The 144,179-nt window shown below is 35.7% G+C and overlaps 1 protein-coding gene across 1 annotated transcript; it reads left to right on the top strand.

Annotated features, from left to right (window-relative positions):
- Window positions 1-2,381: 2,381 nt before the first annotated feature.
- Window positions 2,382-120,093, top strand: asic4a (acid sensing ion channel subunit family member 4a). The gene is made up of 10 exons (XM_088930526.1): window positions 2,382-3,117; window positions 94,709-94,853; window positions 95,711-95,838; window positions 97,400-97,553; window positions 102,721-102,774; window positions 105,100-105,253; window positions 109,821-109,912; window positions 110,006-110,085; window positions 115,552-115,656; window positions 116,692-120,093. The coding sequence occupies exons 1-10, from the start codon at window positions 2,542-2,544 to the stop codon at window positions 116,800-116,802; spliced, it is 1,599 nt and encodes a 532-aa protein (XP_088786652.1). The 5' UTR covers window positions 2,382-2,541; the 3' UTR covers window positions 116,803-120,093.
- Window positions 120,094-144,179: the final 24,086 nt, after the last annotated feature.

Raw genomic sequence — 144,179 nt, forward strand, 5'->3', positions numbered from 1 at the left:
AATATTTTTGTATCTTTTTCCTTTTAATATATTTTGAATTGAATAAGTTATACATTTATTTTAATGGTCAATATGAATATGTATTATATTCATGTGTATTGTTTTGTTTAAATTGATTAATGTGCTATTAATGATAAAGTATTAATGTAGTTATAAATTAAAAATGTAGGTGGGTAGCTCCGTCAGCATGCATAGGCTGCAAAGGAACAAGTAATAGGTTTATTCCATGCCGAAAAGAAAAGAAAGAAAACACAACGTTTCAGCCGTGAAGCCTTCTTCAGGTGTGAGCCTGAAAAAGTTCTATTATGAAGGGATTAAAAATTTATATTATGAAGGGATAATCCAGTGTATCTAAATTATACAATCTGTGACATATTAAAGAAGATCTTAACGATTGAAATGTTTAACTAATGTGAAAATCAAATAGTAACGTGTATTTTTGTACTAATGTGATGAATATTTTTGGGTGCTCAGGAGATCTGGTAGTTCAAAGCTTTTGCCTGTCATACATTTTCAATTTCTTTAGTAGACGTACATCCATAGAATAATCTAATCTTGGCTGGCTAAAGTGCTGAACTGTCTTACTATTTATATTGCATATCTGGTTAGATTATAAATGGACATCTGGATGATCTTTTCCATCTGGTATTGTATGGCTTTTCATAGCTGATTGGCTGCAAGGTCCCTGTACTGAGCAAAACTTAATGATTTTAGGTTTCCTTAAATTCAGGGTGAAGTATTGTATAAACAGACTTAACCATTTCAGTTCTCTGGGAATCCTGAAGGGGAACACCGTAGTGTTAAAGTCACTGAGCCTTTATTTGGGACTGTTAACGAGCAGATTAATCCTGTGCTAAAACAATATTCTGAGTTATACAGTATGTTTGTTGCATGGAACCAAGTCTAGGTGTTTTTTAACATTTGACAGACTATAACCTGGGTAAGGGGGAGGCACTGAATCTGTATTCTCTGGAACCTACCCTTTAGTTGCTAGAATACACTTCCTTAGTCTTTTAATATTGGGAACAGCACATTCCCCTGGCTCTCACCGAGGTTTGCTGGATTTCAATTTCACCCAAGACACAGATAAAGTCTTTACTGTATCTGTCACTATAATAACAATAGTTTTGGGGGTATGAAAACAACAACAAATGCAACCCTCACCAGTGAAACATTTTTTACTAAAACAATTATTTTCTCATCAAAATGCAATACATCTTTCAAATAGTTATATTGTAATTTCCATTACTGTGCAATTTATTCTTGTAGCCACTGAAATGATTTTAACCCAATGATGGCAAAAAGCACTTTAAAAATTTTCTGCTTTAATGAACATGTCATGTTACTTTACTGTATACTTGCTTCTGTAGTCAGCCTTTGTGTTGAGTGGAAAACAGAATGAGCTGCCTGATTTTTAACATCTTATATTCCAATGTACTGAATTTCTCTATAATGCAAGTGGGCTTCCATTTCAGCCTGAAAACTGAATATAGTAGCAGACTAATGGTTTTAATAGGGGATATGGGACAGGAAAAAGCTATCTATTTAATGCACTTTTATTATCCTGTTTTTAAATTTTGTGGACCTTCAAACATGAACACTGTGACTAAACACATTTGAAGACTAAGCAGTGCCTCTTGATGTATGCTTTTATATGTTTCCTATTTGCATAATTTTGTTTGGCAATCAGGGGAAAAAGCTATTAACACTATGAAAGCACACTGTAAAAAAGAAAAAAAGAGAAAATCGATACTTTATTTAAACATCTCTAATGTCATCTGGTTACAAATCACAAGATTTCCACTAATTTGAATTTGTGCTGGAGCCTGGTGATTCTGCCATTAATTCCTGATAAGAAAGAAGCGTTGTACTGCCTTCCTTAATCCCTGACAGATGCTTTAGCCAGATCAATAGCCTTTCACTTTTTTTTGTTCCGACGAGAAGATTGATCGCTAAGAGTTGCCTTGTGCTCGTTTCCACTTCCCTCACTCTTCATTATTGCTCCAATTAGTCACTCACTGGGGACCTCAGGGGAACATTAGAAACGGGTGACCCCCTGGGATTACCATCAAGGGGCAGCTCTCGGCAGAGATCATTTGGCACAAACTTGTCTTTCGAGAGGAAGAAAACTACTCAAACAAGTGGATTTAAGCTGGAGTCTCTTCGAAGAGAGAGGCGATGAGAAGAAGTTGCAGCTCTGGCTAGTGAGGGAGAAATAATCACAATGTTGCCTTCTCATGAATTATTAAGTAGCCCCAGGCTTCTTTTAGCACTGGTCTAAATGCTGCATTTTTATTCCTGGGTCTGAAGCGGAGAGCAGGGGTGTTTTTTTGACAGCTGTATTACTGCTGATAAGCAAGACTCGGCTAGCTGATCAAGTAGTGAGACAAGGAGCTGGCACAGCCCTGCACGCAGCAGCACAGTTCCCTTTTTTCTTTTACTAGTTGAGATCTGTTCAGAAGACAAAAGCTAGAAAGAGGGCAAGCAGAGCCAGGTTGATAGCAGTTATCTAAGTACCCGGACGCAGACCTGGCTGCCCACATGCCGATCGAATTTGTTTGCAAAATTAAATTTGCAGAGGAGGATGAGAAGCAGACAGGGAAGCAGGAAGGGGACAAGGAGAGCCTGATTGAGGAGACCTGTATACCTCCAGCAAAGGACCTGGCTGGATTTGCCAACTCCTGCTCCCTGCACGGGATTAATCATATTTTTGTTTCTGGCCGATTGGGCATCAAGCAGACCCTATGGGTGCTGGCCTTTTTGGTGTCACTTGCATTATTTTTGTGCCATGCTGCTAGGTGTGCTATTAATTACTTGGAGCACCCCCACTTCACAGCTCTGGATGAGGAGGTTAGCCGAGAGATGGTCTTCCCTGCCGTGACCATCTGTAACATCAACCGCTTTCGCTTTAATGCACTCACCGATGCCGACATTTACCACCTGACTAACTTGACTGGCTTACCACCAAAAAACAAAGATGGGCACAAAGAGGCAGATCTGATGTATCCTAAGCCCGACATGGAAGATATCTTTAACAGGACAGGACACCAGCTAGAGGAGATGCTGATGAGTTGTAACTTTAGTGGAGAAAACTGCTCTGCCAAAGACTTTACTGTGGTAAGTTTGCAAGTTTTTTGCAGTACATTATTTCAAAATTTGTAGCAGTCATTTTATCTTTAGATTTTTTTAAGAAACACACTGTAGCTTTACAGAAATGCAAAATTGTTATTTGTAGGATATTAAATACATACATTATGTTTATGCATGAACTGAGTTAAGAATGTTTCTACTAGAAATGAATACTATTGCTAAAGGAAAACTTTATAAAACTATAATTAACAGAACCAGAGCAACAGGCTAATTACAATACTTGTCTAATTATTACAATTATACACACAGTAATCTAGTATTTCATTCAAAGTAAACAGTATATACTGGAACTTCTGTTAATGGGATTTGGTCTAAGTGGCAGAGTGCTGCATATGATTTTTGTTACATTGCAGCATTCACCCTTTACAGGAAAGAACCCATGTTGTATTTGGACCTTTTAAAGATTTTTTCAGTTTTATTTATTTTAGTAGATACAGTAGTTCTCTGAAAAGAGCATGGTTCCTGGGCTTACAGCTAAGAAATAAACTGTGGTTTTATACTGCCTCTTAATGCCAGTGCTGGAGAAAGAGCATGGCAACAAAAATATCTTTAAAATATTCTCCTTCACTAGCAGTGTGGGATTGCAGTAGCTCTTTCTAAAATTTCATGAGGATAGCACTGTTTTTACTTTTGGTTGCATATGTCAGTACTAGTACTATGAAATATTTAAAGGGACACATGCATAAATCTTACTTGTCCCAAATTAGATGATAAGAATAAACCTTTTTTCAAATTATTTATATTTCTGGACCTGGAATTCTAGATTTGTTATATGTAGCATATTACAGAAACATTTTATTCTGATTTTGTTTTATTTTTAGTATACAGTATATTAAAACAGTACTTGCTTACCTGTGATTGGTATTTAAACTGCATTCCTGATAGCTGTGATCAGTATAGTTTTATTATTTTGTAAACTTAGCATTTTGCTTTGCTAAATAAAAAAAATCATTTTTTAAAAAACATTGTGTCTGACAGGTTTGTATTTATCAATTTTCAAACACATCGCAGGATTATTATAATTTTATCTCTATTATGTATTACAGTATATGTAGTTTGTTTATCCTAATATTTCTACGATTAAATACAGTATATATATTAGTATTATTCACTGAAAAATAATAAATCTGCCAAAGACCTAATGAGTAACATGCTGGTTGTATTTATAATTTACCTTACAACTGACATGCTTAGATTAAAATGCATATGGAAATTAAAGCTGTCTTTGCAAACACAAATCTACTTACAATGTCACACACAATGTTTTTCAAACTTTGCACATGTCCATTTGCAGAAAAGTATTGTTCAATGCATGTCATTTTGGTTTAGGCACTTCACTTAAAAGTGACTTCAGTAGGAATTATCAGCTTACGAAAGTTCCAGCACTCTGTTATTCATGGATTCTGATCTGCATCTGTGTGGCTGTCAGTTAGATTTGTTACAGACATCTAGTTCCCCCTCTGCATGACAAGTCATTTACCCCATCCCTATGGGCAGACAAATGTGCCAATGCTTAAAGTATTAGAATACGAAAAGGACCTTAGTCTGGTAACAGATGTTTCAACCTCTGTCAAGAACGTACTGTAGAACACTGATGTTTTTTGATTAACTCTGTGAGTTTCCTTTTGCTTAGCATTTACATGCTTTGAAGTGTACTGAAAAGGCATAATGTTTCCCAGAGCTATAAACTACATAATTGATGTAAAAGGTAGAAAAGGGTTGTGATCTCTCCTTTTTGAGAGTGTAAAGCTGTAGTGAGGTAATACGGATTTTACTATATTGAGTTCTTGTTTTGCCTGGGTGTAGTGATTTTAGTATTTCTGTTTATTAGATTCAACAGACAATTATATATTTTTACATCTTTAGGGATGTTTTTTTTATTTCTACATCATGTATGAAGCTATTTTTTTATGTGCTTTTAAATATTTTTATATTTTGCTAATCATTAATTGCTCTGAAAGCAAACCTATTAGAAATCTAAACTTTCAAAATAAGAAAAACTTACCTATTATTTTTTGGAATCTGTCTTACCATTGCTTCACTTTGGCCAAATAAACAGCATCTAAAATTCATTTTATAAAACCATATTAATATTAGTTATAAATTACTAGAAGATATACAGTGCAATACATACATTTAAATTAGGATTCAGAAAAAAATCTAATTGGTAATTATTTCAAATGGTTATTTTGTTTTTTGTTTAACAAGAGTGTATTCTTCTATAGAAATTTTGACTAATCCTTTGTCTGGCATTATTGTTATTGTAAAAAAACAAGTAGCATATTGTGGTCTAGTAGTGTAGATATTTATAGATTTAACAGATACATGTTGAAAATCCTTTTGACTTATCTTAAAATTCTCTAATGCAGCACTGGAGTGGCTGTTAGGCAAGATTTAGTATTTCTCTCTTTTCTTCAATAATATAAAATTTGGTGATATCCCAAAAAGGATTTTTTTCAATTTTTATGATTGTTTTTGCATTTTCAATTTTTTTCTGTATCATTTATAACAGATTTCTAACAAATCATTAGTGATAACCAATATATTCATCAACAGCATAATTCCAAGTGTAAAGAAAAATGTTAAAGAACTGCATAGGCCATTTAATGTATGGCTTCAGGAAGGAAGCACACCTAATAAAGTACATTCACCTCAGCTTTCTGATTGTGCTTTAGAAGAACCAAGCAGGTAGTGAAAATAGAATACTGCAAGAAAATAAAGCTATTAAATTTTGAAATACAGTATATGTTAATAATACGGTAATACCTCCTTTTTCTGTTACGGTAATGGGTTTGATAAGATCAATTCCATTTCCAAACATGCAGGAGACTTACAGTAGTGAACTATGTTAAATTCTGTGCAGATTTTTTTTTTTAAATCTGGCTCAGTGGCTTAATAATAACAAAAACACAGATTTTTATAAATCATTTTTAAGTCTCCACTGTATTGAGTTATGAGAGAAATACAATTGCAGTTAAGAAAATGCTTCATTCTGGGATACACAGGTATAACTGAAAAATGTTTTGTAGGTTTTGCCCTTAGACATCCTTGCTTTAACTCAACATGACAAGTGGTTGTATTTATTTAAGGAGTAATTAAACTAGTATATTAATTCAGAACATACAAATGCACAGTTTTGTATTATATAAAACATAGATGTAATCAGTGGTAAACTACTATTTTTAATGTATTAAATAGCGTGTTTTCTGTATTAAAATAAGCATATTTTTTCTTCTAAGATATGAGTACCACTTTAGTACTTGCTCAGTCCTACAAAATGATTACTGCTCACTTTTAAATCAGAATACCTTGTTTCATTATAGTAATTAGCACCTTCACTTTAAAGCAATATGTTTTAGTGGCACATTCTTATTAACATACCTTGAGATTTTGCTTTGAGCAAGGACAGATCCCTTCTGAATATACGCATAGTGTTAGCAATCTTGTCGAAAGATGTTGAATCAATCTCTAAAACATCATTTAGCACTCAAAGTAGGGGACATCTCACAGCTTCCTCCAGTCACTCTAATATGTAAGGTTACACTTACAAAGCAGGACTAGATTAATGCATTTGAAAAGATAATTGAATATTTAAAAACATGCAGTCTTTTTATTGAAGATGTATCAATGGTAACAATCTTTTTTATCCAAAACTCAGAATTATATAATTAACATTGAAACGTGAGCGATTTAAATCTATGTCTGTATTTGGCACCCAGTTAGTGTTTACTACAACAAAGCAAGCATACCAATTAAAGCTGTAGATTTGTTATTTCTCTTTTCTGGATTTGCATTAATCGAGTATCCATTTTAGGCTTTAAATGTCACATATAATTAAGTTACTAAGAGTTATATATGTGCACACAGGCTTCTACAGTCCTGCATGGACCCAGCAGTCTATCGTGTCCTTTCTTTCACACTGAAGTGCTTAAAGAGGAAGCGCAAAGGAAAGTAAGGGCCAATATACTGTACTATATCCAACACTGTTGTTTCACACCTTAGTGGAAGTACTGTAGAATGCAATAAGTTACAGTAAATGTATTTGTTAAAAAATGAAAATTTTTATGGTAATCTCAAAATTGAATCATATTATTTTAATTTGCATTGGTACTTCAGAAATTGTAATAATAAATGAAAAGTACTATAATTGGTAATGTGTAGCACTCTTACTCCAAATGCTTTTCAACTCATTTTATTTGGAAGGTGAAACGATACTGTGTCTTTTGTTGTATGTCTGCCAGTAGCTATTGACGGGTTCTTCATCTCTCGAGTCCCTCAGGGAACTATGAGTGTTCAAACGACATCAGGATCCCCCAGGAACTGGCTCCTGGTTGTTGTTGTTTTGATTGACCTGATTAGACAGATACAGACTTGAATGGCTTGAGCCCTACTGGAGTGCTAACATCAGCACCCCATCAATAAGCAGTATAGTACCGTGCATGGAATATCCCAAATCCATTAAAATGCTAAATTTCACAAAGGACCATTTTTATTATGTATGAATAGGCTCCATTAATAAAAATGAATGTTACCTCTTATCAAACATGATTTGTGCCTATAGTGTTTTATTAGTACATATGTAAATGTGCAATGTTACAGAGGAAAAAAGTACAAAGTAATAATAATATTATACTGTAATATAATTTCATATACCTCAATTAAATTCATTAGAAATGCAACGGATGTATACTGGATACCGTTTATGTATATACAGTAGGTTCATCAGATGTCTTCACATCTAATGAGCGAAAACAGCAAATAGATCAAAGTGCTTTATTGCCCATAGCCATAACTCAGAGTGAATTCAATTGAAATGTTATGTGGTGATATGAAGAAAGTCATGTCATCGAAAACCAACTCATCCAAAACCATTAAGAGCTGCTTGCATCAAAGAATAGGAAAGATTCAGAAGGAAAATAGGAAAAATTCAGAAGCCATTGTAGTGTCTTACCCAAACACATGCAAACATTTGACAGCTATAACAGAAGCAAAGGGAGGAGGCACTAAATATCAGGTTAGAATGTGACTGTTTTTCTCTATGCTTCATCTGTTTTTACAGTATCATATACTGTATATATATTTAGCATTCTAGAAGAACATTTTTATATTAATTTCATATTAGAGTTTTTAAATGTTTTTCTTGGATGTTAAAGGCTTTGTTGGTTTTAATAATTTATGTGGAAAATTAATTCTGTTAATGTTTTTTATGTAACCAACAGGTGTTTTAGGATTTTGCATTTTAACATTCTAAATCAGATGTTTTTCTCAAAAGGGGAGACCTTGCCATTCTCCCTTTGTGAGGGATATCTCAGGGGACAGTGTTATACTTTAAAAATGCCTCTCTTAATATACCAAAGCAATATTTCTTGTGCTGTACTTTGGTCAGAAATTCAACTGGTAACCCAAGGGAGTCATTTGCCCAGAGAAACATTTGTTTGGCTTGACGAGAACTGTACTACAGACTGTTTTTTTAGTTTCTAGAAGGTAGGTTTTGTGCAGAAGATGGATAATTACACCTAAGTTTTCATTATTTCCCCCCTTCAGATCAATATATCTTTCAGTCAAATGGGTTTCTAGCCCTTGAGCGTGATGTGTGATTAGGTTTGTTATGCCCTGCACTTTGGTTCGAGTTTGAGTTGAGATTCACGATTTCCTGTTGTGTTTATTAACATCAACAGCTGCAGAATTTGAACTAGATGCATAAATCTAAAAAATACGAAATTGTTTTGTACACAACTGGCTCTTAACCCAACACACTCAACAGGCTAACTCTGTGAGCAAAAACTCTTCATGTTTTTTAGTTTAATAAAACAGAATGTTTTCTGCTCAAATAACAAATCACTAAAAATGAAGAGAAAGTTTGCTTTTCCAAATGTATTATATATTAAAAAATCTGTTTTACTCTGAATACAGAGTAATGAGTTTTTGGTAATGTGCATCACAGCCATGCAGAATACTACTGTCACTGTGCACAGAGATAGCCAGTGAAACCAGTCATCTAACACTGTAACCACATGAGTTATGAATAACAGTCATAAATTACATGTTATTTACATGTGACATGTCACATGTAATGTGAAAACATGTTATGAAGTACAAAGGTAACACTAGAGGTGAAAAATAACTTTTCTAAATGTTTTTATACAGTATTTTAAAATATTTGATAACTATTTCTACATTATTAATAACATGTTCATGCTCAACTGCCATCAGACCAGACCCACCACTAAATATTTATGAATTAACACTACTAAATTTCATTGAACATATATCTGTCTCATTGTTTCATGAGCTTTGTTGCCTTTATGTCTAAGGGTAATAATAATTAATTTAACCAAAAAGAACATTACACTGGTGAAGCATGTTATATTGTAGATCTTTTTATGTTTTTATGTCTTTTCATGTTTTTAATGTGGTCATTTTGGTACTTGATATAAACTGTATAGATCCTATGTAGTTCTCAAGAGTTTAAGGAATTCTTGTTTTTTTTTCAAGAATTAATGATCGGTTATTTTCCTGATAAAATATCTGTTAATTTGACATTTGGAAATGTTTGATGAATGCTTTTGGAATTATTAAAAGAGTGTGGATTTTAACTGCTTAAACCATACTTGAAGTGATTGCTGTGGTTAATACAATTGAGAACTTTCAGAAGGCTTAGGAGTTAGTAAGAGGAAGTATAAAACAATATATTTGCAGTATACAGGTATTCCAACTTCATTGTCCTCTGGGCGAAATTTGTTTTACAGCATGGCCTGATATAACAATAAAACAATGAAGACAAACAATACTGTTTTTGTTTTACATTCTGTCAGCTTGCTGTTGAAGCCTCTGTGAAGATGTAGCTTGTACCTGAAGACATTTAGCTAGCAGCACCACACTTAAACTGAACATCATGCCACTGCAGGTGCCATAGAATCTGTAGTCTGCCACCACATAGAGAAAGTCCTGTAGGACACTGGATTGCATTGGAGAATGAGTATCTCCTGAACACACTCCTGTACTACTGCTTAGACCTATCAATAGAGCATACATAATTTACTTCAGTACAAATCATTTTACTGCATTATATAGATTGAAACTTTATGTATTAACCAAAGGTTATAATATTTTATATACATTTCATTGTATACTGAAACTTATGTACACACAAAGTAGTAGTTGTTAAGGGAGACTTTAACTTTCCCAACATTGATTAAAAAAAAATCTAAGGAATGTCAGAAACAGAAATCAGTTCCATCGATGCTGATTGGGGCATGACTCTCTCTGGGTCTCCCAAAGTCCACAATGAGTTCCTTTGTCTTGTTGACATTCAGGGCCAGACTATTGTCAAGGCACCATCTTGTAAGATCCTTCACCTCACTCCTCCATGCAGTCTAATTGTTGTTCTTGAACAGCCCTATAATTGTGGTGTCATTTGCAAACTTAATAGTGTGGTTGCTGCTGTAAGTGACTGTACAGTTGCAGGTGAACAAGGAGTACAGCCAAGGTCTGATAGAGCAGCCTTGGGGAGCTCCAGTGTTTAGGATTACTTAGAGGAGATATTAATGCCACCCCATGAGGTCCCACCTAATATTCACCACCTAAGGTCAGAAAATCCAGTTGTAGATATAGTTGCATAAGCCCAGATTCCTGAACTGGCAGTAACTATTATGTTAAAGAACAAGATGTAATTAATAAACAACATTCTAATATAGGTGCCCCACCTATCTAAATGTTCTAGTGCAGTATGTATTTCTAGATATATACAGTAGCATCATCAACTGACCTATTCGGGTAGTAAACAAGTTAAAGTGAATCAAAGGAGTCTGGGATAGTGCAGTTTAGGGCAATACAAGGCTTGCCGGGCACTTTATGACCACTGAAGTGAGTAACACTGGGCAGTAATCCTTCAAACAAGTTACCTTGGTCTTCTTGAGCAGTGGCACACTTGTGCTTTTCTTGAAGCACTCTGGTACAACTGATAGGGACAGAGACAGGTTAAAAATGTCTGTATATACAGGTGATAGCTGACCTGCACAGGTTTTAAGGACATTAGGGGAGACACCATCTGGGCCAGCTGCTTTACAGGTTTTCACTCTCTTAAAGGCTCTGCACACCTCATGTTCAGAGAACTGTAACTCAAAGTTCCCTGGTTCATTGGGAGCCTTGATAGTGGGCTCAGTGTTCTGAGCCTCAAAGCATTCAGCTCATCGGGTTAAAATACAAAATATTTAAGTAAACATTTCAGCACTTAAAAGGCTATTGCTCTGGGTTCTTGAAATGTCAAATTCTGCATGTTGATAAAGTGATCATTTTCAGGAGGACATAGTCATTTCATGCTCATCACACATAAAATAGTAATAGCGTGTAAACTCATGCAGCTGGAAGGTTATAGTACTGGATGTATTTATGCTGTTAATATTTTTGTGGTGTAAATAAGGGAAATAATTGCCTTGAATTGCCCTTTGTATGCAGTATATAAGATGAGATCACTTTATTGGCCATATACAATTCCTTATATTATGAATTTGTCTTTTTGTATACCCCAACTTGCTCTCCATTAGACACACAGACAGGGAGAGAGAGGCATGGGGTTAGAGTGCAGGGTCAGCCATTTATACGGTGCCCCTGGAGCAGCTGGGGTTAAGAGTAGGATTCCTCTGCCGGCCGTGGTATATGAACCGGCAACCTTCCAGCCACAGGCGCAGATCCTTAGCCACAGAGCCAACCACCCCATATATTTACCGGTCAAATTAAATTCTCGTGAATTGTCAGTGAAGGTATACACAACATCTATGGCTATACAGTAAAGAATTCTCCTGTATCAGTGAGGTTAAAACATAAGCTAAACAGTGAAGAATTCTTCTGGAGAATTAAGATGGACGTATTAGTGGATCAGGATGTTAAAACCTGGTTGTATAATAAGATTGGTGAGCATTGATTGATCATTAGCTGTGTTTGCCCTGGTACGGATTTTGACTTTATGTTTCTGTACAGAAAGAATAATTAGCCCTTCATATTTTAATAGCCAGAGTTAGAATCTGCAAGACAAATGTTTTCTTTTCTCTAACTTACCCATGTGCAATGAACTGATATGTCAGATATCATCTAGTGTTTTTTTGGGTTCTCCATCTGTGGTCATTTCCCCATCTCTACTTACTGTCCCTCACTCTCCCTTGACAGAGCAGTAAAGATTAATTTTGTTTGTCCTAATGTATGTTAATGAGAAAGTTGTGTGGATTTGATTGTCGATAACTTGAAATACAGCCATGCTCCCTAAATGCTTTTCCGTTCAATAACCTATTAAAGTTGAATCACAGATAACTTGGCACATATCAGGAAAGCAATCTGAAATGTTCGCTGACATTGATCCATGAGGAAGAGTACCTGATGTGTCCGTTAATACTATCATCCCTAGAGGGAATATTTAGACTTCTAAAAGCTTGTGCCCTTAAGACTCCACATTAACAAATAAAGTAAGCACATTATTTATGGGCAAGTAAAGAAGAAATAAAGGTGTGGTAAACAGGTCAAGGAATAATGTAATTTAATGTTGGCCAAAGTTAAAACAACATGTTAAGAATCATTCATTTTAGCTTTTGTAGCCTATGTTCACTTACCTGTATCTACATAGTTTTTCAATGTTATAACAGCAACAACAATGCTACTACTAATACTACTACTAATAATAAAACTTTCCCTGTATATCTCTAACAAACTGGCACCATTAGTCCAAACAAGCAGTACAAATTCTTCATGCAAAGTGAATTAAATTAAGATTTTCCAAAGGCATTATTTCTATAATATAATAACCTTCAAAATTTGCAATTCAACCTCAACAACTCTTGAATTTAATTTTTTTGCACTGAACTGTATCTAAACATAGTTCCTCTCTCATTTGTAAATTTTAATATAACAATCTTAATTTAAATGCTAATTTGACTCATGTGTGCTCGTGTACAGAAAGATTGTAAAATCTCTTTTAATGTAAATGCCACATTTATAAAATTACATTTTCTGTTACTTGAACCTTTCCATTGTAAGCTAAACGCAAGTAAATTTGATTATTCATAAAGCAGAAATCAAATGCATTTTTCCTATGAATGAAAGAACAAGGAAAATGATTGATGGTCTCAAACTTGTGATCTAATCTGTTTTCTTACAAATACCCATTGCATCATTTGGAATATATAAGGGTATTAATGAGCTATAGCATCTTGATCATGTTAATGTCTGTCCTTGACATTCTCATTGCATATAATGGAGGGATAATAACATGATTCTGAACAGAATTTAGAAGTCCTGGGAAGAAATAAATGTCAAAGCTCTGAACTCACAAATCATAATCTCACTTTTCTGCATGACCTTCATGGCCATTTTCCATAAAAAATGCATTTACGGCTTATTAAGGAAATTATACGTGACTCTGTAAAGCCGAAGTTTATGGGAGCACAATTAATATGTATCGGATATTTATTACAAATAAAATGTCTTTAGGACAGTTCATGATAGAAATACTCATTAAAGTAATTTATGTTTTGCACAACCAAATACAATTCAAAAGTATTTTTAAGAGAGATGGAAAAAATGTCACTCAGAAATGCATTTGTTTGTGCATACTGTACATGTATATTTTTGCTGTTTATAATGAAATGGAATCTGAAGTTCTTTCAAAACATGACTGATGGCTATCAAAGATGACAAGCTGAGAGGAAATAAGTTTCAGGAAAGCATTAATTAAAAATCAACGAATAAATTAATAGTAGCTCCAAGCTTTTTGCTTCACGATGTCTGCTATCATTAATCTAACTGCGGTGCTGTGTCATATCAAAGTCCTGGGAGTTGTTTGGGAGTTTACTTGTTAAGCTCATTCCAATTTGAAATTTTGGAAATTTGGAATGGGGGGGTTGTCTTGATGTTGTGAATTATTTTGGATGTATTGTTGGAGTTTCTTTTTTGGGGGGAGGAATCTGTCTGTATTTTGTTTAAACAACAGCAACGCAGATCCAACCAGGAAGATTCCAGAAATCCAAGACGGAAACCCACTGATCATATCCAGAGCGGATGTGTGTAAAGTTTTTAAAAAGACCAATCCACGCAAGGCTCCTGGCCCTGATGCCATCCCTGGCCGCGTTCTGAAGGCATGTGCAGACCAGCTGGCAGATGTCTTCTCGGACATATTCAATCTCTCCCTAGATCAGTCTATAGTTCCTTCCTGCTTTAAGAAAACCACCATTGTCCCTGTTCCTAAAAAATCCAGTCAGCTGCCTAAATGACTACCGCCCTGTTGCACTCACATCAGTTATCATGAAGTGCTTCGAGCGGTTGGTCAAAGCATATATCACCTCCTCACTGCCTGACACCCTAGACCCACTGCAATTTGCATACCGCCAGAGCAGGTCAACAGAAGATGCTATTGCCACTGCCCTCCATAAGAAGATGCTTAGGTGCCCACTAACACCTGGATAAGAAAGGAACATATGTGAGAATGCTGTTTGTTGATTACAGCTCAGCATTCAATACCATAGTGCCCTCAAAGCTCGTCATCAAGCTCCAGGACCTGGGACTGAACACCTCCCTCTGTAATTGGATCCTGGACTTCTTGACGGAACATCTGCAGGTGGTGAAGGTGGGCACCAACATATCCTCTACCCTGACTCTAAACACTGGAGCCCCCCAAGGCTGCGTGCTTAGTCCTGTCCTCTACTCCTTATTTACCCATGACTGTGTCACCAGGCATAACTCAAACTCCATCATCAAGTTGTGGATGATACAACAGTCATTGGCCTGATCACAGATGGTGAGGAGTCTGCATACAGGGAGGAGGTTGAAACCCTGGCAGTATGGTGCCAGGAGAACAACCTCTCTCTGAACATCAGTAAGACTAAGGAGATGACTGTGGACTATAGGAAACATCAGGGTGGAGACCACACACCTATTCACATCAATGGGACTGCAGTGGAGAGGGTCAGCAGCTTTAAGTTCCTGGGAGTTAACATCTCAGAGGATTTAACCTGGACCCACCACACCAACACCGTGGTCAAGACAGCATGGCAGCGCCTGTTCTTTCTCCGTTGGCTAAAGAAGTTCGGCATGCCATCACATATCCAGGCCAACTTCTACAGGTGCACTATTGAGAGCATCCTGACTGGTTGCATCACTGCCTGGTATGGGAGTTGCTCCACACGGGATCGCAAAGTATTGCAGAGAGTGGTGAAGTCAGCGCAGCTTATTACCAGCTGTGAGCTACCAAGCATCAAGGAGATCTACTCAGCTAGATGTCTGAAGAAGGCCAGGTCCATTCTGAAGGACCCCAGTCATCCCAGCCACAAACTGTTTTCCCTCCTACCGTCCGGTAAACAGTACCAAAGCATTCGGTCCAAGTCCAACAGACTACGGAACAGCTTCTACTTCCAGGCAATAAGACTGCTAAATAGCCAACCTGTAGCTCCTTAGCAAATCACCTGTAATGGCTACATGGACACACAATTCTCACTATATCTAGCATAACTGCACTACATGTATATATTGCATACACCATGGACACATAACAGCTCTACTCACATTGAGTTTTATTCAATTTCAAAAATGTAACCTCAATTTTGTGATTTTGGTGTTTTTGTGAATTTTTGTGATTTTTGTGAGCTCGCAGAAAAAGACATTTCATTGGCAGCAACTACTGCTGCACACCGTATTGTTGTGCATTTGATAAATAAACTTTGATTTGATTTGATTTGATTTTAAAATATATCAAATAAAAAAAAAAGGAAATTCTCATTAGTATGCATAATGTTACTCTTATTTTGGGGTCTTTTGTGCTATGAACAACATTAAACTATTTTCCCAAACCTATAGCAAAAATCAGTTTTCTAATTCTTTTATTTACTTTTTTTTCTTATTTTGGCAATCTAAAACAAACTCTAACACAAGCTATTTAATTTGGCTCTATAAATAGAAATCAACACACAGAATGCAGTAGTAAGGTATCTGGATTTTGCTATCTAAAAATCATTAAAACATTACATATCCCTAGAGAAGTTCTTTTCTTTGTCCTTATCTCTGTCTGAATTACAGTATTTTGCATGTTTCCATATGCTGCCCACTGTTATCTGACACAGTTCTTGTCAATGTTTTTCAGTATTTTATGATGTAATAACATTCATATTAATCCATTACACTGAATTTGTAGAGAAAATTAATTTGCTGTTCGCAGTATACAAATGTCCACATTTTAGGCAAGAAGGAAGCTTAAAAGAATAATTTAATTATTCTTTGGAAAACAAAAATTGATTTTTTTTTGCTGTTATTTCTTAATTTGTGAAGCACATATCTATTATTTAAGAGTATAGCTAGTGTATACAAAGTTTACATTTAGTGTAAGTATAATAGATATGGAAACCTGCAAGTTAGATATAAAATCAAGCTAGAGTAATAAAATGAAAATAAGGCATGATACAGCTGTAAGTGCAATATAAGTACCATACAAATCTAAAACACTGAATGGTAAAATCTGAAGAATTATTAAGAGTATGAAGATATTTGTATATATAAAGTGACAGAAATGAGCAAATAGTGTTTGTATGAGTTCCATTTTTACAATGAATACATGCAATGTGCAAATTACTACAGTACAGTGTAAGAGATACTGAAGGGTTTATTACTATTTTTTTGTTATTACTATTGCCATTCATAGTAATACAATAATAATTAATTGCATTCAAATAACACTTTTCATCCCAAAGAATCCCTATGCAATTTAAAAGTTAAAATACTTAATCCGTCATTTAGTGTGGTACCCACCTGGGTGATGTGTGGCAAATCCACAGCAGCCCCACTGCAGAACAAATCGAGTTGAGAACTGAGAACTTACTTCACTTGTTGTGTTAAGGGGCATACTGTACAAATTCAGAGTGGAATACAGCCAGGACACAGGATTAGATGACCTACTTTAAACCTACAAATATCTATGGGATCTTTAAGTACTAATTAGTTAGGGCTTTTATGTAACATCATAGACACCTCATTCAGAAGTCAGTCCCTTGTCTCCATCCTGAGGCAATGGAATGTAAAAACGATATCTAGTGCCTCGTCAGTACCACTTACAGCATCAATATAGTATTGAGTCAACTCTCAACTCTTAGTCAAGGTATTGGCCAAACAGAATAGTCTTGAGTTCTGATTTGTGTGGGTAGTTTATTCTACCAACCAAGATGGTATAGAAGAAATGGACAAATGAAGAGAAAGTACTGAAAATCTGTCAGAAAGGGATCTGTGCGAAAGGTGGTATAGAGAGAGATAAGAGACTGAATACACTAGGTAGGAGCTGACTGGTTGACTGTGATAGGCATAGAAAGTACTGTACTGTATGTAGAGAGGTGTACCATCTTGTCCATTAAAATATTTATTTTTATGATTCTTCAAACAGTGATAAAAAAGAATTGAGCACAGGCTAGTAAAACTATGCTTAAAATCTAACTGGTTTGCCTTTAACTTGTTTGCCCGCAAGAGGAAAAATATTATTTTGCTTTCTGCTACTAACAACTGACTTAGTAAAGCGGTAGCTGCAGTGAGAAATTGCCTTGGGGTCCAGGGCTATGGATGGGCACTGTGTCCTGTGCTGAATAGGATCTGTGTAGAATCTGAACAGAATCAAACCCACTGCTTCCATTGAATCAAGCATTTAGGTGAAGTTTTATTTGAATAATTATTATTATAATTTTAAAATTGTAGAACAATTTGCTGGATTATATCATGCATTAAGTAATAAGAAATATGAAAATGAGTAAGTAAATGAGGACATTAGGTATTTTAAAATGACTATTGTCCTTTTTTTACAATTTGCAAATGGTATTGTAAATGTAAATATTCTATATACATCATGTCATCATTTTATAGCTATTTAAATACGTGTGTTGGATGTGATGAACTTTGTGCATCTTTTTTGTTATCGATGTACTTCTCCTTTGCAGAGTTGGTTTAGAGCAGGCATCTAGTCTTTGTATAGACTTATCTTTTCCTGTTGCATCAGACTTAAGCTTTTTTCTTTCTTATCAGTTTTAATGATATTTTTCTATGTCTGTGTAGTTTGGAAAATATGCTATTGCAAGTATAATTTACTTTAAAATGAGTTCTGCAGTGGTGACTACCAATACATGAATTACATTAATTTCATTCCAATCTCAGTGACCAGCAGAAATTTATTTGCATGTGTATGTGTAACAAATACACACACACTTCATGCACAGATATTTCTGAATGTAGCTAGGATTTAAAACAGTCACTTATATACCTTATCAATTGGCAAAGCAGACAAGAATAATTATTAAGTTTCCATTAAATAGAATCATAGAGCATGGAAGTAGAGGGGAAAATAATCAGCAGTAAAAATAAATACAATTCACCAGAATACTAACAGGTATAATGAAGCACAGAAAAGGTCACCTTAACCATTCTTATTCTTACTAACAGGATGTCTCAGGGAATAAGGTATGAACCCAATAGACATAACATATATAAGAATATTGAATAATTAAAACCCTGAGTTACCAAGTGGTGAAATAAAGAGCAGAGTATTATCATCTCATCAGTATAACAATCACAGAGACAAAAGTCAGAATGAGAACAAGCAGTGCTGGGACATCATGGTCTCAAGCTCATTGCCAAGAGCCAGAATCTAAATGGGGAAGAGAATGATTGACTTGCAGGGAATCAAAACAAACACTTCCAACTGCTTAATAGCCATGACTTAAACATAGGGATTAAGTGAAAATGTTTCAAATAATTACTGTGAAAAATAAACAATCAGAAGCAAAGTATAATCAATTATTAATGGGTTTTATTTTGTTGACTATACTGAGATAATTGATTTCACATTAATTATATTTTCAACTCATTGCAGCACCTTTTCAGCTGCAGTTATGCATAGATGCTATGAGTTCATTTATAGCATGACATCTAATTTATGGGAAAAAAGTTTTAAAGAAAACTGAGGAAAAACTAATAATGTAAACATAATAAAAGCAAAGATCAATATGTTACATGACAGACAGAAAGAAAAAGGTAAGACCTACTGGGTTCTTAAGTGAAACGGTTGGTGACAGTTTGCATGCACAAAGCTCCTGTGGTGTACCATTCTGTGCTGGCTTTAGTGTGAATATCCAACCACCCCCTGATTTCTACCCTAAAGATAAATGTATGTGTTCAGTGGTGTTGAACACTAAAAGAGTCACAGGACTGAATGTATTCTCAATCAGGGAAGTATCATTAGGAGCTGCAACTGGAGTATGTGGAGCTTTGACCTTTTAAATATGTATATTAAACAAAAGAATGGTCAGTGGAGCTTGCTTTCACTCCAAAGTTCCTTTTTTTCTAGCAGAATTAATTTCTAGTTAAGGCATCAAGTAATTTCTCCAGTAATAACCATCTTGAATATGTCCTGAAATTAAGCTCTGTAGTCCTCAGTGACTTCTCTATTTAGCGTATTCAAGCTTGTTTTACATTCATAAGTTGATGAAGACATGTGAGAAATTATGTAAAAATAACATTGAAAATCAGTCTGTTCTTCAGCTCTGGTACTGCAGCATGTACTATTCCTATTAATGTAAATAGTATAAATACTGTACGTACATGTATTGAGTTAAATCTTTGAGTTCATTATTTTTTTCTCTTATATTCATAGGGATGGCAATACAGTGCTTTCTCAGTCTGGGGCAACTCCTTTTCTCATGAATATAAAGAGCTGACTCCACTCAGTACTCACCCTGTACTATAGACTAAGGATCAAGGCTGCATTATACATTCTTGTAGTTTTCAGTTTGAGCTGGTTGGATGTGTAGCATATTAAAGCATGTTAAACAAGCCTAATTCACGAGTTGCCTTACTATGTTGCATTAACCAGTTGCTTTTGATATTTAATCAGCCATCATTTTAAATTATGCTATTGGTTGGAGGCTGATCAATTATTAAATCCCTGTAATGTTTATATAGCTGATGTGCATTCAGTTGGTTTGCTGGTGGCACAAAATGAAATCTATACACATGATCTTTCTTGACCTTCACAAGTATTAAAAGCTGTTATAAATATACAAAGGAACAAGTAATAAGTTTACTCCATGCTGAAAAAAAGAAGAAAGAAAACATAACGTTTCGGCCGTGGAGCCTTCTTCGGGTGACACCTACGCATCCCACCTGAACTATAAATATACATGTAGGGATCGAAATCATTGTTTGAAAATTATTAATTATCTTAGATAGATTACAGATATTACAGAAAAAATCACTATTACTTTGGTAGGTTAAAATGCAGTATGTAATTTTAACAAAATAACACAAAGTACAAAGTAACAGCTCTTTAAACTGAATCTTAATAGCCATGCTATTTGGTAAAATATAAGCAAGTGTGAAAATCTGAAAATATGAAAAAGTTCTGACATTCTATGGATTTTTTTTGTACCGTAGCAGTGATTTCTAAATCCAATCACATTCACTAAAAAACAAGAACCTCTAAACTTATTATTCAATTTTAATGGTAACAGTCAGTATTCTAAATAATAATTCTACAGATGCAGCCATTCAAAATGCGCGGGCGATACCGCATTATTTTCCGGTATGCTGTACGCAGTCTACCGCAAGCTACCGGTAAATACCGCGAGTTACCGGTAAATACCGCTAGCAAAATAATAGTATCCGGAATTTCCGCAAGGTGGAGCTAATAAAGCTCAACCTCTCATGTTTGAGCTGTAGCCATCAAAGTCTTTAACGAAGATATTAATAATAGTATTAATAATAAATGACCTTGGACAAGCTGTAAACTCAAAGTATTGCCCTGGTCCACATTCTTTTTTTCATTGACCGTCTTTGTAAAAGTAACGCCACAGCATTTCGCAATCACGCATTTTTTTCCAATCATGCAAAGTACAGTGATTCACCATGCCTTTCACATGCTCATAAAAGAGATTGATTTAGGGACATAAACATATTACCGTATGCAAACTGTACTGTATACAGTATGTATATGTATATTTAATGTCTTAACTGTGCCCGTTTAAGTATTGAATATTCATATCTAATTTTACCACTGAAGGGAAATCTTAGTAGCTGAGCATAAAAACAATAGGAGCATACTGCAACGCGTGTGAAGGCCATAAACGATATTAATTTTGGAACATAAACATACAGTATATGGCTGGTCTCGGTACTTTAAAGAAAACATACACGAAACATGGTTTCATTATGACCAGAATCTTGAGATATTTTTAACTTGATTTACAGTATTTGAGAGGTATGTCTTAACACCGATACTACAGTGCTTAAGTACTACTCACGTATATGTTTCTAGGTTTATATTATGCATTTCATACGGTCAAATTACTTTTGAGCAACTAATAAGAAGCGCGAAACGGTATGCGTTTTACTTTCGTTTCGTGCTGGGACCCGTGGATTGATTAGAGATATCAAGTACATACAAGTCATTTTTTAAATGTTGTAGTTCGTCTTGAAAAAATGTTACGAGTACATCATCTATCAACAATTACACAGGTTCTGTTTCCATATTGCGGATTTTGGTTACGTAATATTATTTTCTAGATTTCACGTTGTGAATATATGATTTGGGCAAACAGAGCCGCAAAGAAGTACATTATGGGTTGTTGTTTTTTTTTGCAGTTTTATCTAGAACAAGCGATGCTTAAACCTTTGTCTGATTCTTGTGAAACTATCCACACGACAGTTACAGTACCTAGGAGTTGACTTCAGTGATGTCACTGATGGGATGTTTCTAAAAATCCATCCTCTGTAAAACGTCTTCTCTAGTTGTCCTGCATATGTATTCGCTAATGAAGCTGTGTGTTCTGAGCCTGGATCTCTACATTTCTGTATGAACCACCTTAGAGGGCTAAAGACAGCTTGTGTTTAAATTGAGTGTAAGGCAATTTATGCTTCTAAAGTCATGGTCAGCATTTTTGTACTGTGCTGTAAACTTGTTCTGTGCCTAGTCACATTATTTTATAGCGTTTTCATAGCGTTATCAAATCTGGTGGCGCTGTGTTAGTTTCCTGACTCCCATGTCACATGGTCTGTGATTGTAACCTGTAATACCGGTTTAATTCGTCACAGCCAGCACTCCGGTTGTAAAGTAGAAGCAGGCGAGATTTCCAGCGAAAAACACCTCCCCCTTCTTCAGGTGTGAGGGTCTTCTGCTCAGAATGAAACGCTAAAATGTAATGTAGGCTCTGAATGGGTTCTGACTTGCTTTAACAAAATATGTTTACAAATCCTTTCACCTGGCATTTTCGTAGTTAGAAATTATGGAACGCTCTGTTAAAAGCAAGGGAGTTTTTATGTCCGTTGCAGTTCTTTTGCAACATGAATATAATTATATCGTTATTAATTTCTTGAGATACGCGATTCCATATTATATTCCCTTTTAATCAAATTCTAAAAGTATGCTTGTTGACTCCGGTATCGCGTTAGTTAAAGACTTCGATGCTTAAAATGTTTAGGAGAAATGGAATACTGGTGTGTATGTTTTCTTTAAAGTACCGAGACCAGCCATATACTGTATGTTTAAGTTCCAAAATTAATATCGTTTATGGACTTCACACGCGTTGCAGTATGCTCCTATTCTTTTTATGCTCAGGCACTAAGTAAAAGGAGATGCTTCATATTGCTTGACTAATTTTAAAAACTAAGTTAGAAATGCAGACGCTCCCTCGGTGCGCTGCTCTGGTGCGCCGGCTCTTACACAGTGCCTGTCTGCCGTAAGCGTTACAATATACATACCCAACACTGCTTGTACCCATCTGTCATGCAAATAAAACACCTTGAATTGAATTGAATTGAGGGGAGAGGGGGGAATACTAAAGGCAATACTGGCTCAATACCCTCGATGGGCTTTGACGTGCTAATGCGTTGGTTTAACAGTCCGGGTGTGGCAGGCTTCCAATGTCAACTCGACTCGATTGGAAGACAATGAACGTATTTTGTGATATTTAGAAATATAAATTTGTTTGGTGCGAGTGAGGTTTTATTTAATCTCTGACCAAGGGAAACGTTTCATTTTTTCAAAGAAATGTTTGTTAAAAAATAAAGTCATAGTTCTATGGGATTCAATCACAGACCATGTGACAAGGGAGTCAGGAAACTACTCTAACACACAGCGCCACCGGATTTAATAACGCAATAAAAACGCTATAAAATAATGTGACTAGGCACAGAAAAAGTTTACAGCACAGTACAATAATAAATGCTGACCATGACTTTAGAAGCATAAATTACCTTACACTCAATTTAAACACAAGCTGTCTTTCTGTATGAACCTCTAAGCTGGTTCATACAGAAAATGTAGAAATGCATTAGCCTGATTATGATTAAAAAACACATAATTAAACACGCGTTTGCGATTTAAATCAGAACACGATTTAAATCAATATAAATGTTTATATTGTAACGCATACTGTCCAGCCTCCATTTCTCTATAAAAATTTACTCTGTTGCACACACACACACAATAGAAGGAGGAACCGCTGTCAGAAGGGAAGATATGTTCAAAATATCGCAAATATCGTTCATGTTGCGATATTTTGAAATATAAAAGTCAATTTATTGTCCATAATATCGCTATTCTATTTTTTCGAAGAAATGTTTGTTAAAAGAAAAGTCCGGCACCAGCTGGATTCGATCACACAACCTCCCAGTTGCTAGTCACGCACCTAGACCAGTCGGCTAGAAGACAGCTCGCATGAACAGGCAGGCGAAAAAGCCCTACACAGCCCTGTCGCAGCACACGAATACCGTTATTAAATTCTTTAGATACGCGATTCCATATTATATTCCCTTTTAATCAAATTCTAAAAGTATGCTTGTTGACTCCGGTATCATGTTAGTTAAAGACTTCAAAGCTTAAAATGTTTAGGGAGAAATGGAATACTGGTGTGTATTTTTTTCTTTAAAGTACCAAGACCAGCTACAGTATATACTGTATGTTTATGTTCCAAAATTAATATCGTTTATGGCCTTCACACGCGTTACAGTATGCTCCTATTCTTTTTATGCTCAGCTACTAAGATTTCCCTTCAGTGGTAAAATTCAATATCTACAACGGGCACAGCAAAGACGTTTTTACTGTAAGTCTTTCTACGACAGACCAACGGACCACGAGTGCCCCTGTCGGTCAACCAATCACGTACTGCGGTGCCACGCGTCATCTTGCGTCATACTGAGCGACGTCACCTGCGGTACGTGTCTGTGACGCGCACTTTGAATGGCTGCATCTGTATGTATTCAAGTCCGTTTTCTTATAAAAAGACCTTCGCCATGTGCTATATCTTGCCATGGAATATCTCAATTTGAAAAGTACATACCTAATATAAAATATTGACCTAGAGACTTTCAAACTGCAGCACTAAGATTCACTTCACATCATCTGCTTTTTTGATCACATAGCTCGGAGACAGTCTAGCGCTGTGATTTATTCTTCATCTCTTATCCTTATGATCATCTATCTAGGAGAGCATATGGAGTTCTGATTCTTCCTCTATATTTAATCTTCCTGATTACTGAGGTTCTGGAGCTGTCATTCTTGCTCAATGTCAGCAAAACCTGACACATAGCTAGACAGGACTCTGCAGGATTAGAACTCGCTCTCTGAGAAATTAGAAGCTCTGTTCTCTCACTCACTCAAACAGCTTTGATCACCCTGTTATGAGGTTAGAACCTGACCCTGATGTGGCATGCAAGAGTGTTGCAAAGAAGTAGAAAAAAATTAATTAGATCTTAGTGTAGGGCACCAACTTTGTTAGAAAACATTTGTCCACCTTGCTATCTTATAAGTAATCAAGTTTTCATTATTTATTTTTCTAGGAAAGTTGTACTCTATAATGTCCTGACATATCTTCTCTTGAAACAGAGGACTCAAGATTTGAATATTTAGTCAGATCTAATATTTTTCCTACGAATTGCAGTAACTGCTCTGAAGCAAGCCAGCTATTTTTGCTGACATTTCTTTCACAGTTTTTTAATTCAAATATTTAGGTGGAACTTTAAAATATATGTTTGATTTCCAGGTGCTTCAATTTCCATAGATCACTCAATCTTAACCAGTATTTTGTAATTTCCATTTGTAATGTAAGCTCAGGAGAAATGTTTCTTGGGAATCTCCATGACTTTGTCTTACCTGATTCTGTATTTGTCTTTACTTAGGGTATAAAGATTCAGATTCAGAATAATTTTGGTTTTAAACATCATGTATGTGACTGTTTATGTCATTTAGACATAAACAGTCATATTTAGAAAATTTATAAGATGGGTGCTTGTTTTTATAAAACATTGCTTGAGTGTACAGTCTGATTATGGAACAGGATTCCTAAGCAATAGATTTGGCTTCTACACAGACTTTCGCATAATAAGACAAGTGTTGAGGGACCTAATTTCACCTTTAGACATTTATATGCTTGCTTCAATGCTAAAAGCGTGTGTAGATGTGTAAGAAATGTAAGAAATATGTGCTGTATAATTGATCACCAGATGGAGAAGATCTTCAAACCTCAAGGGCTCTCTGAACATTTGCTCAGTATTGAAAACTGCAGGTACATGCTTGGAAAAAGGAGGGGGCGGTGAATGGTGGACTTTTCTCCCAGCTCTTTGAAGTGGGAAAAGCAGCAATGTATTTTCAGCAATAAATCTTTTTTATTTCCATTTTATTATACATACATTTTCAAAGGAAAAAAATGTGACTGAAAAAAAATCAAAGGAAAAGTCAATTTTCTCTTTGCACATATTGATAAGTTTTACTGAACCTTTATATGCACACATAACATACAGTACTATACATATGCATAAAATATATATGCGGATTATATCTGTGTTTATGGTACAACACTTAAGATAACATTATTATTTTCTTGATAATACAGTACATAATCACAGTAAAGAAAGGTAAACTTATTTTCGTACTACGTCTTTTAAACGAACTACAAAAAAATGCATAATCACTTCTTTTTAAGCCTTGGGCAGATCTGAAATTATAGAAATAATAGTATGAGGTCACTGCAATGAGTGATTTGCTGGATAATTAGCATTCTAGACAAAGACATCCAGGGAGACATCATATGTGAACCCTCAGAAGTTTGAGCACCCAGCTTTCAAGATTCATGATCTTGAGACCCAGCTTCAGATTAAAGAGCAGGATAAGGGGGTGACTGTGGGAAGCACACAACACTGGGGAAGCAGTCCCGAGCTTACTGTATCCAACCACCTCGACTGACTACTGATAGCCTGAAGGAAAACGGTAGGATTGACAAACAACACAGGCCCACTCCCCTCTGATAAAAGGCAGTGATAATAATTTGGGACTCACTTATTAGAGCTATAAGCAATAGTCTTTAGTGGTGTGTTGCCTACCTGGTGCCTAACTTGCAAATCTTACTGTGGCTCCTGGCCAGAGCCAGTGTGCATCTAATTGTCCTGTTGTCCTTTTGTTCCATGATGGTACAAGTTACAGTAGAATAGATAGGTTGATGACTGTGAAAGATTCCCATTTTTGATAGCGTGGCAGGGGGTCTCCACATGAACTGTAACTGTATCTGTATCTTCCCCGGATAGCAGTAAAATGAAAAAAAAAATCTCCAAATTGTCTTTTTAAATACTCACTATCTTACTAAACTGTGAGGGTCTGTGAAAAGACAACCTCTGTCTGTCACAGGAACTGCTTTTATAGGGAGCTAGAGTCTCCAGGTGCTGCCAGTTCAGTGATTTCCCTGTGAGGATCCGAAGAATGTGGTTGTCCTGAATAAGAGGAGCCCACCCCTGGGGAATCCACCTGTATTTCCAACCCCTGCTTTGTTCCAATGACTTTACTAAACAAATTTGAATATTTAGCTTTTAAACATAGGAGCAGCATGCCTACAGTGTTCTGGTGTGTTCCCTTTGTGGTCCCTAAATTACCAAATGAAGAAGATATTACTGTTCTGGAATTTGTCGAGAGAAGAGCAATCAGACACATTCCTGGGTTTAAAGGAATGTCTTACACTGACAGGTTACAAAACAAAACATGAACCTCTTCATTCATGAACACAGAAGGCTGTATGGGAACTCTAATTGATGAACTATAATTTATGTGTTAAAAAACCTCAAAAGCACAAACAGACTAAACCCAGTGGACTTCTTCAGAGCCAAGTGTGAAACATGAACCAGAGGACACAAGTAAAATCTACACAAAATTGCACTTAATAAATCAGCTATTAAATTCCAAGCTACTAATTGCAAAAAAGGTAAACTAGTTGAATGACCACTTCTCACTTGTAACCTTTGTTTAGTTATTAGTAATTCTAACACAGCTACATGCAAGTCCCAAGTGCTTTGAAGCAAGGGGAAATGTGAAGAGTTAACATGTGGCTAAAAGATTGGTTCAAAGAAGAGTTTTATATTTATTGAACATTAGGGGTCTCTCTGAACCAAATAAACAAATAAGACCTGTAGGACAGCTTGAACTTGAACTAGAGGGGCATCAATGTATTGGGGAAGTATACATGTATGCTTATAATAAGTAAGGAGTATTTAAACTAGGGAATGGAAAGACTGTAATCTGACAACTGACCACAAGCAGGTAAGGACAGAGCAACACCAAGAACAAACTTAAAACAACACATCTATTCTTAAAAGCACATTCTTCAATGCTAAAATCATACAGAATAAAATGCAAGAAGATGAGTTTATGGCATTAACAGGAGATTGTGGTATTATAGTAATAACTGAAACATAAGTTGGGAAGAATACCAGATGTGAATGTAATGTTAATAGTAACATCACTTCAAATGATCTATTAGAAGAATAGATTAACAACAGTACCGTATAACAATGGAATAAAAACATTTTTTCACAACCTGAAAGCCCTCACCAGATGGTATCTCTTCCACTCCTCTCATTCCATCATCTGTTCTCGCGTGTCACCTTCAGACCAATATGGGATCCCAGAACCCCTGAACTTACATGTAGGAGTGAGATCAACAAGGCTTTCCCTTGCTTTTACAGTTTATTCAAGCTTCCCAAGTCCTCATTCCTGTCGACAACATCAAGAACATCAAGAAAGGAAAGGGTCCACTTGCACCAGGGAAGAGAATGTTGAGGCTTCCAGGACTAAGCAAACCTTTTCCTAGCTGCAGTAATAATAGCCTGCTGATAACAGCCTTTCAGCTGCTGAGAAAGAAACAAAAGAGTTGAGTGGACCTGCCCCACAAAACACAAACATATTTGAAAACTCTAACTTCATGTGAAAAATAAAGCCCATGGCTCCCTGTGGACATAAAGCACACTTCAGAGTGCACTGAGTTCCTTTAGGAAATGTCTCTGAGTAATCAAAAGCAAGAATTATTATTACACTAACAATTAAGTAATATTAAGTAATATTTGTAATAACACTGTAATAATAACACCAGTCATGGTTCTTGACTTAAAAGATACGACACAAATATAGAAACTTTCTCTCAAAACCTGAAACCTCAAAACCTGGCAATCTGACAAAATAATCAGCAATGTAATTGCAGCCAGGTTGAAACGACTGTATATCTATATAAATCAAAATTGTGCTTTAGACTTTCTCTGCAACAAGAGAAGACTGGTGGTAAGCTCCCCCAGTTGTAAATTTGACTGATCAATGACATAAATACTGTTATAAGTACAGGTTTAAGAAAATAGACCAGGAAACACATTAATTACAAACAAATTAAAACCCGTGACTCAGATACACTTCAGCAGGTGGTATAAATTGAGGAATATGAGTTATTTATTCCCTGGCACAGCTCTGGAGAAACAGTAATAAATCAGAAGCAAATCAGGACAAGCATTCATTAAGAATACAATGACACAAAACTTAACAACATAACATAATGTTACATACAGTACATGCAACATGAAACTTATACTATTTACGGAGTCCTACAATCTGCTATTCCAGAAACCCAGAATGTTAACCCTGTAACTTGAAGTCCTACTGCATGTTATACTTAAAGACAAGGTAAACACCCAGTGTCATAAATGAACTCCCTTCCTAAACCTAGAAAAGTGCAAAAGTCATTGGGAATCTACCTATCTAAAAATGCGTCACTAACTAGAACAGAATGTCTTTAGCCTGAGGATTTTGCAATAAAGCAAATCAAAATTCCTTTAAATAATAGATGGCAAGCTCTCTTGACATGGGTTAATGTTCTGCCCTCATCAAGACAAACTCGGACTGAAACAGAATGTTTGGGTATATAGCAAAAAGTATGGGATTTCAAAATCCAGTACTGTACTGTACTGTATATAAAATCCTGAGTGGTATAGATAGGGTGATCCCAGGGGACTATTTCACACTCAATAGTGAAACAAGGGCACTGGATCAAAATGAAAAACTAGGGGTATTGTTGAGGACATAGAATAGGAGAATATAAGAATTACTATGAAAATAATCTTATAAATAATAATCTTATAAAGGTTTTATAGCAAGGTGGTGGAGGCCCACACTATGAACTTATTCAGAAAATGGCTGAATGAAATTTTAGATTTTACACAAGAGTACAGAAACTAGAGTAGCTCATCCTTTGACCACAGACTAAAATAAGTCCCTAGAGATGAAAAATGGCAAGATAAGTCAATCGGTTTACCGAAGAAAGAAACAAATCAGAAAAGAAATTAAAAACTTTATTTATATCTTATGCTCCACAAGGATCAAGGTACCGTACGTCACACAAAGTTAAAAGTGGGAAGCAGTAACATAAAGTAATAAACAACTAGTAGCGGACAGATACATACTATACATAAAAATGAAAAGTAAAATTCTATTTATAAAACAAATAAATAGAAAAAACTAATTATACTATATCAATCTTAGAGAACAACATTTTAAATTAAGTTTTAAAAAGTCTTCGACAAAGGAAAGTGTTCATCAAGTGCATTGTTAAAAGTGCAAATGATGATAATTTTTATACATACATTTTCTGTTTAAGACTCGTTCAGTGCAATTTCAATTAAAAAGGAGAACAAATATTTCTGAAACAGATCAAATGCCTATATTTTCACTGTTCAAAACCTCTGACCCCAAGCTTCTCTCCCCGTCTGTGTGTCTCATGGAGAGCAAGTTGGGGTAAGCAAAAAGACAAATTCCTAATGCAAGAAATTGTATATGGCCAATAAAGTGATCTTATCTTATCTTCACTTGTAGTATAGTTACTTATGATAGTTTGATAGCAGAAAAACTCCTAAAGAGTATGTAAAGTCCAACTTAATTAATAATTTAAAACAGTGAATGAAAAACACATGAAGAAACAGAAATGATTAATGTAGATAATTATTGACAGACAAATATAATGCAACATTATATGGACAAGTATATAAAAATGCAGTGTAATATCAAATATATTTTTAGAAACTATGAACAATAGAACTTAAGGAAGGACACAAACAAGAAGGGGCCATTCAGCCCACCTTGCCTTTTTGGTAGTTAGAAGTTAATAGATCTGAAGATCTAATCCAGCCATTCCTTGAAAGGATGCCAGAGTATCGGCTTCAACAACATGGCTGGGCAGCTTGTTCCAGACTTCCACTACACTTTGGATAAAGTGGGTCAGCCAACACCCAGTGAGTCCTAATGCAGTGTTACTGTGTGGGAAGTCAATCAACATCTCTTCCCAGCAGGCTTTTTCACAGTTATTCATTTTACCTCTAATTTCCTTCTAACTTCACAGTGCTTGAACAGTACTGTCAAAAATGGGAAACTGTTCAGCTCTTCCGAAAACTGCAGGAAAGTGCAAAAATTCAAGAAACTGAAAAATTAGGAAGTGGGAGACAGCAGACAGTATTGTAAATACAATACAGTACATTGCCTTACTGTATAAGACAATGATATGAAGGTTCAGAAGTCTGAAAATATATTTAAAAATTAGTAACATTATTTTGAGTGGAGCTGTAGATATAACTGGTAAATGATTACCATATTAATGAAAATTGAAAATGATATAAATTTACTAGAAGGTAATATCAAAATAGTTTAATAAATGTATCTTTTTTGCTGTTTAATTTGGGACAACTGTTATATTTTATTAATTCTGTGTGGCACTTAGATTTATTTAATTTAAAGCACAGTTTAAAATAATCCACTGTTACTGGAATACCTTTTTAAAATGCTTTGTTATATTTAATGTTATTAATAGGGCCACACTGTAAATTTAACAAGCAGTCTAATTAATTCCTACCTGGCAAGATAAAAGTAGAGAAACAGCACAGAGAAAAGAATCAAGGCAGTGAAAATGCTTGTCTGATTCTTCTCATGTTAATTGTCCAGTTTGTAATAATCCATGTGTCAAAGTAAAGTAATTGAAACTCCATTCTTAATTTACTTTAAAGTTCAAAAGAAGACATTGTTTTATGGTTCTTGGAAGCCATTTATTGTCTTATAAAATATTTTCAGATCCATTCATGACTAAACACAACCCACTGTGAGAGGCATCATACAATGTTGGCAATAAGAATACTGCAAAGTAAGCACATGGTACGTTTTACTAAAGTCAGTCTGCAAAACACAGTTATACATTTATTTCTCAAAAGCATCTAAAAGGTATAATAATAAATATAATAAACTGATGAGCTTAAAAAACACAATAATTTCTATTGATCCAAATGCAGGTTTGCTGCAACTTTAATACCACTCAGTGTTAATAAATGTATTTTTATTTCATTATAAAATAAAAACAATCTGATAACTTAAGTATCTTGGTCACAGAAGATTCCTTGTGTCTCTGTTTATGAGAAACCAGATCACATGGTACAAAACCTTATCCTAAAAGTGCTTGTTTATCAACTTAGCATTTTAAAGTAGATTTGAAAAACATACAGGTTTATTTAAGATTGATAGTGTATTATTTATTAAAAAACAATTTAAAAATTAGCAGTGGCAAGCCATATCATTATACCTGTTTAACCAAAATTCTGAAGATTATTTAAATTATTATCTTAACATATGAGGCAAATACATTTAAATGAAGTGCAAATGATACAGTCACGATACCATTTGTTATTCTGTTCCAGAATTACTAACCACATGCAAGAGTTATTTGAAAGGCTTTGCTGCTTTTCTTGAATTGCTGAAATGCTGAAAGTTGGTGATCCCTTCAATACACTGGTGTACCATCTACTAGGGGAGTCACAGGATCTCTAATCTGCTCAGTGCTAGACCAACCGGGATATGTTCACATCCTGGATATGGATATGTTGTTTGTGCTTTACCTTTCCCTGTAGAATTGATGTAAAAATATTAAATTATAGTGTGGGTTTACAGTATATTCATACATATTGGTGGGAAGTTAAATACTTCTTGTTTCTATGTATGGTTATCAATAATTTCTTTGTGAAGCAGAGGTTAAAGAAAAATGTACTTAGTTGCAAAATAATTTGATTTGAATGAATTAAATGAAAATAAGACTGCTAAAAAATTCTAGACACATATTATTCTTTCATATGTTTTGGAAACATGATCTGGTGGTGTAAGATCCCAAGTCAAACCTTCTGTCAAGCATTTTAGGTAAAGAATCACTTTTTTAAATTCCTTTTTGGCTATGATCTATTCAGAATTTGTAGTTGCTTTTGTTGAGCAATACATTTATTCAAATGGCTGGAAGAAATTGTCTGTCCTTCATCCAAGACATGTGTGTAAAACAAGTTTAACTCCATTCTCCAGACCTATATGCAGGGTAGAATCATCCTACTAATTCCTTATTATTACAGAATATTTGTAGTGAGAAAAAACACATTTCTGAGGAACAAAAGGTGCAACGCTTTCCAGTTTATTTACAGTATACAGAATTATATTATCTTGTTTTTTGAAAATGATACATTCTTTCTGAACATTAAACCTATAACACATATACTGTACATGTATGAATTACTTTATAAAGAAACATCATGGCTGATAACTGTGTGGAACTTACAGTAAAATTAAGTTCTTCAATTCTAGAAAGTTGACCTTTATACAGTATGTATTCTTTTTCACATGTTAGTTAATGGAAAATTAACAATCACAATTGCAGTGAATGAGGTAATGATTATGATTTTGAACAGCTGGAACAAAGAGTTGTACAGTATGGTTGTTGTCATCCCTCATGAACTTCAGTTAAGAACATTCATGAATTAATTAATGTAATTTTAAAGCTCGCAGTCATTACATATGATGAAGCAATTAATTTCTATATGATTTTTTATAAACCAAACCTACTCTACACATTCATAACAAAAAAAGTAAATAGATAATGAAAGAAAAACTGAATTGCAGATGATTGTGATGATTTCAGAAGTATCCAAAGTCGTTTTGCTGTGGCAAACTTAAATTATTTTATGTGCACAAAATTACTTTAATGCGTCACACAAATAGTTTAGTGACCTCTGTCTGTGTGCTTTATTAGTGGTGAATGCATTACATACAGATGCAGCCATTCAAAGTGAGAGGTACAGACACGTACCGGAGGTAATTGGCTACGGTGTCGCGCATTGTGACGCACGATGACGCGCGGTACGTGATTGGTTGACCGACAGGGGGACTCGTGGTCCGTTGGTCTGTCGTAGAAAGTTGGTCATGGTTTCATTATGACCAGAATCGGTCTTGAGATATTTTTAACTTGATTTACAGTATTTGAGAAGTATGTTTTGACACCGATACTACGTAAATACTGCTCACGTATATGTTTCTAGGTTTATATTATGCATTTTATACGGTCAAATTACTTTTGAGCAACTGATAAGAAGCGCGAAACGGCATGCCCAGGGCGTTTTAGTTTCGTTTTGTGCGGGGACTGCTTTAACTATATCGCTGTGGATTGATTAGAGATATCAAGTACATACAAGTCATTTTTTAAATGTTGTAGTTCGTCTTGTAAAAATGTTACGAGTACATCATCTGTCAACAATTACACAGGTTCTGTTTCCATATTGCGGATTTTGGTTACGTAATATTATTTTCTAATTTCACGTTGTGAATATATGATTTGGGCAAACAGAGCCGCAAAGAAGTACATTATGGGTTGTTGTTTTTTTTTGCAGTTTTATCTAGAACAAGCGATGCTTAAACCTTTGTCTGATTCTTGTGAAACTATCCACACGACAGTTACCTAGGAGTTGACTTCAGTGATGCCACTGATGGGATTTTTCTAAAAATCCATCCACTGTAAAACGTCTTTGTAACGGACGTCCAAAGGGACTAACCGTGGGGAGCAGGAGAGCGGAAAAAGACCCATATGTGTAGCGGCGAGACGGGAAAAAGGCCCGGGCTCAAGTGCAAATAGTTCAGGAATGCCGTATAGAAACCTATGCCCTCAGGGAGCGGACGTGGGGCGCCCTGGCGCTAGGCGGGTCTCAGGACATCCGAACGTCAATGCTGAGCGAGGACAGAGTGCAAGACCCGGAAATATATAGCCCAAGGGAAAGAGAGGGACCGGAAGGACAGCAGACCGGAAACCAGGGACAGGACAGAGAAGGAGCGCCCTCTGGCTGCAGAGGGCGTGACAGTCTTCTCCAGTTGTCCTGCATATGTATTCGCTAATGAAGCTGTTTGTTCTGAGCCTGGTTCTCTACATTTCTGTATGAACCAGCTTAGAGGGCTAAAGACAGCTTGTGTTTAAATTGAGTGTAAGGTAATTTATGCTTCTGTGTATAATGTTTCTGTAGTGCTTTTTCAGCACTCTGCATGTGACTGCGCCGGTGGCGCTGTGGGTTAGGTTCCTGACTCCCATGTTACACGGTCTGTGATCGAATCCCACTGGAACTGTGACAAACATTTCTTTGAAAAAATGAAACGTTTCCCTTGGTCAGAGATTAAATAAAACCTCACTCGCACCAAACAAATTTATATTTCTAAATATCACAACATGATCAAATTTAAGTCTTTTTAATAACAATGAATAGTCACCTATGCGTTACAAAATAAACATTTAACATTTAAAAAAGATCTAAAGTATACTAGTTAAGAAAAATAAATCTAAACGGGGAGAAAGCTATGCTGAAAGTTTATTAAGATACTTAGAAGACAAAGATATCAATTTATTTTAGTTAAAATTTTATATATCACCTTTAAAAGTGGAATCTCAAAGCAAAGTAAATACCCAACACTGATTGTACCCATCTGTCATGCTAATAAAACACCTTGAATTGAATTGAATTGAGGGAGAGAGGGGGGGAGGGCGAGCGAGATAACCAGGACGTAAGGCAAATAAGGCATTCACAACAGCGACATATGAAACGTTTGCACATATAGTTAAGTCATTACTTGGTTTTCAAAGTGCAATGAAATACAATATTGTTGTTGTTGCTGTTCTTGTTGTTTTTATCCTGTAAAGCGTTTTGGGAAGCCACCTTTAAAGGCGATATATACTGTAAAAGCGCTGATTCTTATGGAATGTGTTCCGCCGGGGATTCAACATTTTTTTATTTTTTTTTAATCGCGTATCTAAGGAAATCTCAGTATAACTTTGTTCATGCACAAACAGTGGCATGTTACATTATTAATTTGGGTGTCTTAATTCAATGTATTTAAAGCAGTGAACTACTGTAGGTGTAACATAACATTCAGAAATACAATCGAGAATAGTTTTGTGGTGTTTGTTTAGATGAAACGTTCCTAAAACGTATAACGTAACCGGGCATCCATATGAATCAAGTAACAGGTTTATTCCATGCTGGAATAAAGAAGAAAGAAAACACATTCCATAAGAATTGACTGAGCTCCGCTCTGTACCACGCAATGATCCCCCCAGAGTCTCTGCCCCGGGTTATTTGGGTTTTTAGACAGAGGGTAAAAAACTCTCTCTCTTGCTTGACCTCCCCCTCCCTGTGTATTGTCTGTTTTTTTGTTAACAAGGCTCGCCAGCTAATGTGAATCGAAACGTGTCTTTCTAGCTTTTATAGTCGTGGGATGTGTAAGCCACAATTCAAATAGAGAAAAAAGAGCTGACTGACAAGATTTAAGATGTGGCTGTCAATGTTGGATTAAAAAAAACACATTGCCCGACGTTTGTTGCATTGCTTGAAAAATAACTTTATTTCGAGAGACTGGATAAGTGTGTGTTTGTCTCTCTCTGCTGGGTGTCCCTCTCACTCTCTGCTGAATGAATAAAAGCATTTTATTAAAAACGCGTTTGCGTTTGTCTGGTATTTACTTTGGTCCCTTTTAACTGTTTTTCCATCTACTGTATTGCTTTGAGATGCCACTTTTAAAGGTGATATGTAAAATAAAGTTTTTTATTATTGTTATAGAGAAACATGATCAGATTTTCCCTGGTTCAGAAAAAAAGATCTAAAGTGCTACACCTAACTTTCTTAATTCGATGTATTTAAAGCAGTGAACTACTGTAGGTGTAACATAACATTCAGAAATACAATCGAGAATAGTTTTGTGGTGTTTGTTTAGATGAAACGTTCCTAAAACGTATAACGTAACAAAATTAAAGACGATTAAAATCTGTAATCTTTCCACTTGTACTGTATGTCATCGGAAAGTTTCTGCTTTGTGTAAGGATGGTATCAAAAAGTAATCTTAAGTGGTGAGAAAGCTGTGCTCAATGTATTTAAGGGACTTAAAAGTAAAAGGAGATGCTTCATATTGCTTGACTAATTTTAAAAACTAAGTTATAAATGCAGACGCTCCCTCGGTGCCGCGCCGGGTGTAAATATCAAAATATACATTCGTCCCGGGCACAGGCCGAAGAGCGCCCGGCTGGGGTGCGCGGGGAAGAGCAGGACAGGAGTGAAAGGCGGGGTTTAGGAAGGCGTACAGTCTGGGCAGGTATAGATTACACTTTTCTAAAATGTATTTGAAAAATAAAAACGATTACAATCTAATCCTTCCACGTTTGATCCCAGAATCCCAAGAAAAATAAATCTAAACGGGTAGAAAGCTATGCTGAAAGTTTAATAAGATACTTAGAAGACAAAGATACTGTATCAATTTATGTTGCATTAGTCTGATTATGATTAAAAAAACACATATAATTAAACACGCGTTTGCGATTTAAATCAAAACACGATTTAAATCAATATAAATGTTTATATTGTAACGCATACTGTCCAGCCTCCATTTCTCTATAAAAATTTACTCTATTACACACACACACAATAGAAGCAGGAAGCAGAAGCAGGGACCGTTGTCAGAAGGGAAGAAGGTGACTATTCATTGTTATCAAAAATGACTTAGAATCGATCATGTTGTGATATTTTGAAATATAAAAGTCAATTGATTGTCCATAATATTGCTATTCTATTTTTTCGAAGAAATGTTTGTTAAAAGAAAAGTCCAGCACCAGCTGGATTTGAACATACAACCCATGAGTTGGTAATCGGGCACATAGACCAGTGGGCTACAAGGGAAGTCACATGAAGAGAGAGGCGAAACAGCCCTACACAGCCCTGTCGCAGTACATGAATATAATCATATCGTTATTAAATTCTTTAGATACCCGATTCCATATTATATTATATTTCCATATTCCATATTATATTAGCAGAAAAGCTTATTTCTGCTAAAGCTTATATGTTATAACTAACATATTTCACATGTTAGTTAAATACTTCGATGCTTAAAATGTTTAGGGAGAAATGGAATACCGGTGTGTATTTTTCCTTTAAAGTACCGATTCCTGGAATCTGACTGGCTGACACCCTTCTGAAGTGGTTCCATAATATCTGGTATACGGAAAAGAAAGCATTGATAAAAAAGCCTGGATTCTCATGTATCTCATACAAGTATCTTTTAATACAGTCTTTGCTGTGCTCTTGAGGATCCTTGTGATATTTTGAGCTCTAGTTGAATGATAAGTGTCGCATTTTAAATCATTTTCGTAGTTAGAAATTATGAAACGCCCTGTTAAAAGCAAGGGAGTTTTTTATGCCCGTTGAAGTAAAACAAAATGCCTGACAAAGTAAGGCTTGGACAGATTCCAAGTGCTTGTACAAATGTGCTAAAGAAATTATACTTTGAGTATACAGCTTGTCCAAAGTCATTCATTATTAATACTATTAGTAATATCTTCGGTAAAGGCTTTGATGCATAAATATTTCTGATAAAGGTAGGTTGTGTACTTTTGTCCAACTGAGCAATCTTGCTTTCATAAAATATACCAACATTTTAATGACTAATGATTAACATGCTGTAATACACAGTTCAAATTTAAAAGATCAAATGCTGTACATGAGAGGTTAAGCTCCCCCTGGCGGTTTTACAAGGTGATGCCTGATACTTTACGGCATGACGTCAAATGACGCGATTTACCGCGTGATACTGCGTGATACCGCGACATACCACACCCATTTTGAATGGCTGCATCTGTACATCTACCTCTGTGAGGTCTGGTAGTAAATTTCAAACTCACATTCAACCATAGGCTTTCAGAACAACTCAAGGACAAAGCTGTATAAAGACACAGATCAGAAGAAGGGTATAAAAATATTTTAATGATCCTTAATATCTATTTTGTCAATGGGGACATTGATCAATAAAAAGTGGAAGGCACCCAGACACTGCCTGGCTCAGCTTGTCCCTTGAAACCAAGCAGCCATGCCAGGATGGAAGTAGGTAGGGATGCCATCATGAGGCCAACGCTGACTTTGAAAGATTTCCTGAGCTCATAGGCTGAGATCTGAGAAAATGTCCATCACTTGTGAATATTCCAGTCACTCCACAGGCTTGTATGGAACTGAAGAAAAAGCATTGCAAATTGTGCATGGGGTTTGAAATGCATCAAGTAATGCTGCTAATGTGGCAAAAGCTTTTGTGTTTAGAAATCTACTGTACATATTTGGAACTTTTTGGTCGAAATGCAAAACATTACATTTGATGCAAACCCCACATAGTGTATTACTCAGTCAACATCATCCCTACTGTCAAGCATGGTGGTGGCAGTATCATGTAATAGTACTGTTTCTTATCAGAAGGATTTGGGAAGCCTGTCAAGGTTGATGGGAACATACAGTAGATGGTAAAGGTCCGGCAAATTGTGAAGGACAACCTGCTCCAGACATAAAATTGGAATAAAAATACACCTTTCAGCAGTACAATGATCCAAAGTACAAGACCAAAGCTAAACTGCACTCACTGGCTTAAGAATATTAAAGTGAATGTCCTCAAGCAGTCAATGTCCTGATCGTAATCTTACTGAGCAAATCCAAGACAAAAATGGGCACAAATTGCACCAAACTGGTGTGTAAAGTTGGTAGATATTTACCCAAAAAGATTTGTAGTTGTGAATTGCTGCCAAGGGTGCTACCATCAAAAATTGATTTCACAGGTCTGAACATTATGTAATCAAAGAATTTCAGCCTATTTTTTTCGTTGTTGCTGGCATTTACTGTAAGAATTTACCCTTAGATGTATCAGCTTAAGAATTTGGGTTAAAAAATGTGTCATTGGGCCATTATAGAAAGAGTCTGGATACTTTTCCAAGGCACTGTAGGATCTCTCTCTTTGGAACACTTTGAAATGTTTTTTTAAAGACTCATTCTAGAAATAATGGTATACAATGAAGGCATCCGATGTGTTTTTCACAGCTTGTGATTTTCCATCAGCACTTGTAGCAGCTGAAAGGTTAGTCTTCATTATAGGTCTATCTTGTTCCACTTGCTGTGATCACTTAAAGCAATTATAGTGTGAGTCTGTTAGGTTCATTGCAATCAAGTTTAAATGTGTATAGATTTACTGCGTTTCCTGGTCACACTTCAGTCCACTCGATGTACACTAAATAAACTAACATGGTACAATTATACAATCAATTTTTTAATTCTTTCGGAAAGTATTTGTTTCCATATTTACATATCACATACACATGAAATAAGAAAATTATTTTAATGTATTGTACATGTGTACATGTCCAGGGTGTGAAGTAAAAAGATCCAGTAATCATATATACTTTACTGCACATAAATACATATATTTTCTCATATAATGTTGTGTTTGGGGGTGAAAAACTATAATGTGTGATTTAACAGACATTCACCAATAATAGATACATACAGTACTGTATAGTTAAATATATGTATAATCAAAGTAATATAGTTCGAGTGAGGGATTACTCTTACCATTACTTGCAAGTGCACATACAGCAGTGTGTAGTATTTGGTTCTTGCATTTGGGGTATACAATATTTGGTGATACTGTATATTCTGTAACAAGCAATGCAATTGTAAGTGCAACTTGAATGCCTTGCAGAGAAAACACAGAAGTGGGTGTGGTGTAAGCTTATACATTTCCTGGAGGAATTATCCTTAAAATGTTTTACAGATGAACATCATAAGCCTTATGGCATGGGCACATGTACCCTGTACTAATGAGACTTAATGGTACTTGCCTTTTCTTTTACCACTGGGATCACTGATATTTAAAAACAACAACAGCCAATGAATCCAGATAAAATTGATTTGTGTGTCGAACACAGTTAGGACTACAACTCACACAACTGTGCATTTAATTATTATTTTTAATTTAATTATTACATTTTTAAATAGTAACTAATACATAATTCATTTGTTATCTTTAAAATTATTTATATGTAGTGAATTACAAAGTTCACACTTTATTCTATATTACCCCTGGACTTACCTTATTATATTTTATTGATTACATCAGTTCTTAGATCAGTTTTTATGGAATCACAGTTCAGTTCAATCTAATTGAAAATGTTAACTACAGTCAATGATGAACATTTAATTATCATTTGAATATTAAGTCACAATCTATGCACATTAAATGAATCATTTATATATAATATAAATAAGAATTGTCAGAGATATTTAGAACTTCCAAGCAAGTTCCAATGTGAAATTTTGTATTAAAAGCAATCTTGCATTAAGGTGATTATAGAGTTTATGGTTGTAACAAATAAAATATTGTTTGTTTAAGAACTATGCTATTACTGTGTCTTTGCTGGTATGCAAATTAGAACAATAAATAAAAATATTTTTTGTTTTTCAGTAATAAACTGACATTCAATTCAATTATTTAGTCTGAACAAATTGACTTCAGAATTGCAAAGATTTGTAAGATGTTTAGTGATCTACAATAAATGAAATGTGTTTAGTACCAAGTAGACTAACATATCCCTATAAATATAAACTACAGTATTGTGCAGATGTGTAGCTGCACAATTACTACCTTAATTATGATGATATCAATCAGGTAAAAATAATTAAACCTACAAGAAGTATGTGTAGAACTTTTTGATGTAAGATGCATGAACATGTTTTTTATTTTGCCTGAACATGAAGGTTTTGACATTTAAATTCCTATTGCATATTGGTGATACTTAAGTTTGAGGTTCCATTATAGTTATTCAGAGAAGGTATTTTAAAATTTCAAAATAATGTGGCAGTGAAATAATTCCATCTTTCTGCATTGATATTGCAGATATTTCTCAAGTTTTAAATCAATAGTTTTTTTCTATTCTGAAGAAGAACTTGAAAAAAGCAGTCCAAGGTAGGGAGAAAGCACATTTTTAATGATAAATGTAAAATTAATTTTAAGTTCTGAATGCAGTTTAACTCTTAAGAAGGAAGAATAGCAGATTTAAAAATCTGATGAAAATCAAATACCAAAATGACTGAGAATCACCACAGATTTTACAGAAGGACAAATCCAGGAATGTAGCTGCTGTGGCACAGTGGTTGAGAACGAAATAAATATAAAGCACAAGTGTTTGCTGCTATTGACATGGTAATAAAATATCTATGTAAGGCTTGGGTTGCTGTCATATTTTACAATTCCCTACAGCATTCCTAAAATTATTTTACATACCTTGTCTCCTACAGCAGAGATCAGGACTAAGTTTAAAAAAACTAGGCAGCTGATTAGGAACCATCTTTTTCAGGCTTCACATAACAAAAATATGTGACGAGACTTCATACAGTACACTCAGGAGTGTTAAAAAGTATCTAAATGTGTTATTGGGGTAAGAGAAAGTTTCCTGTAAAAATATTAGTATTTTGCTGTGTTCTGAGCATACCAATTCAATGTGTCTGAGTATAGTAGATATCTTTATATCAGCAGGCTTGGAGTGTCTAATATCTGTGGAGTGTGGTTATTGTAAGAATCTCTTTTATGCGTTAAATGTGAGTTCAATGTGAGAGATGCAGAGAGTCGCATGTGGTTGATGAGATGTTATTCTAGTACTGTGGGGTATAGGTTGATGAATAGGACTTATCTAGCTGCTGCCCTCTGGTGGTAGGCATGTGTTGTACTCAGTGAGGTTTGAGGTGCCAAAATGTAAGTGAAGACATGAGGACCAGATTAAAGAGATGTGAGTAGGCCCATGGGGTTGTAAGTTTGAGTGATAGGAGTCTGGGGCACAAGGTTGAGGTGTTGTGCCCGGTGGCATGAGGAAGTGTGCTACAGGTGGCTCCAGGAGAGATGAAGTCCAGAGAGGGATCAGGATTGGACTCACACAATTGGATTGTGGTGTCTAGGAGCAGGGAAGACTCACAATGAGAACAGCCTCAGTTTTTGCCATGTCGGCCCACTGGTAAAATTACGAAGGCAGTAGAATGGGTATGGTCAAATGGTAATGACCAATTCAAGGGTCTTCCACTCCTGCTTCCTTAAAGGGACTAGTGTATAAAAGAGAGCCATAGGTGAGGTTCATTGAGCCCAGGTATCTACAAGCAAAGGGTTCAGCAATATGAATTAAACTCGAAAGGACTGAGGCATGTATGAGTAGGAGACTCTCAGCTCAAGAAACTTAATGTTGTATATGTCTTGTGTCCTGGTTACCCCAAGGATGAGTAGGGCATTTGTGAGCACCACTATAGTAGGACAGTATAGGGAAAAAAAAGTCTAAAAGTGCTGAAAGAATAGGGCCATACAACTAATGTGCAACACTTATCATCTCTTGCGTCTTTTACTACATCACCACCTGTGCAAGGGAAACCAGGAAGGATCACTACAATATTTAAAAATATTTATTTTGTATTTTTTAATGTTCTATTTGGGAAATTGTTTTCTGTTATTATTAAGGAGACTAAGGAATTCACATTCTCTAGATTTACAGGAATACGGAACTTGTTTACTACTATTACCACTTTCTTAATCAGTGAACTCTGCATTCACTTCAATTTCCTAATGATTTCCTGATGAAATTGTCTGATGCTTATGGGATCAAGTGGCAAACCTAATAATGGGCTAGATATCTAGCTGCATTAACTTGGACAAATGAAATTCATCTACCTAAATATGTCTAGCTGAAATTAAATCAGCTATAGAAAAAAAACTATGCACATTACTCCATGTTCCTTTAGATGTAATGGCAAGTGGCTTTGCACTGACACCTCTATTACATTTAAGGTATACAGAGACTCCTTTGACTTTTTCAGTTCAAACAGATCTCAGGTAAGGCCATGGATGATCTGCTTTGTTCTGTGCCAATTTCAACATGAATCACAAGCAGTATTATACTTTCATCTTCTTTTTTGGTAATATCATTGTATTTGTTAAATGGTTATTTTAAAAATCAATATTGTTTCTGGTTGGGCAATAGAATAGTATGTCTCCAAAATCAAGCAGAAACTTTGAGCATGAGTCACATTTTAAACAAACAGAATCATGGCCCGCGAAATCATCAGTAAGAGATAATTGCATTTTTATAGTTCTTTTCCTCCCAAAGAATCCCTAAACGCTTTAGATATGATACCTTGTTGATATTTGGCAGCATTATGCACCACTACACAACAGCTGAATTAAAAGAGAACTTTGGGTCAAGTTTTTGACCTAAATAACAGAGGCCCCTGCTCTTATAAACAGTAGCATGGGATCTTTAAAGACCGGTTTAATGTTTCATTCAAAGGACACCAACCATAGTACACCAGGAGCTAATTTTCCTATACCAACACTGACCAGACCCAACCACACTTAATATCTGAGATCAGACACTTATGAAAAATAATAAAAACATTCAGTTTCCATCAAGTTTCATTGTGAATTTATGTGTTCAGTGGTGCTTAGGTGTCTGTTGAAATGACTTCTTTTCCAAAATGTATTTGTGCCACTGAGACAAATAGGCGACTGCCATCAATAGCCACTTACAAGGAATGACCTCGGTGACAGAGGAGATTGCACCACAGTAAGAGCGCTCTCAGAAACTCACAAACTACAAACTGACATTAGATACTATATTTCTAAAAAATGCTAAAAAATGTAATTTCTTTGTTGACCTTTACTATCCCTACTTTCAATGACAGAAATGCAGGCAAACATTAATTAACATTTCATTCAAGCAGCTGAGGACATGTCTGGGGGAAACCTAAAATAGAACAACATTTCAGTTCTGCATAACACTGCAAATGGCCAGCAGTTCATTTGTTTTTGCCAGGATTATTTCTATAGGTGGAAAAATACAACCAGCTGCTCATTCATATTATGTGATTTCTGATAGAAATTCCTTTACTTATGGTGATGAAAGACTCTTCTCAATAATATTATTTATAATTTATTGTCAATGTTAGATGGAAAAAAAAACTTTTACAAATATACACTTTGTGTGATTGTGTTGTTCTAAGTGATATTCATAGCCTAATTGTCAAAAGATGCCGTTCGATGTAACCAAGTAAAAAATAAGAGGGTCAAAACCAAGTGGCAATTTACGAACCACAATTTAAGGCATCTGAATTCTGTACGTGTGTGCAAACCTAACCAAAATGCAGATGTCTAAATTTACACACAGTTAATATACTGAATGCCTGCCCATGCATGGAAAAAAATAAGGAAGGACTGAAATGAGTAGGTTCACAATATGTGCACAAAATTAAGAAATCCTTTATTAATTAGACTACTGTAGCCTAACTTGCATACTAGTTTCATGCCGAAAAGCAGATTTAAAGAGTAAAGGTCTTTGAAGACATAGCTGCTGTAGTTTGTATGAACACATACATATAGAGAAAGGTAATGTTTAAAAGGTAGAAAGGAAAGTTACAGCAATACTTATTGTCGAGCAAACCCTTCACAGAATGTACGTGAAAGAAGTCCTGACTGGATAATGACAAGCACAAATACACTACTGGTTAATCAGTAACTACCTTATCCATCTATAGATACAGTTCTACATCATATCAATTCTTTGTGTTATACCTGATTTTTGCCCAGACTTACAAGAGCATAACATTTTTCTGTCCTTCAGTTTTTCCACAGGCTGTCTTTCCTGCATATCTCCTAATTATATGCAAATGATAACCATTGCACCCACGTACATTAGGGGCACTGACCTTTGTACAGACTTATTTGTGGTTGTTCCATGCATGTAACAGGATACCTTTTATACAATATATATCCTTTTCCATATTTATTAAATCTTTGTGAATGAAGTCCTTAATTTCTTTGTAAAGCAATTTACAAGGATATTTAACACATCAAGGCATATTAGTCTTGCTAACAATTTTTTTAAATAAGAAACATGCAAGAGAAGAGTCATTATAAAAAATTATTAAATTTAAAATGGAAAAGAAGTGTCTGTAAGCTTAGTTATACCTTGTGTGTGTACTATGTAAGGTAAGTAATGGAAGCTTTTCTCCTAAAGCTTACTGAACATTTTTTCATTGTAAAATCAATACCTTCTTACTGGACACAGCTGGGGGCCTCATTTTCATCATTGTCTTATTGGATTTCACATAGACTAAATCTATTTCTGAGTGTGTATATGTGTATTTATATATATTAAAATAATGGACTTGTTTCCTAACTAGGAAAGGATTATTTGTCACAATAGATTAATGTAGGGGCTGTGTTAAAAATCTCATAGCTTTGTTTACAGCCTTACAATGCAGTTGATTGCCAATGCCTTTGTGAAATCTGGTCATTCCTAGGCATTAATACATCTTCATTTTCTACATCTTTAGTGGTATGTTTGATGTCAAGTGACAGGTGAGTCCAGGTGTAAATAGGACATGGAGCATGTCTTCCATGCCTGAGTACCAAGCAGTAACTCATGCAGTATATTTCTTGTATATTATGATTCACTTCAATTGTAAAATTGAGAATATTTAAAAATATAGAAATTATTTCAGTATAGGATTTTAGGATTAGAAATTTTAGTGACAATCATATCATTTATAAAAGATGTCTACAAAAATATTCCTTTCATGACAGACTTAGCTTTGTGGTGGATTAGAACATACTACTAGCTTTAAATAAATGGTTATTTCTCGATGTTATTATCAGGATTAATCATATTTATTATCTATAAGTTTTAATTCTACTTGATTTTACAAAGATTATCCTTCTCTGAAAAAAAAACAAAGCAAATTCTTACATTATTGTCTTATAATAATTTTCTTCATTTTCTTTCATGTTATTGGTGGAATTTGGAATAAATGTGTTTTTGTTTACTGATTAACCATTATGTGCACCTTTTTGGAAGAAAAAGGGATGAAATTTAGATCTTTTCTTTTACAATATATACTTTCAACAACATACCTAAAGAGAATTCTGTTGCTCAGAATGTTTGCAAAATCTAAGTTGGAAATTCTTATTTCAAATACAATTTTGGATGGATATTATGTATGATTTTTTCAGTTGCTTGTGGCACATATTGTGCACTGAGAAAATTATTTAGAATTTTACCAAGCTTGGTTAAACACCTCCTCGCTAAAGGATGTGGAATACTGTTCAAGTAAGGTCTGTTACCATATGTGAGATTGATTTATATCAGCAACACTTTCTATAAACTCAAAGATGTATTTATATCTTAACAAAGAGTAAACGCTAATCTTTTTTTAAAAAACATCTTTGTTCATAATAAAATGTAACTTAAATTTTAAAGAAGTTAACTGCTAACAGATCTTCTGTGGTAATAAAAATTTTTGGGGATTTAATTTGTGGTTTCTATACACAAAAAGCTTTCTGTCTGTTTTTCATGGAGACTGAATTCTGTCTTATCGTATATCATCTCTGCAAAATGGATCCAGAACAAATTAATAATTATGAAGTCAGCACCTGGTGAGTAAAACCAGGGAAATGACATTTTTGCAGTGCCTGTAAATGTTCTATAAAGTAATAGATATCTTTGATAAAGTGGTAGCTGGGATTGATTTTAATATGATATAACAGTACATTTGTGAGGTAGTGCATATCTAGTTGTTGATTTTATCTTAATGGAGTTGGTTTTCAAAGATTTTTTTTCTGTCTCTGTGGGCTTGCCTCTCTCCTGGATTCCTGAGGGCTTCCAAGCCATCCTGTTTCCTTATCAGCTGACATGACCATAATTAACCAAGTTGCTGATACCCACACATAGCTCAGCTGTTCAGATCTGTATTCATGAGGAAGAAAAAAAAAGCAAAAATGCAGCCCTGCTGCTCCTATGCACTAGCTAAACATAACTAGAAATATTTAATTTTAGTTGACGTACAAAGATTTTAAAGATGTTTCATTTTTTTGTAATCACAGTTTTAATGTGACATTCTTAAAAAAACTATAACACACAAATACAATTTCTGTAAGACAAACATTATATCATACATATACATAGATATATACATTATATCTCATAAATACAGATGCAGCCATTCAAAATGCACGGGCGATACCGCATTATTTTCCGGTACGCTGTACGCAGTCTACCGCGAGTTACCGGTAAATACCGCGAGTTACCGGTAAATACCGCTAGCAAAATAATAGTATCCGGAATTTCCGCAAGGTGGAGCTAATAAAGCTCAACCTCTCATGTTTGAGCTGTAGCCATCAAAGTCTTTAACGAAGATATTACTAATAGTATTAATAACAAAATACCTTGGACAAGCTGTAAACTCAAAGTATTGCCCTGGTCCACATTATTTATTTCATTGACCGTCTTTGTAAAAGTAACACCACAGCATTTCGCAATCACGCATTTTTTTCCAATCATGCAAAGTACAGTAATTTTTGAGAATCGATTCACCATGCCTTTCACATGCTCATAAAAGAGATTGATTTAGGAACATAAACATATTACCGTATGCAAACTGTACTGTATACAGTATGTATATGTATATTTAATGTCTTAACTGTGCCCTTAACTGTTTAAGTATTGAATATGTATATGGAATTTTACCACTGAAGGGAAATCTCAGAATTTGTAGTTGCTTTTGTTGAGCAATACATTTATTCAAATGGCTGGAAGAAATTGTCTGTCCTTCATCCAAGACATGTGTGTAAAACATGTTTAACTCCATTCTCCAGACCTATATGCAGGGTAGAATCATCCTAGTAATTCCTTATTATTACAGAATATTTGTAGTGAGAAAAAACACATTTCTGAGGAACAAAAGGTACAATGCTTTCCAGTTTATTTACAGTATACAGAATTATGTTATCTTGTTTTTTGAAAATGATACATTCTTTCTGAACATTAAACCTATAACAAATATACATGTATGAATTACTTTATAAAGAAACATCATGGCTGATAACTGTGTGGAACTTACAGTAAAATTAAGTTCTTCAATTCTAGAAAGTTGACCTTTATACAGTATGTATTCTTTTTCACATGTTAGTTAATGGAAAATTAACAATCACAATTGCAGTGAATGAGGTAATGATTATGATTTTGAACAGCTGGAACAAAGAGTTGTACAGTATGGTTGTTGTCATCCCTCATGAACTTCAGTTAAGAACATTCATGAATTAATTAATGTAATTTTAAAGCTCGCAGTCATTACATATGATGAAGCAATTAATTTCTATATGATTTTTTATAAACCAAACCTACTCTACACATTCATAACAAAAAAAGTAAATAGATAATGAAAGAAAAACTGAATTGCAGATGATTGTGATGATTTCAGAAGTATCCAAAGTCGTTTTGCTGTGGCAAACTTAAATTATTTTACGTGCACAAAATTACTTTAATGCGTCACACAAATAGTTTAGTGACCTCTGTCTGTGTGCTTTATTAGTGGTGAATGCATTACATACAGATGGAGCCATTCAAAGCGAGCGGTACAGACACGTACCGGAGGTAATTGGCTACGGTGTCGCGCATTGTGACGCACGATGACGCGCAGTATTGCGGTACGTGATTGGTTGACTGACAGGGGCACTCGTGGTCCGTTGGTCTGTCGTAGAAAGATTTACAGTAAACGTCTCTACTGTGCCCGTTGTAGTATTGAATATTTATATGGAATTTTACCACTGAAGGGAAATCTTAGTAGCTGAGCATAAAAAGAATAGGAGCATACTGTAACGCGTGTGAAGGCCATAAACGATATTAATTTTGGAACATAAACATACAGTATATGGCTGGTCTCGGTACTTCAAAGAAAACATACACGAAACATGGTTTCATTATGACCAGAATCGGTCTTGAGATATTTTTAACTTGATTTACAGTATTTGAGAGGTATGTTTTGACACCGATACTACGTAAATACTGCTCACGTATATGTTTCTAGGTTTATATTATGCATTTTATACGGTCAAATTACTTTTGAGCAACTGATAAGAAGCGCGAAACGGCATGCCCAGGGCGTTTTAGTTTCGTTTTGTGCGGGGACTGCTTTAACTATATCGCCGTGGATTGATTAGAGATATCAAGTACATACAAGTCATTTTTTAAATGTTGTAGTTCGTCTTGTAAAAATGTTACGAGTACATCATCTGTCAACAATTACACAGGTTCTGTTTCCATATTGCGGATTTTGGTTACGTAATATTATTTTCTAATTTCACGTTGTAAATATATGATTTGGGCAAACAGAGCCGCAAAGAAGTACATTATGGGTTGTTGTTTTTTTTGCAGTTTTATCTAGAACAAGCGATGCTTAAACCTTTGTCTGATTCTTGTGAAACTATCCACATGACAGTTACCTAGGAGTTGACTTCAGTGATGTCACTGATGGGATGTTTCTAAAAATCCATCCACTGTAAAACGTCTTCTCCAGTTATCCTGCATATGTATTCGCTAATGAAGCTGTGTGTTCTGAGCCTGGTTCTCTACATTTCTGTATGAACCAGCTTAGAGGGCTAAAGACAGCTTGTGTTTAAATTGAGTGTAAGTGTAAGTGCATTGAGTGTAATTTATGCTTCTAAAGTCATGGTCAGCATTTATTATTGTACTGTGCTGTAAACTTGTTCTGTGCCTAATTACATTATTTTATAGCATTATCAAATCTGTACATTGTCTGTCGATAATGTTTCTGTAGTGCTTTTTCAGCCCTCAGCATGTGACCGCGCTGGTGGCGCTGTGGGTTAGTTTCCTGACTCCCATGTCACACAGTCTGTGATTGAATCCCATGGAACTATGACTTTATTTTTTAACAAACATTTCTTTGAAAAAATGAAATGTTTCCCTTGGTCAGAGATTAAATAAAACCTCACTCGCACCAAACAAATTTATATTTCTAAATATCACAACATGATCGAATTTAAGTCTTTTTAATAACAATGAATAGTCACTTATGCGTTACAAAATAAACATTTATATTGATTTGAATCGCGTTTTGATTTAAATCTTAAACGTGTGTTTAAATATATGTGTTTAAAGGCGATATACTGTATAAAAGCGCTGATTCTTATGGAATGTGTTCCGCCGGGGATTCAAAAAAATTATTTTTTTTTAATCGCGTATCTAAGGAAAATTGCAATATAACTTTGTTCATGCACAAACAGTGGCATGTTACATTATAATTTGGGTGTCTCCTCTTGCCAGAAAGCTCTAAATTGCATTTTGAGTGCGGTTTTTGACTTTTTCTAAATTGCAACCCATAAATAAAGCTGATACAGTTTAGACTTACTGTATTCTAAACTGTATTACAACAGCACATTGGACAATGCAACGTAAATTGCAAAAATACACTTGGAATCTGTCCAAGCCCTACTACGAAAATTATTTAAACTGTGACACTTATCATTCATCTTTAAATAAACTTTATTTTATATAGCGTTTTAAGCGAATAGGTAATTAGATTGCTCATAAACCTAATCGCTTTTTCTACATAAACACAGCGTGATTGCTCTCTGAAAATGCTTTTCCTTTATATTTAGGCTCAGATTTCAACTATAGATCGTTTTATTATAAACTTTCTTGGAAAACTGTCTTTTATGTAAACCATGTTGGCTAAAATACGTTCATTGTCTTCCAATCGAGTCGAGTTGACATTAGAAGCTTGCCACGCCCGGACTGTTACACCAACGCATTAGCATGTTAAAGCGATTTCATTGAGGAGCCTAGCTACTAGTTAACACTGTACTTCCTACTTTGAAAATACCTGTGAAACCGGTTTAATTCGTCACAGCCAGCACTCCGGCAGAGAGGGGGTTGTACTCATTAATGTCCGATGACATACAAGTGGAAAGATTACAGATTTCAATCGTCTTTTTTCTGAACCAGGGAAAATCTGATCATGTTTCTCTATAACAATAATAAAAAACTTTATTTTACATATCACCTTTAAAAGTGGCATCTCAAAACAATACAGTAGATGTAAACCACAGATTACAAGGTAAATACCCAGACAAACGCAAACGTGTTTTTAATAAAATGCTTTCATTCATTCAACAGAGAGAGAGCGTAAAACCTGGGTGTAACAGCTGTTCCTTTTTCTGATCACTTGCTCTCTGAGATACATGGGAATCCAGGCTTTTTTTATCAACGCTTTCTTTTCCGTATACCAGATCTTATGGAACTACTTCAGAAGGGTGTCAGCCAGTCAGATTCCAGGAATCGGTACTTTAAAGGAAAAATACACACCGGTATTCCATTTCTCCCTAAACATTTTAAGCATTGAAGTATTTAACTAACATGTGAAATAGCGTGTGAAAAAGTGGTAGTTTTAAGCTTTTCTGCTAATATAATATGGAATCGCGTATCTAAAGAATTTAATAATGATATGATTATATTCGTGTACTGCGACAGGGCTGTGTAGGGCTGTTTCGCCTCTCTCTTCATGCAACTGTGCCAGAAAGAGGATTTCTTTCTATTCGAAACGTGTATTTTAAAAGTTTAAGAAGTAAAAACCTTACAGCGTACACAGATTTCTAAACCGATCAGGATCGTTATCTTTGTCTTATGCATAATAATGTTCACCGCTCTGTCCAGCAAATTAATATTAAACTTTATTTTATATAGCGTTTTAAACGAATAAGTAATTAGATTGCTCATAAACCTAATCACTTGCTTTTTCTTTTTATTTAGGCTCAGATTTCAACTATAGATCGTATTATTAATAACCATAATAATAACCAACCAACAAAAACAACCATATAAACATAATACCAACCAGAAACATAGATAACAACCACGATACAAAATCAAATATATCAAACCATTATACTCTCGCAAATTCCTCCAATTATCCTAATCCCGCCCCTTATGCAAAACCAAACCCTCCTCCCATCCCAGTTTATCCTCTTTATCATAAACAAAATCCACCTCAATTTTCAACATAAAGCATTACACAAAATCAATACCTCAACACTCCATACTCAACAACGATAATTCACAAACAGCCAGAACATGTAACTCCACATTCCCAAACAGACCTCATTTCCATAGCCGCGCCCCTTATGCAAAACCAACACCCCTCCCCTGTTCTCTCTCTCCCCTGGCGTTTGTAATTGTTTTTATTTTCAAATAAATTTTAGCAAAGTCATGTATTTTAAAAATCTTAAGATTTTTATATTTATGTCTTTATTTAGTGGTTTCATTAGTGACAAAGGCTAAACTTCCTTGGAAAAATGTCTTTTATGTAAACCATGTTTACTATTAATTCATTCAGGGCTAAATATGTTCATTGTCTTCAAATGAAAGAAGGGTTCCTTTCGCCGTGGTCGGGTTGAAATTAGAAGCTTGCCACGCCCGGACTGTTACACCAACGTATTAGCATGTTAAAGCGATTTCATTGAGGAGCCTAGCTTTTCTTAACTAGCACTGTACTTACTGGGTTTTTGAGGGGGGGGGGGAGGTGTCTTTCGCTGTGAAACCAGTTCAGAAAAAAGACGATTAAATTTAATAAACGATTAAGGGTATTTACCTTGTAATCTGTGGTTTACATCTACTGTATTGTTTTGAGATGCCACTTTTAAAGGTGATATGTAAAATAAAGTTTTTTATTATTGCTATAGAGAAACATGATCAGATTTTCCCTGGTTCAGAAAAAAGATGATTAAAATCTGTAATCTTTGCACTTGTACAGTATGTCATCGGAAAATACAATCAGTTTCTGCTTTGTGTAAGGATGGTTTCAAAAAGTAATCTAAGTGGTGAGAAAGCTGTGCTCCTCAAAGCGCTTTACAGGATAAAAACAATAACAACAATAGTGGCTGGGCAAACGATTTTTTTTATAGAAATACAAAATGAGATACTGTATAATGATGTGCATGAACAAAGTTATACTGCTATTTTCCTTAGATACGCGATTAAAAAAAATAAATTTTTTGAATCCCCAGCGGAACACATTCCATAAGAATCAGCGCTTTTATATATCGCCTTTAAACACATATATTTAAACACGCGTTTACGATTTAAATCAAAACGCGATTCAAATCAATATAAATGTTTATTTTGTAACGCATAGGTGACTATTCATTGTTATTAAAAAGACTTAAATCCGATCATGTTGTGATATTTAGAAATATAAATTTGTTTGGTGCGAGTGAGGTTTTATTTAATCTCTGACCAAGGGAAACGTTTCATTTTTTCAAAGAAATGTTTGTTAAAAAATAGTCATAGTTCCATGGGATTCGATCACAGACCGTGTGACATGGGAGTCAGGAACCTAACCCACAGCAGCACCGACGCAGTCACATGCAGAGTGCTGAAAAAGCACTACAGAAACATTATCGTCAGACAATGTACAGCGTGTACTATTCTTGTGTTGCGGTACATGAATATAATTATATCGTTATTAATTTCGTTAGATACGCGATTCCATATTATATTCCCTTTTAATCAAATTCTAAAAGTATGCTTGTTGACTCCGGTATCTCTTTAGTTAAAGACTTCGATGCTTAAAATGTTTAGGGAGAAATGGAATACTGGTGTGTATTTTTTCTTTAAAGTACCAGGACCAGCCATATACTGTATGTTTATGTTCCAAAATTAATATCGTTTATAGCCTTCACACGCGTTACAGTATGCTCCTATTCTTTTTATGCTCAGCTACTAAGATTTCCCTTCAGTGGTAAAATTCAATATCTACAACGGGCACAGCAAAGACTTTTACTGTAAGTCTTTCTACAACAGACCAACGGACCACGAGTGCCCCTGTCGGTCAACCAATCATGTACCGCGGTACCGCGCGTCATCTTGCGTCACAATGCGAGACGCCACCTGCGGTACGTGTCTGTAACGCGCACTTTGAATGGCTGCATCTGTACATATATCTCTACACCAGAAGAAGGCTCCAAAGCCGAAACATTGTTTTTCTTTTTTTTCTCTTTTGAGAATGGAATAAACCTTTACTTGTTCCTTTGCAGCCTACGCATACAGACGCAGCTACCTACTTGAACTATTATATCATACATTTCTTTCCTGTATTAAAATGTTTTTTCAAGTGTTGATTTCCTTGGAAAATATTTTTCTCTTGGCCACCTTAATCAAGAATTGGCTTTCTTGTCATTGATGGAGGATTCTTATGATTCTTAATTGGTTTGGTTATTGTCATGTTTTTCATTTGGCACAAAGGAATGGAATGTGAGCAGACAGCACTTTCATTGCCACAAATATAAAAAAGTGCCAGGAGAGTAGAGCCACATATCAGTGTTTGAAAATGGAGAGTTTGACAGTCCTATCACATACGTAAAGGGGATAATACTGGTATACAATTTAAATTTGTTACTTTACCAATTTTAAGAAATTCTAAAGTCTCCTCTCAGTATCTCTTCTTTGTTAATCAAATTGTGCATTTAAATTATGCTTATCAGTGAAAAAGGGTATAAATACAATCAATTCAAGAAAGAAAGAATCCAAAAATGCCAGGGGAGAGACATGTTTATTTTACAAAATGAGATCATGTATTGCATTCAAAATTCAGAATATTTACTGTATAAAATTTTACTAATCAGCTTGATGTCTTTTAACTTTTTATACAATCTCCTCAGTTCACATTGTCTTTAGCAGAATATAATGGGCAGCTCACTATTGTGTCATGATATCACTCTATGTAGTAAGTATTAAGTAGTAAGTAAAATGTTTAAAAAAATACAAAACTTTCTCTTGTATCCCAGCCAAGAGATATGAAGTACTTTAACGGAACCACAGGCGTTTAAAAAGTTGCTTGATGAAATGTGTAAAGTAACCAAGGAAATATGTTTTTTTTAGAAAAGTACTGTACTTACAGAGATACAGTACATACTGTAGAACAGTAAACAAATGCCAGGTTTGGAATAAGTCAGGATGACGGTATAATGGAACTACAGTGTAGCCAACATGTGCTCCTTGTGTACTTAGCCTGAAGAGAACTTGTGTCCTTTGGGTCTTGTTTGGTTGAGACAGTTTTGAAGACCAGATATATAGTGTAGTTATACACCTGGGGTATACAGTATATACTGTATAATATTGACCATATTTAAAAAAAATACTATTTTTACCCTGCTTGCTGGTAAGGACTTCTCTGATAATGTAGTTAGAAAATGGATGAATTACTATTATTGTTGTTTTAATTCCAAAGATATTTTTACTTTTGTGTTTGTTTCCCTGATCCTGATATCATGATACTATTGTACAGTATCAATGTAATATTAATTTAAAATTTTAAGTGCTAAATATATGGTGACAACAAAAAAGCAAATGTTTAATTTGTTGAATACTAAACTTGTCAAATATTCAGAATTTATGCATCTCATGCTTATCAATATTTTAAGCTCTAAAATTAATGTTTACTCTGTGCTGTAGGTATAGCTCAATGTTATTAGCTTAATAATCAGTGATTTTTTACATAGTTTAAACAAAACTTGCACATGCAAATTATAATAGTATGTCATAAAATTGTGATTTAAGATCACACATTGAATGTTTTTAAATGTATTTCTGTGGAATCTTTATAACTTAACTGTCAAAGTTTTGCAAGACACTTTTCTGACAATTAACTGTCTCAATTAAAGTGTTTAGAAGATTCCTTTTCTTGACATTTTCTGTGCTGACCAACAGTATTATTCTAAAATATAAGTTGATAAGTGAAGTTATTCATTACAAATTAAAAAAATGACAGAAATAGAAAATCTACTGTATTTTTATGTGCTATAAGAATGTAATACCTTATATGCTGTATTGAATCTCTGTAGATCAGAGTTCATAAAATTAATAGTTTTTTAGAATTCACAGTTTAGTTTAATGTAATATATTTTCACTCAGAGCAACATAGTTTTTGAATGAGCATTTTTGAATTATTATTAGCAAAACCAATAAAAATTACATGGCTCATACTAACCTTGCATGTGCATAAGAAACTTAAATAAATAGGGTGCTTTGTTTTTAACTTGATGATGAACAGTTATACAGTGTATGCTCTTTGTGATACCTCTTTGTGTAGCTGTAAGAGAAAATGATGATTTCCTATTTTTCCAACCAGATACATTTTTACCATATAACCCAGAAGTATAATTAATTATTAGTACTGTTACTTGTGATGTATTTTATCCTAGCAAAGTATTGATTGCAGCTAAACTTACAAAGTGTAATGAATAAGACTAAAATAAAGTTTATTTTGTGATTATTTCAATGTCAGTGTAACTGGAAAATCTGCAGATGTTTGTATTTTGTGAAATGATACATGTGTTTATTAAAATGAGCCTTTTACTCAAACTTGCATTATCACACACACAGAAGAATAGGTATTAGAGAAGTAATGTATTCCATGTATTATGTTTTCCATATAAGATACTAATATTGTATAATACTACCTTCTGTTTTATTTTAAAAATAAAGAAAGGGGAAGTAGTCAAGAAAAAGTAAAAAGGATTCTATTTATTAGTAACATCACATAATTGTTAGAAGATTTTTTAGCATTCTCCCAGCATTTAAGATTTCAAAAGCAAATGTGAACAAAAGGCATATTTGTGATAGACAACTGCACAAACCATTCTCAATAGAACTGCTTTGACTCCCTCTGCAAGGGTCAGCAATAAGTAGCCATTAAAATCCTATGATCACTTAATATACCTGTCTATAGCAATAGCTTGTGCATTAATGGAATACAAATTACTGTTATACGTCAGGAGAATACAGAACAATGACAGAAAAAAAATCAGGATAACACATTAGGTCATTACATATCACAGCTATTAATAAATAATGTAATAAAACTATTAGGAATATCCATTCAATTACTCTTTAACTTAGTAAAGCTACACAAGGTTGTTAATGGAACATAAAATAGTCTAGCAAGTGCTATTCTACCGCCGTTCCCTTGAACTTAATGTTAATATGTTTTGTTTGTTTTTAATGCTAGTGCATTGAAGGAAAGAAAGCAAATCACAAATGACGGCGTTAGGACCTTGGTGAGTTGTTTGAATGTTATCTTAAAAGACTCATTAAAAAGGTGGCAAGCTGCAGAAATGGATTTTCTGGTAATTGTTTTTGTAGCTGGAGGCCAAAAATGCAGAATTCCATTGTTTGGGCTGACTATTTTTCAGAATATTAAAGAGAAAGATTTTCTATAGGAAGCCCCACATAATTGGAGGGCCAGAGTGAATACAATTCTAATATAGTATTTTGCAAAAGAATTAGCCAGTAATGAAAAATAACATTAAGCTTCTAATTTTATGAGCACATGTCAGATTTAATTAGATATTTGATCTAAAAATCATAAAAAGATTTTTTAAATGAAACGTTTAGTATATACAAATACCAAGATATTCTTGTAAAATATCTGTAAGAGATGATAGAGGTTTCTATGAGATGTGTTAATTTACTTTATCAATAGAGAAGATAAATGAACACATCTCAGATAAATAAGCAATTCAAGCAATAATGGCAATGGGAATAGCAAACCGCTTTTCATAGCAAATTAGAAGATAAGAACCATTGCAAATGAATATGATTTGTCAAATATGATTCTTTAAGGTAGCACAGCTTGTTAAATGGTTTATCATCCTCTCGGAATATTTGTAATACTAGTAAACTGGTATGCTCTAACTGGGAGTGTGGAAAGGTTGTCCTGTGTAATAACATGTCTTTTGACACCTTAAAGATCTAGAAATGTAACATATTAATATATATTTTTTTTATTTGGTAGCATTAACAAACATGTTTCATGCTATGCCAATTCAATAGAGATAGAAATTGCACTTTTCTTTTAATGCTATCAAGTGGCATTAAAGATGACAGCTTGAAAATCGTACAGTACATTAAAAAGAGTCATTCAACCCGTTGGAATAACAGAATGCTTACTGTAAGGCTAAGTAAGAGACAGAGGCAAAAGTTTCAAAATCACTTTGTCATTATTTTCATTACTAGGCTGATTACCTGAACCCCTGCCGATATCAATGTGACATTTCTGCATTTGTCAGGTTTTAAAATAGGATCCTGGTGAACAGAATGCCTGCTGGTACATTTGTGATATTTTATAGTCATCTAGAACCTAATCACAGTCTTAAGGCTAAGGCCAATTTGACACAGATTTCTTGGATAAAAGTAAATCTGTATGGGAAACCAGAGACTGGATGTATTTCAAAGGACACAGGCAAACCATTGAGGGACTTTTCAGATTTACTCAATTATGCTATTTAATGTTTTAGTAATCAAGTTTTAATTATTATAAGTAAATCTTGTTTGTATATGAATAGCAAATATCAAAGAATTGTATGTAATGCTAGATTTATTCCAATTTATGTAGTTCCACATGAAACATTATGAAAATTCCACATGATTTTTTCTAAAAATATTGGAAAGGGGGAAAAAACGATTGTGATGTCAGTTCATTGTTTGTTTATACAGTATATCACACACTACTTTCAGAAAATATAGAAATCTTAATGTGGCGCAAAAACGTTTTCAAAATCACCCTTGATTTAAATTGATAGGTAAATGCCATGAGTTTTTCTGATTTTCTAATTTGTTTCATTGGAGCTGATTTTTTTTCTTTTTGTTCTTAAAATATCTTTTTCTTTTAATTTAACAACAATAAATATAAATTTTCATACTAACAGAAGAGATTTGATGACGCTCTGTAGCCTCTATGGTAAATTGGCACACAAATTCTAAAAATACAGCAAAAGCTGCCTCCACTCTCAGATGGGAAACCTTTTAGAGCTTAGTGCCTGTCGGTTCACAAGCTAACACAAAATGGACATTTATTTGGAAAAGTAATGATGGAGAGGAACATAGGTTTACACAATGGATTGATGTACAATACTTTGCAAAAGTATTCAGATCCCTCCTATGGTGACCCATTTTGTGAAATTACAAGATGGTACTGTATAAATACATTTTTAAGTAGCATTTTATTCACAACCTGAAAACCCAAACTGAGAAGAGTTAGAATTAGTTATGGTAAATTTAAAACTGAAATATATTGATTGTAAAAATCTTCAGATATGTGAAAAAAGGATTTTGTGGGAGCTCCATTGCCAGCAATAATAACTTATTATAACAAGTCTTTTGGGATAAATCTCCAAATTTACACACTGCATTGGTGCAAATTTTGCCCAATTTTTGCTTCTTTTTCTCAGTTCTTAAGAGATGTATTCAAGATCTCTCAAGTTACTTGGCAATCACTTATGGACAGCAGTTTTCAAGCCTTTCCACAGAATCTCAAAAGGATGCAAGTCAGGACTGTGACTGGACCATTCAAAGAAAGTCACTTGTTCTTATGTGTTACGATCCCAAGTGTCTAGGGGTAAAGGGATATAACATTTAGGATGGTTTTGGATGCAGGTGGGTTTCTGGTGAGGAACTTAGGAAGCGTGACAACAAGTTTGGTGCAAAAGGGATTTATTTTAAAGTGAAAAAAGAGACTGGTACGTAAATAGGACACAATAACACACAGGGAAAGGGAACTAGGGCGGTGCCAAAGAAAATAAAATCACAAACAAAATGGAGCTGGCTAATAAAGTAAGGGAAAGCTGACCTAACTACAAAACAAAAACCCGAAACACTTGGTCTTCGGCGTCTTCTAACGCCCTGGCTAACCTTCACTGACTCCCCAAAACCATACAAGAAAAAAGGCACTCATCAGTCCTAAACTAGCGCTACTAATACAAAGATCAACTATGTGTGTAGAATGTACCCTCAACCTTAACTAACCCTAAACACAAGAGTTCAAACAAATACACAAGTAAACTACGAATACAAATATGGGAAAATGAGAGTGGACACAACGAACAGGGTACAAAAGACCACGGAGGTTGATACAATAAGTCTGGGCAAGGTAATGGCGAAATAAAGGATAACACAAACAAATGAAAGTACAAGACGAACACAAACCAACAAAGCCAAAGCTATATGAAAACACACACAAAAGGAAATGAATGAAAACAGAGAGAAACGAAGTCGTAGCAAAATGAAAGCGAAACGAAGCCGAGCCAAGCAGAAGCGAAGTCAAGCGAAAGGCCCCTTCATTCTGAAAACCTCCAAGTTAAATACCGAAGAAGATGAGTTCTGATTGGTCGAGAGTTGATTGAAGATGATGTCACAACAACAAAGATGGATGAATTAATGAACCAATGGGGAGGGAGAACAACCAAAGTCAGGAAGTGTGGAACATAACATTAAAATAAACACACGGACCACACTAGGACGTAACATTATGTCACTCCAGTGTAGCTTTGGCCCTGTCCTTTGTTCTACTGAAAGGTGAATTTTAGAATACTGAAAGTCTTTTTCTTTCAGAAATTCAAACATTTCCAATTTGGTCTCATCTGAAAACAACAACTCTTACCACATTTTTGCAGGATCACTCGGGTGCTTTGTTGCACACTCCATGCAGGACATAAGTTCGGCTTCCAGTTCATGCAGGCCTGCTTTGTGGAGTAACTAGAATATTTTTGGCTGATGCATATTTATACCCACCTCAGGTATTGAACTCCGTATTGCTTACAAAGGTGTCAAGTTCACATTGGCATCCCTCACTAGTTTCCTGTTTGCCCAGCTGCTCAGTTTGGAGAGGCAGCCTGATAAAAGCAGTGTTTGGATGGTACAGTACAATCCGCTTTCCATTTTTTGATGATTCAGTAGACTACTTACACAGGGATATTCAGAAACTTCAGTATTTTTTTAACCTTTCTTCTGATCTGTGGATTTCAAAGAATTTTTCCTAACTTGCTTTCCTAACTTCATTGTTGAGTCTTTGCTTGAAATTCACTACCTGGACTAAGGAACCTCACAGAGATATATGTTTCTGTTCTGAAATTATGAGAACAACTATTAAAGCACACAGACAGAAGGCACTCAAATAATTGAGTGAGTTATTTAGGTAATTTTGTGCACCTAAAAGTTAAGTTTGCCATATCAAAAGGTTTGAATATTTATTAAATCATTATTTTACCATTTCTTTCAAATTATGTATTTGTTTTTGTACATTGCTTTGTGCAGAGTAGGGTGTGTACTGTGTATAACTAATATTAACTGCTACTTAAAAATATCATTGATTCACAATGTGGAAATTCTGCAAGGGTCTCAATATGTTTGCAAGGCATTGTATATGTTTACATAAATAAAACAATTGTAATTTTAAAAGGTAGGCTACCATATAAGGATACAATTAAAATCTCATTTTTGCTAGCAGAGCTGTATCTGAGATAACATTTTAATGAATAATATAGTGTTCAGTTACAAGTACTAGTTACCCCTTGAAGTCTTGTCTTTGATTGAGAATTGAACTGAATGAGCAACTGAAAGCCTCAAGGGACTTTGCTTAAAGTCGGCATGCAAAGCTTGAAGTAAAATGAATGACCCACACACCCTTGATAAGTATCTTTAGAGTCATTTTCTCCATCCTCTACACCGTTGAAATGCTGGAATATCATAAGCTTTTTAAGTCTTTAGAACAGCAAAGCAGAGGGCTCACATTGTAGATTTCCTTCACTCCTGAATGATTACAGTGAGACAGACTCTATGCTGAATAAGCGCACTTTTGCAGCAGGAAGAAGAGATAAGGCTGTTCCTATACCTCGACAGATTAAACAGCAGGATTAACCTTACTACTGTGCAAAGTTTTTCCTTTTTATCTCTCCCCTTTTTCTCTTAGATTTGCTACCATACATTTATATAAATGTCATGGTGGGGAAATTGCTTTTTAACCCTTACTTATCCCTATGGTTTAGAACAGGAATATAAAACACAGAACAGTACTGATCTTCAGAGGATAATCATGAATTTTGTTGGATTTACACATGCTTCTCCACTACAAGAGATCTATGTAAAACCTTATAGAACAGCAAGAGGGAGACTCCATTTTAGAAGATGAGAAGTTTCAGCTTGATGCAAGTTGTGCACAAAGGAGTTGGTGAATGTGTTGGCAATGCATTAGAAAACTGTTATATGATTTTCCCACGGCTTCAATAATCTGTAGGTTTTGTTTCTTATTTCATATATTTCTGTTGAAAGAAATGAAAAATGTTGGCATCACCAATAAATTGTGCTGAAGTTGATGCTGTCTTTTGCTGTACCTCCCTGAAGCAACAAAGCTGAAATTATTGTATTATCGATATACAGTACGTACATCGATGTTTTTGGATGTGTCCTTCAAAAGTATTGGTACAGCAAAGTTAAAACCGTTATTCTGTTTTACTCTCAATTTCTGTTTGTCATTAAAAGATTAATAGGGGTTATAATCAAAATATATGTTTAATTTTTAGATATTTTAAGATAGAGATTCTCATGGTTGATCATATTGGAACAAAACCAATTTTTCATTTTTTTCTCATTATGATATCTCTGGTAGCATTGGCTGTACAGTATATTTTGGTTCACTGTCAGGCTGTATGGTGAAGCACAGCCCCTACTCTCTGGAGGTTTATACTGTTTGTGAAATTACAGGACTCTCCTTAACAGCTCTGATAATGTTCCAGTTATAAAATTTAAATGTTTTTCTTGGCAGACCAAATCTTAGTTAATACTTTTGAAATTGTACTTGTTTTCTCACTTTAGTATATTCAAACTTTTTAAACTTGGTATGTCTAATTTCTGTGTTATGGGTCTGACCTGGTTTTTCTTTTCTTTCAGCTTCAGAATTGCAATATTTTATTTAGCTTCAGTTTAAGACCTGGACTAGGCTTCTGCTGTGTTTTGTTGCAGAGATGTTTAAAAGTGTTCAAGGGGAGAAAATGCCAGGTGAAAATTTGGTATTGGAGTTTAGGATCATCATGAGGTTAACAGAAAGTTCTTCAGTTTTCATTTTTAGTTTCAGATATGGACTCCAAACACTAACATTCAGGTAAGACTTTTTAGCCTGCTTATAGCTACAGTATTTTATGAGTGCAAAATTAACCAAAAAACACCTGACCAATAAGAGGCAATCAGTCAGTCACATTAAACTTCCTTTACATGAAAGAGGTTCAACAAGATCAATGGTTTAATAGACTAAAGAGGGTACAGCTAAATTTATTTTATTTAAAAAGAATCTTTGGATTACTTTCACATGAGAGATGACTATTACTAGTGTTAGTTGTTTTAAAACTTGGGCACAAGTGCTGCTAATAGTAATCTGTTGTTGGTACTTTCAGTTCCTCAGAGGTTAATGGCTCCAAAGTGAACTGCACAAACATGAAATTGCTTGGCATTATCACCTCTGAGAAATGGGACAGTGCTTTGCTGTATAAAATGTGCATTTTTCCCCTGCTGATTAGCATAGCTGCCTTTGCTGTAGGTACCTGTGATAAGAAAGCAAGCGACTGGACAAGCTATGACATTCCATTGATCCAGAAAATTGCTGCGGAGCCAGCCTTGAAATTAGTTTAAATTGCTGAATCAAAAAATGTTATCCCCCAGTGCTGGCAAGACCAGTATAAGCCGTTTTCTCTAATCCCCGTCTGATTTGAAAAGTTGTCAAGGATCGTGTATTCCACTGCCCTCTTGATGAGGATATTTGGATTGGTTGTGACAGAGACACACATGCAAGCAAGGGGGATTTGACTCAAATGACACTTAGGCTACCAAGGTTGTGTCTTGTTTTTTAATTAGAGACTTGTGGAATTTGAGTGTGACCTGTAAAGCTCTGTGTTGTTCACATCATTGACATGATCCCACATTTCTCTGGTCAACCCTTGAATGAATCTCCAATGAATAATGTGTTTCTATGCACTTTAGTTTTAATTTAAAAAATATATTTTTTAAAAAGCAACTTTAGCATCAAATAAACATATCACATGTAAAAGAGCATTAACAGAAACATTAACACCTTTTAACTCGATCTACAGTACTAATCTCTCAAAAGATAATCATGCTAATTATTTATATCACATTATTTTTTAATTATCTGAATTCTGGGAACCTATAGATGCTGTATTTAAAATAATATTAAGAAAAATATTTTAAATGATTCAACTAATATCACATAATTAGAAATACAATGTAATTATAAATAATGTTTGCAGGGCTTTCCAATTCATTTCACCCAATACCCATGACAAAAAGATTTACGTCACTGAAAAGAAGTCTTACTGATAAGCAGTAAAATATCCATTGAACAAGGACTTTTTTTTAATACAGCTTTGAAATTACTGTTAAATTATGGCTATTACATGTCTAAAGAAACATTGTTACTTCTGAAATTAGTATTCTGCATATACAGTATAAATGTGCAACATCAATGAAAATGTATTTTCCCTTTGTTAAATTACAAATTAAAAATGACACAGATTTGATATATGATTTAAATTTAATCTAAATATAGTTAATCAATTTCAAAACGATTCCACACCTCTGTGGCTTAAAATTACAAACCACAATGTAAGGCAAAGGTCAAAAACATTATGAACATCAGGTTCATATTTTATTGTTTATTGTGAAAAGGTCCTGTGAGTTGAATTTGTCAGTCCTTTAAGGATTTTCATTGTTTTTTTCTGTTTAAGGACTGAAAAAAGATCAGTTCTTGAAGCCTGTCACTGTAGGGCTTTCCCCAAAAGTTATCTGGTTATATTCCCTGGACCGATTCCAAAACAGCAATATATTTTTCGTAATGTGGTCAATAAAACTGTAGGCAATATTCTAAATAATATTTAGTCTAAATATAAAAGATAAATCACTAATGCATTGTACAATTTTAAAAGAATATATCTTTATTAGAATTCTACATTGTTGACTATATAGCCTATTTTTTGTTTGCCATTTTCAATGCTTCCCATCTACTGTACTGTATGTCTGAAAGATATGAGTGATCTGTTTACATTAAATCAGTTTTTATAACTCTAGCATCTAGCTAGCCTCTTCTAGCTTAGCATTTCCCATTTTGATTATGGTGTTTTACTACCTGCTTGCAAAACCCTGCATGTGTCTACATTTAATGTTATCTGACGGGTGTTTACCCAATCTTGAATTTCATTTGCTGTTTCTACTGTACAGTGTTGGCTAATCCTCCTTATTTGGTATCATATATAAAACCTGACTAGTTTACTGACTATACCAGATTTCAGATCATTGATATAAATTATGAAGAGCAATGGTCCTAGTACAGTCATCTGATGTACACCACTAATTACATCACTGCATTTTGAACATATAGTGCTATCTGTACTCTGTTTCCTATTTATTAACTAGTTCTAAATGCAAATGCACACATTTCCCTGAATGTCAAACATGTAATCTAAGAACCCCATCCAATCCTTACTGAACCTTTACCTGCCAGACATCTACCTTTACTTATAATATTATAAATATTATTAATCAGTAAGGCAGAGCACATGAGAAAGTTTTATAAAAAAACATTTTATAACTCGCCTAGATTTTTGGGAGGCAAAATCATCAATTACATCTTCATATGATAGAAGTTAACCCACTGCATGACTGATACTCATGATAGCCAGTCTGCTGAGACAGTCTTGTGCCATAATTTACCTCAGGTATGTTTAAATACACCTCAGCTTCTAAAAGCTGTCACTGGGAGAATAACTGAAATCAGAAGGGTTAACCACGACATTTCTCAACCTGGAAAAGGCATTCGACAGGGTACCGCACGATTTTATCTGGCTGGCACTGCGACAGCACCACATCCCCGAAGCCTATGTCAGCTGGACAAAGCTCCTGTACCAAAAGGCCACTAGCTCAGTATGTTGCACAGCTGGAACCTCAGACAACTTCCGTATCAATGTTGGTGTCCACCAAGGCTCAGTCTTGTCTCCTCTGCTCTTCATACTTTGCATGAATACGGTGACCAAAGATATCCAAATGAGGCATCCATGGACACTATTGTATGCCGACGATGTTATGATAGCAAGTGAAACGCAACACGGCCTCGAACAGCAAGTACAGGAGTGGAAGATGCTCCTTGAATGATTCGGGATGAAACTGAACATCAAGAAGACGTCATGAATGAAGAGGTGCGAAGAATACTCAAAGTCGCCCCAATCACTGAGAAAATGAGGGAATCGCCCCTGCGATGGTATGGACACGTGCTCCGCAGCAATGACACATCAATGGCAAAGACCGCCCTCGAATTGAATGTGGAAGGCCACCGGTCCTGTGGGCGACCATTTATGCGCTGGCTGGATCGGCTGAAAGACGACATGCGCCTCACAAAAGTCACCTGCCGAGACGCCACAGACTGTACAAAGTGGAAAAATGTGGGGTCTGCTTGTTTGCACAGATAAGTGGGAAAATGCGAAGAAGAAGAAGAGAAGGGCTAACCACAGGTTGGGTTCACAACACTCCCATTTACTGAAATACAGGAAAAACCACAAGGAAAACAGTGTGTTTTATGTCGATTACTTGCATTCGCTTTCACCATTTTGTTTGGCCATGCAACGTCAATTTTTAGCCAGGCGACATACAGAGCATGTGCACAATTGTGGGAAATATAAATCACTTAACTTCTAGAAAAACACCTCAAGTATCCTATGTGTTAAGCTTGAAATGTGGCATGCTTACCATTCGCTAGGGACATGGACAAGTACATGACAGACTCAAAACCAAATTATTACATTGTTATGCATATTATGCATTCTTACAATGACTTGATTTGGCATACCTCTGTTTTGAGATTGCTTAGCCCAGTTTTCCTTTCTGTACTTCAGAACATATTAGATGCTCTATTGTGATTGATAATTTTTTGACTAGGTCTAGATTAGGATCATCCACAGCAGCAAGATACATTATAGGGAATTTTTCACTCTTTCACACATTCATCTGAACGTGCCAATTTAAAAAAATATTTTGTGTTGCACACTGAGGGGCCCTCTGGTGGCCTCGGTACCCTAGGTAATCGCCAAGTTTGCATTTGCCCACAGCCAGTCCTGCTCACTCTGAAGGGAAGATAAGGTAAGATCTCACTTGTGTTCACACAATGTCTTAAAACCCAGTTTACTGAATGATTGCAAAATAGAAGCCTTACGTATCCCATTGAGTGGATTAACAGTATTGTAACTTCTAGGAAGTTGTTCAAGGATGTCAAAAAGTTTTTTTTTTATTTAGGTGAGATCATATTAAATAATTACATTTTATTTAAGACGTTATTTATCTTTAAGACGTTATTTATATTTCAGTGCAATTGAGGTTAATTGGATATGCATCTTAATTTGACTAAAGTATTTGTACAAGCCCTTTGCTAATGTCCTTTAATAATATATTAGCAGTTGTGTTGTTGTGGCTTCCACCTTTATCATCAACAGATTCTTTTTCCTCTTTGCATCTACTGTAGCTGCTAACTCTTTGTAGCAAATCATTTTGTACATCTCGGACAGGTTTATTTTTTCTGTTTAACTGAATTTGTCATTCTGCAAATCTGTCTTCAAGGGCCTAGAAGGTACTTTAAATAGCGAGTGATCTTGTTTTCTCCCTCTTAACATATAGGTAGTCAATATTTTTATTAATGTAAAATGTATTAATGTAAAATTTGTGCTTCCAAATCTTGTTAAATTTATGTACACTGTTTCAATACTAATGAAAACTGACTTAAAATGTTATTGCAAGTATGCAATTTGTATGACAGTGTTCTTTAGACCACAAAAGCAAAAAATCTATTTGACCATTTTTTAAAAATTTAATTGCACAGATATTCATCACAGCTTTATTGTATGGTGGGTTTTTATTCTGTTTTCTGTTCGTTTTTACAGATAACTAAACAAAGACCTCCTGTTTTCTTATAACTCAGAGACTCATTTTTAACCAGAAAATTCCACAAGAATTGGGCATAGTTGTTAAAACACGAGAGGCTTACCTAGTGATTGGTTCTTAATCCCAGTTGAAGTCTGTTTAGTCTGTTTTTTTTCCTCAAGCCAGATTTATTTAATCATAGGCTAATTAATTTCAGTTTTCTATTTGAGGATTTTTAAATTTGGTTTCAGCTCTAAAAAAGCTGAATGAGAATTGCAATTGCTATGAATACTGTCCTACTTTTCAGGGTTTCTTTGTTTCAGGTAAGATAGCTACTATATAGTACAATTAATTGGCTTAAAGAAGAAAAAATACTTTCAATCACTGTGGGAGTTGTCTTAAGTAGATTCACCTTTGATTCCAACCCTCACTACTGCAGGCATGTCCAGCTGGGATAACTTATTTCAGCCTCCAACATATCAATAGAACGAAGGCTTTGTTCTTTTGGAAAGTGGGGCAAATTAGTTCCTTTCTGTGTTATTCTTTCTAGATTTTCACTAGATTTTTTTCCACCGTTCAAATTACTGCATCATTTTAGCTTACGCAACTGTTTCTCTCGTAAAATGATTTAGTACTCATGCTGCAGTCACTCAGTGTATCACGGCCCGTCGCGAATGATTAATTAATCAAAATTATGCTTAAAATTAATCAATATCCAAAGTCTGTGTACTTAGACTGATAGGTTTCTTTTCATGCCCAATATATACATAACAGTACTTGCTTCTTTATAGATTGATTTTAACTGGTGGAGATCACCGAATAGAAAAACAGCCCTTTAAAAACTTATAGATTCAAATCCTGGGTGAGATACTGCAGTTGTCCCCTTGAACTAAGAACTTTATTTACGTTTTTGCATTAAAAGTCCTACTGAATAAATAGGTCTAAAGGTTGTTGTTGTCAATTAGATCTGTTATCTTAGTTAGCCACATGGTAAGATAAAGGGATATAAAAATGTATCAAACAGGCAGATTCAAGATTAGTATTTTCCTTTAATTTCAAACTTTTTTTTCCAGAATGGAAAAGTCTTTTCAGGTTGTTTGAATCATATGTATTCTTATTACTCTAGTAGGCTTTTTGATTGTTATCTGTAACATGTACAAATGCAACCATTTATCAATCAGACACCATCCTGAGCCCAGGAATATGCCTATTTCTGCTATTTGAGTCGTGCCTGTCCCCTTAGTCCTCTGTCACTGAGGTTCTGCTGTTCATGTTGGAAAGACTGCAGTGGAACAACAGTAGACAGTTTGGTAAGGAGCACATTTAGGGGGACATGAGTTTTGACTTGGTCTTTCCCATAGTGGCTCAGAATTACAGTGGTAATGTGGCTCGAAGAGCAACTAAGTATTTAATATTGCAATATATAAAAGATACATGTTTTAAGGTCCTTTCATACCTGATATGTTTTTATGGTCAGGAAAATAATCAAATGATGCATTTCTTTCTCACTTTCACTTAAGAAAATGTTAAATGTTAAATGGGATTCCAACTCAGTTTCAGGATTGTTTCTCCAGTAAGCACACTAGGATGTGTTTGTTTTCTTCAGTCATTATCTGTAATGCTGGAGGTGCGCATATACACCAAATTCTAAGAAAAACTTGCCTCAAAAGTTCCGTCTCACTTCAATATTTTACATCACCAAAACCTTTACAGAAAATATTTTATCCATCGAAAAGTGTTCAACTAGGGCTTCACAAAACCCTTTTTTAGAAATTATAGAAAAACGTTCATATAGTCACACGTGTGCTATCCTTAGCGTGGTCGTAAACATCCATGGTGTAAATCAATATCTACCTTTGATTCTTTCATAATTTTAATCGTTTTTTACCAACAAAACCACAAAACCATGGTATCAATCGAAAAAGGCCAACCGGAGCTTTAAAAAAAACAATCGATCAAAAAATCACTTTTTATCTGATGATGCACTTCCAAACTTCCGATAACGTAATCAAAAAGCCAGCAAAACAAGACCGCAAAAGCAAAAACCAGCAAAAAAATATATATACCATGTTTTTACCTTATTCTGAAGCACAATATATATCCACAGAAGCCTAGACTAACTTATCTCCAGAGCTACTGAATGTTATTGACTTTGTAGTAACTGTTTGAAGCAGGGCCGCCAGAAATAAGGCGATCTGATTGGTAAAAACTGCTGTCATTCATTGTATTTTCAGCCATTCAGAGCCCTTAGGGGGTAAGACTTCCTCTAGAATCCTCGAGCTGCATTCCGCCTGCCTTTAAGCTGTCAATCATTGACTCAGAAGGGGTAATCAATCAGTTTTTTTATCAGTTTCTTATCAGTGCTCCTTTTTTTCATATTAGAAGGCAACTCTGAGGCTTTTTTTCATTGCATAACAGCAGATAAAGGCTCTCTAGCAATGTCTAAAGGTTTTTATAGCAATTGCAATGGTTTTTGTTATTATTTTCAAATTTTTTATGACTTTTTATTATATGCGTGAAATTTCATTACAGGTTCAGTCTTCACAAAACATTATGTATAATTTTTTCTAATTGATCGATTTGTCACAGATTTTTATCCAAGCTAGTAGACACCTAGGACAAGGTTTTCAAATCATTCCCAGGACATTCACAGGCCTAGAATTGAAAATTCTGACCTCTGAAGACCAAAACAACATTTCCACCTGCTGGTTTGGTTTTTTTTTTTCATATGGTTGTCTGCTGAGTGGACACATTAAGAAATATCAGAAAATCTCTGCTGCAGAGATATAACAAAATGTTTAAGGAGTGGAAATTCCAGGCGGACATTGGCTAAATGGGTCTCTGCCACTAACCTGATTGTCTTAATACAGTATATGTAAAACATTATTAATGCTGATAGTTTTATAAATATTAAGTAATGCTAAACATAGATCTGTTCATGTATGCCCATAAGGCTGTTCACTTTCTGTTCCAGTGCAGTTACTTTCATTCCACTTGACATTGAAGAGGAACCAAACCTGACTTCCTCTCCTTGAAGTCAACTCCAGCTTTTCAGAAACAGCATGCTGTTTCACAAAGAAAGATTACTCAGTTAACTAGATAACTTTGGTAAACATGCTGACAAAAGTCTGGATTTTCAGTTTCCCAAAGCAAAACTGAATTGTATCTAGTTAATTAACTATAGCAATATATCATCTATTCTTAACCTGCTCCAGTGCAGGTTAAGTCAAACTTACAGTAGCCTGACATTGTAATTAAAAATGTGACTCATAGGCCAATTAGTCCCCTACAAAAATGGCATCCCTTTTCTTTGGGGAACCAGTTGATAGAATGAAAGTTTAGATATCATCAAAACCCTTTACAGTTGGCTTAAAATTATTTTGAAATAAACTGTATCAGCAGACAGGGTATACTTTACATTCATGATCTTTTAAGCCCATACAGTACATTACATTGTTCAGATACATTGTGCTTAGTGTATTTTTTTTTGCTATGTTGATGACTCGTAGTGCTTCAGGAAAGTGACAGTGTGTCCTGCAATAAGGAAAGTTGTGTTTGCACTAAGCAGTTTTTGAGTGCATTCATAACATACCCTGTCCATACATTAGTGAATACCACCAAACAGGGGGTTCATGAATTAGCTGGATACTTGTATCCATTGTACATGTATTTTCTGTTCCCTGTAGCTACACCTGTACCATGATATAAACATTTCTTGTAGGGTTTCCTAATATAATAGGTGCACTGGACTGCAGAGACATCCTCATTAAAGTCTTCACAGGCCCAAATGAGTCAGATTGTTTTAACAGGAAATCAATGCGCAGAATCAATGTACAGTTAAAAAATAAAATTCTAGTCTAAAACAACATTGATTATACAAAAGACAATATAAACTATCAATCATTTCCATTAAAGGAAGTTTATGAATGTATGTGCTTACAATGGGTGTCACCTAGACTTAGGCATTCATAATGTACAGTCTACTTCATCACACTGTCTCCTATGTTATCAAAAAAATAATAAATAATAATCCTTACACTTATATACACTCCACTTCTAGACACTCCACTCAAAGCACTTTACAGGTAATGGGGACTCCCCTTTACCACCACCAATGTTTAGAACCCACCTAGATGATGACAGCAGCCAAAGTGCACCAGTACGCTCACCACACACCAGTTATCAGTGGGGAGGAGAACAGAGTAAGGAATCCTGAATTCATTAAACCTGCTTTATGGGACATCCCACAATTTGCTTATTTGCTGCTCATTTTGATTGAAAACAAACACTTTTGCCATTTCACACTTGCCAAAATGAGTCATACTTGGTACTTATCCTCTCAAAATTAAATAGCCATCTAAGATACAAAAACTGTTTTTTCATTTTGTGATTTGCTGTGTTCTTGTGTACAGCAAATCTGTCATAACACATAGGTTTGTACTGGGGAAATATTAACAGGAAAATAACATCAGAAATATATCATTCTCAGTCTTACATCCCTACCATATCCCTGATTTATAATGTTAAGGCATTGGACTTTTACTAATCCTGCTTTAAGATACTGTACACTAGGAAGATACATTTTTAAAGTAGTTATCCATCAATAATAGATTCAGCTGTACTGTGTGTACAGATCTTGAAAAGTCTTTAAGTCAAATTCTCAGTTGGCACAAGAACAAGATAAAGATAACAATTGTTTTAGATTTTTAATGATCCTCAGTAATTGAATGTGGCCACAAATCAGTATAATGAAAACCATTTTAGTTGTGAGGACCATGACCATATAGATAAAGGTTATGGAAGAAGAAGCTTTATCTTTTACTCTTTCTGTTTCTTACACTATAATATGGTTGCCACAATATTTCCCTTGGGAAATTAAAAACATGATGTACTTTCTGAACAGTTTCGGTGAGACATACTGTATAGACGCACGAAAAGAAAGCTTTTTAATTTTTTAATAAAGTTGGGACCTACAATAGGTACAACAAATTGAAGATCAGAAAATCTAGCTCTAATTAAACTGGGATTTGGGAAGAATATGGGAGGGTCACGTTTGTCTGTGTGCTGATATTACTGTAAATATGTTTCCAAAAGACAGGTGATCAATCAATAAAAAAGAATGTGTTATTTATCTAAATATAAAAAACTGGATACAGTACATTTTCATTTGATTCTATCATGAATACATTTGACATTTCTATAGCTAAAGTGAAGGCTCTTAATCACATCTTTAAAACTAAAAATCTAGCTGCTTATTAAATTAATTTGTAAAATAATGAACTAGCAGGAAATTCTTAAGACCTATTTTAAAAGCATTTTGATCCAGTGACATTTTCTCATTACTACTGGAATGCTAGGCAACACTGAACTCTTTCTTCTTTGTTGTTTGATTTCTGGTTTTCCTGAAAACAATGTACTGTAAATATGTAAATTGAAACAAAGGTATAAACAAACTGTTTCTGTCACCAGACTCAGGCTGCTATTATGCTTTGATATATCACAAAGGAATATCTCCAAAATAATTTTGTATACTCCAAGATTGCTAAATTACATTTTTTTTGTGTACAGACTTTATATAGTGAAGTAGAAATGAAAGGTACAAAGCTGATTAATTTAAGCTTTAAAGTCTAGATCCATTTAAATAAACAACTCTAACTACATAACAAAACTTATTATAGTATTTTAATAGTATTACAGAATAATGGAATAAATCACAAATGGGTAACTTCAGAGACAGGACCCTTTAGGTTTTACAAGTAATTTTTAATCTGCTACTGATTTGGACCAGTAAATGATATTATTTCCCCTTCCCTTGTATAGACTGTTTGTATTGGTTACATGGATCTTAACAATTCCTCTTACAAATCAGAAGTACATTACTTTTAGGACTAGATGACCTTCAGTGGAAGCATAAGCAAAGACAGACTATTTGTGAAAATGAATCCCTAGTTTTATATAAAATTTTATCTTTACGAAAGTCTTGAATACATTTAAAAAAACAAGAACATGAAGGTCAGTGATAAGAACAATATGGGGTCTGTAAACATGTTAAGCAGGTGTTGCCTTGATTGATATCAGGTTTTTTAGTGTGCATCCATCGTGGTTTGCTCTCTTTTAACTTCCGCACTTTTACATATTCGGGACACAATTGCAGGGAAGGGACTTAATGGCACACCAGCAGCTTGCTTTCAGTTTCAATGTTGCAATCCTCAAACACTTACATCCTGGGCCTCAACAGGTCTCAAGAGCCACTGGGGGATGTTTAGTGTCTTCTTTAACTATTCACCTGTAGGATGCTATAAAAAACCTATGCTTTTGATGGCCTAAAATTAATTTGTCATGAAAATTGGGGCTGATTATCCTTAGCTACATACACTTACCTGTTCCTCTTCCCTAGGAAGGGAAGGTAGGAAAACATGGTAGGGAAACAGAAAGCTAATGGGAAAATGTCTGGTCCAGGAAGATCAGCTAGTATACAGTATCAGTAGGAAAGTTAGATCATTTTTCATATTCCCCTGAGTGGAAGAAGTAGGACATTGTGAGCGGATTCCTACAGATCACAACAACCAGCATTTTGGATTACAGAAAATATTGGAAGTGAATTTTTGAAAACTGTTTTGGCATCAGTTGCCCTGTGGTATATTTTAATTATTTGTAAACCAGCATTACCACCCCCCAGAAGCGTTTGTATTAGTTTACAGTAAGGTTGGTCCATATTTTACGAGGTACAGTAACTTTTAAACATAGAAGCCATGGACTAGAAATCTGTTCCTCTGAAGAACACACACTAAACCATCAGTGTACTGGAGTTTGATGGCCTAAATCAGTGTAAAGTACATGACATGAGTTATCTCAGTTTTGGACTGAGATAATTAAAGATTAAAGTTTACCATTCAGTACATCATCTTCACTCTAGCATGAAGTTTGTGATCAAATGAAGTGACATTTGTCTCAATGGAGCAGGTCATTGTGTCATTCTAAGTGCACCAGTTAGTTCTACTTGAACTTTGGAGTTTTTTAAGCCATGCACTGAAAGAATGTACTGTACAATCAGTAAGTTCATTAATCATCTTGCCATTTGTTATACCAACCCTGGTGTTTCCTGGTATGAAATCTAAATCTATTGCAAGCATTTTCATTTGTTTTGAGGTGTTACCAGTGGTTTGAACTTTTTTCTTCTGTTCTGGAATTTGGTTTGAAGCTTCAGATGTTTCTACTGTTACATTATTGAAAACATTCTCTTTTGGTTTGATCCTTTAGTGCTTAAATGTTGATCTTCCAGTGACACTGCTTTTTCTGTAAGCAATGTTTGGAAGCCATAGTGATATACATAAATTAACAGATGTGATTAGACTAGCAGATGAGTTCCTGTTAATGTTCTGTTGATGTGAAAAGTTTTGTGATTCTGAGTATGGACAAGTGCCAGTGTTTTTTAGCATGAATGTTTTGTGGTGACTGAAGGTGTTAGTGATGATGAGGCTATGCTCTGATCGCTTGATAATGATAAGAAATGATCTAGAGTTGCAATTTCCAACTCTTTCCTTTTTCCAGTGCCACATGGTCCCACAAAGACTTTGGTCATGCTTAGCATAGAAATCTTCCTCAGTACATCGCATGAATCTAGAGTATCAGCATGTGGGGAATCACAGACATATGAATTCTGTGCTTCTTTGCAAGTGTTTATTCATTCCAAAAGGGAGATCATGCAGGTAATGATTTAATTCCAGATGAGAAATCCAGCTCCATAATTTCATACTTTTCTCTGATTTTCCATTGAAGACGAAAGAATCATTAATGCATCAATGCAGACCTGGAATCACCACTTTTGTGTTTTTTACATCTTGGCTTATAGTGGTGTAGGTAGACTCTTCTGACCCACTCATCTTTGAATCATCCATATTTTAACTCATCCCTTGTTTGCAGCAAAACTCATCACAGGCTATGCACCTTGTGCAAGAGGTTCAGCGATGATATGGAGGAGAAGTGTGCCTGTAAATGTGAAGCTTGAAATGGGAGGCTGCAGAGATCACTGTATTGTTTGGTACCAAAAGAGTCCTCCTGACAAATCCCACCCTACACCCAATCAGTCAATCAGTTATTTGTACACTACTCATTGGGGGACAAACTGACATTTGATAGAAAGCTCAAAATATATTCTGGTTAATTCCTTTACAGATGAGACATTTGGGAGTGCTGCATTTTATTTTTTAACATCTCAAAAGGATATAGAACAGCAGTAGTGATGTTAAATACTGAAACAAAAATGAAAATAAATATTAAAATTTGCTGTTAACAAGTAACAAGTACTTAACAAGTAATGAACTCTTGCTAGTTAAGGTGATGTATGTACTAGTAATACTTTTTACAAGTAATAGGGTATTTATCAATAATTTGTACTTTCAACAAATTTGGTATTAAAAGGAATTTAAATCTTTAAATTTCGATTATTTGGCATTTCAATCAATTCCTCTTATGATTTTGAGTCAAAATTTGTACCAATTTCAGAATCAACCAGATTTTTTCAAATGCAGGAAAATATTTTATGAATGCCGCCAAAGATAAGATAACAGGGGCATGGACAGATTGAATGCTTGTAGTAAATTATGAAAAATGTAAACTAAATACAGTATTTCTGTAATATTTTGATTAGTTTTTATTTTCCAGATTGCATGTTCACTATTATAAATTAATATGTATTTTTTCATCTTATGTCAAAGGTCAAAGCCTTGCATCACAGCTTTCCTTGACAACCTTGTGTACCTGTAACGTTCCATTTAATGGGCACAGCTGTGAGGCTGTCTGTGCAGAAAGACCTAAGAATTGAATGCATTCATATACTGTAGTGCTTTCTGGCCTTGGTAGGACTTACCACTGTTAATTCATTACAGAACTAAAATAACAAAAAAAATGATACAATCTATAATTCTACACTAAAGAAGTAGATGTATTCATTTCATAATTCTATACTCTTATCCAATATTTGGCAAGATATAGGATAGTAAACATCTTATCCAAACCACAAGCTGAAATGTCCTTTGACATGTCACAGTGTTGTTTGACAGTGGTGCCACTTCAATTTCTTTGTTCCTTTCTTCACCCAGTACTTCTCAAACAACATAAACAGAAACAAGAGAATTCTATAATATACAAGTCTATAACGAATACTTCTCTGCAGCTGTAACTTGATGCTTAAATGCTTTGAAAAGCCATTCTTTTAATATCTGTATATTGTGCAGTACACTGGTAACAAATTTCCACAACTTAGAATCTTTCACAGAGTATGCAATTTATTTATTTAAAAATAATTTATATTTATTACATTCTATGTGAAACGTTCATTCATCCCACTAGTTAAGTTAATAAGAATCAGCTTATTTCTCCTAAAGAATCTTTATCTTGTTTTGTATTGTATTGTTTTGAAATATTTGTAACAGCAGTTCGAAGGCACATGCAATATGATAAGATTAAAGTTTAAAGATCTTAGCAGTAGGTGGAATGTAGTTTAAAAATATATTACTGCAGTATTAAATTTTCATGATTTCCTTTTTAAATAATAAATACATTTGCCTGCATCCACAAGGGAGACATGGACAACTCTATTTACTTGGGTCAAAGATAAAAATAACTGATGCCATCAATGTAAGACAATGTAGATGTTTCATTCACAGAACTTCACTCTAATATTTTGTCTCTACAAATAATTTAGAATGCTATTGGCAAATACTGTAATGCTTTACTTGTATGAATATACTAATTATTCTCCCTTGTTTGCAGCAAAACCAAGTAAACTAGAGTGAGCAACAATCTTTATTCCTGACACTGTATAATATTTCATATATTCTATTTTATGAAAACAATTAATTAATTTAGATTAAAAACAAAACTGCTGAATAGAAACAACATTATAAGTTTTATGATGTGATCATCATAAAGTAATTTTTTTTGCTGTTGATTACACAAAACATTGTAACCTAGTAAATATAGAATTGCTATTTAAAAAATAAACAAACATTTGTGACAATTTAGGGTTTCAGGTCATCAATAGCACATTACACTTTGACTATTATATTGGATATTTGAACTTTTCTTAACATTTTATTACGAATTGTGTTTGGTACAGAGACACATCTTTTATCTGGTTCAGAGTGGTTAGGAAAAAATATTAACTCCTGCCACCTTCTTCTCGCTAGAGTTCCTAACTATACTATATTTTAATGTGTAAAATACAACCAGAAGACTCAATTCTTTATTGTCTAACTGAGCACCTAATATGACCAAACAAAAGACGCAGAGCATGTTTCCACAGCTTTTTATACTCTGAGATACAGGTTAGTTAACAGCTGTGCCTCATAACCCAGAAAATGAACAATTCACCTAATATTGGGATATGTAGTTCCTCTGACCTGATTTATGGGAAGACTACAAACTTATTTGAACAGAGTTATAAAGTAGTGGATCTCATTTCTGCTTCTGGAATACCCCTTTATTTGCTGGTTTGCACCAACTGTGCCCTTAATCACCAGTGCTAAATGGTGCCTGTAAATACCTTTTGCTCTTTTAGCCTTTTTTCTGTAGTTAGTCCATGGTTTCATAAATACACCTACTATACCTACCTTAGGTACATTATTTACTACAACTTCACAACACAGAATTTTCTGCAAAAACCTCTTTTCTCTACTCACTGGTTAAGAATTTGCTCCATTAATTCTGACTAACAGCTCTTAACGGGTAGTCAATTGTGATGAAGACATGTGTGGGAATGCTTCCTTTCCTTCTGCTTCAGCCTTGTTGGTTGTTTATCAGTTTATCACCTTACCAGAGATAAGGAAAGCCCTGAAACTCACTAATTACAGCAGGGTTCATACCAATTATACAGTAAATATCATTCATCTTTTTTAGAGCTGAAAGCCAACGGGGTTGCTCAGCATAAGAACTACTATATCAGCTACTGGCAGTAATTAGCACCAGTTATAAAGTGCCATGTTGGAACAATAACAAACCAACATGGGGATACTCCAGGACCATGACCACTGTTAAAAAGAGTAGAAGCTTGTTAGCACTCTTGAATCATCTTGAACATGAACACCCCTGACTCACAGAGAGTCACTAGAGAGGCGCTGCCTCACGACTGGGAGCTGGGCGCTCAGGGGTGGGGAAGGAAGAGGAAGACTCCCCTGACTCACGGAGAGTCGCTAGAGAGGCGCAGGCTCATGACCAGGCACTGGCCTAAGGGGATAGAAAGGAGGAGACAGCCCCTTGACTCGCTGAGTCACATGAGAGGCACTGCCTCATGACTGGGAATGAATCCCTCATGGGGGAAGAGAAAGAACCCCTGACTGGAGGAAGCACTTTGAGAGGTGCTGCCCGAGGGGTTGAGAATGAAGAGAAAGCTGCTTGAGAAGGAAGTGAAAGAGGTCCCCTGACTCAGTGAGAGTCGCTTTGAGGCACTGCCTCACAACTGGGCTAGGCCCTCAGGGGACCAAGGGAACGAGAATTAGTAAGTAAGAGTTCCCGAGAATAATGTTGAATAATGTTGCTGAGAATAATGTTGCCAGGGGTTCCCTCTAGCTCGCACTTGAGAACCTCCCCAGAAAGGGTCAAGGTGGCCCTGCCATCCTGAGGTCGAGGGAAGTGGGCTTCACTTAACCCCCAAAGATGGACCGGGGAGGTGATCCTCACTAGAGCTGAGGGAAATCCAGGTGAGATGGCGAAGGAAACTTAAAATTAAGGGAAGAGGATCTTCCTTTATCGGTAATGGAAGTAGTCGATTTGATACCAGAAATAAGATTGATCACTAGTCCTGAGGTGTCACGGACATAGATGGCAGCAACAATAGCGTAGAGCTCTAGAAGCGCTGATGATTATATAAGGAGAGAGAGAAAACCACTGAGCATTGAATATTACTTAAAAACTGACAGAAGCATTAGAGAAAAGGGGGAGGTCACGCAGAGTAGAACACCAATTCCTGTAGAAGAGAGAGGCAGTTCTGAAGACGGAATAGAGATCCACAGTCTGATATCCTTCTCTGCGTCAGCTGATATAATAATGTGGTCATTGAGAGATGACGGCTGTAGGAAGCAAGTAGATGATGATGATAATAATAATAAAAATAATTGCTTACACTTACAGTATATAGCGCTTTTCAGGACACTCCACTCAAAGCGCTTTACAGGTAATGGGGACTCCCCTCCACCACCACCAATGTGCAGTATCCACCTGAATGGAAGATGGGAGAAAAGATTTGGCTTGAGGTATAATGCGGATATCATCATTTGAGTGCACCGACTAGGATAGCAAGTCACTTTAGTGCTAATTTCAAAATCTGAAATTAATATAGAGACAGCTGTCGGAGGAAGGTGAGCTGCAAATTTAAATGTATCTAAAGTGATAGGTCTTTTCTGCTGGAAAACTTACAAAAAGTAATACCAAATGGAGATTATCCAGAATGACGAAGAGGATACTCTAGAAAAGAGACAAGAAGGAAACCTTTCGGAGCTCAGTTGTTAGAAGAAAGAGAATAATTTTGAAGAAGCGGACAGATCAGTCTAGAGAGGGCGAGGCCGCAAGGTTAGGAATATTCAAATAAGGGTGTGCCTTTGAACAGGAAGAGTGGACAAATTACAAATTGGTTCAAACTGAAAATGTAATTGGGCAAAAATAAAGAACCACCTTAACAAACAAAGATAAGCAGTAGTAGTCCACTCCTGGTATTGTGGAGGGCGGAATGAACAGATGGCATCCCTGAAAAGATAGAGAAATTCAGAATTAATTAACCGAGAGTGTAATTTAAGAAGACGTGGATCCTACGATTTAGAGCAACTGGAGATCTCCAGATTCCACTACTCTGTAATTGCGATCACAGCCGTCTTATATGAGAGAAACGGAATTAACTGTGGAGGAGGTGAAGGCGGAGCTGCAGGTACTGCTGTAGAGAGAGAAGAATGGAGGACTAGTTAAGCTGAAATGGAATCGCATAAAATCGTAGTGCGGCGGCGTTTTGAACGGCGTTAATGCGGGAGGCTGGATGGGAGAAGCCGAAACATCGGCGACAGCAGAGAGGAGATTAGGTTGAAAATTAGAAGGTGGAGATGGTGAAACAGCAGAAAACAAATGGCGCGGAGAATCTTAAAGGGGCTGGAGGAGAGAAAGGCAGTCTGGAGATGTCGGAGAATGAGGTCTAACAGCTAATATAAGTCTAATGCTCAGAATTCAAGTAAGTTGAATTAAAAAAACTCTAGATCTACGTGCTACATTACTCTCTGCATTACTTTGGCTGCAAAGGTGAAGATGAGATACACAAAGTCATGTGCAAGGTAGAGAAGGGGATCACTCACAGTATTTATAGTCTTTTAGGAGAGGAAATTACATCAGGATTGACTGCAAATTATTGACAACTGAATGTGGCTGAACTTGGCTGTTGTCGTCTCTCCTCAACTTTCCTTATAAACTCCATTAAGTAAAGCTGGAATGATCTGAAAATCAGGTACAATGGTCACAAATAAATGGGTACATATATAATTTCTGGAACATCGTGTAGCTATTTACTGCAGAGTTCCATATCTATTTTTTCTGTGAAATTGATTAATTTTTGTAAGCTTTATGGATGTTTTATATCAGTGTGTGTAAGTATTACTATTATTCTCTGGCTGTTTTCCAGGCTGCCTTTGGAAATGAGAAGGCTTTTCATCTAATGGGTTCTTAGACACTAAAAGGTTTTAATTAATTAGCTGGTTAACTACACACTGAGCTCCCTGTATCCCCCAGAAGCTTTGAACTGTTTTCTGAAACTTCTTTGCCTGATATTTTTTTTCATGCTATGTGTGAAAATAGACATTTTTAAATTTTGGATTATTTTAATTCAATGACACTTCTATACTGTCTGCTCAAATAAAAACTGTAGTTTTCTCATTTCCTTTGTAACTTACACAGTATTATGGGTGAATTCAAATGAAAACTACAGGTGAAAAGAAAAATAAAATCCCTTGTATTTAACAGTATTTGCTTTATTATGCCTGTGTGCATTCTTTATTTAATTTACAGTACACAGAAATATTAAGACTTCCAAAGAATTAATTATATTGATATTGTGTCAAAGTATAAAGTGTATTAGTTTTCCAAGTTAAGCAGTTGTGTACAGAAAAAAACTTTTGTGTGCAATCAAATCAAGCATTTTTATCAATTATTTTATTTTGCATTCCCCTTCCTCTTCAATCTTTGGTGAATCTAACCAGTCAGCAAGATTGCTTAAATGAAAATAAGTGGTTAGTTTTACATTGTTTTATATGGGTTTTGTAGGACCTACAATTTTTAAATTAATTATTTAATAAGCCTACGGAGGTAAGCAATTAACTTACAGCTGTAGTGGTAGAAGCACTTTTCAAAAAATATTCTTACAAAGCTGAAGCTGTAAATAATTGCATGTTTACTCTCTGAAGTCCTAGTTTCTCAAAACAAAACTGTATATTATATATATATTTATTAAAACTACATGTATCTGTAATACTGGTTAAAATATTTAAATACAGTACATGTTGTGTATTTGTGGAATAGATTAAATAAACTCCATCAGACATTAACTCCTTTGTCTTAATATTGGCTTTGACAGCTTCTCTACTTATAAATATGAAGTACAAATATGAGTGGGCTGTAACAGTGAAAATATATGATTATATGTTGGGTTGGAATTGGATTTTGGATTTTTACATAATTTTATATGTTAAATTTTTGTATTTTCTTTAGGTGACACAGTAATCTGCAGTAGCAGTAAACGGTATATATATATATCAATCTGTAACTGAATGGCATGTGTAATATGCAGTATACAATAGGTGTTGTATAATTTCAGACTCATTCAGCTTTCTTGTATTGCACTGGCCTTGCACTAACAGCTGTTAACAGAAAGAGTCTGTTTATTTTGTTTTCAACAGATAACAACAGTACTGTGAAATAAGATTAACTTTAAAACTCATCCCTATTTACCATTCATTAAATCAGTATCGTAGAGAGAAATATTTATCTCGTCCACTAGTAGAGTGTAGTAATACTCGTAGTATTTTTTTTGTGAATAAAACAGTTCTGAAAACAGTCTTCTGCACTCTGAATAATACGGAGGAAGTTTAAAAAAATATTCTGTGCTAAATACACTAACAGGAAGGAAAGAATTCAAACTCTTTGTTGAGCTGCATCAGACCTTGACACTTACAGGAATAATAAACAAGTAAGCTCTGTGTTATAAGGGCAGATCTCAAATTAAAATAAAAATTGAATGTTTTTTTTCATTTTCCGCATTTTAAATCGAATACTTGTACTGCTCATCTGATAGTGTAATTTAATTTTCTTTTCAAAACAGAAGATATAACACAGGCGTGTGGCTGATTAATGAAATTTTTCAGACAAACCATGAAAGGGGGCAGTCTGAAAAGTGGTCTCAATAATTGCTATTAATATGCTCTGATAAATGTCAGGTTTAGTGAATTGTTACTCATTGGCACACCTATACTTTGTTGTAATTCATGTCTTTTTACACTTGTTACACAAAGTCAAAGGCTAACTTTCCTGAAATTAATTTGATGTTCACTCTATAAATGAGAAATCATCAAATAGGTTTGTGCAATGAGAATCTCAAAATGTATTTACACTGCATACTAATGTTTGGAAGAGGATGATCAAGAGGTCTTACCTGGCTGTAAGATATGTGACAATGGCTCCACCTCAGAAGATAATGTGCCTCTTTGCTTGAATTTGGGTTTTTTTTTATAAAGACTTTATAATTTAAAAATAGTTGCAAAAATTACATAATGGTTTATAAGGAAAAGGTGTAAGAACATGTCAATGACTCCACAACTTCACAATTACCTTGTAGCACAAAGATACTACTGGTATTATACAGTATGGAGATATTTTGTGGTGAATTCAAAGTGTTTTGTAGCTTTAGAACTCAATTTAAATGGCTTTTTACGGAGTGAAGGATGATAGAATACAGAGGTAAACTTGGACTACTCTAAGAAAATTCTCTTTGATTATTTTTTTCCTTATTTATTTTATTTAACTGTAAATTATGATTATGTCTGTGCAGTTGTTAGAAACTTTAAGGTGTAAATTTAAATATGATTTATATTTAATTATTTTCAATTAATTTTCAAAGATTTAATAAAATAATTGTTCTCATCTGTAATTTCACTTTGATTAATGGAGTTTTAAATATCCTTTAAATGTCAGATCCTAATATTTCTCACTTCAGCTCGCCTGCATAGATACATTTTGCCCCTAGAGCACTTTCTCTAGCATCCCTCTACTCTATCATCATCCATACAGCATCTCCCATGTTCATTCCTCACAAGACAAAGGAGGGTCCATCAGTCTTATGCTTATAGTCAGGTTGTCGTATCAGCCAGTCACGTTAAGCCAAGAGAGCACCCTATCCAAATTACACCACAAAAATCACATTAATTAGGGTTTGTTCAGCTGAACTATTGAACCATTTATACTGAATTCTTCATAAATGTAGTCTAATAAGTTCATTTGAGGAACATAGAAAAAAATAATATAATAATATATAGCTGGATAAACAAGTATCACTACGCAATTAAATTTACATAAAGCAACCCAATAATCTTTCGACAAATTTTCTGTAGTCTTCACTGTTTTTAGAATATAGCTGCATTACAATAATATAAACCTTTCCATTATTTAAAATTGAAAATAGAGAGTTTTTGTAGAAACCTGCAATGAAAATGTTTCAACAGTTGTTCTTTTTATTTGTTATTGTAATTTAGGTCAATTAATACAATAATATCTTTCATTATAACATCAATTCCATCTTATATACAGTACAATAACCTGACAAAGGTAACACACATATTCAAACACTTTCTTGTATGCGACAAGCACTTTTTACATCCTTGACAATTTTGTCTTTCTAGTGCACTATGATGATCTGGGAGGAACACAACTGTTTAGTCAGTTTCCTTTTGTAGTTTTTTTCCTGAACTACTGTATATATTAGATATGGGTTCCTGTCTAATATAGGTTGGAATTTAGGAAACCTAAGGACCAAATGATGTTACTTACTATCAGTTAAGAACAATCTTAACTTTAATTTCTGTAGATGTCTCAAGTTTCTTGGCAGTGCTTCATAACAACATGAAAACATACGAAAGATTACAAAGAGAGGAGGCCATTTGGCCCATCTAGCCCGTTTGGTAGCAAACAGTTTGTTGATGCAAGAATCTCATCCAGACTTTTCTTGAAAGAAGACAAGGTATTGTATCAGGGTTCAACAACATGGCTGGGTAGCTTGTTCCAGACTCCCAAAACAGAGTAAAGAAGGGCCTCATGTTCTTGGTTTCCAACTGTGCCCTCCGGTTCATGTCTCAAAGTTCATTGTGAATAAATCCACTGGGTACACTTTCTCAATGCCTTTAAGAATTTTGTATTCTTGAAATCTTCTCTGCTCAAGACTAAAAAGGTCCAGTTCCTTCAGCCTGTCAGTGTAGAACTTAAGCCCCAAAGTATAACTGTTTTTACTTATCTGGCTGATTTCCAGAGCAGCAGTGTCTTTTCTATGACACTGTGACCAACATTTTGTCTTTCTAGTGCACTATAAAATTTGAACATAACTTTCCAATGTGTGTAATTCTATGTTTTGAAGTATATAGTACAGTATACCCTAACAGTTTGTTTGTCTTTTAATTTTTTCTCATCTTCTAGAAGGTGTAAATGATGTGTCAACATGAAGCACTTGAAACCTATGTTTAGAACCTAGACGTTTAAAAAGTTTGTGGATCACGCATTGGAAGCAACAAACTGAAACATCACATTTGTTTGGGAAGTCCCTCCTCCAATATTACAATTGAATACCATATGCAGAAATGTCCTGAAATGTTTGTGTGCAGTAAAAAGCCTTCATGCTGGATCTTTTAACTAAGATTAGTTCAGTTCAGTTTTTGTCATATGCACAAGTGCAATGAAATGCTTATTTGTGTGTATGCTCTGATACAAAGACATTAAGGAATCACCAAAAACATTAACACAGAAGAGCAGCTGAAACAGCAGCAAGTTCAATAACATACAACTTAAAAGATCCCTCAGGTACAGATGGAATTACATTTTTTTCAAAGTGTAGCTATTGTATCCAGTGTGGAGATTCTTCACAGAATTTGAGGGAATGTTTAAGATCCTATTTCACACCTGTTTTTGTTTATGCTCCACATATCCTTAACAAACTAGCATGTGGTTCTACCAAGCATTTTTGTGATGACAGCAAACTTTTATTTAAAAATAGTATATGATTATCATTGTGCTTGTCCATTTAAAAATAGTTCTGTGTAACAGATTTTGTTTACTGAGCTTATTGCACCCCCTGGTGAATACAGTAAACTGTTGCAGCTTTTTAAAATCTTTAGAGGATTAACAGTAACACAACAGCTTTTGAAAAAAAATATGAATGCATTGTATTCATATTTTGTTAAATGGTTTCTTCTTAGCATCATTCCTTTTACATTGCATTTAATTCAAAGTACTGTAAAAATGAGAGTATTTTAATAAAGTACATAATCAACACTGAAGAATGATATCATAGCTACACTACTTCTGAATAATGCTATTCATAATAATCTAATTTCTGATAATAGATTAATTATTAAGTTATAGTGCATGATAATATCCTATTGCTCATTTTATTTATCTACATCTGTCAGTATGTTTATCTCATAATCCCAGTATTGGATCTCTGAAATTACAATTAAAATTCTAATATATATGATGTAATAAGAACAGGGCTTGAACTGATGGGATTACTTTTACAGGTCATTCTTTAGTTCACCTTGCACTGTGTTAATGTCATTTTTAAACACACTATTATTATTATAAGAAACATTATTTGGTGTGTACACTACTGACTGTCTTAAATACAAAAAAGATAAAGCTTACGATGCTGGTACAGCAACAACTGAACAGTTATAAGAAAGCCTCAGGCAGGGTTTTTGAAAGCCACCTAAACCAGCAAAAATTTGTGTCTAGTTGAATCCCGATGCTGGAAAAGAATAATTAATGAGAACAGAACACAAACAGGAGAAAATGTGTAAGACATGTATTTGTTATTGTACTGTAAGTACAGTCCTTTTTCCTGAAGAAAGAACCAAAAGTTCAATGGATACACAGTGTTTATGTGATATAGAAATATTGTTCATTTAATGCGATATAGAAATGATTCAAACTCATTAGGCCTTAAAGCAAATAAGCTTACTGTCGAAACCACTATTGGATAAAAATGTATTACTTATTATCTCCGTAATTTACCATTTCCAGAAGATATTGAACTAAAGAGAAGATCAAGAACAATCATAGACTATCAAATAGCAAAAGTCATTTTAAATTTATTACAACTGTTTACAATTTATGATTTATGTCACTACATCACCAAAATGCAGAATTGTAGACTGATAAGCTGACAGAATTGAGAAGAAATTTATAAAGGCAATTCACAATGGCTGATGATCTATATGACATCACAGTTCTGTCTGGGATGGTATGATGGAAACATTTTCTTTAAAATACCAATAAATTGTTTCATATAGTATGCCAACCTTTGTTGTTTTTTTATTTGTCTATCGCCTGCTAGAGGAGTTGCAGTAAATACCACCTGGCCTAACTGCTGACATCAATTCATTTTTGTTTTCACATGCTGACTTATTCATTTAATTCTATCAGCCACCATGTGGAGATGAAACATGGAGTGCCAATGGGCAAGATCATGGGTCAGATATACTGTACTGTTTGTGTTTGAATCATGGCTACATTCCAAAAATACCATAATGTCCATGGGCCTCTAGAGAATTTGAGACTGCTGTGCATCTGATTACCATAAGGGCATGATGGGAATCTAGGCTGCAGCTAAGCTGTTCTATGAGTTCCCTGGTCTTTTCAATCGCTGTATCTGTTTTGACTGTTCTGATTCAGTTATTGCTGTTCTAGATGGTCATACTATTACAGACACTTTTGAGCACAGTGTGTATTTTGGGGTGGTTCCTAACCCCGTCAATTCTTGGAGAGAGTGAGGAGAATCCAGGAAATGCTGTTTGATGAGTCATGGAAGGAGTCTTTTTCTTAATATGCTATGTCTGGTATGAGCCACCAACAACAATGATAAAAGTGAAAATTCTGTTTTTCTCCTCATTCTTCTGCAACAAAAAGCTTTAAATGCAACAATATTTTATTTGTCCAAAAATATATTTTTTAGATAGAGAAAATGCTGTTTCAAACCTAAATATGCTCAGTAAAAATGGTCAAGCTATATTTAAAGGGCTACTTCTGAAAAGAAAATAAAAAGTATTATTTTAAAGACTTTATGTATTATTAATAGGAATAATAATTGTTAATAGATACAATTATGAAAGAAAATAGATTTACAAAGAGCAAGTGATAAAAGGATGTCTGACAGGACATCAATTTTGCAATCAGAATATCTGTTGGTTAGAGATAATATGCATGAAGACACTGAGGAATATTCATTTTCAGAACAGCTTTTATTGGTTTTCTATCTGTGTTAAGATCAGTGCAATTTAGGGGAGGCATTTTATAGTCAGGTTTCATGTTAATAAGACTAAAGGATTTGTATATTATGTTTTTAAGACACAAAGGCTGTTGACATGATAGCTGTTTTCCTGTTTCTACTATTTGATTAAGATTTACAGAATTGTGTAGTTATTTTATCAATATTTAGAAAGCATGCTGCTTAATACTAGTGATAGACAAATGAATTAACAATCAACTTTGATGAGCCCTGTTGTAATATTGTAAACAGGTCAACAGATGTCATGCATTGTTTATTTGAGTTACTTATTTTATTTTGTAAGTGTAATTTCTTCAAAGATTTAGGGTGAGACAAATTTCAACATATTTCTACACATCTCACCAAAAGGGGTCTTAAGTTAATAGAGACTGAAATAGTATATAAGGGCTGGCACACACACGTTTAGAAGGCTACACTTTAAATTTGCAATAAAAGTTAGAAGACATTGAGTTTGTTTCAAATATAGCTGACTATTGTTAGTGGAAGAAGACAAAGCAAGGTAACCAAATACTGCATATTTTTCCAAGCTTCTAAGAAATAATATGACTGTTTAGTGACTAACCAAAACTATATGACAAAATAGCAGGCAAATTCTAAAAGAAAACAAAAATCTGTAATGTGCTGTAAACACACTGTGAAATGTACTCTAAAGTTTGTAACTGCTTCACATGATGCCGCAGGAAATACATTTGAACGTGTCCATATGCTTGTGTCCTAAGAGTTATCTTTACCATGACATGTCTTACATCAGATATCTTACAAGGACATCACACATTGGACTGGGGAAGGATGAGATGGAGAGAAATTTGGTGTGAGTTTTTTGTATGCACAATGGATTTCTGTATGTACCATTTTATTGACACAGGCCTTCATTTCTAATTCCATGTACGATTTATATGCCTGTTATTTATACAGTACAGTACCTCAATACAAAGCAGGTTTACCTCAAGAGAGTGGTATAGGAGATTACAAATTTTCAGCTGACCGGTAGCATGATTTTATTAGAGAAACAAGAAGTATTTCTGCATTTTCCCATGTCAGAGTGATTTAAACAGAAAGATAAATACAGATGTCAAGTTAGGGAATAAGAAAAAAAATTGACATTTACCTGTCTAACCCAAAGGGTTAAATATTTGAATGATTATTAATGATCAAGTTGAACAAATAAAGAAATTAAATTTCTTTTTAATACATTTTATTATTCCATTAGTATTAATATTTTTACAAAACAGTAGGCAGGAAATTAGTGACAGTTACTCAGAATGGGAGCTTCGATTATTGTGTAATTGTGAGTTTGAGATTAATTAATGAGATTAATGTAATTTAAGTTTATCAATCTTATCATCTTTAGTCTTAATGTATATGCCCTTTGTGTTATACAGTTTGGGGCAGTGTACGAAAAAGGTATATAAACAAAAGGGACCCTTGATATAAAAACGTAAGAAAATTAACCAGTGAGGGAAGGCTTTTCAGTCCATTTAGTTCATGTGATAGCTTAAAGATACTTGATCCAAGAATCTCATCCAGCAACTTCTTGAAAGGAGCCAAGTATTGGCTACAACAACATAGATGGTAGTTTTTACACATATACACAATGTTTTTCTTAAGAAAGTACTAGGTTGATTTTCTAAATTTGAGGATTTTGAAAATGTGGATCAGGTCTTATTGTAGCATTTTCTGTTCATGTTTTTAAACTATCAGTCAACAACATTCCTTTAAGCAGCAACATGCATCTAGTTGCTCTTATCTGGATTGATTCCAACACATATATTTTGGAAGTTGGTGACCAAAATGTCAAACAATATTTTAAATGTGATCTCACTAATGCAATTTTAACAATTTTAACATGAGAACATAACATAATATTCTAAATGTCATTGCTTCTTTACCTTGTATAAAATGAACATGTGTCTGTATCAATTAAATTTACTTTAGTTGAAGCAAACCTAAACATTTGTCCTCAGCTTTAACACGGTAAAAATATGCTGATCAGAACTGTGCAACAGCACTTTTTCATTTTTAAGCAGGAGAACCATAAATTAATTGGCAGCAAATATTTTAAATTCTTATGTATTCTGTCAGCATTTTCCTGTTGGCCTCTGCTAATGTATGCATTTCCTGTTGCACATGGTAACTTTGTTCACTACTATGCGCACTCTTTCCTATGGAAGACCGTTTCTGCCAGGGAGTAAAAAAAAACGCTCTATGGTATCTCGCATAGCGACTTTGTATCTCAGAATTCCGACTTTAAATCTCAGAATTCTGACTTTATATCTCAGAATGCGACTTAAAAACTCAGAATTACGACTTAAAACTTAGAATTACGACTTAAAAACTCAGCGACTTTATATCTCAGAATTGCGACTTCCTATCTCACATTTGCGACTTCGAAATGGCCCACATCTCATTGTCTGTCCTTTTGTTATTGTAACGGATTCAGGTTCTAGGGCTTGTGCCCTCGCCGCTCCCACCCTAGTTCGTGCCTCACAGCATGATCTCACAACTCAAACTAGTATCAGCTGCACTAATTAAATAACAACTTGTCAGATTTGATGATCAACCAAAACTGCTTCTGTTATCTCACAAGTTGCTGTGATAAGTTTTCCACCCACAGCAGGACATCAACTGTATATGAAAACTGTAATACAAAATTATAAAGATTTAGCTCCAAACATTGTCAATATTTTAGGAATAATACAGTTAATAATAATACAGTAAACATAGAGTAAAATTGGATTCCTGCATAAACCATACATTTCACCACCATTTTTACTAAATTCTTACTTGAAATGTGGCAGGTTTATCAGAATGGATTTCAGAATTGCATCTTACAGTTTACAGTAAACCTTTATACACCCACAGTTGGTGATTATATGCCATAAAATACTCTATAATGCTGGCTCAACCGGCTGTCCTGTAGATTATCTGCATTATTCTACTGAGAATGTAATTTTAAAAGTGAAAAAAGAAACAGTTTCTTCTAGGCTGGATGCTTGACCAACATTTCTTTGTTGTTGTTAAAGTTGTTCTGGTGACAAAACTGTTCACATATGGCCAAATGGCATTCTTGCATTAACCAAAATCACAACTTTCTTATAGTTTTATGTTAAACTCTTAGATACTGTATATATATATATGCATGCTGTCTAGTATATTTTAATATTACTTGTACCGTTTTGACTACCTACACTTCTGTAAATATTGTATGTTCACATAAAACATATGCTGTACAGTAGCTTCTGAATACATCAACTAGCAGAGATGCTTATTTGAGCACAAGTTGAGGTTTATGATCCAGGTGTCTTGGGTTCAAGCCTGAGTCTTGTCACTATCTGTTACTTGGATTCTCCAAAATTGTGGGATTAAAATCAGTTGGGGTGGGATTTGTCTTCCTGTCTCTTCCAAGCAGTTTTCCTGCACAGAGATGTGTAAGGTGTTACATGTCAAAAGATGAGTGAAGGTGAGGAATCACCCTACATTTCTTCATCATTCCTGAAGTGCAGTTACAGGTTGCTCATGCATATCCTTGAGATGTGAAAAACACATAATCGGTGTGTTTTAAAACCTAGTGATTTTAAAATTCTAAAGAAAAATGCATAACAAGATACATGCTAAAGTATTAAATATATTTAATTAAGTATATGTGAATAATGTAGACATTAATGGCCACTTTAATAAAGTACATTTATGCAAATATAATCTTATGTGTTTGTTTTCTTCTATAATTCAACTTTATAGAGCTTGTCCAAATTCTCACTTATTATTTGTATGCATATTCTTATGAATGCAGCTAATGAATTCTTAAATATATAATTCTTCTCTTGTATGTTAGAAACTAATTGATCTCAATGTAGCTTTAAAAAGGATAATCTATGATACACTATATATTCCAACTAGATTATGTCTTCAGTTTTCCATCTTGTAAAACTTGACATCCCCGAATAACTAATATGTTTCATTGTTGTTGTCTGTGGACAGTGCTTTCTGAGTTGTCTGTGTTACAGTGGTCTCTGCTGGAGTGACACATGGGTAGTGTATTATTCATGATTATTATAATATCTGTGCATGGTAGTGGGATAATGAATTTTGTGCTTCACAAAACAAATTCTGTTTTTATAAACTTTTGCTCTGAAATTTAATACACTGTGTCAGAAACAATTTTGAAATCCTATTTAGAAAGTGTGCTTGGTGATGGAAATGGATATTGATGCTGATAGAATATAAGGAAGCTTTACTCTCTCATCTTAAACAACCCAGGTCAAACTGCCTTGAAATCTGTCAGAAACTCTGACAGCTTTACAAGCTGAATCTAATTGAGTTCTCCCTTAAAATGTGCTTTACAGTGGTTATATAGTCAGTGGAGTTTCTCTGTATTGTATTAACACTTTATGAAAAAAGTTAGGAAAGAGATTTTAGAACAACAAAAAACAGGAACTGTACATACAGTGGTGTGAAAAAGTGTTTGCCCCCTTCCTGATCTCTTATTTTTGTGCATGTTTGTCACACTGAAATGTTTCAGATCATCAAACAAATTGAAATATTAGACAAAGATAACACAAGTAAACACAAAATGCAGTTTTTAAATGAAGGTTTTTATTATTAAGGGAAAAAAAAAATCCAAACCTACATGGCCCTGTGTGAAAAAGTGATTGCCCCCTAAACCTAATAACTGGTTGGGCCACCCTTAGCAGCAACAACAGCAATCAAGCGTTTGCAATAACTGGCAATGAGTCTTTTACAGCGCTGTGGAGGAATTTTGGCTCACTCATCTTTGCAGAATTGTTGTAATTCAGCCACATTGGAGGGTTTTCGAGCCTTAACTGCTTTTTTAAGGTCATGCCACAACATGTCAATGTAATGGGACACACACCTTCCAAAAAGTTCAACTTTTGTCTCGTCAGTCCACAGAGTATTTTCCCAAAAGTCTTGGGGATGATCAAGATGTTTTCTGGCAAAACTGAGACGAGCCTTTATGTTCTTTTTGCTCAGCAGTGGTTTTCGTCTTGGAACTCTGCCATGCAGGCCATTTTTGCCCAGTCTCTTTCTTATGGTGAAGTCATGAACACTGACCTTAACTGAGGCAAGTGAAGCCTGCAGTTCTTTGGATGTTGTTGTGGGGCTTTTTCTGACCTCTTGGATGAGTCGTCGCTGCGCTCTTGGGGTAATTTTGGCCGGCCGGCCACTCCTGGGAAGGTTCACCACTGTTCCATGTTTTCGCCATTTGTGGATAATGGCTCTCACTGTGGTTCGCTGGAGTATCAAAGCTTTAGACATGGCTTTATAACCTTTTCCAGACTGATAAATCTCAATTACTCTGTTTCTCATTTGTTCCTGAATTTCTTTGGATCGCAGCATGATGTCTAGCTTTTGAGGATCTTTTGGTCTACTTCACTTTGTCAGGCAGGTCCTATTTAAGTGATTTCTTGATTGAGAGCAAGTGTGGCAGTAATCAGGCCTGGGTGTGGCTAGAGAAATTGAACTCAGCTTTCCAAAGATGTGATAAACCACAGTTGATTTATGTTTTAACAGGGGGGGGCAATCACTTTTTCACACAGGGCCATGCAGGTTTGGATTTTTTTTCCCTTAATAATAAAAACCTTCATTTAAAAACTGCATTTTGTGTTTACTTGTGTTATTTTTGTCTAATATTTCAATTTGTTTGATGATCTGAAACATTTCAGTGTGACAAACATGCAAAAAAATAAGAAATCAGGAAGGGGGCAAACACTTTTTCACACCACTGTACTGTACATACAGTATACTGTACATGTGCATATATATTTTAGTATTTTAACATCAAACCTACATTAAATTTAATCTTTTTTCAGAATAATAATCTTTAATCTAAACTTTGTTTTTTGTTTTGCAGGTTTACACAAGATATGGGAAATGTTACACCTTCAATGCTTTCAGGAATTCAACTAAGAAAACTAAGCAAGGCGGTATGGGCAATGGACTTGAGATAATGCTGGATATTCAGCAAGATGAATATTTGCCCATTTGGAAGGAGACAAGTAAGACACCTTTTTGGATAACTGTAAAATATACTGTATTTTTATGCAGAATTTTACATCATTTTTCTTTTTTACCTGCAACCAGATATACTTTTAATTTGTATATTGTTAAGGTGTTTTGCACACTTCCTTATCTTAAGAAGGGAGAACATATCTTATGTTATCTTATGTTATGGTTTCTAGATATACTGTAAAAGGGATAAGATCTATTCACAGCACAGGGTAATCTGATCAAATAAGCACCCTGAACTAGATACTTGACAGTTTATTAGTTTGTGTGATCGGGGCATTGTATGCTTATAGTTCTTATACAGTAGCTTATAAGATATGTTTATACTTAAGGAATGGTTATTATTTGATCATTACTAAAAATCTAATACTAACACCTCTCTCAAGTAATATTTTTTTATCATTGAGTCTTTATTCCAATTTATTAAGACATATCACCAAAACAACAATCAATTATGGTACTTGTTACTATTTAATTAAATGTAGTTAAACATAACATTGGATATAAAAGATTATTTAAAACCCAAGGCAGGTCAAGTTGACTAACTTATACATAATCTGTCATCTTAGTTCTTGAGCACTATAGTATTTCAAATGTATTTTGCAATTTCCAGACAAAACAATATGTTATCAGTGCTTAAAACTGTAAAAAAAAGTGTATGGATCAAAAATACCATGAGCTGAAATGAAGATGAAGTTTAGTTTTAAATAAGGACTTTTAAATAAATGTTGAATTCTGATTTGTATATACCTACAGATTTGAGAAGCTACATACAGTATTCATCATGAAAATCAAATATTCCATTTCCATTTTTGGTAATAAGAATGCTTCCTGTTTTGTCTTGAAGATGAAACATCTTTAGAAGCTGGGATACGAGTTCAGATACACAGCCAAGATGAACCACCTTACATCCATCAGCTTGGATTTGGGGTCTCTCCTGGATTTCAGACATTTGTTTCATGTCAAGAGCAAAGGGTATGTTCACTGCTTTATCTAAGCACAAGCTCTTAAAATCTTTATAGTATTTCACTAACTACTTAAGAATGTGAGAAAGGTTGCAAGCAAGAGGACGTCATTCAGCCCACATTCCTCATTTGTTAGTTTAGTAGCAAAGTCAATCTTAAGTTTCCTTTAACTATTGTTTTAACAGCCAATAAGATAGATTGTGCCTCTGCCACCTGATTAGGAACCATGTTCCAGACACACACACATTTAATAAAGAAGTGTTTTCTATTATCTATCCTAAATAAACAACTAATGTTAGGTGATATAAGATCAGTACTGATCCAAATGTAGATGTCCTGACTTTTTAGAGCTAAATCATTGACATTGTAAACTAAACTATGGAGTAGAGTGTGTCCTCACTTTGTTGTTTTTATTGATTTGTGCTTGACAGTACCTCAATAACGTTTTAGTTTGCATTCTTTTCTCTTTTTTGCCTGTATATACACCAGGTAGTAGAAGGAGATACAGATTATCTATATACTATATTTGTACAATAAAATATGAGAAAGATAACAAACTTGTGAAAAACTTCTTTTTTACATTGAAAAAGTTTTAGATGATTAGTGGTCATGTACAAAGGAGTCTAAAAGTTCTGTTCTCAATCCTACTTTATTTGGTACAATTATCAGATTGCACATTAAGAATTTTGAAAAAAAATGAAAACTGGATGGTTTTGTGGATGTTTTAATTATCATCTACAAACCACTGCAAACCCACAAGAAAAACTGTAAACATAAAAGTTCCTTTACCAACCAGGGATTATGTTCCTGAAAAAAGCTCCGCAGTTGGCAACATACTTGAGTATATTGGAGATAGGGGGATAGGATTCCACCAACTCATCAGTGGTGAACATATCTTGGATATGAAGGAACAAGTAATAGGTTTATTCCATGCTGAAAAAAAGAAGAAAGAGAACACAACGTTTCGGCACACCTGAAGAAGGCTCCACGGCCGAAACGTTGTGTTCTCTTTCTTCTTTTTTTCAGCATGGAATAAACCTATTACTTGTTCCTTTGCAGCCTACGCATGCTGACGCAGCTACCCACCTGAACTAATATCTTGGATATTTCTCCCTTGAAAATGACAAATACAATAACATTAATTATATATAATTAATAGTAAAGTGTAATATTTACCTTAAATCCTAAGAGATAAACATATGAAAGATTCTTAAGTGAAGTTTGGATCACATTTTCATACCAATGTGAAAAACACACAAATGTACGACTAACTAGGTGGTGACATGTGGTGCATAAGGGAGGCAAGACGATACTGTCAAGTGCTTAGTGAAGAAGCCACACAATTTTTAAATGTTTCCGCAAGCTGAAAGCCATGTATAAGCAAATTTTGCAGTTAGCAAATCTGTTGTTGACAAGGGAAACCTGTATTCTTCTATATTGATGTTAAACTGTATGAATCATTTGTATTTGTATTTAATACATTTAATATGTGTTAGATGCTGACAATCTATGGTATTTTGATCAGTGTTTTCAACCAGGTTTTCTATTTTTTTCCATTTTTCTATTTTCAGTTGACGTACTTACCTCAGCCATGGGGAAACTGCAGGTCAGCTACAGAAAATATGATTCCTGGGTACGATACCTATAGCATCAGCGCATGTCGGCTCAAGTGTGAGTCGATAAAGGTGATAAAAGAATGCAAATGCAGAATGATGCATATGCCAGGTAACACTTCCTTCTGTTACAATAAGTTCATACTTGATGTTATTAATAATTTCAACTGTTGCTTTCAAAGTATATAAAACATATAATATATATATAATACTTGGTTGTTTATTCCTTTTTGTTCTAGACAGGATATTTGCTTTTCAGGCAGGTAAAAGACATAACATAATACATTTAACACAGCATAAACACTTTACAAATAAGAGACATACAGTACATGTATGAAGAAGTCACTACATTGGCCTGGAATTGAACTTGGGTCTCCTATATAGCAGGGAAAGCTGGTTTTGGATTGGATGAGAGCCCATGTCAATACAGACTGTAGGGTATCTGCTGACAATAAAAATACATTTTAAGGGCTTGGTTTGGAAGTTTGTGTCATCACTGTGTAATGAAAAGGTCTGAGGAGCTGTGAGAAAGGGAGAGTGTATTTGGAGCTGTAAAGGAGATGGCTGTGTGAATCAGTGGTTTCATAATACAGTAAGAAGTTTTAGTCACGGGTGGTTGATTAGTACAGAAAAGGAAAATTCTTGGAGGATACTTTAACTGTTGGACTGTGTTGTGTTTGATTTCTAAAGTCGTCAAAGCACTCTCACAATTTACTGTTCCAATTTCTAATTGTTTCAGTAAATTAAAAAAGCACTCATATCACTACAGCTGTATTTATAAATTCTGTCTATTAATAAGTAATATTGTATATACTCTAACCACAGAGATACCTTAGAATACCAAAGTATTTTTTTACTAATAACCCCAATGTACAGTTATTGCTTACCTGCATTTATTATAACACTGGGGGGGGGGGAATATTTTGTTTTGCCTCTAGGTGTTACTTTATTTAATTAAAAATGTAAAATTATTTTTGCATGCTTTACACATTGCACATTTTCTCCTTCATCTTTTTCTTCAACATGTGTCCCTAACAACCATTCACCACTACAAAATAGAAAATTAAAACAAATTAAAACCAGAATTTAAGCTTTACTTTAAATGGTTTATTGAGTATACAGTAGTATGCAGCCATTCAGATTTGGTCACCTGTCTGTCCCCCCAGGTAAATAGTATTTGGTGGCAAAAAAAGATAAAAAAGTTGTATTCAAAAACCTGCTGGTTTACAGTATAATAGAGCTGCTTCACAATAATTGGAAGTTTTGTTGCCTCTTTCTGAATTACAGAATATGGCACTGCACCATATTTAGTCTATTTTGTGAAGTACTGTAAATTGGAGGTTTTACACTTTACTGTGCACATTTTACTTTCATTGTAGTTTTAGAAATGCAGTCATCAATGTCATTTTTTTCTAACCCTGAAAACACTTTAAGAAGCCACTTTTAAAAGCATCATATAAAATATATTTTTTTATTGTCCAACACCTTATTTTCTTTTCAAATAATCTGATGCAGGATTGCACTACACCACATGTGGCACTTGGAATCCAACTCAGTATTATTAAAATCGTATTTTAATAATACAAATTAAATGTTAATAAACCCATTCGTGCTTTCCTGTACTGATCATGCTGTACAATAATACTAACCAATATTTTTTAATTACATACATTATACAGTGTTATTAGTAATTGTGTATAAATAGTAATTAGAAAACAGATTATTTTATTTTAGATTTTGATTGCTAAAAATATATTATATGTATTACAAACTGTATTTAAAACAAAAATATTTTTGTTAAGGCTTTTGTTTAAGGTTTTTAGTGAGTTGAATGAATGACTTTCAAAGAATGACTTACAGTACAGTCATCTACTGTAAGTTGTTTGGAGCTCATAGATCTATATAAAGTTTTTTTCTTTAAGAAAACCAAACTTTCCCCACAGTAACACCACAATAATTATAATAATTATGAAAAATGTTTTTGATTCATAATATTCTTTTTAGTGTATTTCTCTCTAGTTTAATGCACGTTTTCCTTCAGTGTTTTCATTAATATCATTTTTTTTGTTTTGTTTTCACTTCCTCTGCAAGCAATTATAACATCAGTAATTTTAATGTATTGTTTATACTGTATATACAGTATATACTGTATACTATATAATACTTTTTGCAGTGTAATGGAAACAGCACTACTTGTAGTTTTTAATTTAGCTCTTCCACACAGAGTGATGCATTAGTGGTTCAGTAGTATAATTATCTCCTGCCATGAATAAGGGTCTGTGCTCAATATCCGCTAATTTGCAGGTTGTACTTTTAATAAATTGCCTTTTGGGGATAATAAAGCCTAATTCTCTAATACAATAAATAATATGGATTTGATCCAACTTGGACCTTTTGCATAAGAGAGAGAATTTGACCACTGAGCTGACAATGTGTCACTCTGATTTGTGATTTTCCATTACAGCAGTTGTGGTTAAAGCAAGTATGTCAAAATGGTTTCAAAATAACTAGAGCAAGTGACCGAGGTAAAGATTTCAGAATTGCAGAAAATGTTTATGAATACAGTAGAATACTGTTGTGTACCTTATTATTATTTTTAGCAACCTCTACCAGTTACAGTATATTTGTAAATTACATTTATATTAATAATGTAATTATGTAATTTATATTGTTAATGATGTTATTAGATGTTAACAGAAGTTATTATAATTTGGTTATTTTTATTTTCAGCTACCAAAATTTCCCTTCAGTTACCTAATTCCATATTAACATTCCATATTAATATGAAATGAAGCAACCATTTCACTAACATCAAATTGGACCACAGACCAAATCCAGCAAGCTCAATTTTATCAGTGGGAAGTTTGAACTCATTAAGGACATTTGGCCAGTGGATCTTTAAGTAAAAGTATACTTAATATATATATATATTCCATTACTTTTTTTTGTAATGCATGTTTTTGTTTTGATATAAATTAATAGCATATGTTATATTTAGAATCTATGTGTGAGACTGTAAAAAAAAAACTGATTGAAGTCATCAAGTAATCTCACAGTTTGTAATTGTTACAGTAAATTAAAAACCTAACATCACTACACTTGTGAATTATTGAACAAAACATTGTATAACCTTTGTTATACAGTTTGGCTGGAAAATAACTGAAACTAACACAGAAATTCTTAACAAAATTGTTCGTTTAGAGGGTCTCTGAATTTTGTACATACTTTTTTCTACTCAAGCTGAAGTATTTTATAAGGTTTCAACTGGTTTGAACTGGAATGAAAGAATGCTGGACACAAGGACTACTATGTAATTCTATACTGTGTTATATAGAAATGTGTGCTGCAAAACTAAGTAACCAATTGAATTAAAATAAGTTATTGTTAGCAAATAGGAAAGAGGATGCTACGTGTGGTCATGGAATACTGCCAATCTGATAAGCACAGGGAAGCATGATAGATAACAGAAAAAAATATTTAAGGACTGTTCTAATTTAATCACTTTGAGAAAAATACACCAAGCATCTCCATGTGTATCGCTCCCATGTGCATAAATAAAAAACTTCTTTGTTCAATAATTTTCAACCACTTCTTGCGGACCTTCCTAAGTAGTCATTAATTTTTTTTACAGTTATGGTCTCGCAAATACAAAAATGTCTTTTTTGTGAGTGATATATTATTTTCATCATGATGTGGCATTTTTAAAATGTATTTTAAAGCCTAAATATGGTCCTAAAAACTATTTAACCAAAATAAAAAAGTAACAGTATAACATCCTCATTTAATCTTTCCTTATAATTCTAATATAATCTCACACATGAAATATTGGAGTAGATACTTTATTAATCCTGTGAGGGAAATTCCAGTGCAGCAGCAGCCTGGCACAGTCAACACAGCACAGTGTAACGAAATGATACAATAATACAACAATACAATACAGTAAGTACAGTCAGTGAGAAGTGCAGTAAAAAGTAAATAAATTGAGTATACAGAATTGCACACAGTACAGAAGATACAAAACAAACCAGAATGTACAGTACACAAGAAGATGTATTGCACATTATAAATGTATTGCAAAAATCACCAGCATATATTGCACATAAATCAGTTGTAAACAGGAAAACCAGCTATAAAGAATTTATGTTTAGTCCAAAAACAGGTCAATGTTGCCCCTGCCCAGACACACAGTGGATGAGTTGTAGAGTTTTATGGCAGAAGGCAATAAAGAAGGCTCCCCGTCGCACCGTGGTTGGATCAGCCTATTGCTGAATGTGCTCTTCATTCTCACAAGCATGTCGTAGAGGGGATGGGAGATGTTGTCCATGATGGTCATTAATTTGGACACCATTCTCCTCTCAGCCACTACTACCAAGGGGTCCAGATCAAACCCAATGACAGAATTTGCTCTTTTGATGAGCTTGTTTAGCCTGTTAGCATCCCCTGCTCTAATCCCAGAGCCCCAGCACACCACCGCGTAGAAAATGGTGCTCACCACAACCGACTGATAGAACATACTACACATACTACACACATTGAAGGAGCTGGGCCTCCTCAAGAAGTAAAGTCGGTTTTGGTCCTTCATGTAAATGGCCTCAGTGTTCTTAGTCCATTCCAGTCTATCATCGATGTATAGATGTATAGGTACTATGGAAGGCTCCAATATAAATAAAACAGAAAAAAGTAATTTGAATCAGTACAAATATCTAAAATTAAAAATAAACATTTGCTGTCATTTTAATCACCCTTGCCCTGGAGTAAACTCACTTTTACTTTTCTCCAAAACTATTCTTTGTAAGTGAGTGACAATTAGTGCAGCAGCTATAATCACAGAGCTTTTTATTTCTGGTTTGCCGTAGCCAACTCATAATTATTTTCTTTACCTTTAAAATTAATGAATGTCCAATGTCCTTAAAATTAAATCCTCATATTTAAATATTTTTTCATTCTAGTGGTGAAATCATTTTATAGAACAAATTAATTAGGCATCAGAGCATTTCTAATGGCTATAGTGCATTTCTTAGACTTTCTTGTCTTTCTGGGATACAGAAGCAAATGCAAATGGATAACAATATCAAAAGAAATACAGATGTTGCATTGTTTGAATTGATAAAAAAAATTGACATACATGACATTTATGTAAAATGTGTATGTGATAAGACTGTTATAGAAATGTAATAATTCTAAGCTCAATTTTTTACTAAATCAATGCTTTGCATAATTTCAATGACTAAATGATTTTAGATTTAGATTTCTGCATTAATGTCATTTTTAATTTTTAGGTGATGCAGCTATTTGTACCCCTGAAAAAATCAGTTGTGTAGACACAGCTCTGGGTAAGCCATTTTATTTCTTTTTTCAGTGTTTAAGATTGATGGAAAACAAATTTTGTTAAAGATGTTGTCAAAATGTTAGAAAAATAAGGTGGCAGCTAAAAATAAGAAACAAGAGGTGAAAATAAAAATCCATTTAATCTTAATCTACAGTAAGTGACATATATCTGTAGTTTGGAAGCATCTAGTACACAAAAATGAAGATGCATATTAGTATCATATTCTGGTTCAGTTATAGTGGATCTGCATGAACTAAAAAGGAACAAATAAAGGCTAAATCCATTTAGAAAAGTAAAACAGAAGGAAAGTTGCAGCTGTAGAATATTCTTCAGAGAGACAGGAATAACAAAGATATAAATATAATAAATGGACACAGAAAGACTGGTCAAACAGTCTGGTGGTGGGATGTGATAATATGAAATCTGAAAATGAATGGATAGGTTCTGTAAAGAAATTATGCTATCATTTAAAGAAAGGGCAAGTGTGATCCAAGTTTAAGGATGATCTCAGCTTCTGATATTTTTTTAAGTAGATGTAATGAAAAATGTCAGTGAAATTATGACCTGGGGAGGAGAAATTAGCTATCTGTTTGTGGAGATCTTTGATGTTCCCTGAAATAGTCAGCCAGTCTTTTTCCTATCTCAACAATATAAATGGCAGAATATTTTTTGCTAGAGACACAGCGAAAAGGTTGCAATATACTGTAAATGTTTCTAGTCCATGATCACCAAAAGGTGGTCAGGGACTGAAGTTCTGATTTTTGGGAGTAGATCATTTCACTCCCAAGGAGAAGGAGTGGAGAAAGAAGAGAGAGAGAGAGAGAGAGAGAGAGATAAGAGATCACTTTATTAGCCATATACAATTTTTTGCATTAGGAATTAGTCTTGTCACATACCCCAGCTTGCTCTCCATGAGACACACAGGCACACAGATAGGGAGAGAGAAGCTTGGGGTCAGAGCACAGGGTCAGCCATTGTACAGCGCCCCTGGAGCAGTTGGGGTTAAGGGCCTTGCTCAGGAGTAGGATTCCTCTGCCGGCTGCGGGATTTCCAGGCCTTCTTCCAGCCACAGGCGCAGATCCTTAGCCACAGAGCCACAGCTCTGCCAATTAGTGGAAGAAAATGTACAGAAAGTCTGGTAGAGAGGAAGAAAGGGCAAGATAGGGGGTGTAGGAAGAGATAAGAGACTAAAGATTAGCAGGTTGAAGGCAGTCTCATTACAAGAGCAAAGTAGCTAGGACAAACGTAGTGAGGAGCTAAAACGTCTTCAGGGGTGCTGTATAAATGGCTGACCCTGCACTCTGACCCCAAGCTTCTTTCCCTTTCTGTGTGTCTCATAGAGAGCAAGTTGGGGTATGCAAAAAGACAAATTTCTAATACAAGAAATTGTATATGGCCAATAAAGTGATCTCTCTAGCTCTCTAAGGTTTTTTAATTTGGGCACATACAGACCTAGACAAGGGACCCAAATAATGAAGTAGCATGAGAAAGAAATAAGGCAAGGCACAAAATTCTGGATGAGTTAAGGTTGGCAGATGGCTTTAGCAGGTAGCGTGGTAAAGAGAGAGATACAGTAGTCTAGGTGTTCCAGGGCCTGAACTGGAATTGGTGCAGAGGGTGAAGGGGTACTTCCTACAAATGTTAGTCAAGAAGGAACAGACAGAATGTACCAGAGAAGAAATATGCTGGGATTAGGAAAGAGAGGGTCAAGCATGCCACTGAGGTTCTTTGAAGAGAAGGAGGAGGATAGGGCTGTAGTGGAGTCATGAGGAAAAGTGATGGAATGGTCTACAGAGCACAGGAAGAAAGGTGTTTGATTTTAGCATTCAGGTAACTTACTCATGCCCTTTCTTACTTTCCCTAATGAACAGAAAGGATATTAAGAATGCGTTAAAAATATATACATAACACTTTATTTAAATGTTGCGCCATAATGTCTCCATAATCCCCACATGAATGCTACACAAGACCTTATAATCACATATTATACTGTAAATGACATATAACCTATGCATAAAAGGTCAAGCCATAAGTAGCAACCTCCAAATAAATTACTAAAATGTATATTGGAAATCAATTTCCCATAGTGAATAATCAATGGATATTTGATATAAATTGTATAGTATATTTGTTAATATATAATTATACATAATAAGCTATGTGGGGTTGTGAAACATTCTGATTGCTTGCATGTGAAAACCAATCATAATTATTTACAAGTTTACAATATGTAATAGTTTAGTACTGTATATAGTACTGTATATAATAGTTGGGACTCTGTAATTCTGTAATTCTGTAGTTTACTCAATACTTATGCTTTATATTTTAGCTGTTTTTCAGAAGAATTCTGATGATACATGTCTCTGTGAAACACCTTGTAACTTGACGCGGTATGGAAAGGAACTTTCGATGGTAAAAATCCCTAGCAAAGGATCTGCACGCTACTTATCAAAAAAATACAACAAAACAGAAGAATACATAAGGTATTGCAATAAAATAGTTTTACAATTATATAGTTTCTAATATACTATACCATGCATAAATAACTTTTCAATAGTATTTACTAGACACTAAAAAAAATAGTGAGTCTTTATTGTACTTTTATATTTGATTTAATTATATTTAATTATAAGAGCAGTAACGTTATAAATGATAAAATCTGATTAGGAGTCTCAGTAGCTTTGATGTTATGCATCATAGCATTAGTCCATTCTTCTTGGCAGATCTGCTCAAACTTTCTCAAGTTGGTTGAAGAAAATCAGTTCTCATATTCTAAAAGTTTTAAATATTTCCAAAGTTTCTCAATGTGATTAAAGTCAATGCTCTGACAGGGAGACTCAAGGACATTTACTTTCTTATCTTTAAACCTAGTGTAGATTTGTCCATGTGTTTTGGGTCATTGTCTTGATGAAAAATGATTTCTGATTTTTCATCCTAGTTTTCTGTTAGGAAGAAAACAAAAACAAAAAACAAAAGTTTCCTCTGAGGTTTACCAGTATATTATTCCATCTATGTTCATCTACTTGTACAGTACAGTATGTTCTTATTAGTCTTGAAAGGCATCCAAGTCTCTCTTGATAAGAAGCATAACTACAACATTATTCTACCATCATCATTCCTGATAGTAGAGATGGTGTTGGCTGAGTGATGTACAGTACCATGTTTAATTGGCATCAGATGTGTAAGGTCATAGCCATGTCAGGACCATATTCCCCAGAATCCTCTGGGGTAACGAGCTGCTGCTTTCAGTCACTTGACGAGTTGCAGGAAGACAATTAGTCAGTTGACTGTTTAAAGAGCCGGAAGCAGTGGCAGAGTTCACTACAAGCTCCTTTTGTGGAGTCCCTGGTATATTGCTGAACATTTGTACCCATTTTATTCACTGAATACTTTCAAATTTGCAGTTGGCTTTACAATTGCATCCCTAAGTACTTTCCTCCTTGCACAGCTACATAGATGGATTGCCTGATAAAGGTGGTGTCTGGATATTATTTCTAAATACTTATCTTCAACATGTGCAAAGAAAAAGATATTAAGGTCTTTGAATATTGATGCAATTAAAACTTTTTTCACTTTTCATATTGTTTATGTAGTGTTTGTTTTAGTTTTGCTTTAAATGTATGGTGTAGGTTGTAAATATACCTAATTCCAACTTCATGCCAATACTACAGGCTTTAAAGCAAAATGTGAAATGTGTTAGTATGTCAAAAGATATCAATACTGGATAAGAAAAGATAAATGGAAGAATCAAAAGATGAACTCTGTTTATTTGGAGCACTGCAGAAAGCTTATGAAGGCTAATGAGAACAGGTACTTTAAAGTTTTATCAACCAATAGTGAAATATAGTCAGATTTAATTGTGTATATGCAGGCAAATAAGTTGTTTAAAAATACACACAATGCCTCATAATATTCAAGTTAAGCAGGGGACAGCAAGGTGCTGTTAAAATAATACCAGTTAACAGAAAAATGACACCACTGGAAAACTGTGGTGTCCTTTGATCCTTGAGTACCAGCTTGTCCTTTCCTTGAGAAACAGACTAGTAGGAATTGGATCTACTAGTATGGTACATTATTTTTCCCTACAATAATGTGGTTGCAATTGTAATTCTGTTTTTTACAAAAAACTACAAGGTCAAATATTTGTTGGATGTACTTAGCTACACAGCAAAACATACAAATATGTAGTCCATTGCAATTGTTTTCACTTTCTACCAATAATGTTACTTTGAAAGATTGTACACAAACTTGGTAATGTTGGACACTGTTAGAGGTGAACAAGGTTGAATTAAAAAAATACAAAAAATCTGGGATAGAATGATAGCAGCTGGAATACAATACATCATTGTATGGAAATAACAATCATCAATGTACAGTATTGCTCTATTTAAAATGCAATGAAACTCCTATTTAAAATGTTATTCCCCCCAAATATCAAAGGTATATTGGATATAGTCTTGCAAGTGGCTTGACAGTGGGTTTTGAAAAACATTAGGATAATAATTTATAATGCATATAAAAGTTCAAGAGTCTATTCGCCCAGTATGGGATTTTTTTTGTTATTGTAGAAAACTGGAATCTATGACCTTTGATTCAAAGATTGGAGTTTGTTTACTATGATTTGGGTTTTGCTGAACACAGAGCTTGGTACGTAGTTATAGGCATATTCAATGTGTGATATGTCATGAAGCCAGGTTAGGAAAAGTGTGTATGATTGTGTAGATCGTTGATTCCTTACAAAACATCTTGAAGAGTAGTTTTCATCTTTCATCTTATTAACACTGCCCTTGGTAAGTTTTTTTGTGTACTGATATCCACAAATTAACAATTCAAGAGACTCATTGTTGTTCTGCAATATTGGATAGTTACTGTAATATATTTCACTAACAGGACTGGCATAATATGGTCATGAGGGTCTTTCAGTTGTTCCAGGTGAAATCAAACTGATAAATTACAGTTTCTCCCATAGATTGTGATGCTCATTTTTGCAAGGAATTTGAGAATTGTACACCTTCCAGATAATTCCTTAAATTCTGTTTTATTTCTACTTTAACCTGTTGGACTAAACTTCCATTTACATCTCTCTTAGCTGTCAGGATAACTGTAGCTAGCACACATCACTGTAGTAGTGGAAGAACATAAGTAATTAATTTCTTCTTGGCACTACTGAGATCAAAAGCTGCCTCATCAGTCTTGTTATATCTACAGTAGGTTAGACAAAACAGTCTATCTTAATTTAAGATAGAGATAGATAAGACTTTATTGATGATTAACAAGATAGTTAAATGTATAATAGACCCATTCCACCTTATCCAACATCTTGTGCAAGTGTGAGTGGTGCCCTTTCTGCATTCCATATTTTTCTTTAACAATTTGCTGCCATTTTCCATTATTTGAAGTTTGGAAAATAACCAAGCTCCTTGATGCTGTTAGTAATGTTTGAATTACCTGGTATATTCTCTGTTTGTGTTCTTATTGGTGGTCATTAACCATACAGCTTTTTAATTATGAACGAACACTTTATTAACACAGTGCTCTATAACTCTTACTACACTAACTCTATCACTGCCTAACTAACTGCCCCTCAATCTACTACTACTATGCAGTTTATATATACACTATTTACATATTCATGTACTGCATCATTTGTGCAGTACAGCAACCTGTAAGGATCACACTCTGCTAATATCTGTAATATCCTTACAGTACCTTTTCTTCCCCCAGGTTATTCTGAATGCTGAAGTTAATGGTTTTCCCTACTCAATTCACACTAACCATGCTATTAAAGAGTCAATTTACATAGTGACTGTAAGCAAAGACACTGTCTTGTATGTTGGTTGTGTTGTCATGCACAGAAGTAACTACTTTTAATGTAACATCAGACTGTCTGACAGCTTCAGCTAAAACTAACATCATGTGTATCATCTAATTTTGTCACATGCATCTTTCATTCTAGTGTGCAATCTAATGATTGGTTAAAATAAGAAAAATGTACCAAGCTTGTCCACATATTAGTTGTGATGGATAGGGAGTTGCAACCAATTAAATCCTCATGGTATTTGGATAATACTCCAGTGCAATTAAATGGAAATGTCTTTTAAAAGGTCATTTCATGGCCCAGAGCAAGGTTATCAATCAGTTCTTTAAATTCAGGTTTACCTATACTATGCTTTACCTTGGAGCACCCTCGTCAAGGTTCAACAATGCATCAACATTGGCTACAAAAGAACAAGTAAAGTTAATTCCATGCTGAAAAACTGTAAGGAGAAACAAAGTTAATATCCAATATTGAGTCGATTCTAAGGCAATGTAAGACATGTCAAAGATACAGGTACAGTACCAGCTGCTGAGGGAACTAGAGACGACACAGAAGGCACAGTAAGCCTGTAGAACTGTGGAGATAGGTGAGAGACAATTCTTTTAGATGTAACACAATCATTTTTTTAGTACCATGCTAATTACCCAAACATTAGTCTTTACAAGACATTCTATATTAAAAACTAATAACAGGCCACTTTTTAGCAGTGAAAACATTGGACAAGATCATGGATTTCAATACACGACGTCCTGCTTTCATTATCCCAAATCCAATGGCCAGCTGGAAAAAGAAGTTAAGTCAGAATTCTATTAGAAAAAGGCATGGGAGATTTTGTATCTTACACTTCTCAACTACTGAGCTTCATGTTTTGAACGTAGAGATTCTCCCGCAAATGTCCTGATGAACCACAAACTGCATACCACGCTACCTGCAATATGAAAGCTGTTTTAATTGACTAGTACTGGAGTAAATGAAAACACTGCATGTTAAAGACGCATACTGTAAGTGGAAACAGCTATACAATTAATTGAAAAATGGCTCTGCAAAAAAGTTAAAATATCGTAGAAAACCAGTAATTGGAGGTGTGGAGTAATTGGAGGTCCAGTGAGATGTCCATAGTAAAGAAAGACTTTCAGAGGCTGAAGTTACATACCTCATATTACATAACATGTAATTTTACAAAATGTTGTTGCATTTGCATAAAAGTATTATCATTTATCTTTTTTTAACAGGGACAATTTTCTTGTTTTGGACATTTTCTTTGAAGCCCTTAACTATGAAACTATAGAGCAGAAGAAAGCTTATGACGTGGCAGGATTGTTAGGTAAGTCAATAGCAAATGTGTGTGTGTGTAATACAGGTTATTTTCATTCTTAATCTCAGTTTTCTAAACTATTTGTCATCTTTTGCTCATTAGGTGACATTGGAGGTCAGATGGGATTGTTTATTGGTGCAAGCATTCTTACAATACTAGAAATACTTGATTACATTTATGAGGTAAGTACACACATGCATCCTAACTTTCCATCAGCTTTCACTTTCAACAAAACTAGATCCATGGTTCTGTTCAGGAGAGTGAGTTGGTTGATTGGGGAGTGAGTGAGAACACTTAATTTACTTTCTTATCTGTTATTACTGAACAATAATATAGATGTATTGTTATAAAGTTTAAAATATTAAAAAAAAGGTGTAAAAAGTTAAGAATATTCTCTGAAAATGATAAAATGAACTATTATTGCAACACTGATCTAATTTGCAGATACAGGAAGTCCCACAAACACATATTCACAATTCACAGATCTCTCAAGGCACCTAACATTATGAACACAAAGGTTTTACTGTATTCATCTTCTGCAATATTGACAGCACTCTATGGATCCTCAGCTATCTTTCTCCACTTTGGATCCTTTACAAAAAAATGTGACAGATAAAGTAAAACAAAAATACAACAATGGAAACACAGAGAACATAGAATAAATTTACAATGAAATGCTTCAAACTCATGTGTTAACATAATTGTTGTCAATTACAGTTTCTTTTATTTATTTTTTTTATTTTAGAGAACAAAACAAAACCATTTTACATATAAACCACCATTATTCAGCCTTACATCACAGGCAAAAATGGTCTATTCCTGTTTGTTCCCCTAGTATTTTACAATTATATAACTTTTAAACAAAACTATATACATTCAAAAGAAAGAAGATGTATACAGTACATTTATGAATATGAAAAGGGAGGAGTATAAAAGTACCTATGCAGATTTTTTTTTAAAAGCAATTAAGGTGTTACGACCCCAAGTGTCTAGTGGTAAAGGGGTGTAACATTTAGGATAATTCTTTTGGAAGCAGGGGGGTTTTGGTGAGGGACCAGGAAGCGTGATAACAAGGGTAAGGAACTAGAGTGGTGCCAAAGGAAAGAAAATAACAAACAAAATGGAGCTGGCTAGGACAGTGGGGGAAAGCTAATCTGACTACAAAAGAAAACCCGAAACACACGGTCTTTGGTGTCAACACCCTAGCTAACCTGCACTGACTACCCAAAACCATACAAGACAAATGGCACTCACCCGTACTAAACTAGTGTACTAATACAAAATCAACTAAGTGTTTAAAGTGTACCCAACAACCTAAACTAACCTTATATACAAAAGTTCACACAAAAACACAAGTGAACCAGGAATACAAATAAGGGAAAACAAGAGTAATCAACAGGAGCAGGGTACAAAAGAACACAAAAGTTGAACATGTAACACTTTAGGGCAAGGTAATGGAAAAACAAGGATGAACACACAAACAAACGAAAGTACAAAGAAACTAACAGAAAACCAACAAAACAACAACGCTATACGAAAATACACACACACACACACAAAGCAAAACAAACCAATAAACAAAGCCGAAGCAATAACCAGAAGCGAAGCGAAGCGAAGCGAAGCGATAACCAAAACCAAACAGGACCGAAGTCAAACGAAAGACCTTTTCTTCCTGAAAGCCTCCATGTTATATAGTGAATAAAATGATTTCTGATTGGCTGAGGGCTGATTGGTGATGACATCATATTGAAACAGTGGTGTGATGGTTGGCCAATGGGGAAGGGAGAACAATCAAGGGTCAGCAGCGTGGACATAACAGAAAAAACACACACAGAACACACACTGGGACGTAACAAGGCTTCACTATATATAAGAATGCAATCTCTTTACAAATTAGCATTTGATTTAATAGTAAACCAATAGTGTATTCTCTTCCATTTCAATTCTTACTGTACTTTAAAAAGGAGTTAAACAAAATTGATCTTTTTATTACAATGTAAAATGTCACCTTCTCATATAATTCAAAATAATACACATATCTTTATATAATCCATTACGGCATCTGAAAAGAAATCTTAACTTTAATATAATGGTTATTATAGCACTATATATTTTCATTTTATATCTCATAATTATGTTTCATTGGGTTGTGTTATTCTAAATTAAATAATTTGAAAATATTTATTTAAGAATGAAAGAAATGTATATAAATGCTATACAGATATTAAATGATATCTTAACTTGGTGATTGATATTACAGTATATAGTATTTTGCCTGATGAAGATGAAACTGTTAAATCAGTGTTAACCATTCAACACTCAAGAATGAAATTTATACTGGTAATAATTCAAGTAAGTAGCTGCATCAGCATTTGTAGTCTGCAAAGGAAGAGGTGAAGTTTTATTCCATGATGAAAGGAAAAGAAAAGAGACACAATGTTTCAGCTGTGGAGCCTTCTTCAGTTGTAAGGGACAGAGAAGAACTGGCAGATAAATAAAGGGAGAACAAAAGACGGAGCAATAGGCCATGAAGCAGGTGACAATGAGTCTCCAAGCTCAAAGAGTACAGGAGAAGAGGTGTCAAAATAGAAAGGACTTAGAAGGAGATGAGTCTGTCATTTAGAGATGGGGAAGGTGTGATATATGTTTCAGGATAATTTTGGTTTTGGATGTCTTTCTGCAATAGAATTTTCAAAACCCCTCTGTGTGAATGCAGATGGACAGATCAGCAAGAGCGTGGCCATTAGAGATAAAATGGGAAACCATCAGAGATACAAAAGATGCAGTAAATGAGGTTACTGGAAATACATGATGTCATCTGTGTGATCTGGAATGTCCAGAGGGGCCTTGAATGTGTGTTGTATTGTATATACAGTATATTTGCAGATGAAACAACAGATTCTGTTGCAGTTGAAAGTACCTGTGGTGGATAGTTGCTGTGGGCAGTCAAGGGAGCTGTGAACAAGAAGGTTGCCCATATTAGGTGGTCGGTGATATGAGATGATGGGGCAGTCAGGAAAGAGGGTACTAGTGGAGAGGTCATCCTGTAAAATGGGGAAGTTGTTATTAATGGCCCTGGGAATAGAAAAGGTGTTTGGGTGTTAGGGCAGCACCAATGGAATGCAGTTGTGAGTCTGGGAGCTACTATTTGGGTTAATAATAGAGGTATTTTTGGCTCAAGAGAGCCATGTCAATAACATGTGTAGGATATCCTCTGTTAATGACAAAAAAAAGAGTGCATTTTGAGGGTTTAGTTATGGAGGCCTATGTCATCACTGCATAGGAAATGTGAAAAGGGGAGTTTTAGTATGTATGGAATGGAAGGAGCTGTCATTCTGTCATTCACTCACACAGAATATACTGTAGCTATGTAAATTAGTGGGTTTGTAAGTTGAAATTTGTGGATGGTTAATGGAGAAATTTTTGTCCAGAAACAGAAGAGTAGTGGAAGATAATTCTATACTTGAGGGATGGATGAAAGTTGGTGAAATGATGCAGGAAATGCTCTAGTTGGTCATTAGAACAGGTGGAGGCACCAACACAGACATCGGTGTATCATCTGTAGAGGTCAGGGACAATGTTGATATAGAAAGCATTCAGTACCCCCCCCCTTCATGGGCGGCTCCTGAAGCCCATATAAATAAGTGAGCTGCACAGCACTGGGGGGAGGAAAAACCTCATTTAACTGAAAGGAAACCTCTGGGAGTCTGCCCCCTCCTCCAGGGTATAAACCTTTATTGGGTAGAGAAAGGGGGGGTCAGGTAGAGCTCCGGAGACTTAAAACAAAGAAAAGACAAGTACACAAGCACAAAAACGACCACAGAATGAAACCTGGGAGAACAGGGTAACAAACCACAATAAACAGATAGGAACCAAAAGTTCCACAACACAGGGGTCAGGGGGAGCAGAGAGAAGGGGAAGTGAAAAAATCAACACACAAAGCAAAAAACAACAAAAAAAAAAACGGGGAAAAATACCGCAGACTGGGCAACAGGAACGTTCACATTCTATCACTGATATCGGAGTGGACAACCCGAGGAAAGCCAGACCGTAGTCTGCTCACAGTCATGGATGTCCAGGGTAATATCCAGCAATAAGAATGCAGGAATGGCAAAAAAGGCTCACCAAACTAACGCTGATAACGGCAGAAGACAACCTGAGGAAAGCCAGGCAGCAGCCCGCTCACAGACACTGATGTCAGGAAGGTGATATCCAGCAATTAGAATGGGAGAGGAAAAAAGGCTCACCACCCTATCGCTGATATCGGAGTGGACAACCCGAGGAAAGCCAGGCACGACACCCGCTCACAGACACGGATAACCGGAGTGATATCCAGCGATGAGGACAGGATGGCCAGCTCAACATTCAATCACGGATGCCAGCAAGACAACTCGAGGAAAGCCAGGCAGCAGCCCGTTCACAGGCACAGGAGTAAAAAAAAAGGCACCCCGCGATATGAATAGAAGAGCTGAGAGAAAAAAAAGCCCAGAGAAAAAAAACTGCGGAAAAACAAAAAGCGCCACTCACAGGGTCAGTAGGTGGCTCAGCATTCTGTCACGGATGTCGGAAAGGACAAACCGTGGAGAGGCAGGAGAGCGGAAAAAGACCCATATGCGTAGCGGCAGACCGTGGAAAAAGCCCGGGCTCAGCAGTTCAGGAGTCGAATAGAAACCAATGCCCTCAGGCAGCGGACGTGGGGCGACCTGGATGCAAGGCGGGTTTCAGGACATCCGAACGTCAATGCTGAGTGAAGCAGAATAAGTGACCCGGAAATATATAGCCCCAGGAAGAGAGAGACACCGGAAGGAGAGCAAAGCACAGGAAACTAGAGACAGGACAGAGTAGGAGTGCCCTCTGGCTGCAGAGGGCGTGACAGCTGATAAAGAAGTTTTTATTTACAACCTTTGGCAACTGATGCAACTGTCCCATCACTCACATCTCAACCTTTCTCTACAGCCTTATAACACCACTGGTCGAAGGGCTTCCTTTATGTATTATATATTTCATATGTTTCAACCTAGGCAGCAGCCATATGACCCTGAAGCTCTCAACTGGCTACCCACTGAAGCTAAGCAGGGTTGAGCCTGGTCAGTATCTGGATAGGAGACCTCCTGGGAAGCTATGGTTGCTGCTGGAAGTGGTGTTAGTGGGACCAGTGGGGGGCACTCACCCTGCTGTCTGTGTGGGTCCTAACGCCCTGGTATAGTGGTGGGGACACTATACTGTAATGGGCACTGTCTTTTGGATGAGATCTTAAACTGAGGTCCTGACTCTCAGTGGTCATTAAAGATCCCTGGGTATTTCCCCATAAGAGTAGGGAGTTATCCCGGTGTCCAGGCCAAATTTCCTCCCTCGGTCTTTACCGTGGCCTCCAAATTGTTCACATGTATGATTGCACTTGTCCTGCAATGGACTGGTGCCCCATCCAGGGTGTACCCTGCCTTGCGCTCATTGCTTGCAGGGTAGGCTCCGTCTTCCCACGACTCCGTATGGTATAAAGTGGTTTGGCAAACGACATGACATATTTCAACCTTCACTTGTTCTACTATATGTACTTGTAATTGTTCTATATTCTGGTAACATATACTTGTAATGCTAATCTTTCATGCAAGTTGCTTGGATGCCAATTTTCTCTTGCTGACCTCCAGGTGATGAAATCTAAGCTTCACCGGCTTGTAAAACCCCAGAAAGATCCAACCAAGAAGCAGCTGGGTAGTGTAGCAACTTTGGGATTGGAAGATATGAAACCTCAGGTAAGCCCATTAATGATTAAATAATAAAAGGCAATAGGAAACCTCTGTTTATGAAATGAAATTCTTAAGGATAAAACTGAACCTGTTTTAGGACTGAAAATTATGGAACAGGTAAAGGTTTACTCCATCCTGAATGGAAAAGAAAGACAACTTTTCAGCTATAGAGCATTTAGCCAAAATGTTGTTTCAATTATTTTCCTTTCAGCATGGAATAAACCTTTATGTGTTCTTTTGCAGACTATGCATGCTGACACAGCTACCTACTCGAACCTCTTCAGATATACATCAGCTGAAACACTACTGTAGCTCTGAATTTTTTTTTTAAATATACATTTGTAATTCTTGTGTGATACTGGCAAAAGATGAATATTTTGCAAGGCTTTGTAAATACCACAATGTTCTGGTTTGAGTATTATGTTTTTTATTTTAATTTATGATATATAGTGGGGGAAACAAGATATTGAATACAAAATGTATATTTTAAATAGGTTTATCCATATAATGGATTAACCTATTTACATTTTAACAAGATATATTTTTATATGTGCAATCGAGCTATTGCTCTATTCTCTACATGGCTTGGTACTTCAGAACTTGTTTGACAAACCCCCCAACTTGCAACCTTCATTTGTCTAATTGTGTTCTCCTGTCTGTCCCCCAAGTACATCTACATACTGTAGTATGGGTGACAGGGCCTTCTCTTGCAATATGCCAGAACTCTGGAATGTATTTCCTCAGGATATTAGAAATACCTTCCCTGAGCATTTTCAAATCAAGGCTCAAACCCTTCTTTAGAATGACTGCTTTCCTACTGCATTCCAAATCTTTATATAATAATAATTATTATTGACTCAAGTTGAACTAATCTCATGTTGAAAGATGATATGCATTACACTGAGTGACTAAGCTGCTTTGTACTGGATGATAAAACAGAATACATTAATATCTGGCAAAATCTAAAGTGCACAATAAAACCCGTGTAAATAGGTAAACTCTTAAATGCCAATGCATTGTGAACATTATTTTTTCCTACAGGAATCCTGCGAAATGGTGAGAAGCCATCCTGAAGGAGGATATGCTGCCACAATACTCCCTAACCATCATCACCATTCCCATTGTGGTGTGTTTGAAGATTTTGCCTGCTAGAATGCCTGGTTATTTGGTCTCCATGAAAATAAATTTTCTCTGTGCTGGAATTGGGTTCTATTACAAACCCTTATACTTAAGAAGTTGGTTCTACCTTTTTTGTCATCACCAGTGAAAGCTACAGCCAAAGTCTTTAACACCAAGCCTGTGCTGATCACAGACCGGTTACCTAAAGGCACAGAGTGGATTACACATTGTGGTCCTGATGAAGAATTGTACCTTTTTTTTTCTTGTCTTCTGGGAAGCTGTCTTACTTTACAATTTCTATACCGTGGATTTTACTACAGAAGACAAGGACTGCATGTTATCTCGATACAATTTATACTTTTTAAGAATATATTTATGCCTATTCATAATTATAACTATCATCTTTTTGATTTTGTACATGTATGGATTGTGGAGAACACCCTTCATTTAAGGGTTTGGATCGGACACTTTATGTTAAATATAATGTTTCCCTGTCCCATTACTAGATGATGTGGAAAATAATATTGGAAGAGTACTGAAGAACTCTAAAATCAGTACAATACCGTTTTTGTAACTTCCTGGAGAAGTTACTGTCTTGAAATAAAAACACTTGAAAAGTGAGATTGAAAACATGCATTATTAACCACAACGGTGAAAGAAGTATTCAGAAGCTTTAGCATATTAAAAAAAAAATAATATACTGTATATGATATTTTAAAATTGATTTTAAATATTAATTTGATTCTCAAGAAAAGGAATGTCAAATGTCTGTATTGATTCTTACTAAATTTTACAAAAAGCTAATTTGGAATGAAAGCCATAAGTAATGAGAGCTCTTTTATCTACTATATATATATACTGTATTTATATATAATATACATTTAGAAAATTACAAACAATTGTGAGCAAACATGAGGGAACTAAATAAATTCTAATGCAACTGGTTTAATTTGAAATAAAAAGGATCAGAAATTTAATATTTTAAGTTAGTTGGCAGTTTAAGTTAGTGTGTATACAAAATAAAGACGTACCCCAAAGCACAAAGAAAATTACATTTTTTCAGAAACATAATAATTCTGAAACATGAATGGATAAGTCCATATACATTTTTTATGTCCATTACAGTTATCACTAGTGGAATAGTTTTAAGATGGTGATGATAAATTAAGTCCTTATAACTTAATTTAGTTTAATTGTCTGGATAATTCCTTAAAATTCCTTAATCGTGCCCTTGTAGAATATGGTCATCTATTAAAGGATTACTAATGGATTGCTCCAATATGTGCTTTTTAATTTCATAATATAATTTATTGCTCACTCTCAGAGACAGGTCTTAGTGTGCAAATCAGGTGGTCTCTTGTCCAACCTGCTCAAAGCAACCAATTCCTTCCCTTCCTCCAAAAAAGCTCTTCTTGAATTAAAAATAAAAACTTCAGTTGCACACATTCATCTGGAAGGTTTTGATAAAGATTTCACGGTATATAGCAGATAGGACGGTGTTTGTCTTGTTTAATATTTCTAAGAAAGAGTTTTCACTTGCCCAGTGCTGAATTTCACTGTAACTGAGCACAGAAATTTCAAGAATGTTTTAAAGAGACCTCAATAATGGAATTGCTGCTTCCAGGTCAATGTCACTTTGCAAGGGCAAAACTTTGATGGTGGAGACAATGGGAAATTCATAAAATTCAAAATTCAGAATTCGCAAGGATGAAAAAAATCCATATATTTATGGCTGGGTGAATACTCAAGTAATTTTAAACTATAAAACCTTTCATACAACACTCCACAGTTCATTTTTCTAAATATTAATCTCATAAACTAGATATAAACATTCAAAATGTTATTTTAATCACCCTATTTGTGTATGTATTACTATACATAGAAATTATTTAGACAAGATATGTCACACTATGCATAACATTAAGAACATTTAACTTGCATATAATTCATTACCATGTCATGAATTTTTAACGTGTAGAAATCGCATATCAGATAGTTTGATAGGTTCTACACCATATGCCAGCCTCTAATTGCACAATGCATTAGCCATGGATACTTCCATAATCCTATTACCGTATAATTATATATATATTCATATATATCATAGCAACCCACTGCAGCTAAGCGGTTTTGAGCCTGACCAGGACCTGGATGGGAAAGCTAAAGATGCTGCTGGAAGAGGTGTTAGTGGGGCCAGTAGGGGGTGCTCACCCTGTGTGGATCCTAATGCCCCAGTATAGTGATGGGGAAACAATACTGTAAAAAGGCGCCGTCCTTCAGCGAGGACCTCACTCTCAGAGGTCATTAAAAATCCCAGGATGTTTCTTGAAAAGAGAAGAGATGTTACTCTGGTCTCCTGGCCAAATTTCCCAGTGGCCTTTACCGATCATGTCCTCCTAATAATTCCCATTTCTGAACTGGCTTCATAACTCTGTTCTCCTCCCCACTGATAGCTGCTGTGTGGTGAGTGTACTGGTGCACTTTGGCTGCCGTTGCATCATCCAGGTTGATGGAACACATTTGTGGTGGAGGGGAGTACCCATTACCTGTAATTATTATTATTTCACAACATGAAATTAATGAGGCAAGAGCAAAAGCTGATTATTAACTGGAGAAGCCACTCGGTACTATTAGGGTTCTATTTTATTTTGTACTAACCTCTTAACAGACTTAACAGATTCAAATAATTAATTCAGAAAATAGATATTTGCTTTACATAACCATGCCTTGTTTTTTCATCTGAATCTATATAAATATACTTTCTGCAAAAATATCTATTTTTTTTTTAATGATGTACTGTACATGCAAATACTCATCCTTAACTAAAAGTCAGAATCTTATTTCTATTCCAGTGGTATATCTGATGTCAGAATTGTGTATCCTAGATTTTGAAAATTCCATACGCATTTCTAAATTTGTAATATTCTTTAATTGTAGGATTTGTTGTATTTTTTTATTTTATAGCCCTAATTTCTGGTAACTGATACCATATTGTGTGTTCACATTGATAATTCACCAGTTTGGACTCTGTTTTGTCTTTTATGTATTGTATGTTTTTTACTTAATTGTTATCAAGAAAGAAAGTATTATAGCAAGAATACAGTAGAACATTTAAAATGTGACTAAAAAGAATTCAAACAAAAGTGGTTATCAGAAAAAATATACATGCAGTATAAACATGGAAATGTAGAGAAGAAATTGAAAAATCATGATAATGAATGGGAAATGTGTATTACAATTTGTATAGAGGTCTATTGTTGTGACTTTGAATTGTTTAGTTTAAAAATTTTATAAATGTATTGACAAATAAAAATAAAATATTAAACTAAAATGTATTCATTCAAACTTTTTCAGTACATGTATCAATATTTACCTTTTTTATATATGTGTCCATCTTTATTTACCTTCTGTTCTTTCACTTAGTGGCTGTGACAGATTCAACACTCTCTTCATCTATGCAACATACAGAAGAGTTAGACCATGCTCAGATGTTTTAAATGCAAGTCAAGAAAAGTTGTGCAAAAACTGCAATGTCTGAGTTTATCGGAAATAGATAAATTACTGAATACCACCAGTTTCCTAAAGCTCTTCTAAAAGTTTTTTTATTGTTTTAGACTTTTTAGTTTGAGAAACATTTTCAAATCTGATGACTGGAGGGGTTCAGAGATAGATGGCAGGGTCGCTCTGTTGAAACCCAAGCTAAAGTTAGCATTTCAACACTGCTTAGACATTTTTTATGCTCAGTTCTGGATTTCTGATCCCAAGGGAACTTTAGGGCGAGTGATAATTTGATCTTATCTGCAACTTTTTTTTTTAGACTTTTGGCCGCCTATGTTGTACAGTATATTGCCATGCTGAGAAATTGAATTCCAAAACAGAGTCAGATCAAAATTCTTAAGAAAGCCCATTCTACCAGGTAAGCTCTCTTAATTTTGTCATTTAAGCTACAACTAGATGTATAACTGGAATCAACATCTAATAGTTCTTGTAAAAAAAAAAACTTACAATGGCCTGAAGTTCCTACACATTTCAATACCATTTTTAAAGCATTTGTCAGCTGATTCAAACTTTGTCTAAATTCCACCAATTCCACCAAATTCCAAGAACTTTTCTCAGTGGATTTGATTGTTTTTGACCTTTTGATTTGGGGAACCTATAAAATCTGATGACTGGTGGGCTTTAGAGAGACATTGCGAAACTGCTAGTTGAATTTAGGATTAGCATTCCCACACACTTTTTACACTCAAAGCTGGAGTTTGGGGCCCAAGACAACTTTATAATGAATGACAATGTGCTCGTATGTCCAACTATTTTTTTCAGAGATGGTGCGGTGCATTGTTTAGTAGTCGTATCCCAAAACTGAGACAGTCAGATCAATCATTATAAAATAATAATAATAACTTAAAGAGATTTCATCAATGGTTTTGATTGTTTCACACTTTTTGGTTTGGGGAACATGTCAAAATTCAGGGACTGGATTGCTTCAAATATTGATTGCGGAATTATTCATTTGAAATCCCAACTAGGGTTAGATTTCCACACCACTTAGGTAATTTTTACACTCTGCGGCCTAAGTCAGCTTTAGCATGTTATCTCTGGATATCTCTGCCCACTAAACCTCTTTCCCACAATTTCACGTACGGCAAGGTCACGTAGCTGATTCACAGCTGGATACAATTTTATCTTTTCCTGTGAAAGCAAAAAATCAGATATTTTTCAACATTTTTCAACTATCACTCTGAGTAATCTCACTGTGTTAGTCTCACTGTATGCCCCAGTGCATCCCTCAATGTTCACACATAAAATAAAAAACCCGTTTTCCGCATTGTCACCTCGCACCAGGGTGGAAGGAAAAGTGCCCACGGTCATTTTTTTCACTGACAGATGGTACAAGCCGGTTGCAGTGTGGTGACTGTACAGCACTCTGGTCCCCTGCGCATAACAGGGCTGCTAGCTGCTGGCTGCTGGTGCTGAAGGAGGTCATCTGTAGCTCATCTGGAAAAACCTCTGTTGAGCAAAACAGGAGACAGGAGCAGCGAGGGCAAAAGCCTAGGAATCTGAATTTGTTATAATGTTATTAATAACATATTCCATATTACATTTAAATTTGAATATTTTTACAAATATAAGAAGAGGTTCACAATAAGCTATAATAGTGGACTATTTTTATGCATTCAACTCTGATCGCTCTTTGAACGGCCTTGGTGCAGTTCGCTAAAATTACAGTGTTCATTACCGCTACAAGGACAATATGATTTTTTTTTCCAAAAAAGAAATGTCAAAATGTTCACTTGTGATACTTTAGCTGCTTAGTTACACAATTCCATATTAATATAACTATCAAAGTGATGTTAAATCACTACACCATTTATCTTTTTAAAATAACAGCAAGTGGTGTTCTTACTATGTACACTGTATTCTTAGAAAAGGATAAAACGTTATAACATTTTATGAAGTACAGAATATAAACTTAAAAATGTTAGAACAAGCACGTTAAAACTATAACCCATGTAAGATAGCAAGTTAAGGCTTTGAGGTTAAAAATTATTTATGCATAATTAAAATATTTATGATGAAAGTGGAAGGTTGTGTACTTTTGTCCAACTGAGCAATCTTGCTTTTTTAAAATATACTAACTTTTTTTGTTTGATGTTTAATGTTTGATATGCTATAATACAGTTTAAATTATTAAAAGTCTAAAAAGTATACAACTTAAATTCTTAATTGGAAAACGATTGTCCCTCAGCAGTGACCAGGATTCGAAACCGGGCATTTTCTGGCAACAGCTCAAATGTTGTACAGATGCAGCCATTCAAAGTGCGCGTTACAGACACGTACCACAGGTGGAGTCGCGCATTGTGACGCAAGATGACGCGCGGCACCGCAGTACGTGATTGGTTGACCGACAGGGGCACTCGTGGTCCGTTGGTCTGTCGTAGAAAGACTTACAGTAAACGTCTTTGCTGTGCCCGTTGTAGATATTGAATTTTACCACTGAAGGGAAATCTTAGTAGCTGAGCATAAAAAGAATAGGAGCATACTGTAACGCGTGTGAAGGCCATAAACGATATTAATTTTGGAACATAAACATACAGTACAGATGCAGCCATTCAAAGTGCGCGTTACAGACACGTACCGCAGGTGACGTCGCTCAGTATGACGCAAGATGACGCGGGGCACCGCAGTACGTGATTGGTTGACCGACAGGGGCACTCGTGGTCCGTTGGTCTGTCGTAGAAAGACAGTAAACGTCTTTGCTGTGCCCGTTGTAGGTATTGAATTTTACCACTGAAGGGAAATCTTAGTAGCTGAGCATAAAAAGAATAGGAGCATACTGTAACGCGTGTGAAGGTCATAAACGATATTAATTTTGGAACATAAACATACAGTGTATAGCTGGTCTTGGTACTTTAAAGAAAAAAATACACACCAGTATTCCATTTCTCCCTAAACATTTTAAGCTTCGAAGTCTTTAACTAACGCGATACCGGAGTCAACAAGCATACTTTTAGAATTTGATTAAAAGGGAATATAATATGGAATCGCGTATCTAAAGAATTTAATAATGGTATTCGTGTGCTGCGACAGGGCTGTGTAGGGCTGTTTCGCCTGCCTGTTCATGTGAGCTGTCTTGTAGACGTGACTACCAGCTGACAGGTTGTGTTTTCGAATCCAGCTGGTGCTGGTCTTTTCTTTTAACAAACATTTCTTCGAAAAAATAGAATAGCGATATTATGGACAATCAATTGACTTTTATATTTCAAAATATCGCAACATGATCGATATTTGCGATATTTTGAACATATCTTCCCTTCTGACAGCGGTGCCTGCTTCTATTGTGTGTGTGTGTGCAACAGAGTAAATTTTTAATAGCGTTTTAAGCGAATAGGTAATTAGATTGCTCGTAAACCTAATCGCTTTTTCTACATAAACACAGCATGATTACTCTCTGAAAATGCTTTTCCTTTATTTTTAAAGTAGGCTCAGATTTCAACTATAGATCGTATTATTATAAACTTTCTTGGAAAAATGTATTTTATGTAAACCATGTTTGCTATTAATTCATTTAGGGCTAAAATACGTTCATTGTCTTCCAATCGAGTCGAGTTGACATTGGAAGCCTGCCACACCCGGACTGTTAAACCAACGCATTAGCACGTCAAAGCCCATTGAGGGTATTGAGCCAGTATTGGCTTTAGTATTCCCCCCCTCTCCCCTCAATTCAATTCAATTCAAGGTGTTTTATTTGCATGACAGATGGGTACAAGCAGTGTTGGGTATGTATATTGTAACGCTTACGGCAGACAGGCACTGTGTAACAGCCGGCGCACCAGAGCAGCGCACCGAGGGAGCGTCTGCATTTATAACTTGGTTTTTAAAATTAGTCAAGCAATATGAAGCATCTTCTTTTACTTTTGAGTCCCTTAAATACATTGAACACAGCTTTCTCACCACTTAAGATTGCTCTTGATACCATCCTTACACAAAGCAGAAGGGAGATTTTAGTGCCTGAGCATAAAAAGAATAGGAGCATACTGCAACGCGTGTGAAGTCCATAAACGATATTAATTTTGGAACTTAAACGTTCAGTATATGGCTGGTCTCGGTACTTTAAAGAAAACATACACACCAGTATTCCATTTCTCCCTAAACATTTTAAGCATCGAAGTCTTTAAGTAACGCGATACCGGAGTCAACAAGCATACTTTTAGAATTTGATTAAAAGGGAATATAATATGGAATCGCGTATCTCAAGAAATTAATATGCAATAACTGAGTCAAGGGACTCAGAGGATCCAAGGCTAGACTGAGTATAATAGGCTTCGGGCTTCTATTGTGACATCTACTGTAAATTACAGAAATGTTAAAAGTAAACAAAATAAAGTAACTAAAATGTGGTCTAAAATCACCCCTTTAGACACCCCTTTTACTTCACTGGTGTCAGATATGAAAGGCAATAGTCTCCCGTTCTGTCTGCTGTGTGTTGCAGCAGAGGGACTCCCTGCAGCTGAAAGGGGCAGAGTAACTTGCATGCCCTCTAGTACAGTTTACACATGCACGACTTTAAAAGCTAGCAAGACAGGTTTCGATTCACATTAGCTGGCGAGCCTTGTTAAAAAAACGAATGATAATGTAACATGCCACTGTTCATGAACAAAGTTATACTGAGATTTCCTAAGATACGCGATTAAAAAATAAATAAATAAAAATTTGAATCTCCTGCGGAGCACATTCCATAAGAATCAGTGGTTTTACAGTATATATCGCCTTTAAAGGTGGCTTCTCAAAACGCTTTACGGGATAAAAACAACCAGAACAGCAGCAACAACAATATTGTATTTCGTTGCACTTTGAAAACCAAGTAATAACTTAACTATACAGTACGTGCAAACGTTTCGTATGTTGCTGTCGTGAATGCCTGCGTACCCATAAGTATCTTATTTGCCTTGAGTCTGTCTACAGTATCTCTGTCCCACTACCCCCATCTCTCCCTCAATTCAATTCAAGGTGTTTTATTTGTTTGACAGATGGGTACAATTCTTGTTGGGAATGTATACTTTGATATTTACACCCGGCGCGGCACCGAGGGAGCGTCTGCATTTATAACTTGGTTTTTAAAATTAGTCACGCAATATGAAGCATCTTCTTTTACTTCTGAGTCCCTTAAATACATTGAACACAGCTTTCTCACCATCCTTACACAAAGCAGAAACTGTCCGATGACTCACAGTACAAGTGGAAAGATTACAGATTTTAATCGTCTTTAATTTTGTCTTTAATTTTGCCTGTGGAGTGTATCTTATTAAGCTCTAAATTGCATTTTGAGCGCGGTTTTTTACTTTTTTTTAATTGCATTTTGGGCGCGGACAGCACATACAAGGGTTAATGAACTGCGCCAAGAAATTTAAAATAGTATTCTTTAGGTGTGAGGGTAGGAGTGGACCGCAGCAGGCATAATCAGCAAACCAGGAAAACAAAGAACAGGACAGGTGAGATGTGTATCCAGAAAGCGAGTGATCAGAAAAAGGAAATGGAAAACGCAGAAAAAGAAAACGCTTTACAGGATAAAAACGATAACAACAGTAGTGGCTGGGCAAACGATTTTTTTTATCGAAATACAAATTGAGATACTGTACTGTATAATGATGTGCATGAACAAAGGTATACTGCAATTTTCCTTAGATACGCGATTAATGCTTCGTAGGAGGAGGCGGTCTTTTCCTCTTGTCTAACAGTTTGTCCACAAACAAAACATTCCTGTTAGACAAAAGGAATTGAAAAAAAACAATTTTGTCAATGAAAACCGGTGTGTGTGTCTCTCCCTGCTGGATGTTCCTCTCACAAACTGCTGAATGAATAAAATAATTTTATTGAAAATGCGTTTGCGATTGTCTGGTATTTAATCTGGTCCCTTTTAACTGTTTTTCGATCTACTGTATTGCTTTGAGATGCCACTTTTAAAGGCGATATGTAAAATAAAGTTTTTTTTATTATTGTTATAGAGAAACATGATCAGATTTTCCCTGGTTCAGAAAAAAGATCTAAAGTGCTACACATAACTTTCTTAATTCGATGTATTTAAAGCAGTGAACTACTGTAGGTGTCACATAACATTCAGAAATACAATCACGTATTTGACAAATAAAAACGATTATAATCTAATCCTTCCACGTTTGATCCCAAAATCCCAAGAAATATAAATCTTGACGGGTAGAAAGCTATGCTGAAAGTTTATTAAGATGCTTAGAAGACAAAGATACTGTATCAATTTATGTTGCATTAGCCTGATTATGATTAAAAAACACATATAATTAAACACGCGTTTGCGATTTAAATCAGAACACGATTTAAATCAATATCGATTCCATATTATATTAGCAGAAAAGCTTAAAACTACCACTTTTTCACACGCTATTTCACATGCTAGTTAAATACTTCGATGCTTAAAATCGTTAGGGAGAAATGGAATACCGGTGTGTATTTTTCCTTTAAAGTGCCGAATCCTGGAATCTGACTGGCTGACACCCCTCTGAAGTGGTTCCATAAAATCTGGTATACGGAAAAGAAAGCGTTGATAAATACAAGTGTCTTTTAATACACTCTTTGCTGTGCTCTTGAGGATCCTTGTGATATTTTAAGCTCTAGTTGAATGATAAGTGTCGCATTTTAAATCATTTTCGTAGTTAGAAATTATGAAACGCCCTGTTAAAAGCAAGGAAGTTTTTATGCCCGTTGAAGTAAAACAAAATGCCTGACAAAGTATGGCTTGGACAGATTCCAAGTGCTTGTACAAATGTGCTAAAGAAATTATACTTTGAGTATACAGCTTGTCTAAAGTCATCCATTATTAATACTATTAGTAATATCTTCAGTAAAGGCTTTGATGCATAAATATTTATGATAAAGGTAGGCTGTGTACTTTTGTCCAACTGAGCAATCTTGCTTTCATAAAATATACCAACATTTTAATGACTGATGATTAACATGCTGTAATACACAGTTCAAAATTAAAGGCTCAAATGCTGTACATGAGAGGTTAAGCTCCCCCTGGCGGTTTTACAAGGCGACGCCGGATAGTTAACCACGTGACACCACGTTAACTGCGTCATACCGCGTGATACTGTGACACGCCCACCGGGGTATGCCGCGAAATACCTCACGCATTTTGAATGGCTGCATCTGTATATGGCTGGTCTTGGTACTTTAAAGAAAAAATACACACCAGTATTCCATTTCTCCCTAAACATTTTAAGCATCGAAGTCTTTAACTAAAGAGATACCGGAGTCAACAAGCATACTTTTAGAATTTGATTAAAAGGGAATATAATATTGAATCGCGTATATATTTTATGAAAGCAAGATTGCTCAGCTGGACAAAAGTACACAACCTACCTTTATCAGAAATATTTATGCATCAAAGCCTTTACCGAAGATATTACTAATAGTATTAATAATGAATGACTTTGGACAAGCTGTATACTCAAAGTATAATTTCTTTAGCACATTTCTACAAGCACTTGGAATCTGTCCAAGCCATACTTTGTCAGGCATTTTGTTTTACTTCAACGGGCATAAAAACTCCCTTGCTTTTAACAGGGCTTTTCATAATTTCTAACTACGAAAATGATTTAAAATGCGACACTTATCATTCAACTAGAGCTCAAAATATCACAAGGATCCTCAAGAGCACAGCAAAGACTGTATTAAAAGATACTTGTATGAGATACATGAGAATCCAGGCTTTTTTTTATCAATGCTTTCTTTTCCGTATACCAGATTTTATGGAACCACTTCAGAAGGGTGTCAGCCAGTCAGATTCCAGGAATCGGTACTTTAAAGGAAAAATACACACCGGTATTCCATTTCTCCCTAAACATTTCAAGCATCAAAGTATTTAACTAGCATGTGAAATAGCGTGTGAAAAAGTGGTAGTTTTAAGCTTTTCTGCTAATATAATATGGAATCGCGTATCTAAAGAATTTAATAACGTTATGATTATATTCGTGTACTGCGACACGAACGGTCCCTGCTTCTGCTTCCTGCTTCTATTGTGTGTGTGTGTAATAGAGTAAATTTTTATAGAGAAATGGAGGCTGGACAGTATGCGATACAGTATAAACATTAATATTGATTTAAATCGTGTTTTGATTTAAATCGCAAACGCGTGTTTAATTATATGTGTTTTTTAAATCATAATCAGGCTAATGCAACATAAATTAATACAGTATCTCTGTCTTATTTTTAGTAAATAAAGTGCATTTTTGCACACTATATGTGCAAACGTTTTATGATATGTCGCTGTTGTGAATGTCTGTGGACATGTGCTGGCTGGACAGGAGGCTCCACTGTACACAGAGAGCTTAGAAGACAAAGATATCAATTTATTTTAGTCAAAAATTTATATATCACCTTTAAAAGTGGAATCTCAAAGCAAAGTAAATACCCAACACTGATTGAACCCATCTGCCATGCTAATAAAACACCTTGAATTGAATTGAATTGAGAGAAAGAGGAGGGGAGGGCGCGCGGTAAATAAGATACACTCCACAGGCATCCACAACAGCAACATATGAAACGTTTGCACATATAGTTAAGTTATTACTTGGTTTTCAAAGTCGGGAGACATTAGAGGCTTGCCACACCCGGACTGTTAAACCAATGCATTAGCATGTCAAAGCCCATTGAGGACCCGGGCGCAATAATTGTTTTGTCCCTTGATTTACTGATCTGCATTAATTATGGAAATCGAGTTCCTGCTCTGTGCAGACGACCTGGTCCCATTGTCGCCCACAGAACAGAGGCTGCGCCAGAACCTGGCACTGCTGGAGCAGCACTGTCAGACCTGGGTGCCGACAGTCAATCTGGACAAGACCAGTTATGGTTTTCCAGAAAAAAAGCCAGACCCCAGGGAAACAGCTACAAATTCACACTTAACAACACATTAACACCTAACAACGGGAGCAGGGACGAATTAAGCCAGTACCCACTATTGTTAAACATACAGAAAAGGATATTAAAGTATTGAATATTAGTATTGGCTTTAGTATTAGCCATACAGAACATTAAAGTGCCCCTTTTCCATTCAGCGGGTGCTTGAGCCGCTGTGTCCTATCTTCTGACAGTCGCCGTTGTGAACAAACATTTCTTTGAAAAAATGAGACGTTTCCCTTGGTCAGAGATATAAATATATAATATATAAATAAATTAAATTTAACTAACGTGAAATAGCGTGTGAAAAAGTGGTAGTTTAAGCTTTTCTGCTAATATAATATGGAATCACGTATCTAAAGAATTTAATAACGATATGATTATATTCGTGTACTGCGACAGGGCTGTGTAGGGCTGTTTCGCCTCTCTCTTCATGCGACTGTACCAGAAAGAGGATTTCTTTCTATTCGAAACGTGTATTTTAAAAGTTTAAGAAGTAAAAACCTTACAGCGTACACAGATTTCTAAACTGATCAGGATCGTTATCTTTGTCTTATGCATAATAATGTTCACCACTCTGTCCAGCAAATTAATAATAAACTTTATTTTAAATAGCGTTTTAAACGAATAAGTAATTAGATTGCTCATAAACCTAATCACTTGCTTTTTCTTTTTATTTAGGCTCAGATTTCAACTATAGATCGTATTATTAATAACCATAATAACAACCAACCAACAAAAACAACCATATAAACATAATACCAACCAAAAACATAGATAACGACCACAATACAAAATCAAATATATCAAACCATTATACTCTCGCAAATTCCTCCAATTATCATAATCCCGCCCCTTATGCAAAACCAAACCCTCCTCCCATCCCAGTTTCTCCTCTTTATCATAAACAAAATCCACCTCAATTTTCAACATAAAGCCTTACTGCTTACTGGGTTTTTGGGGGGGGGGGGGAGGTGTCTTTTGCTGGAAATCTCGCCTGCTTCTACTTTACGAGTACAACCCCCTCTCTGCAGGAGTGCTGGCTGTGACGAATTAAACCGGTTTCACAAGTATTTTTAAAGTAGGAAGTACAGTGTTAACTGGTAGCTGGGCACCTCAATTAAGTCGCTTTAACATGCTAATGCGTTGGTGTAACAGTCCGGGAGTGGCAAGCTTCTAATGTCAACTCGACTCGATTGGAAGACAATGAACGTATTTTAGCCCTAAATGAATTAATAGCAAACATGGTTTACATAAAATACATTTTTCCAAGAAAGTTTATAATAATGCGATCTATAGTTGAAATCTGAGCCTAAATATAAAGGAAAAGCATTTTCAGAGAGCAATCACGCTGTGTTTATGTAGAAAAAGCGATTAGGTTTATGAGCAATCTAATTACCTATTCGCCTAAAACGCTATATAAAATAAAGTTTATTTAGTGATGAATGATCAGTGTCGCAGTTTAAATGATTTTCGTAGGAGGGCTTGGACAGATTCGAAGTGCATTTTTGCAATTTACGTTGTAATACAGTTTAGAATACAGTTAGTCTAAGCTTTATCAGCTTTATTTATGGGTTGCAATTTAGAAAAAGTCAAAAACCGCACTCAAAATGCAATTTAGAGCTTTCTGGCAAGGGGAGACACCCAAATTATAATGTAACATGCCACTGTTTGTGCATTAACAAAGTTATACTGCAATTTTCCTTAGATACGCCATTAGAAAAATAAATTTTTTGAATCCCCGGCAGAACACACTCCATTAGAATCAGCGCTTTTATACAGTATATCGCCTTTAAACACATATATTTAAACACGCGTTTATGATTTAAATCAAAACGCGATTCAAATCAATATAAATGTTTATTTTGTAACGCATAGGTGACTATTCATTGTTATTAAAAAGACTTAAATTCGATCATGTTGTGATATTTAGAAATATAAATTTGTTTGGTGCGAGTGAGGTTTTATTTAATCTCTGACCAAGCGAAACGTTTCATTTTTTCAAAGAAATGTTTGTTAAAAAATAAAGTGATACTGTACAGTAGTTCCATGGGATTCAATCACAGACCATGTGACATGGGAGTCAGGAAACTAACACACAGCGCCACCAGATTTGATAACGCTATAAAAATGCTATAAAATAATGTGACTAGGCACAGAACAAGTTTACAGCACAGTACAATAATAAATGCTGACCATGACTTTAGAAGCATAAATTACCTTACACTCAATTTAAACACAAGCTGTCTTTAGCCCTCCAAGCTGGTTCATACAGAAATGTAGAGATCCAGGCTCAGAACACACAGCTTCATTAGCGAATACATATGCAGGACAACTAGAGAAGACGTTTTACAGAGGATGGATTTTTAGAAACATCCCATCAGTGACATCACTGAAGTCAACTCCTACTGTGGGTAACTGTCGTGTGGATAGTTTCACAAGAATCAGACAAAGGTTTAAGCATCGCTTGTTCTAGATAAAACTGCAAAAAAAAACAACAACCCATAATGTACTTCTTTGTGGCTCTGTTTGCCCAAATCATATATTCACAACGTTAAATTAGAAAATAATATTACGTAACCAAAATCCGCAATATGGAAACAGAACCTGTGTAATTGTTGACAGATGATGTTCTCATAACATTTTTACAAGACAAACTACAACATTTAAAAAATGACTTGTATGTACTCGATATCTCTAATCAATCCACGGCGATATAGTTAAAGCAGTCCCCGCACAAAACGAAACTAAAACGCCCTGGGCATACCGTTTCGCGCTTCTTATCAGTTGCTCAAAAGTAATTTGACCTTATGAAATGCATAATATAAACCTAGAAACATATACAGTACGTGAGCAGTACTTACGTAGTATCGGTGTCAAGACATACCTCTCAAATACTGTAAATCAAGTTAAAAATATCTCAAGACCGATTCTGGTCATAATGAAACCATGTTTCGTGTATGTTTTCTTTAAAGTACCGAGACCAGCCATATACTGTATGTTTATGTTCCAAAATTAATATCGTTTATGGCCTTCACATGCGTTGCAGTATGCTCCTATTCTTTTTATGCTCAGGCACTAAGATTTCCCTTCAGTGGTAAAATTCCATATAAATATTCAATACTTAAATGGGCACAGTTAAGACATTAAATATACATATACATACTGTATACAGTACAGTTTGCATACGGTAATATGTTTATGTTCCTAAATCAATCTCTTTTATGAGCATGTGTAAGGCATGGTGAATCGATTCTCAAAAATTACTGTACTTTGCATGATTGGAAAAAAATGCGTGATTGCGAAATGCTGTGGTGTTACTTTTACAAAGACGGTCAATGAAAAAAAGAATGTGGACCAGGGCAATACTTTGAGTTTACAGCTTGTCCAAGGTCATTTATTATTAATACTATTAGTAATATCTTCGTTAAAGACTTTGATGGCTACAGCTCAAACATGAGAGGCTGAGCTTTATTAGCTCCACCTTGCCGAAATTCCGGATACTATTATTTTGCTAGCGGTATTTACCGGTAACTTGCGGTAGACTGCGTACAGCGTACCGGAAAATAATGCGGTATCGCCCGCGCATTTTGAATGGCTGCATCTGTACATGAGACGTTAAGCTTTATTAGCTCCACCTGGCGGTTTTACAAGGTGATTCCAGATACTATTATAATTTAATCGCGATATGATGCGCCAAGTCCACCACGTATTTTGAATGGATGGATCTATATAGATCGCGGAATTGATCAGTTGACAACCCAGGCAGGTTTAGGGTAAGCATTCATACAATACTTTGACAATTTTTAATCTCAGGGCTGGATTTTAGGGCCCAAGTCAGGGTTAGGACGAGTGGTTTCTTGATCCTAGCTTAGGGCCTGTATGTCATGGTTTAGCATGTGGCAAATGAATCCTAAAACCAAGCAAAACGAGTAACCAAGCATTATTTGATCTCATTCAAATGCAAGTGCTTCTATCAGTGGTCTTGAATGTTTCCCACTCATTCTTTTTGGTTTGGGGAATATGTCAAAATCCTATGCCCAGAGGACTTCATATATGGATCATGGAAATGCTCAGTTGACACCCCAGGTAGGGTAAGGATCAGCATTTACACACCACTTAAACAATTATTAAGCTCAGTGAAGGATTTTATATCCCATGTCAGGTTTAGGACGAACGGTTTTTACCTCCTATCTGAATTTTTTTGGGGGAAACTCTCTGGGACCTGGATGTCGAGGTGCACCGCGACAATTGTATCCCAAAACTGAGTCTGTCAGATCAAACGTAACCAAGCATTATTGAATCTCATTACCTTACATGGGGTTTGATAATTATACATTATACAAACTAATACAATTGCAAGAGCTTTGACCAGTGGTCTTGATTGTTTCACACTAATACGTTTTGGTTTGGGAACATGTCAAAATACGATGCACAGAGAAGTTCTGATATAGATCTCTGAAAAGCGCCGATGACACCCCAGGTAGGTATGAGGTAAGCATACAAACACTACTGAGACAATTTTTAAGCTCAGCGCTGGATTTTGGGGCCCAAGTAAGGTTTAGGACTAACGTTTTTTAACCTCACTTCTAATTTTTTTTTTAGGAAACTTCATAGGGCCTGGATGTCTGGAGCACCGCGCGGCAGTTGTAACCCAAAACCAGCTCAGTCGGATTAAACAAGTTACCAAGCATGATTGAATTGAAGAAACCACTTTTCTTAAACTTGACTTGGGCCAAAAATCCAACCTGAAAATAAAAATTCTCTAAGTAGTGTGTAAATCCTGATCCTTACCCTACCTGGGGTGAACACTGAGCATTTCCGCGAACTCTATCTGAAGTTCTCTGGGCATGGGATTTTGAAATATTACCCAAACTAAAAGGAATGAGTGGGAAACAATCAAGACAACGGATAGAAGCTTTTTCATTTGAATGAGTTTCAAGCATGCTTGGGTACTCATGTGATCTCAGTGACTCAGTTTTGGAATACAACTGTCGCGTGGTGCACCGCGACATCCAGGCACCCCGGAGTTTCTGAAAAAAAAGAGTCAGCGATTTTCACGAAACCACTTTTCTTCAACTTGAATTGGGCTAACAATCCATCCCTGAGAATAAAAATCCTCTAAGTGGTGTGTAAATGCTGATCCTTACCCTACCTGGGTTGTCCACTGAGCATTTCCGCGAACTCTAGTTGAAGTTCTATGGGCATGGGATTTTGACATATTACCCAATCCAAAAGGAATGAGTGGGAAACAATCAAAATAACGGATAGAAGCACTGGCATTTGAATGAGTTTCAAGCATGCTTGGGTACTCGTGTGATCTGAGTGACTCAGTTCTGGAATACAACTGTCGCGTGGTGCACCGCGACATCCAGGCACCCCGGAGTTTCTGAAAAAATTTTTTTAGCGATTTTCACGAAACCACTTTTCTTCAACTTGAATTGGGCTAAAAATCCATCCCTGAAAATAAAAATTCTCTGAGTGGTGTGTAAATGCTGATCCTTACCCTACCTGGGGTGTCCACAGAACATTTCCGCGAACCCTAGTTGAAGTTCTCTGGGCATGGGATTTTCACATGTTACCCAAACCAAAAGGAATGAGAGGGAAACAATCAACACAACGGATAGAAGCACTGGCATTTGAATGAGTTTCAAGCATGCTTGGGTACTCGTGTGATCTGAGTGACTCAGTTTTGGAATACAACTGTCGCGTGGTGCACCGCGACATCCAGGCACCCTGGAGTTTCTGAAAAAATATTTTTAGCGATTTTCACGAACCCACTTTTCTTCAACTTGAATTGGGCTAAAAATCCATCCCTGAAAATAAAAATTCTCTGAGTGGTGTGTAAATGCTGATCCTTACCCTACCTGTGGTGTCCACTGAGCATTTCCGCGAACTATAGTTGAAGTTCTCTGGGCATGTGATTTTGACATGTTATCCAATCCAAAAGGAATGAGTGGAAAACAATCAAGACAACGGATAGAAACACTGGCATTTGAATGAGTTTCAAGCATGCTTGGGTACTCGTGTGATATGATTGACTCAGTTTTGGAATACAACTGTCGCGTGGTGCACCGCGACATCCAGGCACCCCGGAGTTTCTGAAAAAATATTTTCAGCGATTTTCACGAACCCACTTTTCTTCAACTTGAATTGGGCTAAAAATCCATCCCTGAAAATAAAAATTCTCTGAGTGGTGTGTAAATGCTGATCCTTACCCTACCTGGGTTGTCCATTGAGCATTTCCGCGAACTCTAGTTGAAGTTCTCTGGGCATGGGATTTTGACATGTTACCCAAACCAAAAGGAATGAGTGGGAAACAATCAAGACAACGGATAAAAGTACTTGCATTTGAATGAGTTTCAAGCATGCTTGGGTACTCGTGTGATCTGAATGAATCAGTTTTGGAATACAACTGTCGCGTGGTGCACCGCGACATCCAGGCACCCCGGATTTCTGAAAAAAAATTTTCTGCGATTTTCACGAAACCACTTTTCTTCAACTTGAATTGGGCTAAAAATCCATCCCTGAAAATAAAAATTCTCTGAGTGGTGTGTAAATGCTGATCCTCACCCTACCTGGGGTGTTCACAGAACATTTCCGCAAACCCTAGTTGAAGTTCTCTGGGCATGGGATTTTGACATGTTACCCAATCCAAAAGGAATGAGTGGGAAACAATCAAGAAAACGGATAGAAGCACTTGCATTTGCATGAGTTTCAAGCATGCTTGGGTACTCGTGTGATCTGAGTGACTCAGTTTTGGAATAAAACTTTTGAGTGGTGCACCGCGACATCCAGGCACCCCGGAGTTTCTGAAAAAAAATTTTCAGCGATTTTCACGAAACCACTTTTCTTCAACTTGAATTGGGCTAAAAATCCATCCCTGAATAATAAAAATTCTCTAAGTGGTGTGTAAATGCTGATCCTTACCCTACCTGGGGTGTCCACAGAACATTTCCGCCAACCCTAGTTGAAGTTCTCTGGGCATGGGATTTTGACATGTTACCCAAACCAAAAGGAATGAGTGGGAAACAATCAAGACAACGGATAGAAGCACTTGCATTTGAATGAGTTTCAAGCATGCTTGGGTACTCGTGTGATCTGAATGACTCAGTTTTGTAATACAACTGTCGCGTGGTGCACCGCGACATCCAGGCACCCCGGAGTTTCTGAAAAAATATTTTTAGCGATTTTCACGAACCCACTTTTCTTCAACTTGAATTGGGCTAAAAATCCATCCCTGAAAATAAAGATTCTCTGAGTGGTGTGTAAATGCTGATCCTTACCCTACCTGGGTTGTCCATTGAGTATTTCCGCGAACTCTAGTTGAACTTCTCTGGGCATGGGATTTTGACATGTTACCCAAACCAAAAGGAATGAGTGTGAAACAATCAAGACAACGGATAGAAGCACTTGCATTTGAATGAGTTTCAAGCATGCTTGGGTACTCGTGTGATCTGAATGACTCAGTTTTGTAATACAACTGTCGCGTGGTGCACCGCGACATCCAGGCACCCCGGAGTTTCTGAAAAAATATTTTTAGCGATTTTCACGAACCCACTTTTCTTCAACTTGAATTGGGCTAAAAATCCATCCCTGAAAATAAAGATTCTCTGAGTGGTGTGTAAATGCTGATCCTTACCCTACCTGGGTTGTCCATTGAGTATTTCCGCGAACTCTAGTTGAACTTCTCTGGGCATGGGATTTTGACATGTTACCCAAACCAAAAGGAATGAGTGGGAAACAATCAAGACAACGGACAGAAGCACTTGCATTTGAATGAGTTTCAAGCATGCTTGGGTACTCGTGTGATCTGAATGACTCAGTTTTGGAATACAACTGTCGCGTGGTGCACCGCGACATCCAGGCACCCCGGAGTTTCTGAAAAAAAATTTTCAGCGATTTTTACGAAACCACTTTTCTTCAACTTGAATTGGGCTAAAAATCCATCCCTGAAAATAAATATTCTCTGAGTGGTGTGTAAATGCTGATCCTTACCCTACCTGGGGTGTCCACAGAGCATTTCCGCGAACTCTAGTTGAAGTTCTCTGGGAATGGGATTATGACATGTTACATAAACCAAAAGGAATGAGTGGGAAACAATCAAAACAACGGATAGAAGCACTTGCATTTCAATGAGTTTCAAGCATGCTTGGGTACTCTTGTGATCTCAGTGACTCAGATTTGGAATGCAACGGTCGCTTGGTGCACCGCGACATCCAGGCACCCCGGAGTTTCTGAAAAAAAATTTTCAGCGATTTTCACGAAACCACTTTTCTTCAACTTAAATTGGGCTAAAAATCCATCCCAGCAAATAAAAATTCTCTAAGTGGTGTGTAAATGCTGATCCTTACCCTACCTGGGGTGTCCACTGAGCATTTTCGCGAACTCTAGTTGAAGTTCTCTGGGCATGGGATTTTGACATGTTACCCAAACCAAAAGGAATGAGTGGGAAACAATTAAGACAACGGATAGAAGCACTGGCATTTGAATGAGTTTTAAGCATGCTTGGGTACTCGTGTGATCTGAGTGACTCAGTTTTCGAATACAAATGTCGCGTGGTGCACCGCGACATCCAGGCACCCCGGAGTTTCTGAAAAAATATTTTTAGCGATTTTCACGAACCCACTTTTCTTCAACTTGAATTGGGCTAAAAATCCATCCCTGAAAATAAAGATTCTCTGAGTGGTGTGTAAATGCTGATCCTTACCCTACCTGGGTTGTCCATTGAGCATTTCCGCGAACTCTAGTTGAACTTCTCTGGGCATGGGATTTTGACATGTTACCCAAACCAAAAGGAATGAGTGTGAAACAATCAAGACAACGGATAGAAGCACTTGCATTTGAATGAGTTTCAAGCATGCTTGGGTACTCGTGTGATCGGAGTGACTCAGTTTTGGAATACAACTGTAGCGTGGTGCACCGCGACATCCAGGCACCCCGGAGTTTCTGAAAAAATTTTTTTAGCGATTTTCACGAAACCACTTTTCTTCAACTTGAATTGGGCTAAAAATCCATCCCTGAAAATAAAAATTCTCTGAGTGGTGTGTAAATGCTGATCATTACCCTACCTGGGGTGTCCACAAACCATTTCCGCGAACTCTAGGTGAAGTTCTCTGGGCATGGGATATTGACATGTTACCCAAACCAAAAGGAATGAGTGGGAAACAATCAAGACAACGGACAGAAGCACTTGCATTTGAATGAGTTTCAAGCATGCTTGGGTACTCGTGTGATCTGAATGACTCAGTTTTGGAATACAACTGTCGCGTGGTGCACCGCGACATCCAGGCACCCCGGAGTTTCTGAAAAAAAATTTTCAGCGATTTTTACGAAACCACTTTTCTTCAACTTGAATTGGGCTAAAAATCCATCCCTGAAAATAAAAATTCTCTGAGTGGTGTGTAAATGCTGATCCTTACCCTACCTGGGGTGTCCACAGAGCATTTCCGCGAACTCTAGTTGAAGTTCTCTGGGCATGGGATTATGACATGTTACATAAACCAAAAGGAATGAGTGGGAAACAATCAAAACAACGGATAGAAGCACTTGCATTTCAATGAGTTTCAAGCATGCTTGGGTACTCTTGTGATCTCAGTGACTCAGATTTGGAATGCAACGGTCGCTTGGTGCACCGCGACATCCAGGCACCCTGGAGTTTCTGAAAAAAAATTTTCAGCGAATTTCACGAAACCACTTTTCTTCAACTTGAATTGGGCTAAAAATCCATCCCAGCAAATAAAAATTCTCTAAGTGGTGTGTAAATGCTGATCCTTACCCTACCTGGGGTGTCCACTGAGCATTTTCGCGAACTCTAGTTGAAGTTCTCTGGGCATGGGATTTTGACATGTTACCCAAACCAAAAGGAATGAGTGGGAAACAATTAAGACAACGGATAGAAGCACTGGCATTTGAATGAGTTTTAAGCATGCTTGGGTACTCGTGTGATCTGAGTGACTCAGTTTTGGAATACAAATGTCGCGTGGTGCACCGCGACATCCAGGCACCCCGGAGTTTTTGAAAAAAAATTTTCAGCGATTTTCACGAAACCACTTTTCTTCAACTTGAATTGGGCTAAAAATCCATCACAGAAAATAAAAATTCTCTAAGTGGTGTGTAAATGCTGATCCTTACCCTACCTGGGGTGTCCACTGAGCATTTTCGCGAACTCTAGTTGAAGTTGTCTGGGCATGGGATTTTGACATGTTACCCAAACCAAAAGGAATGAGTGGGAAACAATCAAGACAACGGATAGAAGCACTTGCATTTGAATGAGTTTCAAGCATGCTTGGGTACTCGTGTGATCGGAGTGACTCAGTTTTGGAATACAACTGTAGCGTGGTGCACCGCGACATCCAGGCACCCCGGAGTTTCTGAAAAAAATTTTAAAGCGATTTTCATAAAACCACTTTTCTTCAACTTGAATTGGGCTAAAAATCCATCCCTGAAAATAAAAATTCTCTGAGTGGTGTGTAAATGCTGATCATTACCCTGCCTGGGTTGTCCACTGAGCATTTCCCCGAACTCTACCTGAAGTTCTCTGGGCATGGGATTTTGACATGTTCCCCAAACCAATAGGAATGAGTGGGAAATAATCAAGACAACGGATAGAAGCACTTGCATTTGAATCAGTTTCAAGCATGCTTGGGTACTCGTGTGATCGGAGTGACTCAGTTTTGGAATACTACTGTTGCGTGGTGCACCGCGACCTCCAGGCACCCCGGAGTTTCTGAAAAAAAATTTTCTGCAATTTTCACGAAACCACTTTTCTTCAACTTGAATTGGGCTAAAAATCCATCCCTGAAAATAAAAAATCTCTGAGTAGTGTGTAAATGCTGATGCTTACCCTGCCTGGGTTGTCCACTGAGCATTTCCCCGAACTCTACCTGAAGTTCTCTGGGCATGGGATTTTGACATGTTCCCCAAACCAAAAGGAATGAGTGGGAAACAATCAAGAAAAGAGATAGAGGCACTTGCATTTGAATGAGTTTCAAGCATGCTTGGGTACTCGTGTGATCAGAGTGACTCAGTTTTGGAATACAACTGTCGCGTGGTGAATCGCGACCTCAAGGCACCCCGGAGTTTCTGAAAAAAAAAATTCTGCAATTTTCATGAAACCACTTTTCATCAACTTGAATTGGGATAAAAATCCATCCCTGAAAATAAATATTCTCTGAGTAGTGTGGAAATGCTGATCCTTACCCTACCTGGGGTGTCCACTGAGCATTTCCGCGAACTCTACTTGAAGTTCTCTGGGCATGGGATTTTGACATGTTCCCCAAACCAAAAGGAATGAGTGGGAAACAATCAAGACAACAGATAGAAGCACTTGCATTTGAATGAGTTTCAAGCATGCTTGGGTACTCGTGTGATCTGAGTGACTCAGTTTTGGAATACAACTGTCGCGTGGTGCAGAGCGACCTCCAGGCACCCCGGAGTTTCTGAAAAAAAATTTTCTGCAATTTTCACGAAACCACTTTTCATCAACTGGAATTGGGCTAAAAATCCATCCCTGAAAATAAATATTCTCTGAGTAGTGTGGAACTGCTGATCCTTACCCTACCTGGGGTGTCCACTGAGCATTTCCGCGAGCTCTACCTGAAGTTCTCTGGGCATGGGATTTTGACATGTTACCCAAACCAAAAGGAATGAGTGGGAAACAATCAAGACAACAGATAGAAGCACTTGCATTTGAATGAGTTTCAAGCATGCTTGGGTACTCGTGTGATCTGAGTGACTCAGTTTTCGAATACAACTGTCGCGTGGTGCACCGCGACCTCCAGGCACCCCGGAGTTTGTGAAAAAAAAATTTTCTGCGACTTTCACGAAACCACTTTTCTTCAACTTGAATTGGGGCTAAAAATCCATCACTGAAAATAAAAATTCTCTGAGTAGTGTGGAAATACTGATCCTTACCCTGCCTGGGTTGTCCACTGAGCATTTCCGCGAGCTCTACCTGAAGTTCTCTGGGAATGGGATTTTGACATGTTCCCCAAACCAAAAGGAATGAGTGGGAAACAATCAAGGAAAGAGATAGAAGCACTTGCATTTGAATGAGTTTGAATCATGCTTGGGTACTAGTGTGATCTGAGTGACTCAGTTTTGGAATACAAATGTCGCGTGGTGCACCGCGACATCCAGGCACCCCGGAGTTTTTGAAAAAAAATTTTCAGCGATTTTCACGAAACCACTTTTCTTCAACTTGAATTGGGCTAAAAATCCATCACAGAAAATAAAAATTCTCTAAGTGGTGTGTAAATGCTGATCCTTACCCTACCTGGGGTGTCCACTGAGCATTTTCGCGAACTCTAGTTGAAGTTGTCTGGGCATGGGATTTTGACATGTTACCCAAACCAAAAGGAATGAGTGGGAAACAATCAAGACAACGGATAGAAGCACTTGCATTTGAATGAGTTTCAAGCATGCTTGGGTACTCGTGTGATCGGAGTGACTCAGTTTTGGAATACAACTGTAGCGTGGTGCACCGCGACATCCAGGCACCCCGGAGTTTCTGAAAAAAATTTTAAAGCGATTTTCATAAAACCACTTTTCTTCAACTTGAATTGGGCTAAAAATCCATCCCTGAAAATAAAAATTCTCTGAGTGGTGTGTAAATGCTGATCATTACCCTGCCTGGGTTGTCCACTGAGCATTTCCCCGAACTCTACCTGAAGTTCTCTGGGCATGGGATTTTGACATGTTCCCCAAACCAATAGGAATGAGTGGGAAATAATCAAGACAACGGATAGAAGCACTTGCATTTGAATGAGTTTCAAGCATGCTTGGGTACTCGTGTGATCGGAGTGACTCAGTTTTGGAATACTACTGTTGCGTGGTGCACCGCGACCTCCAGGCACCCCGGAGTTTCTGAAAAAAAAATTTCTGCAATTTTCACGAAACCACTTTTCTTCAACTTGAATTGGGCTAAAAATCCATCCCTGAAAATAAAAAATCTCTGAGTAGTGTGTAAATGCTGATGCTTACCCTGCCTGGGTTGTCCACTGAGCATTTCCCCGAACTCTACCTGAAGTTCTCTGGGCATGGGATTTTGACATGTTCCCCAAACCAAAAGGAATGAGTGGGAAACAATCAAGAAAAGAGATAGAGGCACTTGCATTTGAATGAGTTTCAAGCATGCTTGGGTACTCGTGTGATCAGAGTGACTCAGTTTTGGAATACAAATGTCGCGTGGTGCACCGCGACCTCCAGGCACCCCAGAGTTTCTGAAAAAAAATTATCTGCAATTTTCACGAAACCACTTTTCTTCAACTTGAATTGGGCTAAAAATCCATCCCTGAAAATAAATATTCTCTGAGTAGTGTGGAAATGCTGATCCTTACCCTACCTGGGGTGTCCACTGAGCATTTCCGCGAACTCTACTCGAAGTTCTCTGGGCATGGGATTTTGACATGTTACCCAAACCAAAAGGAATGAGTGGGAAACTATCAAGACAACAGATAGAAGCACTTGCATTTGAATGAGTTTCAAGCATGCTTGGGTACTCGTGTGATCTGAGTGACTCTTTTTTCGAATAAACTGTCGCGTGGTGCACCGCGACCTCCAGGCACCACGGAGTTTCTGAAAAAATATTTTCTGCGATTTTTACGAAACCACTTTTCTTCAACTTGAATTGGTCTAAAAAACCATCACTGAAAATAAAAATTCTCTGAGTAGTGTGGAACTGCTGATCCTTACCCTGCCTGGGTTGTCCACTGAGCATTTCCGCAACCTCTACCTGAAGTTCTCTGGGCATGGGATTTTGACATGTTCCCCAAACCAAAAGGAATGAGTGGGAAACAATCAAGAAAAGAGATAGAGGCACTTGCATTTGAATGAGTTTCAAGCATGCTTGGGTACTCGTGTGATCAGAGTGACTCAGTTTTGGAATACAACTGTCGCGTGGTGCATCGAGACCTCCAGGCACCCCGGAGTTTCTGAAAAAAAATTTCTGCGATTTTCACGAAACCACTTTTCATCAACTTGAATTGGGCAAAAAATCCATCCCTGAAAATAAAAATTCTCTGAGTAGTGTGGAAATGCTGATCCTTACCCAACCTGGGGTGTCCACAAAGCATTTCCGCGAACTCTACTTGAAGTTCTCTGGGCATGGGATTTTGACATGTTCCCCAAACCAAAAGGAATGAGTGGGAAACAATCAAGACAACAGATAGAAGCACTTGCATTTGAATGAGTTTCAAGCATGCTTGGGTACTCTTGTGATCTGAGTAACTCAGTTTTCGAATACAACTGTCACGTGGTGCACCGGTAACTCCAGGCACCCCGGAGTTTCTGAAAAAAAAATTTCTGCGATTTTCACGAAACCACTTTTCTTCAACTTGAGTTGGGCTAAAAATCCATCCCTGAAAATAAATATTCTCTGAGTAGTGTGGAAATACTGATCCTTACCCTGCCTGGGTTGTCCACTGAGCATTTCCGCAACCTCTACCTGAAGTTCTCTGGGCATGGGATTTTGACATGTTCCCCAAACCAAAAGGAATGAGTGGGAAACAATCAAGACAACGGATAGAAGCACTTGCATTTGAATGAGTTTCAAGCATACTTGGGTACTCGTGTGATCTGAGTGACTCAGTTTTGGAATACAACTGTTGCGTGGTGCACCGCGACCTCCAGGCACCCCGGAGTTTCTGAAAAAAAATTTTCTGCGATTTTCACGAAACCACTTTTCATCAACTTGAATTGGGCTAAAAATCCATCACTGAAAATAAAAATTCTCTGAGTAGTGTGGAAATACTGATCCTTACCCTGCCTGGGTTGTCCACTGAGCATTTCCGCGAGCTCCACCTGAATTTCTTTGGGCATGGGATTTTGACATGTTCCCCAAACCAAAAGGAATGAGTGGGAAACAATCAAGACAACAGATAGAAGCACTTGCATTTGAATGAGTTTCAAGCATGCTTGGGTACTCGTGTGATATGAGTGACTCTGTTTTGGAATACAACTGTCGCGTGGTGCATCGCGAC

The sequence above is a fragment of the Atractosteus spatula genome, chromosome 13 (assembly GCF_055471065.1).
Source record: "Atractosteus spatula isolate fAtrSpa1 chromosome 13, fAtrSpa1.hap1, whole genome shotgun sequence".
NCBI classification, from domain to species: domain Eukaryota; kingdom Metazoa; phylum Chordata; class Actinopteri; order Semionotiformes; family Lepisosteidae; genus Atractosteus; species Atractosteus spatula.

Excerpts from the sequence above, each read along its gene's own strand:
- asic4a (XM_088930526.1), top strand. The coding sequence starts at position 2,542 with ATGCCGATCGAATTTGTTTGCAAAATTAAATTTGCAGAGGAGGATGAG. Across the intron at positions 102,775-105,099 it reads TTGTGTAGACACAGCTCTGG|CTGTTTTTCAGAAGAATTCT; the intron begins GTAAGCCATTTT and ends TTTATATTTTAG. Across the intron at positions 115,657-116,691 it reads TGGAAGATATGAAACCTCAG|GAATCCTGCGAAATGGTGAG; the intron begins GTAAGCCCATTA and ends TTTTTCCTACAG.